Raw genomic sequence first — 144,179 nt, forward strand, 5'->3', positions numbered from 1 at the left:
AAGGAGTCAGTTAGTCTCACGTAAAGCGGACTGACTCCTGTGGTGAGAGTAGCAGGAGGCCTGAAATTCTTTAAGGGCTAACCTTGTGGTGAGGGAAAATTGATTCATTGTAACACTTGTAACACATAGCTCGGGGGTGAGCAGAGGTATCCACCACAAGTGCAAGCATCCGCTGAATCTGACCAGGTTATACATATCCGGATGAGTCGAGTCGAGTCTTAGTGTATTGTTTGAAAGGTCGTAACATGCTTGTTTGACGTTTGTATAATGGGCTGTGAATATGTATCTGATTTCTTTGATGAAATGGTTTTTGGCTCTAGCTTATCCTTTTCTTGTTTGATTGTCTTGTGTGTAGTACTTCTGTTTTCCGATGATCATTAATTTATTGATGTGAGCAGAAGAGAGACGTTCTCGCGGTCAACAAGGGAACGGTGACTTCGCTGCATAGCTTGCCTGGGCTGGATCCTGATTTATGATCTTTCTTTTAGTGCCACGACCCATGTAGCTTTGTTCTTTAAAATTTGCATTTGGATTACTGTAGAACAATTGTAACTGTTTCTCTTGGCACCATTTTGTGTTCTGGTTGGTTGTATGGAGTTGCTTTTAAACTCCGGGACTGCGTTAGGATATTACCCAAGCGTGACGCTTCTTTTAATTACGCTATTAATTAAATGGGGTGTTACAGAGATCGTTGCTAAATTAAAATGTAGGCAATAATAGTCTTATACAAAATAAATATAACATGAAATTGATGTTAACATTTTTAAATAGATACATATTACATCAAAATTAAATGCATATGCATGGGTTGTTGTTAAAGTAAAATACGGTGTAATATGGTCCCATATAAAAGAAATACACTTAAAATTAATCTTAAAATTTTTAAATAGAAATACATGTATATTATATTTTGTAATATAGTCTGAACAAAAATAAATACAAAACAAAATTGATGTTAAAATTTTTAAATAGAAACACATACAAATATAAATAATAATAATACCAATACTAATAATAATAATAAATAATAATAATAATAACAACAAATCATAATCGACATAATAATTAATTAATGATGTGTAGTAAAACAATAGTTTTATGATCTCATATAAAAACATATAGATGCTAAATTTTGTAAATAGAAATGTGTACAAATATACACAAACAAAAACACACTACAAAAATATGTAATTATAATGGAGGTTTATTACTGAGGGTTATAATAACCTCCGATAAAATTTAATTTTTTAGAGGTTTTAGAAACCCCAACTACGTACCAGAGGTTTTTTAAAAAACCCCAGTAAAATTTAGATTTATACCTTATTTTTTTCATTTTCTCTTTTTGTTTCATCATTTTGTTATTTTTTTTTCATTTCCAGACTTTCTCTCTTTCTTAGTCTATTATCTAAGAGGAAGAAGAAACACCGTTTATGTGTCGAAGGTGTTCCTCCCATTATTCTCTGCGTGCCTCCCACTCTCCATGTGTGCCTCCCACTCGTGAATATGCTATTTCTTAGGACAAAGCAATTTTCGATTAAGGTGAAGACATTCCCACCGTTACCCTAGGAGGAAGAAAAAATAGTTTTCGCTTGTTCTCTGCATGCCTCCCACCGTTCTCCCTAGTGTTTGAAGGTCAACACTGCCTCCCACGGTTCTCCCTGCGTCTTCGAAGGTGAAAATGTTCTTTCTCTTTCAATTTCATCTCCTTGCCTTCAATTTTGTCTCAATCCCATTTCGTCTCAATGCCTCTTTCAATTTTTGGATTGATTCTCAGTTTCTCTTTTTCTCATGCCCTAAATCAGTAGGAAGCGATGAGCATGCGTATTTTGCCACCTTCAAGTAACAGGCTAACGTGCCACAACCACCACAACCAGAGTGTGATGCTTGTAAAATCCAACTATTACCAAAAGAGGTATTGCATTCATTAGGTTGTTGTTAAGACTCTATAGTGTTAATTTTGAAATGGTTGAAAAGCCAAGAAGGGGGGTTGAATTGGCTAGTTAAAAATTTAGGCTATCTTTACAAGCTAAAAGCCACCTTTGATTGAATCAAATAGATCACCAATTTAGGATGCAAACAGTACTGAACTATACACTTTCAATCGATCAAAAATAGAGTTAACAGATTGATTTTACTAAACAGATTCTGTTCTGGTATAATCAATCGATTGAAACTGAAAAACAGTCGACTAAAATACTGGGAAAAATGCAGAAATGCGAATTTGAATTTTAAACCAGAAACAATGCTTAAGAATGATCAAGATCAGTTCCAAATGATTATACAAACATGCTCAATGCTTCAGATGCTATGAAAACATGCAAGAACATGAAAAAGATGATCAAAGCACAAGTTCTTGAAACTTTAAAATGAAAATGCAAGAGAGAAAGGTTAGAAAAGAGAGGACACCACGAATTTTTATACTGGTTCACTCAAACCTGAGCTACATCCAGTTTGTCAAGGCAACCTTAGCTTGACTTTGCACTATTTCAAAAGTTTTACAAAGTATCCACCCTTACACTTCCAAAATATGCAAAAACACCACACAAGACTCTTGAATCACATAAGAATCACACCAGCACAGCAAGAACCCTCTTGCAGACCTGGAAAACCACCAGGCACACACACAAAGCTTGAGAAAGATCAAACCTTAGTGGTAGAACAACCTTGCCTACCACAAACCACTTTCTCCAAGCTTCAAACCAAGCCAAAAGCTTCAAGAATTGATCAAAGATCAATCTTCAACAGCTACAACACCTATGATCACGAAGGAGAGAGTTTCCACAAGTTTCCATAACCAAATCGTGCTCTAAAATGATCAACAGACCTCTCTTTCGAAAATCACAGCTTTTATAGTCAAACTGTTATGAAATTCAACAGGTTGATTTTCAAATCAATCGGTTGATTTCACTTTACTTAAGTGAAATCAGTCAATTAAAATCTAAATCAACTGATTGAATTTGTTGCAGTTTAAGACTACTGCAGCCAACCTTTTAACCTGTTAAAAAACCATTCAATAGATTAAAAGAGACATTTTAACCTGTTGAAAAACCATTCAACAGATTAAAAACACAACAAAGACCAAACTACATCTAATTAATGCTTTAAGGTCTACAACATGAATTACAAACAACAAATACACTTTCTTAATGATGTAACTACATGGAGAGCACACATTCCAGCCTTGATCACCATGGATATCATCAAATCTCCTTTCCTTTATCAATGTAGGCTTCATTCCAATGGTTATGGCTTCAAGATAGTTCAAAAGAAATTCATTCAATCTTCATCAAATCTTCAAGAAGCAAAACACCTTGGCTTCTCATGTCAACATATAGTACTCTCATATGGTAGGAGATAGGAAGCTTGACACTAAACGTTTTCTTGTTTCTGAGCAGCTATTGTTGGAAGTGAGAAAGTATAGGCTTTATAAGTTTTGTATCTACTGCATTGATTAATATGATCAATTAATAATGTTTATATACAATTTTATCAAGACTTCGTCTATAGGTTCCAATAACTTTGTTTAAGTTGTTCTGATTTTCTTTTGATTGTCTATAATTCATATTTGTTTGTTTTAAGGTTAATTCATGAAGGATAATCGACTTAGTTTTGACTATAAGCATTAAAGGAGTCTCATGATGTTAATAGATTTCATTTACTTATGCAGGATCTAATAGTTCCATCTCTCATGAACAAAGGCATTGATTTTTTTGTTTCAAGTTTATCAATGGTTCCAAGAATCGAATTTAAGACTATGCTAGCAAAGTATAGATTATTCCATCTATTGGCCCTTTCCTGAAATCTTGATGATTTGATTTCAAGTTTCTAGAACCTTTTCTTAACTTCAGTTGTCTTCACAAGTCCTCACGTATTTTATTAACTCCCAATTGATTCTTTTATTAAATGGCATAGTAACAAAAATAGTAATCTGCGCAAGAACTATCCGCTTCGAACAACCAAGGTACGTATGAATTTGTATAAACTACTCCATAGTAATTTCTTTGTTTTTTTTTTCTTTCAAAGTTTTAATCAAATTATACATTGTGTTGTGAATCAAAATGATATAATATGTTTGGATCCTTATTAATCTGTGCATTGATGACTAAGATATCAATACCTTTTATGTTCAACGATTTATTAGTGACTAAATGTCATGATAAAGTGAGGCTTTCGATAATTTGTAAGATGGCTTTACATTAGTTGGCTCTAATTTTGATAATAAGTCCCTATGTTCATGAAATTGGGGGCTTTAGATTAGTTGACTCTAGTTTTGATAATAAACCCCTATGTCCATAAAATTGGCATTATTGTGAATTACGAAGTGAGTTTAAGTGTAATTATTCCTTACAAAATTAGTATGTAAGGTGAAAATTACCTCTATTTATATTTTGTAAGATGAAAATTGCCTCTATTTATATTTTTAATAGAAGTTTTGTAAAAGTTGTATTTTAAATTGAAATTTCTGAAGCAATATCTAAATACATGTGGCAACATGTCTTTACCTGCTTTTAATTGGATCTGTAAAGTTTAGTGGCTTGCTTCTTCTAAATTACTAATGAAAGAGTAGTTTCCTTTTATGATAATTTAGGTTTGTATTGCCTGCTTGGTTGTAGATTCCTAAAAATTTGGATTGTTAGTTTTGTGGACTTGATGTTGTATATGAAGCTTTGCTTGTAGGTTTCTAAGTAATGAATTTAACAATAATAAGAGTTTCTAAATACTCTTATAAACCTCGTATAATGTAGTCCCTCTTTGGATTAAGAAGTCAATTAAGTTCAAATTTTATACTTAACCATATCTCTGCAAGGATTTTACATTTTCTTTATCAGTAATCTCAGATTTAATACACAACCATATCTCTAATATCCATGCTAACATATTTGTTAGAAAATGGATTAATGAGCATTATCTCTAAACTTCAAGTGAATGAGGATTGTTCTTCTCCCCACCAGATTCTTAAATTACTTTGAATTCTATTGTTGTGCAACCCTCGGATTGAAATGGTAACTGAAAAGGAATAGAGTGAGTTTACATGTTTGACAAAATTTTTTTTGCTTATCTAGAATTTTCGTGTGTTTTTTTCTTTCCAAATTGAATTGGTTACCTTGTCATGCTTTGTTATAAATTATGAGTAATTTTCTTCACTTGTTTGTTCTCTTATTCTGAAAATGGAATTAAGCCAAACTTATTAAATCAGGAAAAATAGTTCCAGGTTAGGAAAAACAGTTCCAAGTTATTATCGTTTGCATAGCAAGCCCATTCCTTGCATCCCAGTGGCCTGGCTAGGTCTGTTTTTCTACTTCAAACACTACAAAAGCCATGTAACTTATATGATTTGATGGATGCACAGGAAGAGTTGTATCATGAGCATTAATATGACCTGCTTAACTGAAATGGTTTAATTGTACAGTTAGATTACGGTGAAGATCTTCACTTATCATCTACTCCCACTAAAATCATTGAACTTGGAATTCAAAAGTCTCCTTTGGTGTTAGCAATTTCAACAAAGTTGATTTTTACTATTTTATCACCTAATGAAATATATTCTACCCCTGGTTAGACTTCAAAGCAGAGGATTTTGTTTCACTTAGATATTCTTTCTCAATCATTTAATTTTTTTCTTGTATTGTTGTCTTGTTGTAGGTAGCATTCATTAGAAATTACAGTAAGTACTTTGGTATGACAATTGATGTTGATGTTGTGGTCTGACTAATGATCTCATTCATGGACACTCCCCAACTCTTTCATGGCCTTCCCAAATTGCATCATCATGATTAAAAATGAAAAAGCATGATTATCATGATTGATCAACATCAAGCACCACATTAGAGGGATGCTATTTAATTTTTCTTTATGTTTATTTTTCTGATTTAAAACAAATAACATTGTAATGACTTGTTAATTTTAACTTTTACGCTTTATCATTTTCATTGTTTGATATTAAAACTGTAAACTTCGTTCTTTGTTCCTTTTATAAAAGTTATATGCACAAATTATAAATACCAAAAATCTAAAATCGTTGTCTTTTATAATTTTTCTTTTATTTCAGGATTTATGTATTATTGAAAAATACGAAACAAACAAATAGGAAATATTGGAGTTTTTGTTGAAAACCCCATACAGTAGCGGGGCTTTTGGAAAACCATAGGCAGTAGCGGGGGTTTTGGAAACCCCAAGCAAATTGCGCTTTTCCAAGGGTTGTTAAAAATTCTCGATAATATGTTAGCCACGCTAGTTCTTCCAAGAAAATTGTAAACCCAGGTAAACCCATTAGTGGGGGTTAAAACCCCTGAAAATGACAAATATAATCCCTACTAAAAACAATTATTTTTGTAATAACATACATAATTAGATACATTTTTTTTCAATGATAAATATTAAGATTATAAAATAACATTTAGATACAAATTTGTTTATGCTAATTAATTCAACAATTAAATTTCATGCTATTGTTAATAATATTAAGTATTCAAAATATCACCTACATAGTTGATTTTAACTTATATAATATAATATCTAAAAATATGTAAATATTTGTTATTATTATTATATATATATATATATATATATATATATATATATATATATATGATAAGTAAAATAAAATATTGAATTTATTAAATACATATTCTATAAAATACTAAAAATACGTGTAGTTAAGTTAATTGAGTTCAATACCAACTAAAATGTTTAAATGCCTTTTGTTTAAAGAAAAAAAAAAGACAAATGGAAATGGACATTGATAGAATTAAGTTAATTATAGTTACGAGGAATGATCCAAACAATACCCATGCAGAATTACTAAATTCATAGGTATGTTGAATGGCTGAATATGAACAAAATTATCTGGTATACATGAAAATTTGTCATTGATGTTTAAGTACGAAAGCTTAAATTTATTATAGATTCCTTAGATGATCTCATGGTGTAATGACAACACTTTCCATTTCCGGATTTTCATATTCAAATTCAAATTGTGTTTACATGCAAAATGATTCTTAATCATCTCATATTTCTTTGTATATTGGATGGTATACCCAGAAGTGAAGAAATCTGATATCTTGCCACGTTCTTCTACATATGTCAAGCACACACATGTTATTATCTCATATGAAATCTCACATACTAAACAAAGCATGAAATCATATTAATAATAATAGGGATATTAATAGGAATGATGATAAAAAAATAATAAAAACCCATAAATTTTTTCTTGTCAATCAATTTATTATAACTATCTTTATTTTTTCAAGAAAAGGGTAAGCACATGCTTGGCTTTTACATGATAATCATGCACAATTTATGTAACAAATGGATGGAAGAGAGGTTGACTCAATAAATACATAAATATAGGTTGAGGACTTGCAAAATGAAGTTAAATATATGCTGAAACATGATCCTTTGTTGTTAGCAATTCAAATATTATTTAGCAAAAACATGACAGTTGACATAAGAGAACTATTTCTGAAGATGATTTGTTAATTCAGATGTATTCTAGTACAAAATGTGCCTGCAGGATATTATAAGTGATATATCTAAGTCACAAAATCTATCATTTGTTCCAAAGTTGGTTTCTTGGACATTTTGTTCCACCCGATATCAGGTCGCTGACGAACCACCCATTAATTTCTAGTCCCACGCACGAGATGAATATACCTTGGTGTGAGGGGGTGTGTTGGAAGTCCCACATAGACTAGGGGTGTGTTGGAAGTCTCATATAGACTAGAGATAAGGCCAATTCACAATAAATAAGTGGGTGCAATCCTCACCTTACAAGCCAGTTTTGTAGGGTTGAGTTAGGCTTCAAACCCACTTCTAACAATGACCAAAAAGACTAACTTTTTTACACGTGTCAGTATAATAAGCAGGGTAATATTGTAACTGAAAGTGTATAAAATCACCAAAAACCCAAATATTTGCACACATGTCAATAATAGAAGTATAGGCAATAGTGTATTTTACCTAATGGTAATTTTTCTTAGTAATATAGTAAATTTTAAACTAATTGTAACTCTAAATTAAAAATATTTAATAAAAATGTGAATTTTAATAAGAATATTGGTATAACATTTATATCAAAATTAGATTTGGTCTCAAATTGGAGAGGAATAAAATTGCTCAATTTAAAAAAAATTGGGACCAAATTGAACAAAGATAATGAATATCAAGACCAAATTGAATATAAAAATTGACTCTAACACGTGGACATTTTTTAAATAGAATTTAAAAAAAAACCATAAAATGAAATGTGTTAGTTATTGTTTACAATCTGTTAATTATTTCAACGGTGTTAGCAAAAATGACTAAATTAAAAAAAAATGCTGAATATTATGATCAAATTGAACACAAAAAGAATATTATGACCAAATTGAAAGAAAAAAAAATGAATAAATATTAAGACCAAATAAAAAAATTAGCACTTATTCTTTATAATTTTGATTTGGATTTTATATTGATTTGGCAAATAAAGCCGATGAAGGGCATGAGAGATTGAATGTCAAAAGGAAATGGACAAACAAGAGATTGAAAGTCATGGCATTTGGTGTGTAAACTCACCTATTAGCAGTTTTTGGTGTGTTAAATGGCCCACTTTATATTATTGGTTATTTGAAAACTCATGAGAATAAATTTAAATTATGCAGTAAAATGTATAACGTAATTTCATAACCATATTATAACAAAAAAATGATGTTATAAAAAATGGGATAAAGGTAAAATCATAGCATTGACGATTAAAAGAGAAAGAGTTGTTTAAGTTTGGGATTGTTCTGCTTGAAAAGAGAAAATCGTTCCCAAAGATATCACTTGAGTTCACATCAAAGATATAAATTAGGTTTAAATACTAATTTGGTCCTAATATTCATTTAGTTTTTTTTCAGTTTGGTCCTAATTTTTTTTTATCAATTGGGTTCTAATATTCATCAATTTTGTTCAATTTGTTTATAATATTTGTCATTTTTTTTCAATTTGGTCCTTTTTCTAACACTGTTAAAATAATTAACAGATTGTGAACTGTAACTGACATGTGTCATTTCGTGATTTTTTATTTTTTTAATTCTTTTAATTTTATTTTGTTTTAAAAATTGTTCATGTGTCAAGCCAATATCATGCCTCCTCTATACGAACATGACTCTAAATGGTACTCATATATGATGGGAATGCAAGCTTAAAAGTAAGTGTAGAGTTGTATTTGGTAGATAGCTTAGATCTAGGAAAGGTTAAGGGGGAAATTGTGTTATGTAAACATGGAAATATTTCAAGGTGGAGATTAGTCCTTAACTTTTAAATTAGGGGTAAATATGTTTTTATCACTTAACTTTCAATGAAAATTGGAATTAGAAATGCAAGAATTTGGTCATTATGAAGATTATTTGACATTTCAAATGCATTTCTAAGCCAACATTGAAGCATAAATATGCCAAATGGTGTAAACAACTCAAATGCTACCATGAAACACGTTTGAAACATCAAATAAACTTAACAAAAGTTAGTTAAAATGACTAAATTCATGTGTTTTTAAAGCTAGAGACTAAATTGGGCCAAAGTTTCGAAGAGACTAATTCTAATTTCACTCAAAGGTATGTGATAAAAGACATATTTAACCCTTTAAATTATTAAACATATCAATAATTAAGTCAAAACTAAAATTTCCAGTTATATTTTTTTTTCAATGTAAATAATTATATTGTGCACCAAAAATTTATCTTCCATTTTATTTCGGAATCTTGTTTGACAAAAAAAATATTTCTGTTCAAGTAAAAGAACTTCCTATTCTTGTTAAATTTTTATGGTTTATTAAGTACTCAATAAATTTATATTTTTCAATTGAGTCTATGTTGTTAAATGTTTTTGTTAACTATTAATTGAATGATGATATGGTTGTTAAGTGATTGTCGTAGTTCTTATCTTTTCATATCACATCCCTGAGTCACTAGTCCAGAAGCATGATATAACAACAGGATATAACATCCTTTACACAAAAATCGATGTAGTTGATTGCATGGTAAAGTTATCAAATCAGGTAACCCGACCCGACCTAACCCGGCCCACCACAAGTTGGTCACTTAGTGAACCAACCCAACCCGACTCACTTATTAGTGGGCCAAAAAAAATCAAACCCGACTTTTTTATTTTAAATTTAACTCGATTACATCGGTTATTCAAGGGAACCGATGTAGTATCACTTTTAATCCCCAAGGTGTGATAGGTTTCCCCATTTTCTTCTTCATTTTCGCACTTCATTCCTCTTCTTCGCTTTCTTCTTCCTTCATTTGCACCTTAAACATTCAAAGTCGTTGTGGGTCCTTCATTTGAAACCGTTGGTGGTCCTCCATTCGAAGCCCTCACAAAGCTCACTTACCTCGTCATTGTTAAGGACTGGGTGTTTCTCATTTCACCACGCTGCCACACCACTACAACAACGCCAAGGAGGTGGTTTCACATTGTGCATTGCTCCAAGGGGGTGATTTCAAAAAAGGGATCCATCTCGTTGTCGTCATTTGCAATTCCATCCCATTTTTGTTGTTGTTGTCCTCCTCTAAGTTAATGGGTGGTCCATTTAGGGTTCCTCTACCTGTATTGGTGGTCTCCTCAATTGTTTCGCAAAAACCCTCTTTTCCGCTACTGCCACTTGTCGTTGCTTGGGCCCCATCCATTGGCTGTTATCGCCCTCGCTTGGGTTGTTGGAGGCTCCATTAAGTGTTGTTCTACCTCTATTGTGCATTACCCATTATATGTTGAACATGTTGGTGGAGTCTGAGGGATTTCGACCCTCAACTATGTTTTTAGAAGTTGTTATTTTAAGTATCATTGTTATAGTTGGGCCTTAACTTCATGTTTAAGATTCAATGTAAAGATTGAATTGTACTTTTATCTTTAATTATTTTAAAATTAAAGAAAGCATATAGAAAATCATTATGCTAAACTTGAACTGTCCATTTGGGACAGTTTTGGGAGATTGAATGCATCCATAAATGAGTTCTTATATTGTGTAATAATGGATCGAAGTTGGGTGACATGTATGAAAATCATGTTGAAGAGTTTCTACAATTTGCTCAATGAAATGCAAGAATTGTGAATGGAAAATATTAATGTTCCTTTGTTAATTGTTTGAATGGGAGACGACAACCAATTTAGTTAAGAGAATATCTTCTTTGTGATGATTTCTTAAAGAGTTATTCAACGTGGACCTAGTATGGTGAAGTTGTAAACCTCTCAACCATATCTCAATCTCAAGAGTTGAATGTATATTGTGAATAAAAGAATTTACATCGCCCCTTATTTCCATGCGTAAGTTGAACTCACTCACTTTAGTTATTATCTATCTAGATCCAAATCACTAACTAAAATCCTTATTTAATAGGTCTCATTGGCAATTGATTCTTGTTTGTCCCATAGACCATATTGTCGTGTGGTTTTGTTCATTGCATAAGGAGCCAAGCAAAGAATTGAAAACTTTAATACAAAGTTATGTGTTAACTACAAAAGTAATGGGTTTTATCATGATTATGTTGTAAATGACTAGTTTTATCGTGATTATGTTGTAAATTACTAATAACTTCTATTTTTAGTGCTATTAATGTCAATGATGTCTTAGATGGTAAATCCACGACATATTCATCCCATTTTGATTGGATTTATCCTATGGTACGTAGTTTGCATTGAATCCATATATTAGCAACTAATTTATCTTAGTTTTTCATATATTAATTTGATAAATTTCATATATTAGTGCAATAAGCAATGTAGAAGCTTTGAGTGTGGATACTACATTATGTATTGAATGTGGACCATAGTTTGTGCTAACATTATTGATTCACGGATCGATGTAAGAGTTTCTTTAACTATCGATGTTTAACTTTGCTTCCTATGCTATATTATAACATAATTAATATGTATTTTCCATATTACAGGTTTTTTAGGGTGTCAAACCATTGGGAACAAACAAACTTGAAGAAATTCACATGGTATGGATAAGATATTTTTTTAGGCGTAAAAAATAGTTTTAATAACCATTAGGAATGTTTTATTTGGGTGTTTAAGTATTTTGGCCATAACCTTTAGCATAATAGTTTTGATATGCTTTAGTAATTTATTGTACCTTAGGACAATTATTGATGTTTAAGTATTATTAGAAAACATAAAGTAATTGAATTGTCTACAACCTTTAGCATAATAGTCTTGTGCAGGTTATGGTCACAATTGATTTAATATACACTACTTTGTTTTTTAAACAACAATAAATATTACATCGACTAAGGTCACACATAAGGTAATATCTCCTTTCTCTATTTGATGATTCTCTTTATTAAAGTGGTTTTCGGTAAACTGGGGTTATATATGTGATATTACATCGGTTCTAGCTACAGATGTAATAGGTCTCACACTTATTACATCGCCTCATACAACATCGGTGTAAAAATCGATGTAATATGCCCAAAAAAGTTGATGTAATATTCATTTTCTATACTAGTAAGTTTTCATTATATGTTATTTTATTATTTTAAAATTTTATAAAACTATAAATATAAAATTACAAGTTATTATAAAATCATAAAATTATAAAATTATAAATTATAAAATAATAAAAATAACATGTAAAAACAAATCTAAGAAAATTATCTAACGAGATATAATCGTTCGACTACTTAAGAGTCACGTCATATACTTAACACAAAAATTTAACGGTAGAAAGTCAATTAAAATGAAAATTTATTAAATGTTCAATAAATCATAAAATTTATCAAGGACTCATCGAAAATTCTCATATTAAGTGCCACTTAATACATAAGCCATTAGACTATATACATGTTTTAAACTTTTAATATGATGTAAAATACCTTTCTCAAAAAAAGTATTTCACATATGACAACTGAAATTCTGTATACGACTTCAATATAACGTTCAATCGTTTTCCATTTGTCGCTTCTCCTTCAGCTGTTCCATCTCCATTTCGTTTGCTACATTGCCACCACAAGAGACATCGTTTGTGGCTGGTGTTGCTCATAGCCATTGCTGGAACAATTTTTTTTATTTTTCGAATGGGTATTCTGAAATATACCCAGACTGGGAATTTCAGATTAGGAGGGACATGTTAAGGTTGGAAGTCTTTCGGGAATAAAATATTTACGAAATGTGTTCGTATTATTAACAAAAAAGAAGTTCGAGAACTAGCTCACCTTTATGTGTTATGATATCATAACTACTTGGTTGGTAAAAAACAAAAATATCTATCACTATTTAAGGTTAATGTAAACATAATAAGAAATATTTCGTGGAAACAAAAACATTAGGTATCAGTATAACTTATTTATAGAGTGAAATTATTGCTCATATAATTACTTTCCATTACTGCACTTTGGATGACTGTATCATGCATGTCTTTGCTGTGCCATATGAAATATATATTACAATTTACAAACAATACACACACTAACACACTACTTTCAGATTTAGAAAGAAAAAACAAATTACATAACTTACACTGCACAATATGTTGACAAAAAAATTAAAGACTTGATGCATACAACTTCTGAAGATCATCTTTGAATTTGGCTTTCAGCTGTTCTCTCTTTATCTTGAGAGCATTAGTGACTAATCCAGATTCAGGTGTCCATGGATCCGGAAGCAACTTGATCTTTGCAGGAATTTCAGATTTCACCAGCTTTTTAGCTTTTGCAACCTGACATGAATAAAGGTTTAGCCATTAATCATCAATACACAATGCTTATTAACTTATAATTTCCTACTTATTGTTGCATCATAAATAAAACTATATTGTTTGGAAGATCGAAATATAATTTCTGCAGAGTTTATCCGTCAAGCTTCAGATCAACGGAAATAATGTCCAGTCAAAACAATGATAGGTGTTAAAGCTTTAGCAATGTAGGAGACTAAATCAAAGTAAACGTAGAAAAGTTTGTAATGGAACAGAGAAAATGAAGAAGAAAAGTTTTTCATATTACCGTAAGAGAATCCTAAATAAAAAGTGCTTACATAGACACATAAGACGCAACCTATTTTCATTAAATGAGCAACAGATGATGAAGAACTAGATGATAAATGGAAGCTTCATCATACTTCTCAAGTTAGAAGAAAATAATTTCTTTTTTTTCTTATTATATCTCAATATATATATATATATATATATTTGTTGGATAATTTTGGAAAAATGAATAGCCTATTCTGGGAACAAATCATTGAGATTGCAGGATTATTATGCTAGTAATAAAAACCAGATATAACAAATATATTAGAACTACTAGGAATAATATCTAAAACTTCCTAGTAATAAAAACCGTATATAACAAATATACATAATTAAAACTAATAGGAATAATATCTAAAACTTCCTAAAATATATTTTGACACTCACTCTCAAGTTTGTGTTATCCGTTCCTAGTTTGGATATAATTCTCTCAAAGCTATTGTTGTTCAATCCATTATTGAGTATGTCTACAAGTTATCCTTTTGTAGACACACATGGAGTGCAAATCATGTCATTGTCAAGTTTTTCTTGGATAAAATGTCTATCCTTTTCGATATGTTTAGTTCTATCATGTGCTGGGTTGTGAGCTATGTTGATTGTTGATTTATTTTCATAATATAACCTCATAGGTTCATCCTACTTCCAACTGTCATAACAGTTCACATATTCATCGAGTCATTGCTCAAATTTGCTTCAACACTAGACGTAGCTACCACACTTTGTTATTTACTAATCCAAGTTACTATGTTTCAATCTAGGAAGGTGGAATATCCGGTACTTGGCCTCTATCCACAACTGAACCTTCATAATAAGCACCAATATATGCCTCAAGCCTATCATTCTTGTTTCTTTTGAACAAAATTTCTCTTTTTGGTGTCCCTTTCAAATACTGGACAATTATGAGAGAACCTTATAAACGTGCTCCCTTTGGTTGGTGCATAAATTGATTGACGAGGCTCACAACAAAGCAATATCTAGCCTAGTGTGAGATAGAGAAATAAGTCTTCCCACAAGTCTACGGCACATTTCTATATCTATAACAACATCATCCTCTGCACTTCTCAACGTTGTATTTCGATCAACATGAGTGCTTGTTGGTTTGCATGTTATTTTACATGTTTCTTGTAGCAAGTCATTAATATATTTTTGTTGAGATATGAAAATCCCTTTCTTGGAATGAGCTACTTCAATCCCCAGAAAAAGTTTTAGTTTTCGTAAAGTCTTGATTTCAAATTCTTTGACAAGGCATTGACTCAACCTTTGTTATTTTTTTCTTTTTGTCATTTCCAATAACAACGATATCATCCTTATAGACCAACAATACTTTACTCCTCCTGAATTAGAATGTTTGATAAATAAAGTGTGGTCCCCTTGACTCTGTTTGTATTTAAGGCTCATCATGACTTTGGTAAATCTACCAAACCATGTTCCAGGTGACTATTTCAACCTGTATACTGTCTTTTTTAGCTTGCAAACTATGTTCTAGGAGACATTAAATCCAACAAAAAATGGTAACTATATGGGTTTACAAGATGAAGAAACACAAATTTTATCGAGATGTTATCACTGGCTAAACTTTCCAGCCTTTAAGAATAGTAATGGTTTAAGCTCCATCCCTTACACTACCAAATTTTTCCAACCCTTTCATACTTGAAATTGATGCCTTGAGAATTGAAATAGGAGTTGTTCTAAGTCAAAGTCATCATCACATTGTCTTTTTCTCCAAAAAGTTAAATTCCATATTACAAAAACAATCTGCATACTTTTGGGAATTTTACACAATAACAAAAGCAGTAGCAAAATTCAAACATTAATTGTTTGGTCATAGGTTTGTGATAGAAACAATCAACATCGTGACAAAAAAATTGCAATTAGCATATAGCTCACAACTCGGTATAACATGATAGAGCTAAACATATTGAAGTGGGCAAACATTTTATCAAAGAAAAGTTTGATAGTAGCATGATTTGCATTCCATGTGTATACTCAAGGACAACTTGCAAACATACTCGCCAAGGGGTTGAACAAGATTAACTTTGAGATAATTATATCTAAGCTCATAATGGGAAGCACTTATTCACCAGCTTGAGGGAGAGTGTCAAGATGTTTTAGATTTTATTCCTATTGGTTTTAAGGGGAGTCTCCATATTGGCTATATCTTGGTTTTATTACTAGCATATTAATCCCGCAATCTCTGGGTTTTGTTTGCTAGAATAGGTTGTGTTTGTTTCCAGAATTATCCAATCAATATATATTTCGGATGTATTTAATGAGACAGAATAGCAGAGTAATTGTTTTCTTCTAAACTGGAGAGAAAGTAATTTTTGGAGATATCACATCGATTAGAAATATGATTAAATTATATTGTATATAAACGGATACAAATCTTACTAATAAATCGGTTTTATAGAAGACTTTGTTGAAACCAAACAAACCCTTTTTGCGTAAAGTGTTTTGATGATAACAAAACATCATCAAACCAGAAAAGACACTGGTTAGTTGAGATCAAGGCATCCCTAGACTATGTCAAATATTAGACGAAACATTGGTTAGACATTGTCTAATGATACACCATATATAAACCGTAATTATACATTTGATTGTCCAATGTGTATTCACGAGTATCAAGCAAGTTTTCTCAAAAGCATAATCAGCAGAGATAAGATGAAATATAAAGATTGAATGACACAAGTCTAGAAGAAAAGAGTTGACGTCTCAAGTCAAAGGACTTGACCAGACAAGTCAAAACAAAGTGAACTTCACTGGACAAGTCAAAGTTGATGATACAAGTCACGTTGACCAGACCAGACGAGTGAAGTCATCACACAAGTAACCTGACGACTTACCCTCATTAGATGCACCTAATACAATTTGATCATTATGCCTAAGTTATTTCTTTCGTATAATTATTAGTTGAATATTTAGTTTAAATTGAAAGAAATATTTTATTTGATTACTGAAAAATCAAATTATTTAAAAGAACTACAACGTTTAAAAATTATCTCTTGATAATTATATTTTGAAGATAGAATATTTTTAAATCAAACTTTCATTATATATATATATATAAACATTTTGAGACTTATGATTGAATTGATCTTAATTGCAATTAGTAGTTATTATAATCCTAATGAGATATTCCATAATTATGCTACACAAAGTTTCCATAAGTATGCAGATATTGAACGTTAGAAAAGATCAAATTAAAAAGACTCCAAATCAAGCTGGTGCTGAAGGAAAAAGGAGAAGAAAACAATAAAAGAATTTCATCCAAAGATATTTGAAGACTTGAAGAATTACATTGAATAATATACCAAGTCATTCCATATAAAGAACAATCAAGGAGAAGACTGATGAAGCTATTCAAATTCAAATCCTTAACGACTATCACTTCAACATCTATATAAAGGATGCAAAGTTGAATGAAGAAAGAGTGTGAACAACATACACAACTGATAAACCTATGAGAGTCATATCTATGAAATAGTGAATTGTGAGAATTGGGTTGAGAGCTTAAACATTACAATATTCTTCAAAAAGTGAAATTTTATCCTGTGCGCTTTGACTGTACTCTCTTATTTTGAGAGTTTTTCTTGTTATTTTGATTGAGAATTCTTAATCTCAAGGCGAAATTAAGAAGGTAATACTTGAAGAGGTTGAAACTAGTTGTAATCTGGAGAGGTTGGAACTCATTGTAACTTAAAGAGGCTGATACTTGTGTACCTAGAAAGGTTGATACTCATCATAACTTGGAGAGAGTGATACTTGTTCTAATCAAGGGTTTTGATCAATGCAATAACTTAAGTGATTTGTTTAAGAGATTGGACATAGCCCTTGTGTTGCGAGTCAACCAGTATAAAATTTGTGTGCTTTTCTATCCTTTATATCTATATTTTATTAATTTATATCTACGCATAAATATTTAAATTGTCTACATACTCTATTCATCCCCCTTTCTAGAGTCACCCTACACCAACAAACTTAAAGTCCACTTCTTAAGATAGTATCAAGCCTATCCTAGTGAAGTTTGTTGGCCCTATTGGACCATTATCACAAATATCTATCATGCTCGAAATGTCTAGTCCTTAGAATGGGAGTGTTGGAGATCTCATATCAATTAGAGATATTACGGTCGAATTATGTTTAAAGTTCACTTTTTAAGAATAATGAACTTGGAGATCATTTTGTTTTGGAGTTTTTTTTTTTTGTGTGTGCTTTTTCTTTCTAACTCTTTGTCTTCTCTCAACTCTTATTTTTCTCTCACAGACAGATTTCATGTATTATTGGAAGATAATACTCTAGAATCACAAAAATGAACTCACAAAAAAATGAACACCAAGAGTTGTTTATATAGGCACATAAGGCCACACCCTCATCATACTTTTTCAGAAAAAAGATAATCATTAGAAAAAATTATTTTCTCTCAACAGGTAGTGTGTTGGTGAAAGAAAAACACAGAACAAAGCGTAAACTTTGTCTTTTCAGACGTTGTCAGAGGCAACCTATGTTCATTAAATGACCAACAGGTGACAAAGAAGTAGATGCAGTGCCTAATGAGGAAAAAGCCTTCAGAAAAAAAGCTCCACATATGAAAGCTTCATCCGACTGAAGAAATATTATCAAATTTTAGCAATAGGTATGATGTAGGTAGAACTAGGAATAAAACTATTCGAAGAACTACAAAACTATAGGAATTCCTATGAATGAATAGAATCCGTAGGATGTATTGAATTGAGGAAGAATTACAATATCATTATTCAAAATTGACGTGCCTGCACTCTATTTAGAGTTAGCTTATTTATAGAAATATAGAAATACAATGCCATAAATAAAAATGCTAATGGAATAATAAAAATTAATTTTGATTATCAATCAGAGTTAAATTGATTGGCTGTGATGCAGCTTCCTTATTAATATGCAATTTTCTTATTAATCTTTCTGTATCAAGGTAAAAGAACAGAAACCCCAAGGGGAATTTCCTAACATAAATGTGAGGCGATATAGATACTATAGGAAACAAGGATCAACCTCCAGACCATTTAATTGAGGCTTTCATACCATGTCAAAGACCAACTTTATGCATATCTTTTGTTTTCAGGTGGAGGTCGATGAATGATTTACTATCTTAACACTGCAACCCGTGGAAGTATATACTATGATAAAATCTCCAATTTTCATTCTGGTAATTGCAATCTATCAGTTATATCTTGGTTATGCGCTAGCAAGCAAGGAAACATGCACAATTAGCTAACCTTAGAAATAGATTGTAGGACCTCGGTGACAGTTTCATGTTTGTTACACATATCAGGAAAATCTTTGTACTCAATACCAGCTTGTTGGGCCCACTTCTCCAGGGAATGATTACAAGCAACAACTAGAGCCACACAGTAGCTGTAAAAGGGGTCTGCATCAACCATTATATTATCCACATAATCACATGATGATAGTGCTGCCTCAACCTGCAATTAAGAAAAATAATGAAAGAGCAGTTAATGTACAAGTTGAAAAATTTACTTAGAATTTTGTGAACGGCATGGAATAACTTGAGTAACCTTTCCAAGAGAGACATATTCTCCATGCTGAAGTTTGACAATATCCTTCTTCCTATCTATGATCTCAAGACACCCATCAGGATGGCATTGTCCAATATCACCAGTATAAAACCAACGCATACCATGCTCATCAACCTGTGCTAAGTTAAAAAAATTATCCATGTGGCATACATCAGAAAAGGTAGGTTTTGGAACATTTGAATGAAAATTAAAAAGGAAATAATTATAACTGAATGTTTGAAAATTACCTTGAACACTTCATCAGTTTTTTCTTGATTCTTAAAATAACCAGCGGTTACACTGAATCCCCCAACTACAATCTCTCCACGCGGCATTGGTTTGTCTGATGTCAAATACCCTCCCTCTTCCCAAGAAACAAGCTATACAACAACATTAAAGAAGTCAAGTTTCTCCCGTTTTAAGCCTCATAAGTGATACTTACTAACTGCAACTTACATTGTGCGCAAAGTTTAATTATGCACAAATATGAGATTGTAATAATTAACGACTGTTAAATAAATCAATGCAATTTCTGTGATTATGCAGGGTTTAGAAAAAACACCACGCTGATTCTTCGTTGATGGAATATCAGCGTACCTTAATGTAGGAACAAGGAAGAGGTGGTCCAACACGCCCCACCTTGTGGTCGTACCATTCTGAGAATGTAGCTCCTGCAAATGTTTCAGTCAGGCCATATGCTTGCCCAATAGTAGCCCTGTTGACAAGAAAATATGAAAGGACAGAATGTCGTTAGAATTTAATAGAGAAAAGGAGAACAAAATTTCTGAGAAAAGTATGATTTTATTAATTGTTTTTGAATGTTACATTACGCCAGAAAACTTATATCTATTCTTAGATAAAAAATATTCCTAAGTGTTGAGTCTTGAACCAAGCTCAATAATGCTCCGCAATCTATATAGCCTATCTTATCAGTTAGATAGGGCTTTTGCTATTGTTTTTGTATCTTACACTTACTATCAGATAGAAAATCACATTAAAATCAACCAATGCAAAGAAGATAGCTTTCCCCACCACCTAAATCCATGAAAAGTTAGTTCTAATAATATGCAGTATAAAGATAGGACAGTAATTATTACCCCATGCAGATATTGATAAAGTTTTGTGAGTCTTTAGATAAAGGGGCTCCCCCACAAAGCATGTAACGGAGTTGTCCTCCAAGTGCAGCACGGATTTTCTTAAAGACAATGGTTTCCCATACCAACTTCTCCAATCCCCAAGCTCCAAGCCAGCTTCCTTTTACAGCTGTCACTCGGCGCTGATATGCAAAATGAAAAAGATTCTTCACAAGCCCCCCTCTATCCTCAACCTAAGTAAATTATAGGGAAGAGCACGGAAGAGAATAACTATTTAGTTGCCAGTATAAAACATTCAACAGCAAGGGAAAGTGATAGAAAAACAGTTTGTTTTTACAATTTGTAAAGAAAAAAGTATTCATCCAAGTAATCCCCCACTAGCTAAATTGTCTCCCTTTAATTCTTTCAAGAAATAACCCTTTCATCCTATAACATTATTGAACTAAAAGAGTCAATGTTTAGGAGAAACCATTATAAAATTGTTCACTATAAATTAATGTATTGAGAACTTTGTTCTATAGAGTCAATAGCATCATATGATCCATGTAGCAGGGCTTATCAAGTGGGATAAAGCTGTATGTTATTCCCTCTACCTTGTTCAGATCTCTTACAAAAACAACCAAAATTGTCCTAAAGTCATATCAAAACGACAATGAAATCCAAGATATTGTCAAACCTAATACATGATACATCCGTTAATTTAGCCTCAGTTCTCATGTGTTTGTTGTCAAATTTCATTTGTTGTTAAACCATCTATTCATATGGTTGGCTACCAAAATCAATACGCAGCCTACAATAGATGTCTGTGCTCTTCTTCTTTGCTGATGTAAAAGGATAAACTAGAGTAGCTAAGGCATCAGACCATAAACCATTCATGAGCTGAGATTGAGTTTAGTAGTTAACGAATTGGTGAAGTACTATATCACTTTTAGAGTTGGCTACCAAGCATACCTGTTTCTTTCCAATTTACTATATATATAAAAAGTTAATTTGGTAGTTTGATTCACACCTTCTTTACAACTCCATCACGAATACGATCAATAATATCAGGTACAGCTGCCAAAAGGGTGGGCTTCAACACATTGGCATCTCCCCTGGTTCCTTTCTTGATTTTACTGGATGAGTCGGTCAAAGTCAGAATAGAGCTGTAACCGATGGCACAACCTGCAGTTAGCATAACAGACTGGACAACCATAGCAAGTTAGAGTCTTAAGAGATAATATCATCAACTACTTTTACAGTTGGAAGAAGACTAAGAGGAAATTACCTCTGCTGCCATCTCAAAAACATGAGCAAGGGGCAAGTATGCCATGTACACATCCTTACTTCCTAAATTTGGAATCACTGTCATAACAGCTGTTGTTGTGGCTACCATATTCCCATGAGTAATCATAACATCCTGTCAAATCAGAGGAAACCACGGAACGGATGATTTTCCTTATATTTATTCACTATCTTAATATGGTTCCTGTGGATATTTTATAACCCAAAGTCATTGATGACAGTAAAGTCATACCAATAACAAAGTGTACTCATGTTTCTGAACTACAATTGTTGGGACTGTAAAGAGTATGAATCTGAACAAAGCACTATGCAAACATGCATCAATCAAGAACATGAATAAGGGTCTGTACACACAGAAAGGGACACCTGTTACAAAACTTGAATAAGAAACAAACCTTTGGCAGACCTGTACTGCCACTTGTGTACATGATAACCGCTATGGCATTCTTGGAAGGCAAGTTTGGTTCAACAGGATTTTCTTTACCAAGTTTCTCAACTTCACTAAAAGAAGCAATTGTCCAGTTGCTCAAACTTCCTGAGAAAGAATCTTCATCACTGTTATCATCTTCAAAGTAAATGACATTTTGGATAGAGACTAGTCTTGATCTGATTGCATCCAACTTCTTCAACAACTTGGACTCGCATATCAGAGTTGACACTTCAGTCTGTCCACATTCCAAAGCAAAAAGTGAGAAAATGTCTACAACTTTCAGTATCATAATCATTCACCATTTTGGATTTGCCTCCTCATCAAATCCAACTATTTTCATCTCATTATACAGTCTCTAAGATGCTCATTATACAGTCTCTAAGATGCTCCTTATACCAGCTACAGTAATGACTTAACAGTAAGTGTGCTCCTTCTTTAATCTCCCACCAATGATATGTTAATTCTTCTATATTTTTTTTCGTGATTTTAGTCTTCATATTTTGGTCAAATCCTCAATTTTCTATAGATATTTTTTTTATTTCAATTATTTTTAACGTTACGAATATGTTAGATCTAGAGTTCAATTAGGCCATAATAAAAGAAATAAAATGTATGCAAAATTAAAGATTAGATCAAAATCGCATGTTTTCTAAAAGAAGGAGATTAAAACCATAGAAAATAAAATCGCGAATTAGAAATAAACAGAAGATCAAAACTGTATTAATTTCAAGTGGTTAGCCTGAATTTAGGTTTATTTGACTTTTCTCATGAGTTTGGTTTAGTCCCCTTTGATTGACGTATGTTTTTTTTTTGGCACAAGACATATGATTGATGAACTATATAAGATGTCAACTTTGTTGGAATCTCTTTGTTTCAGTGATACCTTTGATACTAATCTTTGATTAAAAAAGTTTGTAATTTTTAGAATATAATAACTTCTTACCTCGTTTAGCGAATGGACCAAGGCATCTTCACCAAGTGTAGCATAAATAGTAACAACTGTTACATTCTGCCTGAAGCAACCCTGAAGTTTAGCAAGATTTTCATTAAAATGTGTGAATGCGGAACAGTTAAACCAAAAGAAAATGGAATGATTGAAAGAAATGAAGGAATTTACCTGAAGGGCAATCAGCCACTCAGCCCTTGTGTCAGAGAAAATGGCAACACGGCTATCTACACTGTGCCCTAACTTCATAATTCCAGAAGCAAAATTGCACACACAAGCAAACACCTCTCCATAGGTTTTCCATTCATAGTCTCCCAAGTGAACCTTCTCAAACCTTCTGCCATCACTGGATGGAACAAACTCCTTTTGCAGTAATTTTCTTGTCCCAAGAAATGGATTGTTGTGGTGTTTTCCACAGGATTGCTCAAACAGATGAGCCATGGTTGGTGCCCCTTTCCAAGGAACTTCAACCAACTCTTTTTTTCGAGCATTGCGCACTGCATAACCTTCCTCACCACCAACTTCCACAGCCACACCTCCATGGTCGTTCCTCATAACCATGCCACTCATATTGTTCAGGCATTTTAACCATGAGGAACTACTATTTTGATCAACCATTTTCCTGTGATGGCAAGATATTCCTGAAAGTTTGTTCAAATGGAGAAATGGAGCACAGCACAACTTGATTTTCTGGTTCAAATGGTGAAAGAAAGCACTGAACACAACTTTTCTTCAATGATATCACAATTAAACAACACAATACACGATCAGTCGGATAATGTAATCAAGATAAAATACAAGAATCTCAATAAACCAAGCAATTGAATGTGATTATGCAATGTATTTCAACTAAAAACAAAAGGGGTTGATTTCAATTGGGAATTGGAAAGTACTCCCTTTCAAAAGTTGATAATACCAACCGCCACGATCAATGAATTTATAAATGTTATTGAGACCGAGTAAACCCTTTGACCTGAACATTCAAAGCATGAACTTGAGGTGAGAAATAAAAAACATTCATCAAAACCCGCAAGAAAAGAAAAACTCAAGAAAATAAACTAGTCAACCATACAGAAAATCAACTATTCAACCATTCGAAATTCCAGAAGTCAACTTTTCAATCATACAAAACTTCATAGAAATTAACTATTCAACCATTCAAAATTCCAGAAAATAAACTATTCAATCACACAAAACTCAGATAAATGAAGTACTCCACCGTACAAAACAAATAAAGAATCCTGTATTAGTCAAATTTGGAATCAAAATTCATGATTTTGGAAGAATTGGTTAGTTGCGTACCCAAAAAGTCAAGGTGTCTTTTAATTCTATTTGTAACATCGAAATCAACTTTTAGTTTTAATTCAACACATACTAAGAAAACTTAAAAGTTAAGTTACAATATTTTTTCTTAACTCGAGTTCAACTCAAAGTAAATTCTTACCTGGAATTTAAACAACATTTAAGACAAACGATTTTATTTTAAAAATTAATTTAGATTTATTTAGGAATTTCAAACTATATTTGTTGGAGAGAATGGTTGCACCGATAAATTAACTAATTTGAGAATTGAGAATAAGATTAACTTCAATTGTTATAATGTAATTTTACCTGTGAGTAGTTCAAAGTTTTTCATAATAGATTTAATTCCTCGTGTTTAATTTTGTTTAGACGAGAGTATGTTTTATACTTTCTTTTTACATGTTTGTGTAGTTTCATAATTTTGTATCATGTTTTTTTCTTTTATATTTTTATTGATGTAATGACATATGATAAGAGAATTTTAACTTAAATGTCAAACTCATAATAATATATAAAAATGAATTTTATATAAAAAATTGTTCTTGCAGATCGAGATACACCAAGGAGATAGGTGTTCACCTTCTAGAATCAACTTGTCTTTCTAATTCTTTTGGTTGAGATGTCTTCACTGCTCTTTCTTCAACAAGTTGAGATCTTCTAGGTCTGGATGGTTGGGGTGTCTCTGATGACACTTTAACTATCAAGTCAGTCAGAGATATGCACAAGGTAATAAATAATTAATGAATGATTAATCATACATCCATACATCATGAATAAGGATGTCAACATGTCAAGTAAGGTATGGTAGTAGTTCCTTTGTATTATACTTAAATATTTGTTTTTTATCCGTATTCATATTTGCCTAGATATTCGTTATGTAGGTATCTGTATATTTTTTTAATATCCACATATATCCACATATATCCAGGGTATCCACGGGTATTTACAAAAGAAAAAATTATTATTTAATAACTTATTTTAACCATAAATTCAAATAAAAATATAATGAATAATATTTATAGATTTCAAACAAAGTGCAAATAAACCATTTAAATAGTGTTGAATGACAGTTTACAAAAAAATGAAATTTCTTTTAAACCAATTGATAAAAAATAACACATTCAAAATCGGTGTTAATGTTTTAATCATGTTTTTTCTTTTTTATTTAAATTAGAGTGTAGCGGGTACGGGTATCAACGGGTACATATATTATGATACATGTACTCGTCCCATTAACATGCAAGTATAAAAAATACTCGTACTCGTTATCCGCAAATATTCATTTACAATATTCATTTCCTACCCGTTACAGGTTTTATCTGCGGACCCTTACTTGAATTGGTCTTCTATACTATTTCCATGGACCCTTACATGAATTACGTAGGCTGCCTAAGTCATACCTAATATAGGTTAGGTTAGGGTATTATGATCTCTAGTATTTACCTTAATCCTTGATTAAGCAACTATGATCTTGTGTACCATGTTCATCTATTCCATGCAAATCGGACCTAGATGATGTTGTTACATGCTGACGACATCAATTAGGTTCCTTTTGTTACACTAGCCTCAAAGTTTGAGGTCTGGTAATCTGGAAAGTCTACTTAGAAAGAAAATTTTGGTTTTTTTGCTTCCTAGGTATTCTCTTGATGGTGTATCGGTATAGTATCCCCCTAGGCTTGAGGTCTCTTAATCTAAAAGTCTATTTTTTGGAAAGAAAATTTCAGTTTCTTTGCTTGTTAGGTATTATCTAGGTGCTTGGAGGACAAGGCTTTAGAGAGCCTCTTGTCCACTTGGTGTATGCAAAGAGAGTGTGACTTTGCCACATGGCATTAGATCCCTTCCTCCTTTGTATCACACGGCCCACCTTTGTGCTTCTTCTCCAAGCTACATCTCCATTTCATTTCATGATACATTTTCATTTCATTTGGCCAGCCATGATTCCTATAAATGAGGCCATTCTATTATTGTATTTGGTTACTTTGGATTGGTAATAGACTAAGTGTTGAGAGTACTCCACCTATTGCTTCTAGAGTCACTTTGCTAGACTATTTTCTACCAAGAACTCCTTCCCTAGATCAGGTAGGTTGGGAATGTCGTTAGTGGAGTCATCCGGTAGTGGTGATGTTAATGGTTAGGGTACTTCATCTATAGAGAGGGTCAAGGACAACTTAACTCTTCATTAGGGGTACAATTCGGTAAATCCTTTGGTTAGATAGTATTTCTCCAAGTATAGGTGGTTGTCCATAGTTTGTACCTTTGGAGAGAGTGTTGTTTTTCTCGAAGGTGACGTCAACGACAAATTCATAGCAATTGATAGGGTTAGCACCATAGATAATGTTTGTCATGACCGAGAAGGTTATCATTCTAATTTTTTTTTGCATATATTTTACCCTCGTGACTGATTTGCATGTCCGACTTCCTTTCGATGAGTTAACAATTGGAGTGTTGAGGGTTTTGAATGTAACCTAAACACAACTTCATCCCAACACTTGAACACCCCATCCAAGCATTTCGAGTTATACATCGTATGCTTCAGCTAAAGTCATCACCCAATGTGTTCTTGCATTTCTACAATATAAGCGATCTCGTCTACCGGTTGTCATTGGTGGACGATACAATTACTTATAAAATAAATAAAAAATTATTACAATAAAACTATAATATATATATATATATATGTGTGTGTGTGTGTGTGTGTGTGTGTGTGTGACACCCCAATTAAATAATTACTTTAATTAAATGACATGTCACACAGATAATATAAGAGATGGGTCCTGGAGTATAACCACGACTTCTTACAATATCCAAAAAAAACTTAGAGGGATCCAAGGCACACCAAGATGCCAAGACTAAACAAAATACAAGAACTTGACAGTAGTTATTAGGGTACTAAAGGACAAAAAATAGTACATGGGCCATAACCCTATCAGAAAGACCAAAATAGTAAAATCCAGTCCAGGTGGGCTACGCAGCGGAATCATCACCTCCTTGTTGACCATGGGTGTTCCTCGCATCTGTTCACATCAATAAATTGATGATCATCGCAAAAAGATAAAACCACAGATAACGAACATACAACAAACAACAGAAGGGTAAGCTAGAGTAGAAATTGTTTATCATGCAATCACATGTTATTACACAATCCAAGCAGTATATATCAACCAATCATGTTATGACTTCTCAAACAACACACTAATCTTGGACTCGACTCATCCGGATTACATATAATCTAGTCGAATTCAACGGATGTTTGCACTTGTGGTGGATTATCCTGCTCACCCCCGAGGTGCTCACCCCCGAGCTAAGTGTTACAAGTGTTACAATGTTTCAATCCCCCACGCGCAAGGTTAGCCCTTAATGAGTTTCAGGCCTCTTGCTACTCTCACCACAATAGTCAGTCCGCTCTATGTGAGACTAACTGATTCCTTAGAGCGTCAGGATGCAACCTTACCTTGAATCCTTACCAAATTATATAGATGGGCACCACCATGAGCTTCCACTAACAGGGGTCATGGAATTATGTCTCAACCATTGAAGCACGACCCTGAAATCTCACCTAGAGATTTTGAGGATTTACGCACTGACCACAGACCAATCATAATCAAACAATAAAGGGATACTCATCATACATATAAATTTCATGCCAACCTCTGTAACCAATCCTCATTCATCTCACATGTGAAATTCATACCAACTCCTTCTTGCCAATTCACGAATATAGAATTTCACCTCATACCAATACCATGCCATTTTAATATCAACCATTTCATTGAAATCACATGCCGAGATTTATCCAAGTTCATCATTCACAACTCATACACCCTCTTATTTGTGCATATTCATTCATCTCATGCTTTAACATAGCAATCCAACTTAACATCACATTATGCAAACAATTTTGAGATTTTAGAAATAAAACTACAGCTTGTGTAAAGCTCAGAAAATTTTTGTATTTATATTCAAATTAAATATGATTGAATCAAGAATCAAATGAAACAAGAACCAACTTCATTGAATAACTATAAAGAAAGTTGTACACCAAACAAGCAACAAAGGTCAATGTTGTCAACAACCAAACTACAGTGATCTTGCGCAGCACAACTGGTGACATCTCTCTTGTTGAGAGGGTGTTAAAGGTCAGGTTTGGATACCCACTGACAACAACTTGCCTTGCGAAGTGGGGGGACACTTGGGGCGAGGGGTTGGGGTGTATTGGGCTGCAGACCTAACATGCTCTCAGTTGGAGGGATGTTATAAATGCTCTCACTACAGAGCTCTGCTTCAAGATCGACCCGTTCAAAGTCAAAAACTATGTGTTAAGGATCAGTTGTTAACATATCAGCTCGATCCAACGGTTAACGAAGTAGTAACTTTCATTTTACAAAAAGTGTGTAGTGTTGTCAACAACCAAACTACAGTGACCTTGCGATAAAAACTGCTCTCACTACAGAGCTCCGATTAAAGATCTGACTGGTCAAAGTCAAGAATTTTGTGTTAAGAATCAACTGTTAAAATTTCAGCTCGATCCAACGGTAAACGCAGTAGGAATCTTCATTTTACGAAAAGTGTGCAATGCAAAGAGTAGCGCCACATCAATCAAACAAACTCACACACCATACATTTCTATTCGACCAACAACCTCATTCAAGCATCACAGCCATACAAACAGACAAAAAATCGGCAAAATAACTTTAAATACATAAACCTTAGCTTCCCTTACCTGGAAAAAGCTAGCAGAAAATCCCGACACCCAAGCAAGTGAGTACTACCGACCATGGAGCAGATTCACGATCTATAAAACAGTGAATCCTAGTTAGAATCATGATGACAGAGCTGGGAATGAAAAAGGTACGGATGTAGAATCAACTTACATGGATTGAATAACGCAAAGAAAGGTAAGACTCAAACCCTAGCAGAGCTTTTGTGGCACTGATTTTGGCAAGTGAGTGCAGAATGAGGGACCTTGGCACCTATGGGCCAGCCTTTAGCCCAACTGATTAGGGGCAGCCCTTAAAAATAAGAGCAGAAAATAATTGAACCTTACAATAAATAAATATATATATATATATATATTAGTTATTTTTATGATTTTTTTAATTTAATAATATTTTTATGCTTTTTAAATTAAATTGACTTATTGTAATAAAAAAGTTTGCCTAAAATGAAATTATAAATTATTTATATTTATTTTTATAAAAAATTATGATTTAATTTTTTAATTACCCATAATCTATATTTATATTATAACTATTAATAAAGGTGATGACATGTAAGTAAATGATCTGTACTCTGTTTTCAGTGTATATATTGATTTTATCCTTATATATATTAATTATTTTATTTTGAATTTTATAACTATTTCTTATAATTATTTTTTAGGAATATATTTTCTAGTAAATTTAATATCATTTTTCATTTTAATAATAAATAGAAGAGCCATTTTTTATTATCTGTTAAAAGTGGATATACATGTATATACTTTCTTTTAGTAAACATTTATTAAACAATGAAATATATCTTTTAAAATGAATATAAAAATTAATAGTTTGTATAATTTTTTATTGTAAATTTTAAAAGTAGTTAGTAAAAGGATAATATGCCAAAATAATTATTTTAATTTATAAAATAATCAAAGTTAGAAATGTAATTATTTTAGTTTAAAATAATAATTACTTATAGATGAAATTGAAAAAAAATGTAAAAAAAAAAATGAATATACAGGTATAGATAAATGAAATTTTCTCTTGTTTAATTAATTAAAAGGAGATATGTTATTGAGAGTGTGTATGGAGCGGAAAAGAGGGAATGGCGTTGGATGGGGAAGGAGGAAATGTATTTTTAAAGGTATTTACATTTAGTCAAACATCTAATAATTTCTAATAAAACCTTCAAAAAAATATTTTTAAAAATAACTACAAAATATTAAATATATGGTTAAATTGTTCCATTGGTCCCAAATTTCGTATGAAAATTTGAATTTGGTCCCTCATTTGAAAAAAGTGTTAAATAGGTCCCTAATTTTGGAAAGTTGTCTCAATGAAGCCCCTTCCGTTAAAAATGCAGAAACGGCGTTAAGAGCACAGTGACGTGGAAATGGTAGACGGAACTGAACAGTGAGGTGGCATATTGAATGTGGTACACGTGGAAATATGAAATGGTTTAATAATTACTGTTATTAATAAATAATTTATTAAATGATGTAAGAAAATATTTTTGGGATTAAGCTGTAATTAAGCTGTGTAATAAAACTGAAAGTGAAAGGGTTGTAATAAAAGAGAAAGGGCGAAATTGGGATTCAGGGTTCGTCTAGGGTTTTTTGAAATCGGAGGAGGAGGTGTTGGAAACTTGGCTTTCGAACAGAAGCATCGCGAGGGTGTGGGATGTTTGTGCTGGAAACTTGGCTTTCGAAGAGGTGAAATCATAGTGTTCGTATTGGAATTGCGATCTCGGTGGAAGCGGTGAAGTGTCAGGTGAGTTAAACATCTCAGCTCGAAGTTCCCATTCCTGTCGACATGCACCGTTTAATTGATTGTTTATTAGGAAAGCGAAGTATGATCTGATTGTTTGTGGTTTAAATATTGGAACTTTATTAAAGTTCGGTGTATGACCCACCACCATGTTCGAATTTGTGTTCCCCTGTGGTCCCCCCCTTTGATAATTGTTTTCCCTTTTCTGTTTGGATGTTTTTTACTTTATTGTATATGTGTATGTGCTTATATAGGTGTATGTGGTTATATAGGTGTTTGTGGTTATATATTTTTGTGCATGATGGGGGACGACAAGTTTGACGTCGTTTTTCACCATGGAGGGAAATTCGTTAATGATGGTAAACTGAAATACGAGGGTGAGGTTTCTAGACTTTCGTGTGACCCTGACCGCTGGAGCTATTTTGAGGTTGTGGGTATTTTGAGGGAGATGGGGTATATGGGAGAGAATGAACTTTGGTACTGTGTGGGAGGTGGTTCTGTATTGGAGGATAGGTTGGAGATTTTGTGTGATGATCGTGGGGCCATGAATATGGTTACCTTAGCTAGGCTAAATGGTGAGGTTCATCTGTTTGTCATACATAAGATATGTGAACCAGAAATTATAGAGATGTTGGAATACTTTTCCCATGATGGAGATGGTGTTGAAGGTGGTGGGAATGACATCAATATGGTGGACATTATGAGTGAGAAGGAGACTGTAGATGGTGTGCCAGAACCTGAGAGTGTGCATGAAGGTGAGGGAGATAAAGGAGTTCAGAGTGTGCATGAAGGTGAGGGAGATAAAAGAGGTCAGAGTGTGCATGAAGGTGAGGGAGAAAAAGGAGTTCAGAGTGTGCATGAAGGTGACTTGAATAAGGGAAATGACAGTGGGAACGAAGGTCAATTGAATAAGGGACATGATGGTGGTGTTGAGTTGCATGCAGAACATGATAAGGGGGAAGATGAAGTAGTTGAAGTTAATGAAGCCGAGGGACATGATAGTGGTCACTCAGGTAAAGAAGTTGATGTTGACAAGGAAGTTGAAGCAGACTTAGAGGAGGGCGTTGAAAGTTGGAATGATTCTGGTCCTAATGATAGCAGTGACGACAACCAGGTTGGTACTGCAGGTTTAGTTGATATCAATGTTGAAGGTGATGTGGAAGATGATCATGAAGAATTGGTGGGTAACATAGAAGTTGAAGTTGGAGGTATAGGAGAAGACTTTGCTGGCCCAAGTAGGAATTGAAGGGCAACTGATACAACAGACATGGATAGTAGTGAGGGAAGTGAATACAGTGAGCAGGGACCGCAAACGTTGGACAGGGGGTTGTCAGACGATGAATGGGTATCCGAAGAATTGGGAAGTGATATTGGTGAAGCTGAGGAAGATGAAGGTGACAGTGAAGAAAGGGAGGGATATGGAAGATTTCGAACCTTTGTAATGCCAAAACGCATGAGAGAATATCAATGAGAAGTAGGTACGTATTTTAGTGAGAAGGGGGATTTTGTTGAAGCCATAAGAAGCTACGCATTGGAAAATGGTAGAAGTCTTAAAATAGTTAAAAATGACAGGAGAGAGTGCGAGTGAAGTGTCTGGGTGCTAAGGAAAAATGCCCATGGCTTGCTTACTGTGGTTATATGCAAGCAGTTAACTCTTGGCAGTTGAGGAAAATAGTTGATACCCATACCTGCAGTAGAGAATTTAACCTTCGTTTGATCAATGCTAAATGGTTAAGTAAAAAAGTTGAGAAAACAGTTAGACAGAATCCAAGGACAAAGGGAGTTGAGATTCGAGATGAAGTGAGTAAAAAGTGGAACATTGGTATTTCCAGAGGTATGGCTTACAGGGCAAGGGCATTAGCAACAGAAAGTGTTGAGGGATCCTTTAAAGACCAATATAAGAGGTTGTACGACTACGCCCATGAGCTGCTCAAAACAAATCCTGGATCAACTGTTAAACTGAAGGTCAAGGAAAATGAAGGTGAACCCATTTTTGAGAGGTTTTATACATGTTTCAAGGCATGTAAGGACAGCTTCATGTCTTGCAGGCCTATTATAGGATTAGATGGTTGTTTTTTGAAGGGGAAATACGGAGGAGAGTTGTTAACAGCTATAGGTAGAGATGGGAATGACCAGATCCTACCCATTGCCTATGTTGTCGTTGAGGTGGAGAATAAGGAGGCATGGACTTGGTTTTTAGACCTATTGATTGAAGATCTAGGTGGTAAACAACTATGTGGAGGGTGCACATTCATATCAGACCAACAAAAGGTACAAACATTCATATCAGACCAACTCCTTTCAATTCAGTTTCGTATTAGAACATTAACTTTTGTGATTTCAGTTTCAATATAACCATCTTTTGTGAATGCAGGGTCTGTTACCTGCTATTCAAGATCTACTTCCTGGTGTAGATCAAAGATTTTGCGTGAGGCATTTGTATGCCAATTTCAGGAAGAGATTTCCTGGTAAGAACCTCAAACGACTAATGTGGAGCGCTGCATCTGCCACACATCCAGAGGCTTGGGAGCAGGAAATGAGGAAAATTAAAGAACTGAATGTTGAGGCATTCAAATACTTGATTGCAATTCCGCCAAGGTCTGAACTCACTTTTTAACACATCTTAATTCATTATTATGTAATCACACTAATGTATTGTGTATTGTTTAATAGATATTGGTCACGTTCTCGATTCACTCCTGGTGCCCAATGTGATACAATAGTGAACAATATGTCAGAGGCTTTTAATAGTGTCTTGGTCAGTACAAGGACTAAGTCAATAATCAAGATGCTTGAAGAAATCAGACTTTACCTGATGAATAGATGGGCAGCCAACAGAGAAAAGTGTCAAAGATATAGACGTGCAATCTGTCCTAAGATTTATAGCAGGTTTGAAAGTGAATCAAAGATGACAAAAAATTGGATCCCTAAGTAAGTTTGTGTTTGGTTGTCTGCTTGTAATACTTTACATGTACATGCATGTTTTCTAATGTATTTTTCTTCCACTTACACAGCTGGTCAGCAGAAAAAATCTTTGAGGTCAGGCATGTCTCACAAATTAGGGACAAGTTTGTGGTTAACATAGACGAGGCATCATGCACATGTCGAAAATGGAGCATAAGTGGGATTCCGTGCTGCCATTCTCTTTCTGCAATGAAGTTCTTGGGGATTAATGGAGAAGAATTCATCTCTACTTGGTTTAGGAAGAGCACCTACGAGGAAACCTATTCCTCAATCATATTCCCCATCAATGGTCAGAATCTATGGGATATAACACCATATCCTGATTTGTTGCCACCTGAGAAGAGAATTATGCCAGGAAGACCAAAGAAGAAGAGAAGATTACAAGATTGGGAGCTTAGGAAAGATGAAACGCAGATAACAAATGCTGGATTAAGAAAAAGATGTGGATTTTGTAGGCAACTTGGTCACAACAAAAGTAAGTGCTCCCAATATAAGGCACATTTGAAGACAATATCTGAAGCATCCAATCAACCAAACCCACCAACAACAGTGCCTTCTACTGAATCAGCTCAACAACACAACCCCCCACCACCAGTGGCTTCTGCTCAATCATCCCAACAACAGAACCCCCCACCACCAGTGGCTTCTGCTCAATCATCCCAACAACAAAACCCACCATCAGTGGTTGCTGCTCAATCATCTCAACAACCAAACCCACCATCAGTGGCTGCTACTCAATCATCTCAACAACCAAACCCACCATCAGTGGCTGCTACTCAATCATCTCAACAACCAAACCCACCATCAGTGGCTGCTACTCAATCATCTCAACAACCAAACCCACAACCACTGCCTTCTGCTCAATCATCTCAACAACACCCACCCTCATCTGCCCAACCAAACAGACCATCACAAGCACCACGTCATACAGCACCCATTAGGCCCAAGCTGAATGCAAGGAGGGGACGCATATGGAAACCATGACATGGATCAAGATTTGATGTAGTTTTTTTTTTTTGAACTCCTATTTTGAACCATATTTGTAAACACTTAAAAGCAGCTGCTGTTTTTGTTGTGTGGATCATCAAATCCATTTATGGACCATTATTTTGGTGCTGTAACAAGTTTACATGGTGGACCATATTTATTTTGTGATGTTGAATGTTTGAGTGCTGGAGCACTACATGTTTATCAATATAACCAGGGGTCATTATTTGTTTATCAAGATTAAGTGCTCAAGCTTATTTCTCTTTTCCTTATTTTGTTACTTATAAATTTATAAAAGAGGTGTGAATAATGAAACTACAGGTTCGAAAACTTTTCATTCATAATAAAACATTACAATAACAACACAAACCACGTACATGAACTAAAAAAAAGACTCATGCTTTTGTAACCAACACATACACTACAATGATATTCAATACACACAAAACTCCAACTACCACTGTCAACACTGTTAGCCTATTTTCAATTGACTTCATACATTTCTCCATTTCTTCTGCCACCACAGACCTCACTGCAGCAGTGTTTTCAATTGACTTCATACATTTCTCCATTTCTTCTGCCACCACAGACCTCACTGCAGCAGCCTTTTCTGCATTCTTTTTCCCACCACAACCCATTTCTTCAACGTTCTTGATACTCAGCTTCCCATCACAACCCATTTCTTCAATTTTCAGCTTCCCACCACCCATTCCTTCAATTTTCTGACTGCTCCAACCCTTTTCCTCGATCTCATTATCAGTAAACCATTTGAAATAATTGCAGCCACCACATTGATCACTTCCACTCTGTTCCAAATTCACAAAATAATGTTACCTTCAATAAAAAAACGTTAAATCCTCAGCTTCTTCAAACCAAAGTTTCCATGTAACTCACCTAAACTCACCTTATACTTAGGGCAGCCCCAAAATTTTTTGCCCTTGTTCTTCAATGTTCTTGCAGTTCTCAATGCTGCTTTCTCTCCACAATAGCACATCACTGACACGCCCAAATCTGTAGACCCACTTCCACCACAAAACGACGCACTTAGGTTTTGATTTTCGCCACCATTGCAGGATGAACACTGTCCACACGACATTTTCCCCACACGCAGACGCAGCAAGATGAACACAGGGGTTTATGAATGATTAATTGCAGTTATATATAGCAATTCTGAACTGTTTTTCAATAAATTTAAATATAAATGACACGTTTCAGTCTACCATTTCCACGTCACTGTGCTCTTAACGTTGTTTCTGCATTTTTAACAGAAGAAACTTCATTGAGACAACTTTCCAAAATTAGAGACCTATTTAACACTTTTTTCAAATGAGGGACCAAATTCAAATTTTCATACGAAATTTTGGACCAATGGAACAATTTAACCTAAATATATCTATTCTACTTCTATTTTTATTTTTTAGAATTATTTTAAAATTTCTCGTATATAATCAAAATCATGTACATAACAAATATAAAATATTTTTAACAAATTTGTTTAAAGAATAATCATTATATATTAACCGGTTTATAGTATAATAACGACTTTATATAAAATTAAAAAAAATTGTTTAATGTTTTCTTAACAATTATTTACCAAATTTATATTTGAAAAAACCTTTCAACTACAATAAATTCTTTAAATTAATAAACTATTATATCTCTTTTAATACTATTTTAAATATTTATTTTTCGCTTATTAATATTTAATAATACTACTGCGTTAAAGAGAGTACAATACATATTTTAAAAAACTAAAATCCTTAATATCATTGAAGTATTTATCTGTATTGCCGTAGTCTGAAGCATTACAAATTCACTAATTTTACCAACTTATTTACAAAAATAATATTTTGCTTTGAATTTTAAAGGGTTAGTATTTAAAAATATATTAGTTCTTGTTAGACTGCTTACCAACTTATTAAAATCTATGAAAAGATATAATAAGAACAGCAGAAACAGTTTGTCAATTTTGATTTACAAGAAATTTAATTACAAGAGAATTATTTAATAGGGGGGGAACGAGCTTCTAAACAAAAAACCAGGAAGGGTGGCAGCCACTCCAACAGCTTCTGAAAACACCATTTTCGGCCACAACACATTTTAATAATCAATGAATGAACAAATTTAGTGTATCAGTGATCTCTGACTACAAGAGGAAAGGGTGTATCAATGTTCGTACTGGCCCCGTATTCCAGGTTGAAACGGTGTATGTATGTATGTATGTTAAAGGGTTGAAGAGGGCTATGAAAAACCACCAAATCTGGAATAGTAGTTAGTACCATCATCCATAATATATCCAAACAAACAAGCTGTAAGCACCTAAAACTACTTCTCATCAAATCAGGCACCCCTAGACTATGTCCAACACAAACAAATGCAGACAATATTCCCTACGGACTCGAATATAAACAAAAATTAATTTCAACAACCTCAACCCTTATCTTTAACCCTAAGCACCACCATCAACATATACAATTGAGGATAATTTAGAATAAAATACTTGCGTATATTATGAAAACGACAATATTAAATGACTTGCTATTCTTGACAAGTTTGAAACTAGTTAATTAATTTTCCTCATATTTAAGTGCAGAGGTAGTAATAGAATCATAGGATATAAAATGTCTAATTGGCAACGTCATATAGTTTCTGAATTTAACTCCCCTCTGTACATGGAGAAAATACTACTACTTTCCGATGCTAAACGCTAAAAATATCTTAAGGGTCTTAGAGAAAGAGTTCATATTAGTAATCTGCCTCTCTATGATCCAATTTACGAATGCTAGCTAAGACGGAATGCTGTCAAAAGAGCCCCTTAAGAAGAGTGACATGAGAACCCTGTCAAGACTAATTAAGATCTATCTCGTGGATATGATCTAACTAGGCAAGTAACTAAATCACAACTGTAGCAACTAGTTTTACCTGAAAAGGTTGAGTCAGCATCTTTAACATTGGCTAGCCAAACACAACTTAAGGAAAGATGGAGAACAAGTACTCTTTTAAACAAATTTCTAGTAAGTATGACCTACAATAATACACAATCACACAACTCCACCACGATTCTAACTAAATATTATATCCAGAATTGTGACAGACTAACTTGCAAACATCAGAATATCACAAAAGCACAATGTGCCTATCTAAAATCGTATAGGCTGATAACTGATGGGGAATCTCTAGATCGATGATGCTCAGGAAGCTCTAGACTGATGTTGTTTCTACCTTCGGTTGTCTAAGCATTAGATAAAACAGACATGCTAGTGGCTCGTCTGACTTCTAGAAAGTGGTCACCTGCAGTAAGTGCTTTGTGTCTAGAAAATGCTTAAACCTGCATGCAAATTCTACTGCAAAGCTTAGTAATCAAACTATCTTGTGTATGGATGGTAACGACTACTGCCACCATAGCTTCCCCTACTGGGATACACTCCACCACCTCCAGCCCCACCATAACCAGCAGCCGGGCCTGATTCATAGCCCCCACCAGTTCCTGGACCACCGTAGCTTCCATAGCCCCCAACACCTCGTCCATATGCACCTAACCCACTGCTGCCATAACCAGCACCAAGACCACCCATGTATGATCCATAGCGACTAGAGTAGCCAAAGGATGATTCTCCTCGAAAGCCAGCATAGCCACCAGCACCACTTCCACCATAGCCCCCAAAACTACCACCAAAGTCATCTCCAGCCCCATACCCACCATAATCACCAAGCCTACCCCCAAATCCTCCACCAAGTGACCTATAAGAACCAGGACCATACCCACTTCCACCAAAACTTCCATAAGAATCACCAAATCCACTGAATCCATCATTGTAAGAACGTGCCCTAGAGTCACTAGCAAACGGAGCAAGAGAAGCTGGGTTCGAGGATTTCTTTGGTTCAGCCTTCTTGATCTCAACCTACAACAAAGAAGTGAGTCAACCTAGGTTTATTTATAAGTATAATTTTATTTTGCCTGGGTTGCACGGACAAATAATAAACCTGAAGCAACCTCACTGTCTAAGACCAGCAATAGCAATAATTTAGTAACGAAAGCATGAATTCACATAATAAATCATCTAGAAGCAAAACCCGTTCAGAACAAATCTTTTGCCATTGAAACAGACCACCTACCTCATCTTTTTCAAACACGTGAAATATCCTAAAGAACCAAACACAGCTCACCTGAGTACCAGCCATATCAATCATGTTCCCATCTGCCAAAATATTATCCACAACCTTTTCACTATCAAATACTATAAAGCCAAACCCCCTTGATCGCTTTGTGGTGTGGTCCCGTATAATCTCATGCTCTACCACCTTCCCATACTTGGAGAAGAAGTTCTTGAACTCATCTGCAATGCACAAAACAAATATAAATCAAACCACACAATAAGTTCCACAGAATCAATAAGTATACACCGGTTTATCCAAGTTAAATTCTACACAAGACAGATCACCGATCCCAAGAACGCAAAATTCTCACCCTAGTCCCCTAAAAACACAAAACCTAATCAAATCATTCACGCTCATTGTTTTTTCAGACACCAGAGTGTCATGTGCTTAAATTCTAAACATATATAATATGGCCAACAATTGTTGCATTCAGTGCTTAATTTCTAGTGTTGCCAAAAAACATTAGTGATGCTAAGATTTTTGTCACGAGCTGAATTCCGTATGGTCAAAATTAAGGTTGATCTCTATTTTTATATTTTTTACAAAAAAGGAAATGGTAACAAATAATACAGTAAAATGACTATAATTATTATGTTACTAACATTTCCACAATACTATACAAGATTAAGCGCATGTGTGTTTTACCCCAATCCCTCTTTCCAAGGCACGTGCAAACTCTACTCTCACATATCACTGCCGTTAACAGAACGGAACGAGAACTCAAACCAAGCATAGCATGTGTAACCTTTCGTGAACAATTCTATGATGAGCATTTGTGATCAAAATTAGGGTTTCCCCGCACTGTTTTTATCTAAAACAACATAAACATGGATAATGGATAAACAAAGTCATAATTATTAGTATTATGTAAACGAGAATTGGACCTTCGGATACTGATGTTGGAATACCGCCGACGAAGATCTTCTTGGTTTTGAAGTCATTAGCCTGCGACGACCCCTTGGGAATGGTCCTCTTGATCTCGACCTGGGAGGAGCAAAACGCAAAGAAAGAATCAAAACGGTGGATTTCTGCCCATAACGCGGGAAAAGAGTGAAGAAAAAAGTGTACCTGCTTCCCGTTGATGATGTGGTTCTCCTGAATGACTTGGTCAACGACGGAGGGGTCAGCGTAGGTGATGAACCCGAAGCCCCTGGGTCGACCCGTTTGACGGTCCTTCATGATAACGGAGTCCGTTATCTCGCCATACTTTTCGAAGTAATTCACAAACGTTTCTGACAAATTTAGCAAATCGAATCAGTGAACATGACCGAAACGAATCAAAGAAAATTAACAAAAGTCGATGGAAATTAAGAAATCGAATATAAGAAAATCAACAAATCAAGAAAGTGTGTGGTTTTATGACCTAGGGTGGTGTCTCTGGCTAACCCTCCGATGAAGATTTTCCTGCAGAAAAAGGGGAAAGTGAGAATAGAGGCGTGAATGTGACGGATAACAAGAAAGAGCGGTTAAAGGAGCAAACCCGGGACTGGCGCCGTCGCCAGACTGAGGGTTGTCGGATTTTCTGGAAGCCATTGTTGCAGATCGAGATCTGCAAGGTGCGGAGAGCTATGGAGAGAGAATAGAGCCGAAGACAAAGACAGAAAGAGCACTAACTAGGTTTTCGGTGAACACCTTTGTGTGAGTTGTCGTCGTGTTTGGGCTGGGCTTCAGTTTCTTTCAAACATTCGGCCGGGAATTTCTTTTTCCACTCCCATGGTTTTCGTCTTCACCGCGATGAATATTATTTTTTTTTTAATGCAATTGAGGAAACTATACCAAAACTTAAGAATTAAAATATTCGGTCCTATTTTTGTTCGAAAATTTTAATTAGGTTTTTGTATTTTGATTGATTTCATTTCGATTTTCACTTTTTTAAAATAATGTAATGATTAGTTTTTTTCGTTAGTATTATACTAATCACGTTAAATGTATGTCACATGTAATATTGTGATTTTTATTTTTTTAATTATTTAAAAAAAATATTCATCCATTATCACCAATCTCTTCACCTATTGCAACATACATATTTCTACCAAAATTATATAATAACTTTTTTTAATATTGGTTGAGATATATCGAACAATTTTAGGAGCATTGTCAAAAATAACGTTAGCAATTGTAATAATTTATAAGCTAAATAAGTTTCCTCTATTCAATGAGTGAAGACTTTTATCATCACATTTAAAAGTACATGCTTGAAATGTGAGTCGTAGAGCTACATCATTGGAAGCTTTTAGGCATAAGCGATTATTTGCAATAATTTCAACACTTTACCTATTGAATACCTTCTCAATATGTTGAGACTAAACCATTAAATCATCACAAAACTTTTTAATGTCTTTTATGTAGTGAATTAGGCCTAACTCCTTCATGACATAAAAATGCACAATTCTTTCCATTATTGATTTTTTTTTCTTTCCAATTCCTAAATCCTCCTTTATCAAAAGAATTTATTCCATCGTTTTGATCACCATGCTTATTATTGAACAAGTATCAAGGTAAACAAAATGTAGCATCCTTGTGGAGTGAATATTCTAACCAACTAGGAAACTTTTTAAACCAAAAAGGTTGAAAGTGTCGACCATGATTTCCAATATTAGAAGGTGGAAACATTATATTAGTAGGTTGATATGGTCCAACTTTTATATAAGTTCTACGAATTTGGTCAAATTGGTCAACATGATATTGCCAAATAGAAATATATTTTCCTAGATCTTTCTCTAGTGAAAAGATATCAATTTAATTTTCTTCTACTCTAGGAACTTTAGATTGAGGTTGTTTAGTGTTTACTATTTATATGGTTAATGGAAAAGTTGGGGAGTTACTAGCTTAAGGAGCTCCAATAGCTTTTCTTTTAAAATACGTATCAATTGTAGATGATTTTTCCCATAAAGATGAATATGTCTTCACCCTATATATCATTGAAAAAAATTGAAAGAATAAGCAAAGCATTCATCAATTGAAGGTTAAGGTAAGGTGGGAATATTAATAAGACAATAATGGAATATTTTACTTGTAGGTTGTAGTATATTAACTAAGAAAAGTTGTCAAAGTATTTGTGTTGTGTGTGAGCTCTTTTAGCTTTGTCTTTGTGAAAGTTGTTGTTGGAAAATTGAGAAAGATGAAAGGTTACAACTTGCAAATCACAAGGAAGTGTGAGTATTTGTGTTGTTTGCCTTTAGTTTTGTCTTTGCGAAAGTTGTTGGAGAATTGCAAAAGCTGAACAGGAAGATGAAAGGTTGCAACTTGCAAATCACATGGAAGTGTGAGAGACTCAATGACTTCTTGACAAAGGAATTCTATTTGGCTTCTCAAGACTTTTGTTCTAATATATATAATATAAATATATACATATATTCAATTTATATTTTTTTAAAGAAAGAGGGCAAGGCCCACGCCTCCCTGGTATATCTGTCTTTGCTCATCTCCATCATCATACTCAACAACTATGCAACTTTTGTCTCTTTTTCATCCCCATCGGACAATAGTTATACATATACTCGTACTTATACCTACTTTCTTACTATTTCAATATCAATTAATTATTTTTTATAAAAACCAAAAGATAAAAGATGATACTATCAAATATTCAATATCAAAGAAACATGTTCAATGTAAATTATTTAGAAATAAATTGAATAAAAGTGAAAGAACTATATAAAATATTACACAATTACACATAAATAAAATTTGATAGCAACCAAAACATCTATTAATTTTGAAATTTTTAATGAAATAAAGTTTATAAAATTAAAAGGTATTTTTTAAAATTATAAAAAAAACAAATATTTAAGTTTAAAAATATTTCAAATGTCTACTTACTTTCTTTCTCTAAATTATAATAAAATGTCTTTTTCTATATGTTAATAAAATGAAATCACACATAGATAAAAGATTAAACTAATAATAATTTAGATTTAGAAATAGATATTTCATTTTTTGAATTTCATAACAATGACATTAAATTATTATATTATAGTAAATAAAAGCTCTTCATATAATTGTGATGGTAAGTGATTAGTGTAGATCTATGTAGGGTATATTCAATCTTGTAAGAACATTTTAGTGCCACCATAAGGTTTATATATATTATTTTAAGAAAGAATGTATGGTGTCTTTAAAGAGCAAGATGATTGGAGCTAAGGAGACCAGCCAAGTTTCACAAGAGATGGTTATGTTACTAGAGATGTAGCGAGAGTTTGCTTAATACAAGAAAAGAATCGTCGAGGAGATGGATGTGTTGAGGCAAAAGAATGCCAAGTTAAAAAGAAAGGTGGAAGGAGGTGAGCAAGTAAAACTGAGAGAGGTTCTAGAAAACATTGCCTCAATGCAGAAAACTCCATCCCATCCTCATACTTCCCCTAACACAGAAAAGGAAAGTGGTTATGACACCACTCCAAAGACTAGAGGCGTAACCAATGCATCATTTGTGGTGGGGGGAAGTCACAAGCATCCCTTCATGGATGGCATTATGGAGACTCCACTTCCTACTAACTAGAAGTCCCTTATGCTGGACCGATATGATGGAAGTACATACATGGATGAGCACATTGATGTTTGTGTTACTCAAGTCATTTTGTACACCATTGAGGATGTAATCATGTGAATCATGCTTTGGAACATAGTTTGTGACAAGTCAATCTCACCACCTCACTTCCTTGGCGCTTGTCAACATAAGGCAAGAGAAGGGAGAGTCTTTACGTGCTTTTATGGAGCGGTTTGGGAAGGTCACACTTAATATCAAGAACTTTAATCATGAGGTAACTCTACACGACATGGTCACGACACTAAGCCCAAGACCTTTTCCAAATGATTTGTGTATGACTCCAGCTGCTAACTTGGACAAGTTGGCGCAACATGCTGCGAAGTTCATGTAGGTGGAGGAGCAGAGGGAGTTTAGAAAAAAGATGCAGGTTGAGACCATGTTAGCCGAAAAGAAGTTATTAGACATGTTGCACACAAAAAGTGGATTAAGAGAGAGGGAGCCAAAGCCTACCCATTTTGTGTGTTACACTCCTTTTAACGCTCTCAGATCTCGTGTTTTGAAATTGGTGTTGCAAGCAGATCTCTTGCCACCCCTAAGAAAGCCAGAAACTCCTCAAAATTCTGATATGAGGAAGCAATGTTGATATCATTGCAATTATGGGCATACTATTAATAGGTGTGCAATTCTTAAAGATAAGTATAGTCTCAATTAAATTAAAAAACCCTTAAACTCATATGATCAATGCAAAAATCATTACCTTCTACTTTATTCAGAATCAAAAGACAAAGAAAACAAAAACCACAACAATAATGAATAGATTAAATAAATTATTTTAATCTAACTTCAAAATCCATAATAAAATTACAGCAGAATCAACCTTAAAGGCTTTAACACTCCATGGAATGTAGAAATAACATAAAAATAGAGAATAATAGAAGGCAAGACATGATTAGGTCCCCAAAGGTTTCCTAAGCCCTCATTTTCTTTTTCCCCTCAGTCACTATATTTTCAAGGGTTATTGTTAATTTGGGTTATGTTAATAAAATCTACACAAATAATCTTTTCAAATATTTTAGTTTATAGAGATTTTAAAAACTACCAAAACTTTTTAAAAGATTTGGCAAATAATATTTTATGTTAATAATTTATGATATAAATAAATAAATTATTTTAAATATTAAGTAAATTATTAACAAATAAATTTTTTCCTCTCTTATAACAAAATCACACACTCCAAATTTTCAAAGAAACCCAAAGATATCAATATTTTGCATTTTAGCGTTTCTTGTTTGGTCTCTTTTACCAAACTTTGAATTTTTCACCCTTTGACTGTCCAATGCGGAGTTGACATGTGACAATTTCCTTGTTCTTTCAAATCAGGCATATTCTTCCTCTATAAAGGTGCTGTGTTTGCATGGGTAATTTGCGGTGGTGGAATTCGTGGTAAGTGTTGCATAATTGCGTTGGCTATTGGTGGCTTCGCGATGTTGGCATATTTGTGGAGCTTGGATTAATGCCATGGTTCGCGTTCTGGTTCGTTGTTGGTGGTTTTGTTCTCTTTTCCAACAAACTGATGTGAATGGTGGTGGTGAAGTTTTAACGATAATTTTTCGTGATGCATGTGTGATTTTCATTGCTAGCATTGCTAGGCGTGGTGGTGGTTTCGATGAAGGTGTGCAATTGCCTTAATTTTGGCTGGTGAGAGAGGAAGAAAATGATAGACACGAGGCATCTTGTAGTTGGTGCAAATGTGTGTGTTAGGATTTTGCCAAGTAGTGTTATCCTCCTCTAAGTTAGCACTAGCTTAACCTATAAAACAAACAACGAGGTCAAATGTTAACAAGTCAACACAAAACTAAACCCCATTAAAGAGAAAGACGAATATGCTTCCCTTCTAAACATATTTATTATTTCTAAGCATGTGCCTCCATCCTTGGTAGGGGTTAGAGGCTCATCAATCTCCCTTTCTTTGAGAGAATTTGACCACAAATTCTTGAAGTTCTTCTTGGTTTAGTTTAACTTCATTTGAGGAAGTATTTTATCCTTCCTCCCATGGGTTTTTTCCCAACCTTTACTCTTGAAGTCTTTCCTAGCTTTGGAAAATTTATCATCATTTTCTTTGTGATTAGGCTTATGTTTCTCTTTCTTGGTTTGGAGAGAGAAGGGAGAATGAAAATGGCAATGGTCAACTTGCTTTGGGATTTTCTTTTTATGGATAATTAAGACTTTGTGGGAAGCTTGCAACTTTTTCTTTCTTTTCTTATTTTTCTTTTTCTCTTATCTTTTTCATTTTATTTTGATCCTCATTAACCATTTGAGATGACAGAGGTATTAAAGTGGCTTTTTTTTCCCATGAGAGTGAAAAATGTATTTGTTGGTATGACTATCCATCATGTAAGGTGTGTTTATCAAATTGTCGTGGCCTACCTAACAAAATATGTGTGGCATCCATGAGAACAACATCACATAAAACCTCGTCCTTGTAACTTTCTATGGAGAAGTTAATTATGACTTATTTATTGCCATTTATTTCTCCAGCCTTACTTATCCAAGTATGCTTATAAGGCTTTGCATGAGCAATGGTTTCTAAGCCAAACTTTTCCATCACCCTTTTGCTAGCCACATTTGCGCTACTTCCTCCATAAATAATTAAAGAGCAAACCATTTTGTTAATGAGACATCTAGTATGGAAAATGTTTCCTCTTTAGGTTGGCTCAAGTCCTTTTGAACTTGGCCTAGCATGTGTATCAACACTCAATTTCGTTTGGATGATTAAAATTGTTTCCAAAATAGCCCAAAAAATAATAATAAAGTGTTAAATAAAAAGGATAAAAATAAATTTTCTTTAAAAATAATAAAATTGATTAAAAAAATATTTCTTTAATTTATTTTTTTAAAAGTTAAGTAAAATAAGGATTTTGTATTTTAGATTAAAAAAATATTATTAATTATTTTTTCATTTTTCATAATTAAATTAAAAGGTAAAAAATAAAAAAAATTATTTTAAGAATGGGGGGAACGATTTTTCCCGGATCCAAATGTTATTTTAACTCCTTCATCTTACTCATAATTGGCATTCATATGACAAGATTCAGTCTTTCTCTCACAGCATTCAGAGAGAGCATCTTCACTAGTCCATCTTCTTCATCCTTTCCATCTACTTGTAAACGCTCACCTTCTCCATTATTAATCTCGTCGGCGAGCCATTAGAGGAACCCAAAGCCTACAACGTCAGTTGTCTATTTGCCACCAATCACTGTGAAACCAGTGTACTCCACGAAACCCTCCTGCGACATGAGTTGTCACATTTTCTTTGTTTCAGTCCCTAATCCTCCGTCACTAGCACTAACGAGGTTCCCCATTTCTTCATGCTTAGATTTATAACTTAATTCTTTCTTGTTTTGATTTTTGGGTTTTGTTGTATGAACATAAGATGATTTTGGGGCTTGCTCTATTCTTGTTATTTGTTGGTGCTATGTTTGGGGATTGAAATTTGATTAGAGATAATGATACTGAATTGTTGAGGGATAATTGTAATTACAATATTAAGTTCTGAATGTTGAAATTATTGGGATATTTGTTGGCTATTTGGGAGTGGAAATAACTGGACTCGTTGCTTGAATCGTGTTTGGATTTTAATTGATATTATCATGGTTGTTGAATTGAAGGGTGATGTTTATTACAATTTAGAGTTTTAAATTTTGATTGCTTGTGAAATGATGATGAGTCAGGTTTTTGTAATTAATTTCATGTTGATGTTTCATACCTGGTTTTGAGTTACGACTATGGTTTGAAATGTATTGGGGAGGCTTTACTTTTGTAGTGTATGTTGTCCATGGTTATCTTGGTTTCGAATGAAATTCATGCTTGCTTTGGGCTTCAAATGTATGTAGTGTTTGCAATAAGTTGAACTTGAGGGTGTTTCTAGTTTGGTTAAGATTTTCCACAGAGAATGGATGTTAATCTTGAAAAATTATTTGAATGTGGTTTCGTGAAATTTTTATCAATAAGGGTGTACATTTTGGCTGGGTCTTTTAGTTTAGTCTATGGGTTTGATTTTGATTGGAATGTGAACATGGTATTATGTTTGTGTCTTTTTTTTTATAATGTTGATTGAATCATTGATTAAAGTATTGAGTTATAGATTTCACATGTTCTTAAAAATATAATGCCACGTCCACCAATTCAAGCATAATGTAGGATAAGGGACCCACGTTTCTTTTAATCATTTTGAATGTGTCAGTAAGATATTCTTAAATGAATTTTGGAATCATGCATACGTGGTTGGTATTTATACTTTCTCTTTTGTTTATCCACATTCTTTTTATTATATTAGTGCATGTGATAGTATGGGTCGAAGTCTTGCTACTATTGAGGAATTACTTGGGCAATTTGAGGACATCTTTCAGGAACCTACCACACTATCGCCTAAGAGGAAAGGCCATGATCAAAATTCCTTTGGTTGTATGGGCCAATCCTATTAATGAGGGGGTATAGAAGGTTTGTGAGAGGTTGTGGTGGTATTGCACGATCTTTAACTAATATGTTGAAGAAGAATAATTTCCACCGAGGAAGCAAAAGTTACATTCCAAACCCTCAAAAGTAGTTTAATGCAATCACTAGTACTAACACTACCTGATTTCTCTAAAGTCTTTGTGGTTGAAATAGATGTTTCAGGTTCAGACATTGATGTAGTGTTGATGCAAGATCACTATCCTATTGCTTTTATTAGCAAGGCTCTCAATATACATCAAAAAGAGTTGTTAGCGGTAGTATTTGCAATCCAAAAATGGAGACATTATCTGTCGAACACTCACTTTATCATCATAATAGACCACAAAAGCCTATAATATACTCTCATTCAATGATTGACTACAACCTTCCAACAAAAATGGTTGGTCAAATTGATGGAGTTTGATTTCACAATTGAGTTCAAGCAAGGAAAGGAAAATTTACTAGTCAATGCTTTATCCAAGCACCAAGTAGTAGACTGTCAAGCAATCATAACTCCAACAATGAAAGCACCATGTTAAATAAAATCATTAATTCTTGACAGGCTGAAATGGACATAAAAAAGTTCATCCAAAACGTGCAAACAAATGTTTCATTGCATAAACATTATACTTGGCGAACTCAGGAGGAAGGGGCAACTGGTTGTGGGAAAAGATGTGACTTTCAGGGTTGATTTGTTGCAAAGGATACATATTGGTCATACTGGCGGGCAACTGGTTGTGGGAAAAAATGTGACTCTTAGGACTGATTTGTTGCAATGGATACATTTTGGTCATACTGGCGACCATTCGGGTCGGAAAGCTACACTAAAGAGGTTGAAATCAGTTGTCTATTAGAAAGGCATGACCAAGAACGTATAATTTTTGTAATGAAATGTGAGGTATGCCAAAAATGTAAATATGACATATCCGCCTATCTAGGGTTGCTATAGTCCTTACCAATTCCAGAAAGGATAGGGCAACATACCACCATGGATTTTATTAAGGGATTGCCAAATTCCAAGAGCAAAGAGGTTATCTATATGGTCGTCATTTATTGAGCGGTGGCTTAAGCTACAGTTGGCACAAAGGTCTAAAAGTCATGATGTCTTTCATGTACCACAAATTAAAAGACATATTGGTAAGGCAATAGTAGCAAGTTCTCTTCTTACCGATTCAAATAGTGCTGTGGAGGCAAAGAACCAAAGAGAATCTTAAGATAGAACAACTGTCAAGCGAGACAACAAAGTTGTCACCAAGGTGCTAGTCAAGTGGAAACATCAATTATTAGAAGATGTCACGTGGGAGTTCTCCTATGATTTGAAGAAAAAATATCCAAGTTTTAATCGTTGAGAATAAGAATTTTTTGAAAGTCAAGGAATTGATACAAAAAGATTAATAAGAAAACTACATATTACTAAGAAAGTTGCATCACAACCTATCAATTTAATTCTGATTGATAATCAAAAATAATTTTAATTATTCCATTAGCATTTTTATTTATGGCATTATATTTCTATATTTCTATAAATAAACCAACTCTAAAGAGTGTAGGAGCATGTCAATTTTAAATAATGATATTGTAATTTTTTCTCAATTTAATACATCTCACGAATTCTATTCATTCATATTGGAATTCCTATAGTTTTGTAGTTCTTTGAATAGTTTTATTCCTAATTCTACCTACATCATTGAGATGATCGCTGATGCAGAAGTAAATCAATGAGCCATGGTTTGGAATCTCAAGTTTGCTGAAGGAGTGGAAAAACTTTCACTGTGAGTATGATAGTTTCCTTCTTTTTGAACTCACTGTTGGTTTTCTTTGATATCAGGGCTGTCAGATGGAGTGACAACTGGACCTTTCCAGGAATTTAAAGAATCATTCTTGTTCTTAGTTTGTTTTCCAAGCATATGACATATTCAAAACTAAACACATAAAAAAGGGAATGACATATCCCATAGGACCCAACTAATATTTTATTTGCTTGTAAAAATAGGCACCATAATGATCACACCGCAATAAATAATGTGACAAGGGAGAGCGTATAGATAAAGAAATTAAGTCAAAAATTGGATTACCTAAACTCTCTGAAGGTACAACCAGTACATGTGTTCGGGCCAAACAAGAGCAGTCTTCGGAATTTCCTTTGATGCCTTAACGACAATAATGACCTTTTGAGCTCCATCAGAACATATTACTGCTTCCCTCGCCTCTGTTGTTCTCGACTCATCCGTTCCAGCAATCCCATAGAAATTGTCTAGGTCAACAGATGTCACTCAATAACCTTCAAACTCAGATGTACGTTCATTATAAACAAGGGGATGGAACACGAGCATGTTTAAGATCACAAGTTTTCTCTTAAGTGGTCGAGCTCTACTAGAATATCATAAACCACAATGCAACATGCCTCCAAGCAGTGACAGAACAATCTGTCAGGATTCTTTTAACCACAACTCAAACCTTCAGTGCTACAGTACGGCATCAAACCGTTTTCTCAACATTTTACCGACATAGAATCAAATCATTTGGGTTAACCCGTACCATATCATTTAGTTTACCCATATCAAATCATTTGCGTTTACGTTCCCACACTCATTGTGCAGGTTGTCTCAAACAAACTAGCTTTTAAAATAAGATTGGGAAACTCGTTGTGAACTCATTGACAAGTCTATAAAGGTTTTCTTTTTAACCCAACACGATGTCACTAATCGACAGGACCCACAACTCATTGAACTTCAATAATAGTTACATGGGCAAAATATAACAATAACGATGAGAAAGAGAAAACAAAAAATAGACAACAATCAAAACGTTTTTCTCGCCACCTCACAAAAATGGTTCGCAACAATTGTCTCCCTTCAGAATATCTAAATTGTTTTAGGGTTTTTATGGCTGCTGCAGGTGTTTCCTGTGGTGTGTCTTGCCTGCGTTCAACTGAGATGGGGGGCAGGAGGGACGTCAAGGGTGATTCCTGCTTGGATTTGGCCCCATCCAATAAGACGCCAATGCTTCTCAACACGTCGACTAAGTGCTATCTTCTCACCCTTGCTAGTACACACAGGGGATGTAAGTTGCAACTTTGCCAAGTCATTCTTCACAGCAATTACTCTAGCCCCCGTTGACATTGATCCTATGTTCAACATTAGCATCTCTCCTTTCGTCAGCTTCGATACCTTCCCCTGTCTCTCAGACCCTTTTGTTCGGACGCCAAGAAGCCGTCTAAGAAGGAAAAAGTTTACCTGCAAGACCAATACAGAATAAGGTTCAGCAAGAAATAAAGCTGCTAAAAAGATCTTTATCATAACTCATCTTATTAATTGTAAAACTCAACTCATTAATGGCAGCAAGCACAAATGAACAATTAAGAATAACTTACCTCAAGTTCAACAAAAACCTCAGGTAGGGATCCAACCTCTCCTAGAACTTGACCTACCAACCTATCAGCTCGTGTCAGTGTGGGATCCATCGTTGTCCCAACACCAATCAGGCCCCCAGGTACAGCAAATTGAAGCTCATTTTGTTCAGCATACAATGAAACTATTCTTGAATATATTGGTGTGCATCGGATATTTCCACTCTCATCTTTAACAACAATCCCAGGTCGAACTTCAATGAATTGATTCACCTTCAAAACACCCTGTAAAGAAAATTTGTCAGGCGAGTCTGTCCTTGGTCTTTTAAACCACGCCACACATACCAGACAGTGTTAATTTCATTTGTTGACTTCGCTTTAGAAATAAAAGTAGCATGTATTAAACATTATATAAGTTATGCATTCCAGACATCATCAGTGATTTTAATACCTTCAAGTCATGACAACAACGCAAAATCAAGCATGACTTATAGGAAATTGATCAAAAGACTTACCCTCAAAATGCTTCCACCAGCTACACCTCCTTTTATTTCATCAACCTCAAAACCAGGTTTATTGACATCAAATGACCGGATCACGATCATATTAGGTGGAGAAACAAAGTTCCTCTCAGGGATTGGGATCTTCTTCACAATATACTCACACACAACATCAATATTATACTTTAATTGTGCTGAAATGGGTACTACTGGTGCACCATCAGCAACAGTTCCCTGTAAGTCACAAAAGAAATAGAACAATTATCATGTAGGTTATTGAAAAGGAATCCACTTGTGTAAAAGAAATCTCTTTAAAGAAACTTACCTGTATAAACTTTGAAATTGCTTCATGCTGATTGATTGCCACATTTTCCTGAATCAAGTCAACCTTGTTCTGAAGGATTATTATATGCTGTAGACGCATAATTTCCACAGCAGCTAAGTGCTCAGAGGTTTGTGGTTGTGGGCAGCTTTCATTAGCAGCTATCAGTAGTAAAGCTCCATCCATGATTGCTGCTCCATTAAGCATAGTAGCCATGAGAATATCATGTCCCTACAAAAATTGGTAAAGTAAAAACAAATATCTCACTTGTGAAAACAAACCATGCATTATACATGATAAAAAGCGGCCCTAAATAATAATGCAAATCCAGGACTTTACCGGACAATCCACAAATGAAACATGTCTCAGCAATTTCATCTTGCTGTTTTCAAACCCTGGCACATCACACATAGGACTATCTTCTTTCCCACTTCCATAAGCCCTGTAAGAAAAAATTGATCAGCTCCAAAAAGTAAAAAATAACCTGATATGATAATGACAAATGTAAAAATAAACACCCACTTGTAGCACATAGGCCTTGAACACCGTTCATCTTCACACTTGTATATTTTTGCATTTGCATAGCCAAGCTTGATTGTAATGTTACGCTCCAACTCATTTTTGAAACGCACAGTCTGCATAACATACGTGGAAACAATAGGTCCACAGTTTAAATATCCAAAGATAAAGGAAATGTGTGTTAAGAATAAAATATGACATGTTAATGTGTAATCCTGCCTTTTAAAACAGAAAATGAACAAAAATGTAACAAACAAATTGATCTAGATGCTGTCAAACAACCCCATTCTCTACATAGAGATAACCACTTCCTAGAGCAAGGCTTCCACAAACAGAAAAGATAACCCAAGTCAGGCTTCCATATACAAAATATAATTTATCATCGCCAAACTAAAATGTACATATGGAAACAAACCCACCAGCCCTGTTTTACAAGCTGCATGTACCCACATATTTAGGTTAACTAAATATATAAATCATCAGCAATAACCAGAATTAAGGTGATGAGCAAATAACTGTTCTGTCCATTCGAAAAAAAATACATCAATAATCTATGTTTAAATGGGTTCCTGATAAAAAACCATTCCTGAACATCATGTTCAATGGATTATGTACATCCATTGTCCATTATATAGTTACACACTACAATCCTCAACTCTACTACCCAACAAAAGTGTATTAGTAAAACCTAGGTCCCACATCAATTAGAGATAGTGTCAAAATATGGTACAAAAGTGGGGACAATCTTCACTTTATAAATTGATTTTGTAGGATTGATTTAAATTTAAATCACTTTGTTAGGTGACATCAGAGTCTATCCTAAATCGATTAAAAGGGTCACTCACCATGTTATACACGAACCAAGCCCAATAATCCTAGACATGAAGTAGTGTATTGAGAAAAACTCAAGTCTCTCATTGACTATATATATGGGGGCAATCCTCACCATATAAACAGGTTTTATACTGTTCTGATAAACCAAAATCACTTTTTAAGAAAGAGAAACATTCCAAGACAAAAGAATACCTGGACACCTGAAATTGCTTTCACAACTGTTGACTTGCCATGTGCCACATGACCAATAGTGCCTATCATGATGCAATTCAATATATCAACCGTCACAGATGGAAAAGATGCTTACAGAATTGAAGTTGTAAAAGTTTACTTTTCATGTGGCATCAGTGTAAAGATTTCTATACTGCCAACCAATTAGAAATCACCGTGTATGACTTTCAAAATATTTTTTAAGAAAGTAAACAGTTCTAACATACATCGCAATTGGATGGTAAAACTTTTTACACCATCAGTGCATTTTAATTACATTCTAAGTGCTAAATCACAAAATGTGAGAAAATATTACCAATATTAATAGTAGCTTGCCGAGATATGACTTCTGGTGAAAGTGGATGCAACTTTGTGACATCCAACTTACTCAGGTCTTGTTCCATCAAACCCTTCCGCGACATTTTGAAAGCTTCCAATGGGATCTTAAGTTGTGAAACTAATTTATGACTTGACAACAAAACTATCTGCAAGCATAATCGTACACAACAACAAAAAACCAGCATCAGAAGCTACAATTTTTTTTTCTCAAAGTATGTATATAATATGTTTGACAACAGAATATAGTTGGCGAGTCCAGAGGGCGTTTCTTTTTAACCCAAAACGACGCCATTGATCGTCATTTCTTGTGCGGAAATAAAAAAAAAAAAAACTCACCGCGATTAGGTTCGTTCTTCTCCTTCGCCTCGCGGATTAGGGTTCGCCGTTCTGGTCTCTATTCGCTGCTCCGTGCCGTTCTATTCTCCGGTCACGCCAAACTCCTCGTCGTTTAGCCGCGTGTTGGTGCGTCGTTCTCTCTGGTCGCGGTTCTCACTGCTCGCAGTTCTCTCCAATCGCGGATGCAGTTCTCTCCGCTGGCCGTTCTGATCTCTTCGCGTGGTGTTCTGCTCTTTGGGTTAGAAAGCATTTTTGAACTTTTTATTTTGAATAATTTTTTTCCCACAAATTAATTGAATAACTAAATTCTTCTTACCTCAATAAAATTTGGTATTTGCAATTAAGATATATAAAAATAATGGTTAAAATATTTTTTTTTCCCAATTTTCGTCGAGTCTCGTAAAATAAGTTCTAATTTTGGTTTTGTGTTCAAATAGATTCCTATTTTTATTAATTTTGTTCAATTGAGTTCTTTTTTCCTAACAACTAGTAGGAGACCCGTGCATACGCACGGGTCGTGTTTTTTTGCATTGAAACTTTGATTATGTTGAAAAATATAATTTAATATTTTTATGTATAAATAAATAATTATTGAAAGAAAATATTTTGAAGATTTGAATACTTAATTTAATAATATGTAGCGATTACATGAATTTAAGGATATGTTATTGATATAGTTAGGTGAAATGAAGTATTATTATTTATTTATTATAATTGATAATAAATTAGTTGTAAGGTAGATTTAAGTATATTTGTAATATGTAATTTAATTTGTTGTAATATATATTGTTATTTAATGTTATTGGATATAGATGATTTATTTCGATTTAAAAGTTTTGAAATGGTTGATTTGTTAGTGTGAGTATATGAAATGATTATACTTATTAAGTAAATATAATATATTATAATTACGAAGAATTAATTAATTTGATGTAGTATATTTAAATTTCTTAATTTTGTTTATGTTTGTAACGTTAATGATTTAAAAGTTTATTATTTGTTGGTAAATTTAAATTTAAAATCATAACTATTAAATTTGGAATATAAGGAGATTAAGATTTTAATTGATAAAAAAACCTATTAGTAGATTTTTGAGACTGAATCAGAGACGTTATTTTTTTTGGTTGAAATTATTAATATCATTAAATTAGAAATAAGATATTTAAGGGAATACGAAGAGTTGGCGGCAAAAGGAATAATGGATAGTCTTGTCAACGTGCTCAGACTGATATTGTGCAAGATTTTTTCTAAACGTCAGAAGGTTTGGATGTGCAACAAAACGTTTCCTTTATTTTAGTTAAAAGGAGATATCGTGGCTGTAGCTTTTTTTGTTCATAAACGAAGAAGAAAAACAGTACTCCTCAGCAATCACAGAACCGTCCAACTATCAATGTCTGCCTCCAAAGATTTCAGCTTCACCAATTTCTACCAAAACTTTGTCATGGTGATGGAACCCTTAGAGGTTAGTTCGTTTGCATGTTCTGTTTTTTAATGTTTTGTATGTTTGACGTATACAGTTGGTTTTTGGACGAAAGTTTATATTTTTCTTCCATCCTTTGGTTCAAGCATGTCCATAAAGTTTTATACAGTTGTTATTTTGAAGGAAGTTTGTGTTTTTATGCATTACAGGAATTTTTGGAGTTTGAAGAAGGATTTTATGAACAATGGGGCAAATCTCTACTGCCGGGGACAAATTTTTTCAGTGATCCGAGAGGAAACGTGATCAACATAGAGTTTGAACCCAGTTTTCTTCTTTAGAGACAGTTCCGTGCGGTAGAGCAGCTGATGGGTTTTTATGATCTAAACGATGTTTATTACGTCGTTAGCCTTTACTGTGGAGATCGCTACTTTCGTATGAGATTGTTCGATCTGGACTGGACTGAAGTGGTGTATCCTGGTAGAAGGAACAATGGTCTAGCACGTGACCCTCTGTCCTCAGTCAGATTTTTCCAAGCCTTTAGAGTGCAGTTCATTCCAAACACGGTATGTAAGTTTAATAATTTTTTTTAATTTTTACTTAACATTTGTTGTTATTTTTACTAATATAGGGTTTCTGTTGGTTGTTGTGGTAGCTGTTGATAATCTTGCCCGAGTACTTCCAAATGTTTTGTCAGGATAAAATTTCGTTTAACCATCTGGTGAAGTTATATGATCCTTTGGGCAAAAAATTTGAAATTTTTGTGGATACAGATGAGGGTGGAAGGATGGTGTTATTTGGATTTTGTCAGTATGTTGCATACTACGAGTTCGTTTCTCCTTGTTTCCTACATTTAAATTATGTAGGAAACAATGTCTTTGTTCACAGGATCTTCTCGGTGGAAGGAGTTGAAATTGATTATAGTAGAGATTTGCAGGCTGGTGGTAGCAACCAACTTGAAGTTGGTTCTGTTGATTGTGAGAAAATATTAAGTTCTTATGATGTTCATTCATCTTCTTTGGTATGGCTGATAGTTGTAGTTATTACTTAATAATTTTGGTTTATATTTATCTTCCTGACAATATTTCTTTGAATGTAGTATCTGGATTCAAAATTTGTGAAAGAAGGCTTGGTGAAAGGGAGAAAAAACTATGTTCTGACGAATGGCCATGCACAATTCTGGAACTGCAAGATTCGATGGACAGGCAAGAGTTCATTTGAATGTTATCTGACTTGTGGTTGGAAGAAATACTGTCAAGAGAATGGGTTGGTTGCGGGAGATCGTGTTAGATTTATGGTGCAGACTGACCAAAGCAACGTCATCCAAATTCTGAAGATTTAGCATGTATATGTATTTGTAGTTATTTTGGTCTGTAAAACGAATGTATGGCACGTATGAACAATGTGTATTTAGTTTTCTTTATTTGAACAGAACTAATATTTTGTATGCCAACATTGATATTTTTGGTATGTTGGCATTAATGTTTGTGTAATATTTTGTATCTGAATATTAACCTTTTATGGTATGTTGTCATCTTTGTTTATAAAGACCAGTATATATAATATTCAATGAAGTATGTATTGTAATTATATGTGGTATTTAGGATTCGTGAATGTTGAATAATTTAATTTTAGTACTTTATATTATTTTTAAGTAGATTATTAGAGAAAAGAAAGATTTGAATAATTTTAAAAAATATATTGGGAAATTAAAATTGTGAACTTGTACATTATTTGAATATCAAATAACTTAGAATAAATTAAAATAATATATTGGTATATTTTGCATTATATGAAACGTAGAGCAGAAAATATTAAAACTTAAGCAACTATTTTGAATAGCAATTGTTAAATAAAATTGGAAATTTATAAGTATTATTATATTTTGCACTATACGAAACGTAGAGGAAGAAAAATTTAAAGTTAATGAATTCTTAATAGCTATTGGTAAATAAAATTGGAAATTTATAAGTATTATTACGTAAAAATCAATCCTAATTCATTGGATATAAGTATTGTGATTGAGAAAATAATTTACTATAGAAAATGAAATTAATGAAATAATGTGTAGTATCAAAATTAATAATTCAATTTGAAGAACTAAGATTTATAATAATGCTAAATATCTAAATAAACTATAATAAGTTAAAGATGTTAACATTTGTTAGTATTATTATCCTTAACTGAATTGAAAAAGTAATTCCTCGAGTTCATGATTTCATGTACTCAATATCTGTAGGATAGTCATAATTATAATAGTTATTTGATATATGAAAATGGATCACGATTTCTAGAGCTTATAACAATAATTATGTCAACTATGTGGGAGGTGCGGTAAAGAATGATGGTTGTTTGCTTAGTAAATAGTCATTATTAATTGGGCTACTTATAGGTTTTAGAGTGTTGGTTTACCTGAATAAATTAATAATGTGACAGTTATGTTATGAAGGTCCATGGCATAATTATGGTGGTGTGATTAGTAAGTATATTGAGTATCAATTGGGCTGAACATAGGTTCGAGAATTTTTTTTTCATAAATAATTATTATACGACGTTAGATAGGCACTATTTGATGTGATTGTGGTAGGCGTGCGAAATAATTATGTTGGTGTGAATAATAAGTAATAATAGTCGTTTGTTGAATATGTGCATTTATTATATGTTGTTTGGTTTGTTTGGTGTATGGTAGATTAGAATTTTAATGCATCTGCCAAAATAAGCACATATTCAAGGAATACAAATGGTAAAAAGAAGATATAATAAACCAACGTAAATAATGACAGAAGGAACCAATTTACTTACATCTCCATCTTTTCCTTCAATGCATTCAAACAAAAACTTAAAACAGGACAACAATTCAGCATAAGAATGCAGCACAATCAACGATTGATATCTTCAAAAGTAGCCTCTGACAGGAATTTTAGACAAAATACAGGAACACAGGTATGTTACCATACAATACAGTCATACATTGTTAAAAACTTCTTTGAAAACTACATTTGTCGTAGTAGTCAAAGGTTTGTTTTCATTGTCATGGATTAAAATCTTTAATCCGGATTTGCTTTTAACTCTAGAAGCTGCAACATATAATTGACCATGACTAAAAACTGGTGTTGGCAAATACAACCCAACACAATCTAAAGATTGTCCTTGAGATTTGTTAATGGTCATAGCATAAGACAACATGATCGGGAATTGTCTTCTAATCAGCTTGAATGGCCAAGGGGACTGGGATGGTGACATGGACATACGTGGAATGTAGATCTCAGTTCCTTTTGATTTTCCAGTAATAATCTTTGCACTGATTACATGATTTGCAAGTTTAGTCACTATTAATCGGCTACCTTACACAAACCTTGAGATTGATCCAAATTTCTTAAGAGCATAATTGGAGCACCAACCTTTAGCTTGATACTATGATTTGGTAGTCCAGATGTTCTTAAAGAATTTAGAAATTCAGGTGTAATACCATCGTATGCTTCAGCTTCTGCTGGCTCAGAGGTATCTATGCAGTCGGAGCTTAGATATTCTTTAATTTCTCCTGAAACACATGAATCAGATCAAGTTCACAAATCTTAGTGATGATTTAGTAAATTCTTAATTATGTATAATGACTGACCTGGAATTGGTTCCAAAACAGATTGATTAATTTGATCAACAGTTTCAATTCGACTGGCTAGAATAGCTCTTGATATGAGGAACCCTTCATCTTTGTACTTTTGCATTAATCCTGGATATGTGCTATTGACAATGGCTTGGATAGGATCATTATATTCTGATATTAGTAATTCTGATGGGATTTCTATGTCAACTAATCCATCGTTTGGTTCATTCAATGCACCATTGCCAATTTTTATTATCCAGGAAGAAAACTCTTCAATTTCAGCTATAGTAGACTGTTGTAACCCATTTTGCAACAGCCGCATGTTCTTTGTCAAATTCATAATCTGGCAATGATCCCAAAGATAGGATGAGTTGATAGTAGCATGAACAATATCAGACCTGCTTCCACGTGGAATAACAGGCAGTATTTGTCTAAAATCTCCTCCAAAAACAACTACTTTGCCACAAAAAATTGAATCAGTTTTGTTCTTTTCCCTCATGATGTCTTTTAAAGTACGATCCAATGCTTCAAAACAATACTTGTGAGTCATTGGTGCTTCATCCCAAATTATTAGGTTTGCCAATTTCATCAACTCTGATAGTTCACTACCTTTTGTAATGTTGCAAACAGAGTGCTCTAATGTAGGAACAGGAATCTTGAATTTAGAATGAGCTGTCCTACCTCCAGGCAATAACAATGAAGCTATGCCACTTGATGCAACTGTCAACACTATTTTTCCTTCAGATCGAAGAGCAGAAGATAATGTAGTCCACATAAAAGTTTTCCCGGTTCCACCATAATCGTATAAAAAGAACATCCCCCCTTCATCATGATGAACAACATCTATAATCTGTTGAAAAATATGTCTTTGCTCTTCTACAATTGGTTAGAATTTATTAAGTTATATTTGAATGTCTTCATGAATAATGCATGGAGAAAAGAACACAAACCTGTCATACGGTTAAAGTTAGATTCAAATACATGTAGCTCATCATCCTTGTTGTAATCAAGTTCTGCATATACCAATCTATTTCCACAATAATCTACCACAAAATGATTGGGATAAGGCATAGATGGCCATTCCTTTAATGTTCTCCTGTTATTCTGCAAGAGCTTCTCAATTTCAATCAAAGTCAAATTTTGAAGAGTTTCAATATTGAGAATGAGTTCTGCAACACAAAAATTGAGTTAACATACTTGGAACATGAAACAATCATTTCATATGCTTTAATTCATTGTACTTTGATTTCTAGCAACCATCCGTTCGTTGTATTCCATCAGATAACCATTCCCATGTTTTACTCCACAACTCTTCAGGTTTTAAGACACTATTTGACATAAGGATGGCTACAAATAATTTCCTTAAGAAATGTCCAGATCCTCAATCTTTAACTTCCTTAATAGCATCTACATATTCGGTATCTTCTGCTAAAAATCCATAAGCTTCACACGCTTCTCTAAATGTAGAATATATTATGTTGTCAACAGTTCGAAGATCTACATATGATTGTGGACCTTTTACTATTGTTAGCATCCTCCTTAAATAGAAAAGTTCACCACTTGCTGGGGGAACCCAGATAAGTCTGCCAATGGTGTTGCCCTTTTGTCTTGGTTTCCAACATCTTTGATTCTTGTTATAAACATACTTAGATACAAATTGAGGATATGTCAAATCCCTTGCATCAGAATATTTTGTGTTGCAGTCCATCCAGGTTGTAAACATTGACTCCTTAACTGTTGGTTTTGCAATGATTTCATCAATATCATCATCATCCTTGAAGTACACTGATTGCTCACCAGGCAAATGAAAAAATAGACGTTCAACAGCTGGATTTCTTCCATGAATAGGAAATGAAAATATTCTCCAACAGGCTTCACATGGGGAAATATATCTACAATCGATATACTGTTTGATTTCATCTGTCACAACTTGAGGTACATTCTCATCATTGCCATTGGAAACTATAGCAGCTGTAATTCTATCATATCCTTTATTGATGTACTTAAATAAGTACTTGATAGAATTGGAACGATTACACCATTCAACATTAACATGAGCTTGATATTTGACCAATATTGTAGGATTGTAAGGGACAACAAAACGATTATCTAGTTCTATGTCATTCTTGACAACAGTGATACCGTTGCTTCTTCGACGATAATGAGGAAAACCATCTTCTGCAATTGTGGTAGTATTTTGGTATTTCTTTGGATAAAATCTCGAACATGAACCATTCTTCATGCATGGAGATGATCTATTAGATAATCCACATGGTCCGTGCATCATATGTTCTTTGACACAGGCATACAATTGTGGCTCCTTTTTGGCACATGGTATTTCAGCTGAAATGACCTTATCTATATCCAAGGCTGTTGGATATTTGCTAGAAGGATGTAAGAATATTAGCAAATGAGCATGTGGTAAACCTCGTTTCTGAAATTCAATACTATACATGTCTGTTAAACACAAATTAACAATTACGTTGTTAGAAGGGTATAATAGTGCAAAATTTGGCCTTCAATCATCAAAATATTAGAACTTACATGCTATTACTCTGTCCAATATATGCTTTTTGGTTAAATCTAATAGCAAATGATCAAATTTGATTCTAAACACTCTTGCAATAATATCTGGCCGGTCTGAAGGACTTAACTTTGAACTCTTTAATATTCTAGATATCTCTGGCCATTTCGGGTTGCAAGTAAAAGTTAGAAAAAGATCTGGGAATCCTACATGACCACATATTGCCATTCCATCAAAATATAATTGATCCATAAATCTTCTGCCACCAACAAAGCTTGATGGAAGCACAAATCATTTTCCTTTTTCAGAGGCATCAGTTTGGCTTTCATTACTTGGTTGACAAAGGTTATTATACTTATCAACCCTCAATTTTGATTGATGGTTTCTGATGAATGATAATCTTTCTGACTCAATCATTGTGTATCCATCAACAACAAATTGTTGGAACAATCTTCTAGATCTAAGTATAGTCATTGCCTCACAATCTCGAGTCTGAATTCTATAACAAAACCATTCCCTGATTGTTAACCGATTACGTTTTGATGCCAAAGAATCGCGATGAGTAATATCATGCCTATAACCATCTTCACCATATGGAAACAACAAAGGATATTGAAATCCCAAATAACTGGTGTGCAATTCATTTATTCTTTGTAGCTTACTTGTCCTGCTTTCCATAATAATATCTCTAGGAAAAGCGCTATCAACATCGCCAACGATTAATGCAGCTACTTCTGACACCATTGGCATGTTGTATATTCGTCCATCTTTTTGCCTATCTGCGATAAGCCTCAGCTTTAGATCATGAAATGGTTGTTCTGCATATCGATCCCTAGCCATTCTGAAAGATTTGCAATGTACATTGTACTTATCAAGCATCTGAGTTAGTGTTCTGACTATTTCAGCATCAATATCATTATGGTTCCTACAATGTCATTGAATTTGAAATCAAAATGATAGCCTCATTATATTCAGAATTCAGAAAGCATAATAATAGTTAACCTCAAAGATTGAATTCTATTGTGTATCTCGTTATCAGTATCATATATGTAGAGCTGAGCAAACTTTGGTTGTTTTCCAAGTGGTGGCAGAAGACTACCAATTCGATGACATGACTGGCCATGAACTCTTAAATTTGGTGGTCCACGTCCATTGTTATATTTATTGTCAATTTTTGCTCCAGGAGATGTGAATGCAAACATCATGTTGTATGTTCTAATGTGTTGTTGATAACTTCGACTTTGTTTAGAATCAGATTGAAACAGAAGTTGTTGAAGCTCATCAGGGGGGTCTTTTAACATTGGCAATTGAACTTTGCCATTACCACAACAAAGTTGAAATTTGGGATTAACACTGGCATGACTTTTGTCAATACGTTCTTCATACCACATATGACCTTGGCAATGCTGACAAACATAGATTGGATCCCCTATATCTGCATACAACTTGCAAAGGAATAAATTAGTGAGTTTATATTAGCATAGATCATTGAAAAAATATATGACAATAAATGTTTTTAGAAGACTTATCTTTCTTTGTTATTGATGAATTCGTAGCTCATTTCATACTCTGCATGACTTTCTGCAAAATAAGTATTCATGTAATTTATGTAATATAATTGTAATCAAACTGATATAATTAATTTTTTTGACCAAGGATATGAATATTCATTTCCTTATTATAACTTAATTTTACCTTCTACATGGGAATTAGATGAATCTGAATTACCTTCGCTTAATTGTAGTTCATCAATGACTTCTAACTGCACAGATTCAGTTCCCATGCTGGAATCATTGGTTGTTGTGACCATATTAACAGTGGCTTCAAATCTATGGAGAAGATTTTGTTGCTTTCTTCTGCTTCCACCAATATCTCTTTGCTCATTCACCAAAGTAGGATGTGGACCTTTCATTTGTAATTCCGTATGACACCTTTCTTCATTCACAAAAAAACTTGTTACATCAGCTAATGGTGTACAATTTCGTCTTTTTGTTTCAGGGTGTTTCTGTTGTATGCACGTAGCATTCATCCTCTTGTGTTGGATTATTTGTTTCCTTTTTAATCTTGCACTTGTACTGGACTTGGTATTTTCATTATCCATCCTAATAGATAAAACTGTACATGAAAATAATTAACATAGCAATACAACATTTAAAAAAATATCTGTAAATGTTATGGAGACATTTTGTAATACGTATTGAAGATTTAAGACGAACTTCCTAGAAAACAATTGTAGATGAAATTAAAAAATCATCCAACAGCCAAATAATACTCTTCATTGGTCAAATATAAAAGTTGTCTGGTTGAAGTCATCAGTAGCCTCACAAATCTGGTGTTCTACCATATTTTTGTATCTGCATAACAAAATTCTTCCTCAGATTCACATCATTGAAATATTTGGTGTACATGTTAATGGATGGAACAATCCATCCATTTTTACCGCCAAAAATAAAACGTGTATAAAGTAATAGTAGTACATCAGATATAATTAGGGTTATTAAATGGAGGTCATTTCAACTTAACATGTCTTATCTATCACATATACTGCATTTTCAATTCACCTAATTTAACATTAGGTGGAATAGCACAATCAAATATTAGGTTGAACAATTTTTCGTTCAGGGAAACCCATCAAAATCTTCTCCGTAATAGTAAATTGACTACTTCTCTGCAAATTTTAATGTTCAACAGTAGTATTAGATTTAAATGCTTGTCCTCTCAATCAATATAATGTCCTTTCAAGAAATCCAAAATCATCCCATCCAAACCAAAAAGTGCTTTAAATTCTAACTATTACAGTTTTTGCTCGTGCGTTGTATTATTATTTTCATGGATAACTTCTTTATTCAAACAATTTAATGAATTATAACAAAAAATGTATTATTATAGTTCTAATTAGCAATTCTATTTTGGGGCGCTTTGGATATAAATATTGTGATAGTATGATTATTATGTTGCATAATAATGACAATTAATGGTAGTATTAATTAATATTCAAACACCGTAGTAGTCATTATCCTTAATTTTTCTCTTAAATCATTACTAAATAATACTGAAAAACATATAGCAGTAATTTCATAAATTAACAATATAGTTAGTTGAAAAAAAAAAGATGTAAAATATAATAATAACAATAACGTTATATTACCATTTTATGATATTGTGTTCTACAATTTTGCACCACCAAAACTATTAAAGATGATTCACAAAATCCATAAGTACAATTCATCAAAACACAACCGGGATTGAGTCTACTATAGAAATTACAATATGGTTGACAAAGATAAAAACGTTCGCAAAAATATTTTAACAGACTTTTCTTGGGCACATTAATACATTTATAATTTCTCCTTTTTGATACTCTTCGTTGGCTTTGTAGTCTTTGTAGCTGATAACTGAGCTAGAGGAATATCTTCCAGAAAATCAAACTCCATGATACTTGATGGAATGTCTGGAACATCATCAATAGGAGCAGAAACATTTTTAGAGGGCGTCATACAGAAAACTATATCAGGTTCATCATCAGCGGTGGAAGAAAGGCACATCTGCAATGATGAACATAATCATGTTACACATTCAAGGAATCAGTTATATTATTATGCTAACTGAATTAAAATAATCCTTACCAATGAACTATCCGTATCAGCTGTTAAGTCACATGCAGCATTACCAATACATTCAGCAAGTTCAATTGTCTGCCAACATATATATAATTCATGTCAAACATTGTAAAACAATTTACCTCACAACCAAAATGACCATATTTAAAATACTTACTAAAGAAGTCCCGCTAGAAGTTGGTACATCAAGAAGACTGGCATTGCTACATTTACCAATAACCATTGGCTGCATAATTCATTTGCAATTACAATTTAAAAACAAAAACTATCATTGTTGTCATAACAAACAAAATCAAATTCAACTATACTTACTGAGGAATTGGAAGTATCAGGAACTATATCAGATGAACAACTAACAATACATTCACCAACAAAGCTTGCCTGTAAAGTGGTATAAAGAAATCAATTACTAATACGACTATGATTGATAATTCAGCTTATGAATACAAAATATTGCAATACTACCTCCTCCTGTTCCAGTAGTGCTTTAACGTGATCAATAATTTCCACGTCAGTAGAAACTCTCATAACTGAGGCAGGTCGGTTCTTTCCTTGTAGCTTAACCTTAAAAGCACAAATACATCCTAAAATAACATCTAGATCCTCTGGAAAACACTTTGGATCGTCTTCACCATGCTAATGTAAATCAAGTAGAAGAAAATAAATTATTAGTAACTTGTTTACAAAAATGATTCTTGTAAAATTAGTTAAGTTATAAAACATACTGCATTTCTTTTACCTTGATCATTTTCTTTCTCAAATCAGCAGCAGAAACACCAATTAAATTCATGCAATCTTGGTCCCAAAGCATGAAATTGGCCACCTTTTTCCCATCAGTCACTTGAATTTCCAGCTTGTATCTACAAAAATTTATATTACAAATAACACTATGACATAAGGCATAACATATAAATTAAAAATATACTAACCGGATTCTTGGAGAATCATTAAAAGCATCACAACTAAGACACTTAAAGGAACCAACTTCGTGAGTTCTTTTCGCACAAAAGTTACACACCAGATAATTCCATCCATCATTTCCCAAGTTAAATTTAAGTGTACGTGCAATAGTAACACAGAAAATCTCCTATATGAATACAAAAAAGGTCAATAATATGATCAACAAAAACAAAATAGATTTAAAAGAAAATTACAAACATAACAACTACCTCTAATACAGTCATAATCTCTGAAACACTTTTAACAACGGTTTTATACATAAACCTATCAACATGATTAATCTGTGAAGAGCCACTATATTGACTCCCCTCCTCAAAAGTTTCACTGCCACAGGTTCTACACACAACACATTTGTTAGTGTTTATGAAAAATAAAATAATGAAAAATACATGCCTAACATATAAACATACTCTGCGAATTGCTTCTTAAAATTGATCAGCTCAGGTATGTCATCGCCTATGATCAGTTTCGAACCATTCCAAGAATTAGACAGTGAAACTGGCCATGGACCTATACAAACAAATTAAATTAGATTAAATAATAATGATAATCTGAATATAGTACTGACGTTATTCATACCTGAAGCAGGCTTTATCTTAGCTTGAGTAAGAATAATAGCAACATTAGATGTTTAACTACATGTCCTCCAATAGCTCAATAATTTCTCACAATACGAATCCCACAATGTGCAACAGATTATAGCACCACTGCATTAATGAGATAACAACAATAACACAAAAAATAGTTATCAAATAATTATAAAACTATTGCAAATATAAAACACCAAATATAATGAAACAAACCTCAAATCTTTGAGGTCAAACACAACATTTTTGGAATGGCCTTTCTCCTCTACATTGTCCAGCATACCAATGACATCTAACATGCAAAAAAATTAATAGATTAACAAAAAAACAAAATATAGGACACATACATAACGATACAACAATAAACTTACCAACCAACAAATCAGAACAATACTTTCCATCAATGATATCCTTTATACTTTTGAACTTCCAAAGCTTTCTAGGTATGCTTGCAATGGGTTGTGCTCGTATAGACGTTGCTCCTATAAACAACAGCTTAAATGGATGCTCACAAACTCTATATTGAGCTCTGTTCTTCAAGAGTTTAAAGTTATGCATTATGTAACTTTCACCCTCTTTTAGCTTCTCTTCCCAAACACCCATATCTTCCTTCTTAATCATTGCAACAATAACATCACCCTGAAAAACAAATTAAAACATATATGGTTAAATATAGTTGTCATCGAATAAAGTAAAATTTACAATAGGCTAAAATATGGTACTTTACATTACCTTTTGATCCATCAGAACCATTTCCATACTTCGTTTGGATTCCCAGGACTCAACATACCACAAATCTACGATTCTAACAGCAAGTTTCAACGTCTCCCTTTTTCCATCAATATCCTTGATCATATCAAATTTTTTTGCCATCTAATATGTCACAATAAGTTAGGTCTTAAGTTTCAACGGACCACACAACGAACTCAAATAAAGAAAAGAAAAATTAAGTAAACAAAATATTAAGGTAAGAATCATCTTCAAAAATAAAAAAACAAAATAGTGTTCAATATGTTCTAATCATATACAACTGAAAAAATTAACAAAAAGAAGTCCTGAAAATAACAAAAAATATTTGTTTTCAACAAAAACATCACAACATCTTAAAAAAACATTAACAAATAATATCTCAAACAAAACGAAACTTCTATAACGTATTTCAAAAGATAATACAGCATAATAACCAAGTACAAAAAAAAACTTCTATAAAAGTGTTTTAAAACATAATACACAACAATGACGGAGTAAAAAAACAAACGATGAAGAAGAAAGATGCATCAAGAAGAAAAAACAGTAAATAAAATAAATATTTAACTTTTAAGAAAATAAAATAAAATATCAACAGCAAAGATCAACACATAAAATGTAGTTCAGAAGTTAAACAATATTAACTTACGGAACTAACAAAGAAAAGAAGAAGAAGATGAAGAAATACAGAAGAAGGACGAAGAGAAAAGAAGGAAACCTGGAGAAGAACAACGCAGGTAACTTGCCTTGCAGAGGAAGAATTTTCAAATGTAACCAAATTTTGTTACGCGACTAAGAAAGGAAGGAAGAAGAAAATGAAGAAATACAGAAGAAGGAGGAAGAGAAAAGAAAAGAAGGAAAGCTGGAGAACGACGGAGGTAACTTGTGAGATCCAAGAAATTCATAAAAATTAATAATTAATAGAGTATAAGAAATGAGGGGTTGAGACTACCATAAGAGAGTTCTTTAATAAATCCTAGACAAGAAACAACGTGAACCTAAGTGGTTTAGAGCACTTAATTAGGTTGAAGGGACTTGGGTTCAAGTTCCGAGCATGCCAGTAGATTTATTTAAGGTTTTGTTTTACTTTGCTACTATATTGTGAATGTGAAAACATGATTTAAGTTCATACGAATGAGTAAATCGACAAGGAACATGAATTAGTTTGGTGGTTGTGCATGAACTTGGTAGTTGGGAGGTCATGGGTTCGAACCTTGGGTTAAAGGAAAGGGACTTTATCTATATTTTTGTTTTTGCCAGGTGATGGAAAATCTGAAAAACTATAGGAATTCCATGAGAAAACAGAGGGGTGTTAGTTTAGGTGCACTAAACAAGAATAATGGTTATAAAACTTAAAAAAAAAATAAATTTAATTCGTTTTTCTTTTAATTTATTAAATTGGGCTGAGTTGGGGAGGGGGAAAGGAGTGTGTGAGAAGGCCAAGAGTGAGAGTGAGTGATAGCAAAGGAAAACAGAGAAGAGATTGGGAAATTTCGTGCTCTAGAGGGAGTGAGTGAGGGTTGAAGGAATTGAAGAAGATACATATAGAGGGGGTCTTGGACAACAAGCACAATTCATTAAATTTCAATTGGAGCAAGGATCAGAGGTAAGGGGAGCTGTTCATGTCTGTTATTCGTATTTTTACTATTCTGGAATGATTTTGTGGCTTGACAGTTGCATTTTATCATTTTCGCGTTGAATTTCGTAAATTCTGGAAAAATTACCAGAACCGCCTGGCGGCTAAGAGTGCTCCGCCAGGCGACACAACATTTCATAGTGTTATCTGGGTTCTGTGATGAACTGCCTGGCGGCCATGGTGGACCCGCCAGGCGGCGCGCATTGGAACTGCATATTTTGGCCTGTTTTGATGCTTCTGTGATATGGTCGAACTGTGGTAATTATATAATGCTGATGATGCTTTCATTGACGTGTTTGAATGTTGATTTAACGGGTGTATGAAAATCCGACTAGTGTGTATTGGGTGTATGAATACTATGGTGTATGTTGACTTCAATTTGGATTGTAGAGGGGGTAGTAATGCGTTATTGAAAATCCCAATTAGAGTGCGTAAAATGATCTTTGTGTGTTACGTAAACCAATGCATGTGGCTAAATCTGCGATGAGAAATTGAATTGGAAATTTAGGGGTAATAGGTTTTTCTGCAGATGCGGGAAATCTGGGACTTTCAGGGTTCTGATGTGCTGCCCGGCGGTAACCTATGTGCCGCCAGGCGGTATTAAGTGGCCAGTGGTGATTGGCGTGCTCAGTGGGTTAGGGTGTGCAGTAGAGAATCACAGATTTTAGTGTGGCTGTTGGGGGGGGGGGTGATTTTGAATATAAAAATGGGGGTACTTGTGGTGTGGTGTAAGAGTCACCTAGTGGGATGGGTTAATGCATGAACTAAATTATGCGGACTCAAGATAATCGAATAAATATATTGGCAAAACTGTTTTGGTACCATCGTATGCATGTTCAGAATGCTAGTATGCAGTTGTATTTTTTTATGAAATGTATGATATATTGATATTGGCTAAAGTGTCATATTAAGTGGAAATAGAGTATGTGAATTATTTGGGTGGGAATATTGCTATAAACTATCTGTTGGGAATGTATGATATAAGAGTAGTATCCTTTTAAAGAAAAGAAGTAATGTTGATAGTGGTACTCGGGTCATAGTACCGCATGTGCAAGTTGGGGACTGATTTGTGTACGTTAACTTCCAATGATCATGATTGAGTGCTTACTTGGATTGAATGCTTGTGAGTTGGATGAGTTGATGATTTGTAGTATTGTAAACATTGGTAGCTAGTGATCTGGATGTGAGATTTAATAGTTGAATGTGCATGAAACTCTGTGCAAGTGTATAAACTAGTAGGGGAGTGTCCTTACTGGTGTGGCGCCCGGTGGTGGGAGAAGCCCCGCCAGGCGGTAAGTCACGCAACAGAGATGATGGTGAGGACAGGCGCCCGGCGGTAGAAAGACACCGCTAGGCGGCCTGGAGCGGGTTTCGCCTAGCGGTCTCGGGAGAGGCGCCAGGCGGGAGTGCAGTGGCAGGGGTCCTTTGCAGATGGATTCGTATGGACGTTTTCTTTCCTTTTCTCAGAAGCTTGGTTAGGGATATGCTGGATTAGTTACGAGCAGGGAGGTTCGTAACGGAGATTGAGATGCGTGATTGATGCGGGCGGGGAGGTCCGTATCTGTTGTACTCTTGTGTGGGGATACGAGCGGGGAGGTTCGTATGTTCCGTGCTCACACTTGAGGCTACTATGAGCGGGGAGGTTCATAGTAGGTGTTCACGCATGTTGGACTACGAGCGGGCAGGTTCGTAGAGTTGGACTACGGGCGGGGAGGTCCGTAGAGTTGGACCACGAGCGGGCAAGCTCGTGGGAGCATGATAATCCCTAAGGACCAAGGTGGTGCATGGATCTTTCTCATATAGGTTATGAGATTGGGGTATAAGGTTATAAAAAGGTCAGTAAACTAAAATTGACTAAGTTAGATTGGATGAGGGTCAATTCTTATTATCTTATTATCTGTATATTTTTCCTTTCTCAGCCCACCCTTGCTTGTTTGTGTGTTTGTGTTTGGCGATGATCACGTGACTTGTTACGTGGGAGCAGATGTGACTTCAGGTGATCATGCTGATGCTTAGCAACTGAGCGGGGCTACTGATGGGGGATTCACTTTATGCTATGCTTTCCTACCTTTTGTAATAGACATTATGATGTTTTATCCATTATGAACTTGTAATAAAGATGAGACAATACGAATGGATTATAGCGAGACAAGTTTGAAATTTCCCGCGCTTGGGAATTTATTTAAAAGACTGATTTTCTTGAAGTATATTTTATGAAAAATGAATTTTTTTCTAGTAATATCCATCTGGGGTGTTACATAACTTGCCTTGCAGAAGAAGAATTTTCAAATGTCACAACCCATCACATCATTTAACTCTCTGCACCGCCAAAAATAATACAACACCAAAATGAATAAAATACCCCTAATCTAAAACACGTGTCAATGAACGGGAGTGTCTAATTTAGTAATTTCACTATCCTAACATTTTCTTAGATATATAGTAGATGTTTAAATCACGACCATGAACCGTGACTGTCACATGTTACTTCGTGATTTTTTTGAATTTTATTTTTTTCTAATTTTATTTTTGATTTTTTTTTTGAATTTATTTTTATTTTTTTAAATGTCCATGTGTTCAACCTAGTAGCATATCACGTGTAAAGTCAATGTTCTATATTCAATTTGGTTCCTATATTTGTTATCTTTGTTCAATTTAGTACCAAATTTTGTTAACATAAACCAATTTGGTTCCTCTCCAAATTGAAACCAAATTTAATTTTTGTTTCTGCAGAGAACAAACAAGATAAGTTAGGCATAAGCGTCACCTTACCCATGTAGTCCGCTATCTCCTCAGTTGGCCTCTTTCCGGTTGGTACATGTCGGTTTGGACCTAGGAGGGCAGTGGCGGATCTTGACCAAAAACGTAGGAGGGGCCAAAATAATATAATTTTGAGATCATTAGATTCAATTATTAGTATAATGCTTCAAAAAATAATTTCTTTAACTGAACATTTTTTATCATTAGTATAATGCTTTAAAATATGTGAAGTTGAATATATCTTGTTTTAGTCAATAATTAATTTTTTTTTTCATCACTCTTAAACGATTAATTTATTCTTTCATTCTTTATCAATATACCTTTCTTGTAAATAATACCAAAAAATAATTGATCATAATCTAATAAAAAATTAAGACACATAATTATTAAAAATATATATATATATATATATATATATATTCATTATTATTAATACATAATACACTATTATTTTTTTCTATATTCATAAAAAAAAAAGAATATACAAAAAGCTCATGAAAGTAAAAAAAATAACGTTTTCATTATCAAGTAAGACAAGAGACGGGAAAAAAAAGGATAAATGAGAAATATAATGAGTTTATCTCTAACTTTTTTTCTTTAAAAACAAAAAGAAGACATATGAGAGTGAGAGATTATTACAATTTGTGAAAAACTAAAAAGACAATGAAAAGGAAAATAAAAATTATGTTAATAAATATTTGGTTTAATTACTCTTTTTATTCATGTTTTCGTTTAAAAATGTTAAGTTGGTCCTCCAATTCTTTTTAGTCTCAATTTGGTCTCGATTTTTGAGAAACATATGTAATTCGGTCTTTTACAATAAGTTTCGTTAAATTTCTCAAAACAGATCAATGATCTTTTTATTAAAATTGAGATTCTTAATAAGAATGATTTGCTTTGTTGATGTAATTAACCTAATCCTAGTGTCAATTTTTAAATAAAAATAGGAACCAAAAGAAAATTTAAACCTACATATTTTTTATTTTTTATTATATTTAATTTTATATTTTATTATATATTTAAAAATTTTAATTATGTTTAAATAAAAGAATTAAAAAATTTAATTTTTATTAATTTTAAATATATATTATCTTCAATTTAAAAATTTTAATAAATTTTAAATATATTTTTATATTATTGATATCGCTGTCGTTAGGCGATCAAATTACCACTACTTTAGCAACTTCAGTATTGCCAGTTTGTAGTGAAGAAAATAGTTAGGGTTAAGATAACCCTGAGTCGTCTCACAACGAATACGGAATTGATCTCAAATATTTGATTCTCAAAAATGCAATTTAAAACTAGCAACTATAAAAATAGGGAGGTTTTGATATGCAAAGAAAATGACACGGAAGATTGTAAACACAGTAATAGTAAATAGGTCAATTCCACTGCTTTTTCTAAATAAGATTCTTCATTGGTTATCTAGAGATTATTGTTAAATTAATTATTGTTGTTGATTTACAAATAAATCAATGTAAAGACTCAATTCATTTGTTGGCATCCTCACTTTTAATCAAAGTACAGTCTCAATTAAAAGTGAGAATTATTAGATTGTCCATAGTAAATTCAATCAAAGTACAGTCTCAATTAATTTTACTATGCCTAATCATGTCTATTCCTTTGTTTCTTTACCAAATAGAAAACTTAATTAATCAAAGTAAAGTCTTGACTAATTTTAGTTAAAGTAATTACCTCTAATCAAATTAAAGTCTCAATTATTGGCAAAAACTTATTTAATCAAATGAAAGTTTCTAAACAAAATCAAAGTAAAGTCTCAATTTAATTTAAAAACCTTTTAACTCATATGATTAGCATGCATGTAGATTTAAAATCATTATTTTCTATTCGATTAAGAAGCAAAGGACATAGATAAACAAAAACCACAACAATAATCAAAATAACAAAACATATAAATTCATCTAACCTCAGAATCCATTTAAGAAATTACAGTGGAATCAACCCTTAAAGCTTAGCCCTCCATGGCTTTGATGGAATACATGATGATATGAAAGAAAGAAAATAAAAGAAATAATGAGAGATGTGGTGGAGACGGTATCTGCCAAAACCAGAGAGTTCTAAGTGTCTAAGCTGTCAGCTGTAAATTGTCGGTCGTCCCCGTTTCTGCTCCCTTAAGTCTCTTTATATAGGCTTCAACTGGACTTTGGGCTTTATCTATCAGTTGCTAAAATCTTTTATTTTTATTTAATTAATTAGCAACTTAATTCATGTCCAATTTCCAATTCTGCCCCTCTCATTTAAGCATTTTTACAAAATTGACCAGAGTTTGACCAGTTTGACCAGAGTTGACCAGAGTTGACCAGTTTTGACCATTTCAGTGTCCATTGAGAGGATGACACGTGGCAGCTCCTTCTCTCTCCCAAATTAGGGTTTCCGCTTGCTCCTTTGGCTGCAGAGAAGTGCAAGGTTCGTGTGGAAGCTGCTGCGACGGCGTGGTGGCTTCTCCGGTGGGCGCGGTGGTTGCAGGTGCAGTGGTGGCACTGGTTCGCGCGAAGATGGTGCTGCAGAACAGGTGGTGAAGAGGCGTTGCTGTTCGTGGTGGCCGTGCGCGGAGGAGATGAAAATGGCGTCGCGATGGTGGAAGATGGTGGCGGAACAGTGGCGTTCTGCGCGAGGCTCGATGGAGATGGTGGTGGCGTGATGGATGCTCGCGTTCGCTGCTGCCATGGAGAAGAAGGTGCGTTGCTCCGGTGGTGTTGCGGAGGCGCGCTGGTTTCCATCGCTGCTCGCGGAGGCGTGGTGGTCTTGCGGTGGCAGTTTCGATGGCTGCGGTGACTGCGGAAATGGTGGCCGGCGGGAAGGAGATGAATGTGCGGTGGAGATGGCGGTGGCGGCGGCTGCCATGGTGGTAGAAGGAGAGAAGAAAATTAGGGTTAGGGTTTTGGGAGATGAAGATGATGACGTGGCAGAATCTGATTGGTTAATTTGGTGAGGTGGGGATTATGACACGTGGCGGCTTATGGTTGGCTAATTTTAAAAGGTGGGGATTGCCACATGGCATGATCTGGTTGAATGGAGTTTAAGTGGTAGGAGGGGTGCAACTTAGTGAAAACTGGGGGTGCAGAACAGGTTTTTGTGGTCCACTTGAGGGAGGAGTGTGCAAATAAAATCTGGGGGTGCATTTAGCTCCTGATTTATTCTTTTTCAGAATTTCTTGATTTTGGACTTATTTTGTAACTTTGAATATTTTAAAATCACACTATTAATTGACCGAAAATAAATTCCAGCTGCATCAACAAACGTTAGAATATCCAATAATATTTTATGCAACTAAAATCAATTTTTACGCCACTTTTACCAAACTTACTCAATAAATCCAATAATCACAAATCCTAATTAAATCAATCTTTAAGCACAGAAAATTCAATTAAATCCCCAAATTTAAATATTAAATGAGGACAAAAATTTGAACTCATCAATTATATTATATTATATTATATATATATATATATATATATATATATATATATATATATATATATATATATATATATATATATATATATATAAAATCAAAATTTTGGGGGGGCCGGGGCCCCTCCCTGCCCCCACAGAGCTCCGCCTCTGTAGGAGGGGTTACCTGCAGAAGGGACTCTGAAGCTCAAGTGAGTCAAAACTCTCAAAAGGTCAAATTAGTGATTAATGAATGCGTACCTTTAATTACTGGGGTCCACGTGTATCTATAGAGCATTAATTATGTCTGGTTATGCTATGGGCCGAGCCCTGGCTTGGGCTATAGTTTGGGCTGTAAGTGGGCCTGGGCCCTAGCCTAGGCCCTTAGGACCTATTGAACACGGGGGGCTTCAATTTTACTAAGTATATTTGAGTAGTCGGCCTAGGCCGACTACTTTCCTCGACGATTTATGCTATCGGTTTAGTCTGGTAAGGCTTAGACCAACTCGGCCTAGGCTGACTACTTGACCGCCTTGGCATATATGTATCGTTTACTTACTTGGTCGAGTTTGGCTAGGTGTGGTACACCAGTCTCCCAGCCTTGGCCGATATGAGTTGTCGATAAATGGTGATTATGTGTTGGTGTGCTCACGGGATCGGCTAGGTGTGGTACAATTTTTATATTAAAATTCACATTTTTTATTATATATTTTTATATAATATATTAAAATTCACATCATTATAACTTTGATATAAAAATTAAATTTGGTCATATCTTCAGACAAAATTGGTCAATTTTAAACAAAATTGAGACTAAATTGAACAAAAATAATAAATATAGGGACCAAATTGAATATAGAACATTAACTTTAACACGTGACACGCTACTAGGTTGACACATGGACGTTTAAAAGAAACAAAATAAAATAAAAAAATTCAAAAAAACCACGAAGTGACACGTGGCAGTCAATGTTCATGGCTGTTAATGATTTAAACGAGGTTAGCAAAAAAGGATCCAATTGAACAAAATTAAAGAAAATTAGGACCTGTTTGAACACAAAACCAAAATTAAGACTTATTTGACAAAATTTGACGAAAATTGAAACCAAAAAGGTATTTTAACCTAAAAAAAATTATATAAAGCACAGTTATTAAAACAAATTTGGAAATGACGTACTGTATTAACTTATAGGAAACACGACACAAAATGTCTTTATTATTAAAATTATAATACTTAATATTTATAATTTGATATAATATTTATGATGTCATTTATGTTAAATTTAAATGTATAAATATAGTATTTGATATTATAATTATGGGTTAAATATGTTTTTATCCCTCAAGTTTCAATGAATTTTGGAATTAATCCCTCTTTGAAACTTGATACCAATTTAGTCTTTCATCTTTAGAAATGTGTGGATTTAGTCCTTATTACCAAATGTTATTAAGTTTATCTGACGTTTCAAGCGCATTTCATGATAGTATTTGAATTGTTTACACCGTTTGACACACTTTTGCTTCAATATTAACTTAAACATCATCATAAAATACATTTAAAATGTCAAATAAACTTAACAAAATCTGGTAAAAAGGACTAAATCCACACATTTCTAAAGATGAAGGATTAAATTGGTATCAAGTTTCGAGAAGGGACTAATTCCAAAATTCACTGAAACTTGAGGGACCAAAAACATATTTAACCCTATAATTATTATTTGAAAAAACTATATTATATATGTTGTGCATCAAGTGTCCAATTAAGTTCAAACTGATTTACGAATCTCAATTGACGAAGAATAAATAAAAAACTAGAAACAAATAAAGTTTACTTCTGTATTATGAAGAGTTCATATTTTTTACTGGATTTTTTTGGTATTATTCTTTACTAAATAAAACAAACACACTCATGTTGGTATATTAAAATTCTTTTTAATATATTTTAAAATATCAAAATTAGTGTTTATTCATACATCTTGGGTTAAATATGTTTTTTGTCCCTCAACTTTAAGTTAAAAATTTGAATTAGTCATTCTTCGAAACTTTGGCTCAATTTAATCCTCCAAGTTTATAAATATTTGAATTTAGTCCTTTTAACAAAATTTTGTTAAGTTTATTTAACGTTTTAAACACGTTTTATGATAACATTTGAGTTGTTTACACTGTTTGACACATTTATGCTTCAATGTTTGTTAAGAAACTATCTTGAAACGCGTTTGAAACGTCAAATAAACTTAAAAAAAATTTGATTAAAAAGCCTAAATACAACTATTTGTAAAGTTAGAGGACTAAATTGGTCCAAAATTTCAAGGAAGGACTAATTCCAATTTTAACTAAAAGTTAAAAACCAAGAACATATTTAACCCATACATTTTTAAAGCACAACGTATGGGTAATACCAGAAGACTAGTAAAGAATCAAAACTTGTACTGTGCAAGATAATCATTAAGTTGTAATATAATATAAAGAAAGTGATGTTTTTCTTTTATGAGTAAGGAATATATTTATATATACAAAATAGACTAAGGGTGTCTCAACCCTTGTACATAGTTGTTGTTCCTAACACAGATATAACAATTATATTCAACAAAATTACATTTCCTTTTCCTTGTTACAAAAAACACTAGCTACATATAATACAATGTATCCCTACTTTTCCCAGCTATAATTGTCCCAGTTTTATGAATGAGAGTTGTGCATTCCATGAAAGTGCAGTGCAACCCTTAACAATGTAGTCCTTGTAGAGATCATTTTAATCTAAAATCAGTTTCATGAATTTTAGTAAGATCCAGAGTTACTACATTATGATTTCAATTAAAATAGTGGAGTGTTGTACGCTCAAAGCTCCACCCTATTGTTGGCAATAGCAGAAGACAAGCTTAAAGTTAAAACAAGATTTTGATGATGACAAAGAATTTCAAAGAAAATTGGAAGACAATATGAAGACAAGTGCTTTTGTGTTTCAAGTTATCTTGTAAATATGTTAAAATAACTTAGATAGACTTAGAATCAACAACATACTCTTAAACCTTCTGGACTCTCTTATTTTTGTAAAATTCATTGTGATAATCGATTATCACTTAGGATAATCGATTATCTTAAGCTGTGCTAAAATTTTCAAAGGGTTAAGTATGTTTTTCTTCCTTGAACTTTGACCCAAAATTGGAATTCGTCCCTGTTCAAAACTTCGATACATTTTGGTCCCTAAACTTTAAGAATGAATGAATATAATATTTTTCACTTAATTACGTTAACTTTTTTTGAGGTGTCAAACACATTTCTTAGTAGATATTGAACCGGGAGTGTGTCAAATGGTGTAAACAACTCCAATACTAACATGAAACGTGTTCAACACGTTAAAAAAGTTAACGTAATTAGGTTAAACGGACTATATTCATTCATTTTTAAAGTTTAGGGACTAAAATGTATCGAAGTTTTAGATAGGGACGAATTTCAATTTTGAATCAAAGTTCAAGGACTAAAAACATATTTAACCCATTTTTAAAAACCCATTGGAATAATGGATTATCTCCTTGGATAATCGATTATCTGTTCAAACTTTTGTTTTATAAAACACATTGGAATAATTGATTATCATAAGTGATAATCGATTATCCTTGACAGTTTTAAACTTGGCTTTTCTGCATCTTGACTTAGGTTTCAAATGGCTTTAAATAGAACTAATTTTTTTCATTTGTAAAACTACCTTTTTGAGAGCCAAAGTTCTACTGTTGTGTTTGTAAATAGTTCTTTGAGTGTTCTTGAAAGAGCTTTGAAAAGTCTAGTGTGAGTGGAGCGATAATTTTCCTAAGAGGGGTTTCTGGGAGATTGGGTGTTGTTGTTGTTGCTAGAAAATTGGTCAATTTCTTTGTGTGATTCAGAGAAAGTTTACTTTCATCTCTTGTGTCTTTAAGAGAGGTGTTTTCTTTTCCTTATTCTCTTTAATCTGATTGTACTATGATCTTTATAGTGATTAAGTTAATCTCTTTGTTTAAAGAGATTAACAATTGGACCTTGGATCTTTTGATTTGAACCAGTATAAATATTTGTTTTGAATCTTCTTCCCTATCTCTTTAAGTTATTTGTTGTTGCATTTAAAGGAACTAAGGTTTAATTTAAACGATAAAATTTGGAAAAATTTTAAAAGTATTAATTTTATTAATAAACCAATTCACCCCCTCTTGCTTTTGTCCATTAACAAATTATTCCACTGCTTAATTACAACAATTGGCATCAAAGCTTGCTTTGATAGTTTTTCAAAAAATTTCAAAAATGGTTGGACAAAATCAAACTTTTGTTCAGGGTGCGTCTATCAATAGACCTCCTCTTTTTACTGGTGAAAATGACCCCTTTTGGAAAGTGAAGATGCAAATTTCTTTTGAATCTGTTGATATGGGTATTTGGGATGCTGTGATAAATGGTCTACTTGTTCTTGTTAATGTTGTTGATGATGTGCAAGAACCAAAGCCCTTTTTGCAATGGACCGTGGATGAAAATAGACGGGCTTAATATGATGTTAAAGCTAGAAACATAATTTCATCTGCTTTGACCCTTGATGAATTTTATAGATTTCTATTTGCACCAATGCACGTGAGATGTGGGAAATTTTGCACGTGATGATCTTTATGATGCATTTCAACAATTGCTTGTTAAATCTAGTAAATTAGATACTACTCACAAGAAATTAAAAAATAATTTTAAAGAGTTACAAAATAAATTTGAAACATCTATTGAAGAAGAAAATATTTAAAAAAATAAAATTTGAATTTTAGAAAACAATGAAACTAAAATTGATGAATGTGCTTCTTGTAAAAGTTATATGCTTGATATAAATATTTTAGAAAAATAACTTGAAGATGCGTTAGAAAATAAAAATTCTAAAAAACCTACTTTTAAGAAAAAAATCCAAATAGAAACAAGTATGCTCTTAATTATAATAATAAAAATAATTATAAAAGAACTCACAGAGTATGGGTAGAAAAAGGAACTGCTTACTCTATAAATGCATGTGTTGCTACTTGTTTTTATTATAAGAAAAAGGGTCATACTTCAAATAAGTGCAATATCAAGCATTTTGGTGTTCCAAATAGGAAATATGCTTGGGTGCCTGTTGTTAAGTAAATATTTTATTTCTCTCACCCTAAGGACCCAACCAAGTTGTTGGGGACCTAAAGAAATTGCTTCCCTATTTTGCAAATGAGTTCTAAATCTAGGAAATCAATGTGGTATCTTGATAGTGGTTGTTCAAGGCACATGATTTGAGATAAAAGGAAGTTTAATAACTTTAAAAGAAAGGAACAAGGATTTGTTACTAATGAGTGCATATTTTTGCCCTCATTTAATGTTTAATTATGGGTATTTAATTGAATTTGTCTACTTAAAGATTGATTTAATTAGGATTTCCTATAATTGGATTTATAGAGCATGAGATACAAAAACATGTTAAAAATAGCTTTTTAGTTGTATAAATATTCTTTGGATATTTTGAGGTGTGTTAGTGCAGTTGCAACTAAGTTGAGCTCATGGAGGTGTGGAAATAAATTGCTTAAAGTAGTGGCGGATCATCATGGATGCAGGGAGGGGCCTTGGCGCCCCCAAAAATTTTGAAATTCTTTTTACAATAGATATTTTGATTTTTTTTATTATAAATATTAGGTATTTTGATTTTATTTTGTTATAAATATTAAATTAAATATTTTATTTCTTTTATAAACATAATAATTAATACTAATAAATAATAAAATATAAAATCAAATATAATACAAAATAAAGATTAAAAAGATTTATCAAGATAGTTTCTATGATTTGTTTTCATTATAGATTGTGTTTTTCATAAATTGTTTTCATATTTCATTCTCATTTGTTTTCTTTTGTTTCTGAAAAGAAAAAGATCTATTATTTTTTCTCTTATTTCTCCTTTATTCTCTTCCATCCTCGAGGAAGACAAGAAGAAGGTAGTTCTTTCGTCTCACTTGATAGTGAAATATTAATTAAATAATTTATTTAATGAGCCTCTTTTATATGTCTATGTCTTGAATTTCTTACAAATTGTTCTCATCTTCCATTCTTACCTATTTTCTTTTCTTTCGGAAGAGAAAAAGATAAATTATTTTTGCTTTCATCTCTCAACTGTTCTCTTCCATTCGAAGAAATAAAGAAGAATGTAATTCTCTTTTGCCTCACTTGATAGTGAAATATTAGTTTAATAATTTATTTAATGAGTCTCTTTTATATTAATTTTTTATTTTATCAACATAGAAGAAAAAATGATTGTACTATGTGTTTTTTATAATTGAATTTTAAGTGTGGTTTGATTATCATCGAATTTTCTTTTGGTATTTATGTCTCTCAATTTTTTATTAGATTATGATAAATCATTTTTTAGTATTATTTTTTTTAAAGAAGTATATTGATGAAGAATAAAGGAATAGATTATTTAAATAGGTATATTGATAAATCATTTTTGGTATTTATGTCTTTCAATTTTCTTCGTATAATTCATTTTTTATTGTGTTAGTGACAATAATGAAATGTATAAATTTTGAATGTATTATTTGGGCATCCCCAACAATGTTGGTCAAGATCTGCCACTGGCTTAAAGTTTCATGACACCTTAAAGATAAATCCAAGAATAAGAAATTATCAAAATCACAAAAATCCAAGCCAAGTATTCCATGAAGACGACAAGAAAAGCTTGAAAAAGTGAAGAAGTTTGGCTAAGCCAAGAAGAGAACAACAAAAAATTGGACCTTGCGATTTTCTTTATCTTTATGATAGAAGATAATTTGGGAAAAATATATCTTAGACATTTTATTTGATATTTTTAAATAATTATCTTATTTAATTATATCATAAAATATTAAAAGATATTAACTACCAAATCTTTTTAAATATGACAAGATCTTCTTGAATCTTTTTAGATCCACAACAAACAAATATATCTTGAAGATATTGGATTATTTAGAAGATAATTTGAGGAGGTTGCAAATGGTTGATTTGGAAAATTAATACAAATATTAATTGGTGATAATTTATCATATATCTTTAATTTATTTATTTAATTATATTAGATATTCATATTATCAACCAACTATATTTTTCAAATAGTCTATATCTCTCCAAAATATTTTTAAATATTTATCTGTGGTGTTACCTTCAAGATAAGAGACGTGTTATTTGTGGAAGGATTAAAGCACAATCTTCTCAGTATAAGTCAACTATGTGATAAAGGACTCAAAGTCATCTTTGAGAGTGACTACTACACCATTCATCAAAAGGACTCTAAGGAAGTCGCCTTAAAAGGGATGAGACAATAATATTTACTTGATAGATCTTGGTAATACATCATCCAGTAATATAACTTGTTTAGTTGCTAAAGAAGAAAATCCATGGTTGTTGTAAGACCCGTAGAATTTAATTAATTAAATAAATAATTAATTAATAAATATGGGAGGAGAAATAATTATGACATTTAATTATGGTTGGTGTGATGTGGAAAAGTGCTAGCTTATATGGTTGAGAGCACTTTGATTGTGTGAGAGGACTTGGGTTCGAGTCCTATGTATGCCTTTTGTGTTGTTATTCGTTGTTATTTTTAATATGTGATAATCATGTGGTGAAATAGTATGACAGTGGAATTATGATTGTTTGCATGAAATATAAATTGGCATGATGGCTTGATATTGATTTGGGGAATTGCAGGGTTATGAGTTCAAGTCTTGGAGAACTTACATTAAGCTTTATTTTTGGTGTTTTGGATTTGGGTTGAATATGAAAGGGTTGGAAAGAAACCCTAGTGGTATGGCAGCTGAGAGGTGGCTGGAAAGCATTGGCATAATAAACTCCATTCAATAAGTAATTTTCGTTTTAAAGCATTGGCATAGTTTTTAGGGCACCTTTAAAAGGCTATAGTGAGGTAGAGAGAAGGGTATGGCAATCTGGAAATTTGACTTACAGAGAGAGCACGAAAATTCTGGAATTTGGTGAGGTTTGGGAGAGATAGAGAGGCTGAAAAGAGAGGAACCAATGAGGGCTAGTGTGCGAAGGGAACTATCCAAAGTTTCAAGGGTTAAAGCTTAAAAGGAGAACCAGGTTAGGGGAGTTTACCGCGTTTATATTGTTGCTTGGTGTGAATAGTGTGAAAATAATATTTCAGTTATGCATGCACTGTGTTCGTTCTGAGTTTCTGTTGAGTTCTGGAAATTTTCCAGAAACCGCCTGGCGGGCTATACATAGCCGCCAGGCGGCTCATCCATTTCTGTGTATTTTGCTGTGTTTCTAGGTGCAGCGCCTGGCGGTGAATCCCTGTACCGCCAGGCGACTCATAGATTGGGCTATTCTGGGTGTTTTTGGATGAACCGCCTGGCAGGATTGGTTGTGATCGCTAGGCGGCGCGGGTTGAATACTCGTTTTAAGTTTGTCCTGAGTGTTTGGCGTGAATTGTTCGGAGGGAAATCAAGGGGTGGGTTTTATGAGTTGATCTGGTGTAGAAATGTTTTGATTTCGAGTGTAATTGACATGGAAATTCAATGGAACAGTGACCAAGTGGTTAGGGTTGAACAATTGGAGTTTGATGTCGTGAGAATAGTCAGTGATTGGAATGCTTTGGATAATTTTAATGGATGTGGGTGTAGGCTGCGAGGAACATAATACATAAGGGAGATTGCGCGAGAAATGATGGATATTAATTTGGAATGAAAAGCAGGGGAGAGTTGGGACTGTGCAGGTGTGGGAATTCTGGAAATTTTACCCGAAGTCTGATGCACCGCATGGTGGCACGGGACTAGCCGCCAGGCGCCAGTACAGTGACGTGGATACTAGTGGTTATTCTGGTCTAGGAGTGTGTTTTAGGATAATTGGTGTTTGGTCCCTTAGTAAATCAAATTCTAGTGTATCTGTGAGGGGATAGAGTATAGAGATTCCACTACGGTAATGATATTTTCCCTCTTACTTTATAAACGAACTTGGGGTGTATAAATTGGTTGACAGAATGGTAATTAGAAGCTTGGGAAGTATGTTAGATCACGAGATATTCTAGTACTGTCAGAACCTTAATAACATGCGTGTCAGTATGGATTTTGGGTAAACATGAATGACACCCAACCATGGGTGAGTTCCTTGGCGTATAATTATTTTATGGGGAGTTGTTGTAGAGAGGGAAAGTGGTAAATGTTCATATAAGTAAACAGTACCATACACTGAGCTAGGAGTATAATGGATTGAGGATGGGTGCGAGTGCAAGATGCAAAGAGAATTTGACCAAAACCAGTACTGCATAAGTACTGATATGGCGCCTGGCGACAGAGTTAGGTCCGCCAGGCGGTAGAGAGGCAACAGTGGGGTTCTGGTGCAGGAGGCGCCTGGCGGTAGGGGGGTTCCGCCAGGCGATGGCGACGAAAAATCGTGGTCTTTGGAACAGCATTCGCCTGGCGGTGGGAACGGTCCCGCCAGGCGGTAGTGGCAGACTTTAAGATTCATGAGGCGCTTGGCGCCTGGCGGTACGTGTCCCCCGCCAGGCGAGTTGTATTGCTGCAGCTTTGAGTTTCGATTATGAATTTGTGATCTATAGTGCGTCTAGTGATGCTTTAAGGGTGAGATTGCTGGTGTTCCTTGAGTTGTGGCTCGGAACGCATCCCATGAGTTGTGGCTCGGGATGGGGGTTAAGCACGTGGTATTCCTTGCGCTGTGGCTCGGAATAACATCTCTTGAGTTGTGGCTCGGGATGGCGGATGAACACGAGGAACCCTTGAGTTGTGGCTCGGGTTGGCGAGTGTTGCCGGTGTGAGTGTGCTGGTTGTGGACAGTACGGATGGGTCCAGATAGATTGCCCTCCTCAGTTGTTGGCTGATGAGTTTGGTAGTCTTGGGACGATACAGACTATGTTTGTATATGAGAACTCTACCTGGCGTTGTGGTGTATGATCCGTAGCATGTTTTCCCGCACGTGCTCTATCGGTTGTGGCCGATAGGTATGACAGCAAGTCACTTTGAAGTAATCCTTAGACGTTGTAGAACACGACTAATCTAATTCGGGGTCTGATGGTAGGAATTAAAGAATGAGGTAATGTGAGATGTTTAGGTCGTGTACAATCTCATGTGTTTATATGCTTATATTTCTGGAACTTTATATATGTGATTTAATTGTTAAGCTCACCCTATCTGCGTATGTGTGGCGATGATCGTGTACGCGGTACACGGGAGCAAATGTTGTTGATGCAGGTGGAGCCGGTGAGGCTTAGTATCGGAGCGAGGGGAAAGCTTGGGAGTTTTATATATTTTGTATTATGTCGAATTGAACTATTTTGTAAACTCCTTGGAGAGATTTTATTGTGCGGTTTCAGTTTTATTAACTATGGATTTTGCTTTTATCCTTGGAGGTTAATAAACTTTAAATTTTCCCGCGTTTTGGGAAAATGAGGTATTATTAAATGCGCGTTGTTTTAATTTATTTCTTTTATTTAATTATAAATCCGTAATATCCTGACGGGATGTTACAGTTGTGGCATAAACGAGCTGCTGATATTCATATGCAGCATCTAAACAAGTTAATCTCTAAGAAGTTAGTAACTGGTTTGCCAAAAAGAAAGTTTGAAACAGATAAATTATGTGTTGCATGTCAAAAAGGAAAACAAGTAAAATCATCATTTCATTCAAAAAATGTTATTTCTACTTCAAAGCCATTAGAACTTTTGCATATGGATTTGTTTGGTCCTTCTAGGCTAAAAAGCTTTGGGAGGGGGGGAATTATTATGCTTTTGTTATTGTTGATGATTACCCAAGATTTACTTGGACTTTCTTTCTCACATTAGAAAGTGAAGCTTTTAAAGCCTTTAAAAAAATTTGCAAAAATGATTCAAAATGAGAAAGATTTGAAAATTAAAGTTGTGAGAAGTGGTCATGGAGAGGAATTTCAAAATGAATTGTTGGAAAAGTTTTGTGAAGAAAATGACATTATGCATAATGTAAAACCCTAGAAATTATATTAATAATAATTAATAAATTACAAATAATGATGGGTTAGAAGTACTCCTAAGAGAATTTCTTAGTAAGCCATATACTAACTCAAGTGGTTAAGAGTACTTAGTCATGTTGAAAGGACTTGGGTTTGAATCTTGTGTGTGTCATTAATGTAATAATTTAATTGTGTGTTATTTTACAAATATATTGTGAATACAGAAGCACGACCTAACATGGTATGTATGTATGAATTGACATGAATCATATGATAGCTTGGTGGTTGTGCATATGCTTGATGGGTGGAAGGACGTTAGTTCAAACCTTGGGTAGCATGAGTAGATTTTTTTTTTTGTGTTTTAATATTTTTGCTTGGTGGTGAAATAACCTAGAAACTTTAGAAATTCTTTGGGAAAACATAGGGGTGGAAGGGAGGCAGTTGTGGTGCTGTATAAACACCAATTAATGGCCACTAACCATTTATTTTTCCTTAATTTCGTCTTATTAATTTGTTTTATTTATTTTTGGGTTGAAAATTGTGAGAGGGAAGAGAGTGGGTGAGAAAGCAAAGAGTCCTAGAATGCGAGAGCAAGGAAAGGCATAGAGAACTAAAAAAACTAGGGCATAGGGAGCGAAAGTGAGTGTTGGAAGGGAGTTTGGAGTGGAGTCTTTGGGGAGTGGAGAAAGCTGTCTTTATGTGTTTTCCTTATCAATTAATTTGTTTTGGATGATACAACGATTTAGGTGCTTGAACTCTATTCCGTTATGCGTTGTTTTCGCGAATTATAGGTTTTTGTCCAGAAATCGCCTTGTGGCTATGAAGGCCCGCTAGGCGGCGTAACATATTTTGTGCATGTTTTTCTAGGTTCAGTGATGAGCCGCCTGGCTGCCATGAAGGAACTCCAGGCAACGTGACTTGGAACAATGCGTTTTAGCTTGCTTTTGGTGTTTCGTGATGTGCTTGGATGTTACTACAAGAAATTCATTGATTACCGACAGATATGTTCTGACGGATAACTATCCGTCGGTAAAGTTTACTTTCCGACGGATGTACCGACGATATTGATGATTTATTTACCGACGGCGTGTTCATATTTACCGACGGAGAAGATCCTTCGGTAAATTCTCGGCCAAATGAAAATAAGATTTCACTTTCCCCTCCACCATTTTCAGTTTAACCCCTTCCCCCAAAATTTCCAAAACCCAGTGCCTTTTTGCAAATCGCCGTAACCACCGCGTGTGCCACTCCACCGTGATTCTTCCGTTCATGCCCTGACGCGCGTTCTCTAGCACAATCTGCCGCTACCTCATCTGCTTCGTCCATTCTCCGGCGCGAGCCTCCTATAGCGTAGTGTGTGTGGGTCTTGGACGACGACGCGTTCTTCGGCAACGTCAATGTAGTGGTAAGTGTCAACTACCATGATGTTTGTTTGAATTTTTTATCCCACAACTTCTTCTCACTATCGTTGATTCTGAAATTGGTAAGGGGAGATGATGTCCGGTTGAGTTTAGTAGTGGCGGGCAGGCGTGAAATTCATTGATATTGTGGGTTGTTTGCAAGAGACGTGAGACACTAGGTTTGATCAATTTTCCCTTTCTGATTTCACTGCATTTCCGAATTGATTGCTTTGTTGGATCCGAATTTGATTGGTTGGTTTTGTTTTGGATTCCATTAAGTTATTAAGTTGATTGATTCATTGTGTGAATGTGTTCATGTCTCATACAAGCATGTCTCGATTGGTTGTGTTTCCCAATTCAGTGGTCATTGCTAGGTGTGTGCCATTTTTCCATTTCATTGTCTCGATCCCTTATTGAGTGATGTGTTCTGTTTTTTGTTTAATTGAGTTGGTTGATTAGGGATTTGGTGTAGTTTTGAACCAATTCATTGATCAAATTGTGCATCAAGTTTAATTATGTTCTTATTTCTAAAACTTTGAAATTGGGCATCCTTAACAGCCACAGGGATGGGTGATAAACTGTGAAATTGGGCATCCTTTACAGCCACAACCACAACCATTGAATCAATCTCAACTTTCATACAAAAAAGCCACAAATTTAATTTTTTATAAGTTAAGTCTTATGAGAATAGTTTAGAATCATTTTTCAGCTCCCATATAATAATCTCATTCTAAAAATATGAACTACATAGGGTATGATTAACAAAAATATGAATTGCATTAAAGGTAGTGAATAGAGTTTCAAAGCTGCCAAGAATTTGAATAGTATGAGCCTATATCAATTAGGTTATGAGACCTCAATCCTAAAAAGGGAGAGAGAAACCCCCTGAGAAAGAAACTTAAATTGGAATTGTTTTGAAATCTGAAAAAATAGTGTGTTTTCACTTAGTTCATATTGTCTTAGCTCATTTTGACCATTTCTAGTTCATTTTTTTGGGTTTTTACTAGGCAAATTCGAATTAGGTTGTTAATTCCGAGTTCTCATCTATTCTCAACCTTTCTTTTGATAATTGGAAGTTGTCCAAGTAGTTCTATAAAAGTTATGTGCAGTAGTTTATTTAATTTCTAATTTTTTGGAGTTTTAGCATAGTTTAGTGGTAGTTTTAGGTCTTAGGTAGCCAGATTTTGAGTTGTAGTAAGTTTTAGCAGTGTGAGTTGTTTTCTATTCATATTTTGCCATTAGAAACATGTTAGGATAAGATTAAACTTCCACAGGTTAGCTTAGTACATGTATACACAAAAGGGTCAATTTTGTAGACTAGTCTTGGTTTTAGGTAGTGATTTTTGGTAAATCATTTAGGAGATAGTTTGTGACTTAGGATTAAGTTTTCTTAAGTCATTTTAACCTTGTCTAGGTAGTTTAGTGGTAGTTCTACCCGTGCTTTAGCATAAACTTAGTTTTAACCTATCTTTAGGGTGTTTTTAGAGGTTTTAGGTAGTGAAATTTTGAGTTTTAGGTAGGATTTCAGTTTTGAGTTGTTCCTTAGGATCCTTGAGTCGTTTTAACTTTGTTGAGTAGGTCCTTGGTGCTGTTTTGACCAATTTTATTGTACTGCTTGTTTCATGCATATGTTTTATGTGGAATTGTTAAAGTTTGGGTCTCCAAACATCAATTTTCGTGCAGCATGTTATTGCAGACTTTTACATTACTTTTCATCATTCATATACCAATTACAATGTGTTTGTTCCATTGCTTCATATTTCCTTTGCTGAATTGGGATGTCTTAGCTCATTTTGACCATTTCTAGTTCATTTTTTGGGTTTTTAGTAGGCAAATTCGAATTAGGTTTTTAATTCTAAGTTCTCATCTATTCTCAACCTTTCTTTTGATAATTGGAAGTTGTCCAAGCAGTTCTATAAAAGTTATGTGTAGTAGTTTATTTAATTTCTAATTTTTTGGAGTTTTAGCATAGTTTAGTGTTAGTTTTAGGTCTTAGGTAGCTAGATTTTGAGCTGTAGTAAGTTTTAGCAGTGTGAGCTGTTTTCTATTCATATTTTTCCATTAGAAACATGTTAGGATAGTTAGATTAAACTTCCATAGGTTAGCTTAGTACATGCATACACAAAAGGGTCAATTTTGTAGACTAGTCTTGGTTTTAGGTAGTGATTTTTGGTAAATCATTTAGGAGATAGTTTGTGACTTAGGATTAAGTTTTCTTAAGTCATTTTAACCTTGTCTAGGTAGTTTAGTGGTAGTTCTACCCGTGCTTTAGCATAAACTTAGTTTTAGCCTATCTTTAAGGTGTTTTTAGAGGTTTTAAGTAGTGAAATTTTGAGTTTTAGGTAGGATTTCAGTTTTGAGTTGTTCCTTAGGATCCGTGAGTCATTTTAACTTTGTTGAGTAGGTCCTTGGTCTTGTTTATACCAGTTTCGCATAATAGATTTCAGATTAGAGGAAAAAGGCGAAAAGTCAATTCTTGGTCAACTTTTCAACTTTTCATCCAAGTTACTGCATTCTTTCTTTGTTTTTGTTAGTTTTTTTGTCCTTGGTTTACTTTTTCTGCATAAAAATAGGCCACACAACTTAGTCACACTAATTGAATGAAAAAATAATGAAGTTAGGTATTTAACTAGACTAGAGATTCATAAACTAACCATACAAGTTAGTCTCCACCTCAGTTTTCGTTTTCCTTGATATTGCTCACTTTTAGCTTAGTTTTAATCTTTCATATACTAAATACATTGTTTTTGCATTATTCCTCAACATTTCCTTTGTTGATTGTATAGTCTTAAGCTCATTTTGACCAATTTCTAGTTGATTTTTGTGTTTTCTGTAGGCAGATTTGAATTTCCCTCCAAATTGTATAACAGATTCAATCAACCATTGCTTATGCTTCTTTATTTCAGATTGTTTTGATATATTCATTTGCATGAAGGCTAATATTTATTTATGCACTATGATAGGGGAGGAAAGGGTGAGGGTGGATCTGGAGGTAAATTACAGTAGCAAGGAAGGATTTCCCTAAAAGGTTGCCTAGTACCTTTTGTGAGGTATAATTTCTTTCCACCTAATGTGATTATTGCTAAGTATTATCATGCTGCTAATTTAAGTAGTCAATGAACTGTATTAATGTAGTTAATGAAAGGTTAAAATACCTTTTTGGTCCCAATTTTCGTCAATTTTGTTCAATTGGGTCCTTTTATGCTAACACCGTTTAAATCATTAACGGCCATGAACAGTGACTGCCACGTGTCACTTCATGGTTTTTTTGAATTTTTTTTAATTTTTTTTGAATTTTTTTTAATTTTTTTTAAATGTACACTTGTCAACCCAAGAGCGTGCCACGTGTCACGTCGTGGTTTTTTTGCATTTTTTATTTTATTTTTTTTGAATTTTTTTGAATTTTTTTTAAATGTCCACGTGTCAACCCAGTAGTGCACCACATACCAAAGTCAATATTCTTTATTCAATTTGGTCCCTATATTTGTTATTTTTGTTCAATTAAGTCCTAATTTTTATTAACATTAACCAATTTGGTCCATATTGAATATGTGACCAAATTTAATTTTTATATCAAAGTTATTATGATGTGAATTTTAATATATTATATAAAAATATTTAATAAAAAATGTGAATTTTAATATAAAATTTAAATTTGGTTTTAATTTGGAGAGGGACCAAATTGGTTAATGTTAACAAAAATTGGGACCTAATTGAACAAAAATAACAAATATAGGGACCAAATTGAATTTAGAACATTGACTTTGACACGTGGCACGTTACTGGGTTGACACGTGAACATTTTAAAAAAATTTAAAAAAATTTAAAAAAAATTTAAAAAAAAAATTCAAAAAAAATTCAAAAAAAACCACGAAGTGACATGTGGCACGCTCTTGGGTTGACACGTGTACATTTTAAAAAAAATTTAAAAAATTTAAAAAATTTTTAAAAAAAATTCAAAAAAAATTCAAAAAAACCACGAAGTGACACGTGGCAGTCACTATTCATGACCGTTAATGATTTAAACGGTGTTAGCAAAAAAGGACCCAATTGAACAAAATTGACGAAAATTGGGACCTATTTGAACACAAAACCAAAATTATGACTTATTTGAAAAAACTTGGCGAAAATTGGGACCAAAAAGGTATTTTAACCTTAATGAAAATGTAAAGTAAGAAAATTTTAGCTAAAATGGTCTGCATAGTCATAGGACTTGCATTCCAATTAGGACATTGTAGTTGTGTTAGTATTTGGATATCTTACTTAATTAGTAAGATATATCCCGACAATGTCATGATCTTAAGCCATACATGGGGACATGCATGTCTCCACTTTATTTCAATTCTCCCCATTGCATTCTAATTTAAACCATTTATTGTGATATAGAACATGGGCGAACCTGCTTTGAATCGTGCATGGATGTATGATCGTTGTTATAGTGGTAGAAGGGGATTGAAGGAGTCTTTTGTCTTAGGCGTTGAAGAGTTTGTTCGAGTAGCAAGACAATCTAGATATTTTGAACTTGAAGGTGGGATTAGATGCCCATGCATTAAGTGTGACTGTACAAGGATTTTGACATATGAGATTGTAAAAGTTCACCTTTATAAAAAAGGGTTCATACCAAATTACTGGATTTGGACATTACATGGTGAAGATATGCCAGTTGATTTAATTGAAGGTGATAATTTTGTCCCTAGAGATGGTGTACATACTGCTGAAATGGAGCAATTGTGTGACATGGAAGAGATGGTCAATAACGCTTTGTGTCAATTTCAATCAAACCAATAACCCAACGACACTAACTTAGAAGAGCGTCCTAATGAATCGACACAAAGGTTTTATAATTTGTTGGCGGAGGCAAATCAACCTTTATTTGAAGGGGCAAAAGACTCTAAATTGTTAGTATGTGTTAGACTTCTATCTTATAAGTCTAATTGGAATATTCCCAACCAATGCTTAGAGGCTTTCACCAAACTTTTGTTAGATCTCACACCACCAAATATGAGCTTGCCAAAGAGTTATTATGATGCTAAGAGGTTAGTATCAAAGTTGGGATTAGAGGCTAAGAAGATTGATTGTTGTGTGAGTGGTTGTATGCTCTTTTATGACAATGATAGTGGAAAAAAAGATGCAGCATTGCTTGAATGTAAATTTTGTCACAAACCAAGATATCATCCACTTCATCACGGATCAAGGCGCAAAAAACCAATTCTAGTTAAGTCAATGTTCTATTTGCCTATAATCCCAAGATTACAAAGAATGTTTGCTTCTATGCAAACCGCACCACATATGACTTGGCATCATGAAAACCAAAGCCAAGGAATGTTACGCCACCCATCTGATGGTGAAGCCTGGAAGCACTTTGATCGTAAACATCCTACCTTTGCGTCTGATCCACGCAATGTGCGACTTGGTCTATGTTCAGATGGATTTAACCCTTACATTCAGGCTGCATCTTCACTATATTCTTGTTGACCCGTGATTGTTACTTCATACAATCTTCCTCCAGAAATGTGCATGTCAAAACCTTATATGTTTTTGAGTTGTCTTATACCAGGGCCATCCAATCCAAAGGCCTCTATTGATGTTTACTTGGAGCCTTTAATTGATGATTTGAAGAAGTTGTGGGTTGGTATCTTGACCTATGATGTTTCAAGGAAACAAAATTTTATGATGAGGGCATGTTTGATGTGGACTATTAATGACTTCCCTGCTTATGGGATGTTATCTGGTTGGGGCACACATGGTAGATTAGCTTGTCCGCATTGCATGGAGCACAATAAGTCATTCACCTTAAATTATGGTCGCAAAAGTTGTTGGTTTGACTCACATCGTAGGTTCTTACCTAATGACCATCACTTTAGGAGAAATATTAAAGTCTTTTGAAAAGGGCAAGTTGAAACAGATGGGCCACCTCCTAGGTTGACACCATTACAAGTTTGAAGAAGAGTGAAACATTTTCCAAAAGTCACTGAAAACAGTGTAACACGGATAAATGGATATGGAGAATGGCATAATTGGACAAAAAGAAGCATTTTTTGGGATCTTCCATATTGGAAAGATAATTTGTTAAGGCATAATCTTGATGTAATGCATATTGAAAAAAATTTCTTTGAGAACATATTCAATACTGTTATGAATGTGACGGGAAAGACAAAGGACAATGAGAAGGCAAGAAGGGATTTAGGATTGTATTGCAAGCGAAAAGACTTGGAGTTAAAGGTTCAAGGTAATGGGAAAATATTAAAGCCTAAAGCGAATTACACCTTAACTCCAGATGAAGCTAAATCAATTTGTCGGTGGATAAAGGAACTTAAGATGCCAAATGGTTATAGTTCCAACTTGGCTAGGTGTGCTGATGTTGAAAAGGGAAGAATCCATGGAATGAAAAGTCATGATTGCCATGTATTCATGGAGTCATTACTTCCTATTGCATTTAGTGCTTTGCCCATTCATGTTTTAAATCCTCTTACTGAAATTAGCCATTTTTTCAAAGATTTGTGCTCTGCAACATTAAAAGAGGAATGCCTAAGAAGAATGGAGGAAAATATTCCAATTATTCTCTGCAAATTAGAGAGAATATTCCCTCCTGGATTATTTGATTCCATGGAACATCTTCCTATTCATCTCCCCCACGAAGCATTGTTGGGTGGACCAGTGCAATACAGATGGATGTATCAATTTGAAAGGTACTAAAGGACCTCCCTATTCATATTTATAATTAATTTTCGACCAATTTTTTTCATCATGATGTATTTTTTTATTTGTATAGATTAATGGGTGATTCAAAACGATCAATAAAAAATAAAGCAAGAGTTGAAGGTTCTATTTGTGCATCTTATTTACACCGTGAGATAACATACTTTTGTTCTCATTACTTCAACAACTTCATGTTGTCACCACGCAATTGGAGGAATGAAGTTGAATGTCAAAGAGATGTGTCAACATGGTATGTTTTTCAGCAAAAAGGTCGACATGCAGGGAGAGAATCAATTCATTGGTTAACTAATGCAGAGTTCAAATCTGCTCATGTTCATGTGTTAATCAATTGCACTGAAGTCAAACCATATCTTGAGTAAGTTATATCCTCCTTTGTGAACAACTCATTCCTCATGTGTTAATCAATCGATTCATGTGTTAACTGATAGCATTGGAATTTATTTTCACCAGCTCATTCCTTATGTGCTTGCAAATACCTGAGAGTAGTGCTTCTGCTCGTATTCATTCAGAGTTTCCTGAATGGTTCCAATATCAAGTATGTATTGTACCATTAATTATGAAACAAATGGATTTTAATGTATCATAATTCTACATCTATCTTTCTATATTTGTAGGTTTATAACGAGCCATTAAGTGTTAGAAACCAAGACCTAAGGGATTTGTCAAATTGGCCAATGAAATGTGTCAAAGAATGGCACACGTACTTCGTGAATGGGTACAAGTTCCATACTAACGCATGAAGCAAAGGGAAAAAGACTATAAATAGTGGTGTTCATGTGAAGGGCCTTACCGAAGGAGGTGAAGATGATTTTTATGGGATCATTCATAGAATATATGAACTAGAGTACAATACTTCTAATAAATCGAAGAAAGTTGTACTTTTTTTGTGTGAATGGTTTGATCCCTCAAGGAAAGGTACAAGAGTGGATCCTAAATATAACATTGTGGACATTCACATGACTTCAAGGTACCAACCATTTGATCCATTTATTTTGGCATACAATGTTAGACAAGTATATTATGTAGAATATCCACCGTCTCGAAAAGACAACCGTGGTTGGTGTGTTGCAATTAAAACAAAGCCGAGAGGTCGCATTGAATCAAATGAGGTGGAAGACGATGTCCCTTACCAAGTTGATGAAATGTCACATGTCAACGAAGTAATTGAAGTAGAACGTGTATCTGGATTTCATCACATAAAAGGTCATGATGAAGAGTTGGAACAAGAGGAGGAGGAAGATGAGGAAGAAGAAGAAGAAGAAGAAGAAGAAGAAGAGGAAGATCTAGATGAAGAAGAAGAAGATGAAACTGAAAAAGAAGTGGATGAAGAGGAGGACGACGATGAGGATTTAATATACTTATAATGTTTTATATGTTTAAATTGTGTTATAGAGGAGAGTTCAGTGGGCACCAGAGCATGAAATTGCCATTAAGAGAAATTTCAACAGCAGAGCTTCTCATTGTCTATCTGAGATGTTTAGAGATGCTAGAATGGCTAGAGAAAGGCCAGAATGGATTCCTAATGATGTGTGGACAAGGCTGCTAGAACATTGGAATTCTCCAAGTTATCGGAGCAAATGTATTGCAGCTAAGAAGAATAGGGCTTCTGAAACAGGTGGAACCCTACACACAAGTGGATCCATTCCCACTTACGAGCATGCCCTTCGTATGGTAAACACATTAACTGTTTGTATTTGTCACATTTGAACTACATTTTTAAAGTTTAAAATCAAATCAAATCTAACTCTATAACATTTTGTTGCAGGCACGTGAGTTGGGACGCCATGTGTTTCTTGATGAAGTCTTTCAGCAGACACATATCCGGAAGGGTACTGGCGAGTATGTGGATGAGAGGTCTAGGAAGAAAAATGTAAGTCTCTTTTACTGTTCAGTATTATTTACTCTTAAATGTATCCCACCACAGAATAATAAGTGTTCATTGTTTACTTACAGGAAGAATTTCAGACTAGGCTTTCTCAAGTCAGATCTGAGGTTTCCTCATGTGCTGATGGAACACAAGAGCAATCCTCTGTTGATCCTACACAGGATGATTCTATCAGGACTAGGTGCTGGATTGAGACAGTAGGAGGGAAAAAGAAAGGAAGACTTTATGGGGCTGGTCAACTTGTTTCAAAATATGTTGGTCCAAATGAAAGTCTGAACCAACTACCACCTTCTTCCTCTTCTAATATTGAGGACCTCACTAATATTAGGCAACAACTTTCATGCAGCCTGGAGGAAAATGAGCAATTGAGGTTTGAGTTTCGATCCTTTCAATCCCTAGTTCTGCAATATCTCCCTCATGATGCTCAGGCTCGTCTTCAGCAGCCACAGCCACAACCACAGCCACAACAACCAAACCCTACTCAACAAAAATCTGAAATCCTTCCACCTCATCCTCAGCAACAAAATAATTAGGAGGACGATAATGTAAATGAAGAATCTTCTCCTGATTATGAAGATTATTAGTTTTTCTTGTTCTTAAGACAAACTTTCTTCAGCATGTACTTAATAAACCTGTCTATTATTATTCCTTCTTGGTACTGATTGTGCTTATTTAAACATTCCTGTGCTACAGACCAATTTTCTCTGTTTTATAAACAATTTAGTGTGTCATCTGATATATATATATATATAGTTATATTGTGATGGAGTTTGATAATCATATAATATTTGATAAAATGGAATGCTGGAATGTTGGACTGTTGGACTGTTGGATTTATCTGTGTTGGAATTTTCTATATGCAGGTATTGTGGAATATCTAAAAAATAAATAAACCCAGACACATTTTTAAGTCTTACCGACGGATTACCGACGACCTTATCCGTCAATAAATCCATTCGTGAAGTCCACGCCATTACCGACGGATAAGGCCGTCAGTAATTTTCGACGGATGTTTCCCTCGGTAATTACCAACGGATATATCTGTCGGTAACAGTGTGGACTTCACGAATGGATTTACCGATGGATAGGGCCGTCGGTAATTTTCGACGGCATAATTCGTCAGTAATAATCGGCAGTTTTAGCGACGGATGTTTCCGTCGGTAATTACCAGCGGACTTGAACAATCCGTTGGTAAATGATTACCGACGCGCGGTTTACCGACAGATTTGTTGTTGTCGGAAGTCCATCGGTAAAATGTTTTTACCGACAGATTATGCACATTTCCGATGGATTCTGACAGTCGGTAATTAGCGTTTTTCTGGTAGTGGTTCTACAGATAATGAAGTCTTTTTTATTATGTGTTTGGGTATAATTGACTGAGAGTAATTGCTTTTATGATAATTTGGTGAATTAGGGGAAATTGTATGCATATAATGGTTTAATGGGGTTTTGGGGATAAATTCGATTTATGATCTATCGAACTTGGAAATTGATTATTTTGAAAGATTGGTGGGATTAATTGAATTAGGATGCATATTGGATATGTGATTGCTTGTGGGTTAATTGCAACTGGAATGTAGACTTGCGTTTAGGGAGATTAAGGTTTTCCAACAGGTACAAGGAAATATGGAAATTCCATAATCCTAATGTACCGCCTGGCGGTACCTATGAGCCGCCAAGCGATGAAGGGTGGCCAACACTCTGATTTGGGTTGGCTTAGTGGAAAAATGATATTGGGGGTCATTGATGATGGTTCTGACTCTAGAATTTGCATGGTTGTGCGATGTATAGGTGTTCAATTAGAGGTATTGATGCATGAGTTAGAGTTATGTAATTAATATGGAACTTGTATTGGTTGAGTCATTGAAGGGAAAAGAGTAGAATGAACACTGTTGATATTAATAAACTGATTGTATGTCTTAAAAGTCTAGAAGTGGAAAATTGTGAGTCTAAGTCCCACATTGGCTAGAAATGAGAAAGTTGAGTAGTATATAAGGATAAAGACCCATAAACCTATTGTCTTAAGGTTTTGGGTTGAGAGTGGTCTCAATACCTTATGTGGTAGGGCTTAGGTCTCATTGGTGTTGTGTCTCCCCAGTGAAAACCCCCTCTGTAAACCTAACAAAACACCATCTATGTTGATAACATGTAAGGACCCAACTACAAAGTGGGTACCTAGATGTATTCTACTTATTTTTGTAGGGTTTATTAAAAGCCTAATGATTAATGTGATATTCCTTTTGGGCCATATAAGTAAAGATAAGTTTGAATCATTCACTATTTCAATAATGATGTGTGTAAAACAACTTTTGACACTTTTTGATGATGTTTCTTAGGACATAAAAATTAATCTTTTACTACCAAAAGTGGTTCTACAAATACAAATTGTATTGTTGCATCTATGTTGCTATTCTTCAACATTTTAATGAATTAGGCATACTTGATTTTGTATTTACAACATAAAATCTGCATCAGATTTTACCATTCTGCATAAAATAGTCGACTTACTAATGAACTAGCACCTAAATACTGCATCAGATTTTGTCAACACTGCATCAGACTTTGCCATTCTGGATTAAATAGTCGAAGTTCTAATCAACTATCCTGCATCAGATGCATAAGATTTTCCCACTCTGCATAAAATAATTGAATTTCTAATTAACTAGCCATGCATTTTTCTATGCTTCTATGTCAAAATTTGAACCTATTCGACTAGATTAAGAACCTAGTTAACTATGTGTGCAACAAACTTGGTTTGGTAGATTTTTTATAACTTTCAAAGTAAGTTTAAAAGCCATAAAGAACACTACCAAATCCCTAAATAAGATCAGAACCCCCAATCCCCATTCCCTAATTGTTTTCAAAATTTCCAATCTCTTTAAAACCCTAGTCTTGAGAAGTTGTAGTAAGTTACCTATATCCCTTTTCATTGTGCCATTTGAATTGTGTTGTTTTTATTCATCCTTCCCGCAACCTTCATATGCTTCTGAGGAAGAAGAAGAGAAATTTGTTGCTGCCATTGTTGATGATGAGGAAAGATCTCCACAAGTTGAAATGTCCGATTAATGGGTTGCAATCTGACTATCTTTCTCCTTTTGCTTTCATTTTTGGCTTAATTTGGTTTTAATTTATACAATGCCTAATCTAATTTGATAGCTGATGTATGGTATATCTTTTTGCTTATCTGTTGTATGTGTTGCACATTTATTTTATGCTCTTTTTGCGCTACTGTATGTGTTGTTTGCTACTTCTTTGTATGATCCACATTTGTGAAATGTGTACTGAATATTGCTTCTTTTATTCCCTTATTTTGCTAATGAACAAAAAGGGGGAGAAGTGTGTATGTGTAGGGCTGGGCAAAAATAACTTAATTGTATTGTACTTAAGTTAATTGTACTATTTTAAACTAAAAATAACTGAACTATTATTAGTAAAATTAAACTATACTACTTTTAAGATAAAGTTTAAAATACTGTACTGGAAACAGTTAACTGTTTATACCAGTACAGTTAACTGTAGGTTTCATTTCTCTTGGAATCTCATTCAATTCGTTGCCTTGAATCACATTGGGTCCACAAGCAGAGTGACACACATTGATTTGATCACCATCGAGACTCAACCACCACCACCGAGACAGATCTTGCCTTACCGTCGTCGAAGGTCGCCGTTGAAGGTTGTGTCGCCGCCGTCGAAGGTTGTGTCGTCCTTCCTGAGGTATCTCTTGTTGATGTTCATCTCTTCCTGGCTTTAGGTTTTCATTTCACTTCTCTTTTTACTCCAATTCGATTTTTCCCTTCAACCATTCTGTATAATTTTGACCCATCAATAAACAAATTCGATTTTTGTGTGTACACACAGAATTGTGAAGCATCAAAAGTTGTGAAAAATTGAGCTTGATTTGAAAGTTTAATGTTAGGGTGATGGTGATTAAAGGGATTGATTACAAGCAATTCCACTTTATGTATACGTGAATGGAAAAGGGATAAGAATGTCTTTTTGTTGTCTTATACACCTACCCAGAGACAAGAATGTTTGATTGCTAGTATGATGATGTTTAATGATGCAGGGGTTTGAGTGGGACTTTGGTGTGTTTTCTGGTCTTGAAGGCATTGAGAAACCAAACCCAAAAATTTATGAGATTGCACTTGAGAGGTCTGGAAACATTGCACCTGAACAAACTTTGCATATTTTACTATAATAAGTGAGGTAAGATAAAGTAGGGTAGGTGAGATATTTTTATCCTGTTTTGTCACTGCAATTATAGGCTTGTTATTTATTTGGTGTTGTTGGTTTAGTTCCTTAATCATGGTTTTGCTTTTGTTCAAGTTTTGGTGTGATTCTTTGTGTCTGTTCTGGAGATGTTTTGTTCAGTTATGATTTGGTTGATTGTGCACGGTGTACTTTGTTTTGTTCAGTTATGAAAATCACAATACACTACACTACTCTACTGTTCTACCGCTAGCCTTGTGGGGTTGGGGTATGGGCCCTCTATTTTGTATTCATGTGCTGTTATAATTTCTAATTACTATTTAGTGATTGGATTTCATGTTTTAGGGAAATAATGATTGTTTTTTCTATTTATAGATTACTTTGAAGAAAACCTTGGGTTGTTGGTTAAGGGCTTGCATTCATAATGATAGTTTTCTGCTAATTGGACTATGAGAGCGGCCACAACCTTCCATTGTCTGGCCATCCATAAATTACAGGACAAATGCTCTTTGGCAGTAAAGTGACATGTCAAAAGAAATAACGGTTAAAATCAGAGGAACATGATCATAAGGGTGATCACATTTTTAAGTTTTGAAGAAGGGCAAACAGCAAGAATGATTTTGCCTGAAAAAAATAAATGAAGTGCAGAAATGGAAGAAAAAAACAAGAAACCTGGTTCAATGTGGTTTATCAGTATCCAAAGGGTTCGCTGGTTTGTTTTGGTATGATTAGGAGTTTATAGCCTTTTTCCATCGGGTAGGACCATTTTTAGAGTACTATAGTTACCACTCTAACTATGTATGTCCAAGTAAAAGGTAAAACCCTCTCGATAAATAATCTGTTAAAGGATGAATTTGTGTTGAATTTTTCAAAAGATTATACGTTGAAATTTGTGTTTCTGGTTTTATTCATAGAAATAAATAGATGAGTCCATGTTAAAATCTGTGTACATTTTAGGAGAAATTGACACATTTTGGTATGACATGATCATGTGCAAATTATCCATTCCCAGTTCTGTGCTTGCTTTTTCTTCTTTTCACTTAAGTGCTGTTAAAGTAAGGTATGCATTATTTAATCAGAAGAGTTCCACCATTGGTTTCAAACACCACATATATAGATACTTGCCTTTTTAAGGCACATAAAAATGCACCAAAGACCATTCAGTTTTCATTTCACACGAGTTTGGCACCAAACACTTAAACAAGAACACCCCAAATATGCATGCAGTGTGCCTCAATCTAATATGTTTTCAAGTTACTAATTGGAATTATAAGGAAGCTATGATACAACACTTTTGCAACATTAAGAATTTCACTATAGATTTGTTTGCTTGCTTCTTCTGTATATTTTTAGCTTCAAATGTGGTGAAGTCACTGTTTGCTTTGTTCATCATACCTTAAATTTTGATCTGCAGGTCTGTAGTCTTTTACATTTCATTCTTCCCTCATCATACCTCAATCTAATATTTTTTTTTACTGATATAAATATGTAATCAGGTTGGAGAACAAAACAGTCAAGTTTATAAGCTGCAATCTTAGATCAGATGGATTTTACATTGCCAGAAACCGTCAAAACTCTCACACCAGCTACTTCTGGGATTGATCCTTTACCTCCTTGTATGGCTACATCATCAACTGAGCATAGTAAAGGTTGGTCAGATGTGTGGGGGCATTTTACCAAACAAGATCCTTATTCTGAGAAGAAGGCTAAGTGCAATTATTGTGGTGATTTGATTAAATATTTGGCTGGAACAAGTGGGATGAGGAATCATCTGATAAGATGCAAGGAAAATCCTAATAGAGAAGCATTCAAAAGGAAAAAATTGTCATCATCAACTACAGAAGGGGCTAGTGTTGGCCCTTCACCAACTATTCCTAAGTTTGACCAAAATGCATCTCGAATGAAGTTGGTGAAGATGTTTGTGAAGTCTGAGCTTCCTTTTCGATTTGTGGAAGATGAAGACTTCCGTGACTTTGTACGATCCTTGCAGCCACGGTTTGAGGTCCCATCCCGCACTACATTGAGGCGTGAAATGTGGGAACTCTATGAAGAGGAAAAAGCAAAGTTAAAAAATTTTCTATCAAAGCAGTGTGGGAGGGTTTGCTTAACTACAGACACATGGACTTCAATCCAAAACCTAAACTACATGAGTTTAACAGCTCACTTTATTGATGAAGATTGGAAGCTTCATAAGAAAATTTTGAATTTTTCTCAAACAACAGGTCATTCAGGAGAGCTCATTGCTAAACATGTTGAGGCTTGTTTGAATAACTGGGAGTTGAAGCGAGTCCTTAGTGTCACTGTGGATAATGCTACAGCAAATGATGTTGGGGTCCAATACCTCAAAAGAAGGATGTTATCATGGAATTGTCTTGTCTTAAAGGGAGAATATGTTCATATGCGTTGTTGTGCACATATATTAAGTTTGATTGTGAAGGACGGGTTAAAAGAGATAAAAGATTCAATTTCAAAAATTCGGAGTGCAGTTAAATATGTGAAATCTTCTCCAGCTCGATTTGCTAGATTCAAGGCATGTGTTGAACAAGAGGGAATTTCTTATAAAGGTCTTATTTGCCTTGATGTTGAAACTAGATGGAATTCAACTTATCTAATGTTAGAGGCAAGCTTGAAGTACAAAGATGCCTTCGTCTTGCTAGATATGCAAGATAAGAAATTTGGTGCTGAAATGGCCAAAAGTAGTGGTGTGCCACTAGAAGAGGATTGGGAATATGCGAGGTCTGTTCTACCATTCTTAAAAATGTTTTATGACTCTACCATGCGTATTTCTGGTTCTTCTTACGCCACTAGTCATATGTATATGAAGGAAGTGTTTGGAATTGGTAAAAAGATTCGACAATATTCTGAGAGTACTGATGTGAGCATAAGATTGATGGCAATGAGGATGAAGGGTAAGTATGACAAATATTGGGGAAATCCCAATGGAATTAATATCTTATTATTGATTGCTGTTGTGCTTGACCCTAGGAGTAAGTTGGATTTTGTTAATTACTTCATTGACTATATATTTGAATCTAGCATGGCCAGTGGATTGAAATCAAAATTATTGTCATCTTTGAAAACACTTTATGATCAAATCAAGGGGTTGAGAAGGGTTCTCAAAGTAGCCAACAAGAATCTCAACTAGATGATGAAGATGATGATCCTCATGGCATGAGCTTCTACCTAAGAGCTACAGGACGCAGATTTGATTATATATCAGAGCTTGATAAATATTTGAGAGAGGATCCTGAACCTTATACAAAGTCAGTTGAGCTTGATGTTTTACATTGGTGGAAGGTCAACTCAACTAGATTTCCTATCCTTGGAAACATGGCTCGAGAGGTGTTAGTCATTCCCATCTCTACCGTAGCATCAGAGTGTGCATTCAGTACAGGAGGAAGGGTGGTTAATCCTTATCGTAGTTGCCTAACGCCTAAAATAGTGGAAGTACTTGTTTGCACATAAGATTGGTTAAGAGGAACACCTTTCTCTATACTTTTTAACGAGGATCCTAAAGAGCTTGATGAATTTGAGCAAGGTGAGTTTATATGAAAACTTTATATACTTTTTAGTTGATATTTTTAAATTTATTTTAAGTTTTCAAAAATGATGAAATATTTTTTTTTGTAGATATAACTTCTCAAGACGAAGTGGGACCTTCAAGTGCAATTAATTTAGATGATTGAAGATGCATTAAGATGTATTAACATTTTGATGTTGTTTATCGGAGAACTTACTGGAAAACCTATGTCCTATGTATTAAGATGTATAAATATTTTGATTTTGGTGTATTGAAGTATGATGCATATTTCAAGTATTATTTCCTAAGCACTTTCAAATTATAAACTTTATATTATTATTGCGTATTACAATCATATGTAATTAGTGCAATTCGGTTCAAAATAGTGTAATTCAGTTCAAAAATAGTGCAATTCAGTTCAAAATTAATTCAATTCGGTTCAAAAATAGTACAATTCGGTTCAAAAATAGTGAAGTTTATTCAAAATCAGTGTAATTCGATTTAAAAACGGTTCAAAAATAGTACAATTCGGTTCAAAAATAGTGAAGTTTATTCAAAATCAGTGCAATTTGGTTCAAAAACGGTTCAAAAATAGTACAATTCGGTTCAAAAATAGTGAAGTTTATTCAAAATCAGTGCAATTCGGTTCAAAAATGGTTCAAAAATAGTGTAGTTCAGTTAAAAAATAGTGCAGTTCAGTTCTGACGTAGTGCAGTTCAGTTCTGACGTAGTGCAGTTCATAAAACAGTTCAGTTTATAACAATTCAGTTCAGTTCGTATTATAGTGCAATGCAGTTCAGTGCAGTGCAGTTCAGTGCAATTTATTTTTAAGAAAAACAGTTCAGTTCATCCGAAGTGTTTTTCAGTTCAGTGCAGTTCATGCGAACTGTTTTTTAGTTTAGTGCAGTTTTTGGCAATTCAGTGCAGTTTGGTTTATTTTGCCCAGCCCTATGTATGTGTGTGTGCTGCTAAGGTGTTGCTCCTTTGATAAAAATCTACTAAAAAGATATGGTGAACACAATTTTCTTAGTATCATTCATCTTGATTTAAACAACCCATCTTTTGGATTTACTGCATGCTTGTTCTCTAATAAGGAAGAACCATGACTTTGATATATTAAACATAACTTGTTTGAAGTAAAATGTGCATTTTCATATTTTTCTGCATAAAATAATCAATTAGATAATCAACTAAAATCTTGTTTTCTCTACATTGTTGTGCTTATGTTTTTGGTCTATGATATTCATTTATGCCAAAATCCAAATAAATTAATCTTATGTAAAATTGGTTACATGATGCTCTGACAAACCATCTCTCACTAACATTCTTTGCATCACAATATTCGAAAATCTATGATGAGAAAGTGACTATAAGTGTTGGGTGTCTGTTCCTACGAGGGGAAACCATACATCTAAATTTTAGGATCAAAATTGTTGTTTTGTGGTTGATTGTACTTTGAACTAATATGATAGAATATGTTGTATTTGGTTTGCCTATTTTAAGTCCATGATGTTATTTTCTTAGTACTTGATTGAACAATGTTGCTTGAACCTTGATATTCCAATTTCTCCTATCTACATTTGCTCTATTTTACTTTGATACCATATTATATAATGACATGCATTTCGTAGTTATGACATTCTATGCTTTTAATGGCCTCTTCATCACACAAGAGGTCTCAAGTTAGGGGGAGCAAAGGTAGCCCATGTTTTTGAATACTTTTCTAATGTTTTTGACTATATATTGAATTGTGATTGACTATTTTCTGCATTCTTTTCTCTTCATTTTTATCCCTGTTTTAATCATGTCCAAAGGCGGAGAAAGGTTTTATTGTTGTATGTAGGTTTAGCCATCATACATAGATTAGTTCTGGAACATGAACTTGGGTTCTATCATAATCTAGTTGATGAGGACACCATAGGCCCAAATCTAGGCCCACATGCTCCTAATGATTCAAGCCCAATCAAAGGCCTAATAACAAAAGGCATGCTTAAAAGGATCCAAATGGGCTTGCCCCAGAGGATCAAATTCATCATGGGCTTTACGTTGTTCTCATGGGCTAAAGAAGATATCAAAATATGAGAGCACACATGATTGGAACATTAGAATAGCTTTTATTTTGGGCCACATGTTAAGCCATGTTATAGAATAAAAATACTAAAGTACTTTGTTGTTTAGTTTCAAATTGGGCTAATGCAAGCCCAATTAAAAACCATTTGGTTAAGAATGTGCTTGGAGGGCAAGGCTTGGTGCGCCTTTGTTTACTTGGTGCATGCAAGGAGAGTGTGATTGCCACATGGTATTAGATCCCTTCCTTTTTTGTATTACACAACCCACCTTTGTGCTTTTTCTCCAAGCTACATCTCTATTTCATTGCATGCTACATTTCTCATTTCGTTTGGCCGACCATGATTCCTATAAATGGGGCCATTTTACTCTTGTATTTGGTTACTTTGGATTGGTAATAAACTTAGTGTTGAGAGTACTCTGTTAGAATTAATTGATGAATTAATTCTATTAGTGACTCATTTGAAATATTATGATGGGCCCAATTGTGATTTAATAAAATATAAAGACTTATTGGTTATTATTATGGGAAGTGATAATAAAATAAAGATAAAGATAAAGATAAAATAAAAACCAACTTGATGGACATTGGTTTATAAAAGGAATTGGGGTTCTATATTTGGCCATAAGGTTCTTTTCACAGTAGCCCATCAAGAACGTGTGAGAAGAGAAAGAAAGACAAAGAGATAGATTGGGAAACGGTGTTTGAAGAGCACACAAGATTACAAATTTGAAGAACGCATATTCATAGGATCTCCCATGGATCAAGGTTAGTGCTCTATTATGTTTTATCGAGTGAGAATCATAATTCTTAAAGATCCTTAATTAGTTTTACATGTGGTATCAGAGCAAGGTTGTAGGATTTATGATTCTCCTATTATGTGATGTTTCTCCTTTTATGATGTTTGTTTCCAATTTGTATGAACCCTAATTAAAGTTTGAAGGATTATTGAATATGAATGAACAATACATGCATCAATTGAATCCATGCGTGAAATCTGAATCAATGAACAGTGGCATGCGTGATTGTATCTAATTGGCATTGAATGAAAAGTTAAAAAAAAATGAATGAAAAAAAATAAAAACCATTCCTGTGCACTTAATTTGTTAGTGTGTGAACGTGTGCTGCCACTATGTGAACGTGTACAAGTTGGTTTTTTTACGTGGATTGCAAACCGCTGATTGCAAGCATTTATGAGGTGTACGGTTGTGAATAACTTTTAATTTAAAAGTTATTTTCACTTTTACGTATTGAGTTTTGAAATCCTATTAAGTTAATTGGATTTGAGAGTAATATTTTTATTGGTTTACGTCACCAATAAAATTAATATTAATTATTTTATTTATATGAATAATTAATAATTTTATTTTAATTTGCAATAATATTTATGTTTGTTATTGTTAAATTAAAATTATTGAGGATGCTATATAAAGTTTATAGCAATTAAATGTGTATTTATTTATTTGAAATTAAGTATGATAAATTTTGTTAGTCACCAAAGTGGCCAAAATTTTAAAGTTTATATGATTTCAAATTATTAATGTTTTTATTTTAATTACCCATAGTATGGATGCTAAATTATGAATAATTAAATTTATGGGTTAATTAAAATTCATTAATTATAAGGCATTTAAGGATCACCCAAAGGTTGATTACTTGTTCTCATAATTAATGAACATGATTGCAGATAATTTTGTATGCGTCACTAGTTTTATTTATATACCCAAAGGTAGTAGGTGATTCTAGTTGATGCATATTTTAATTATCAATAACGTTATAATATGATTAGCATCATTATGTTTATGTTTGTATATTATTGGATCTCCCAAAGGAGAACATTAGTATGCATAGAATGATTGTTTCTATCTGAATCTGTTTTTACCACTACAGGAAAAATGACTTTAGGCAATGGACAAAAAACCGTGGTCTCAAGTAAAAAAACCGTGGCCTGAAGATTAGACAACGAATTGACTACGGATTTGCAGTCGTTGCATAGGTGGTCGTGGCCTATACTATAGGCAACGGTTTTTTTTCCGTTTAGGCCAGGAATTTCGAAAACCGTTGCTTATTTTGCAACAATTAAAAAACGTTGCCTAAATTGTTCCAATAGACAGCAATTTTTCGTCCAATATAATGCAACGATTTTTTTCGTGTTGCTTATTTCTATAGGCCACATTTATGAAAGTGTGGAACAAAAAAGATTTATTTAAACAAGGCTTATAAAAATTGATTGATATAAAATTATTTAAAATATAATTTTAATTTTATCTATACATTTAGACAATACTATTTTAAACGAAATATTAATAATTTTATTTGAACAATATTAATTAAAATATATTTATTCTATTAAAATAGTAGAAAAAAAAAGATTAAATAAGACACTTCTAACATATAATATGGAATTGAAAATTTTCATATATTGCAAAATTATATTGTAATATTGTGTACAATTCCATAAGTTAAAATGTTTACAACTAATTAAAAAGTATTAAAAGCCAGCCCAGAACATGCTAAACTCCAAGTGAACATCAATTAGTGGCAGAATTCAGCAGCATTACAATCCAGTGACGAGCGGATAAAGGATCACAGTCACACATTGCTTCCAATTCTGATTTAAGCAGTTTTTCCTCAACATAAAATGCATTGTTATGAATATTATTGTCTCCTGGTTCTTCAACTTTGACATTCATCTCAACAACCTGGGCAGAGAGGGTAGATATAAGCTTATACTTAATGAAATATAGCTATAGGATGGAAGAGAAAAAACATAAATATCAATAAGGAACTGTAGAATAAACTACAGTCATAAAATCAGGAGTTCAACATGAAAAATCAACAGATAAAAGAACAAAAACCTCATAAGCCACGGTAGCAATGTTAAAAGTTTTTTATTTTTTAAACGAAGGGAAGTTGGTGCAAATGAAAAACAATGTTAAAGATTTAGATCAGTAGTTTGCTATGAAAAGGACCTAATGAAAATAGAAATTACTGAGCACAACACCGTTCATATGTGGTATTCTTTTGATACATGAATAGTTCTACACAACTCATTGTCCTGCTATAGAAATCGAAGACACCTGATTTATGACATTCTATTTGATATTTTTACTATTACAAGTTAAGATTTGGACCAGGTGGGGTAAGAGAAAAGTGTGTTTTGCACTAAAGACCTTTCCTACTTAAAATGAAATTGCATGATAACCTGATTAAATGCTTCGCCAGGTTTGCAATCTACTGCCATGTCCATACGGGCAACAAAAAAATGTTGGTGGACACGCGCATAAAGTCCAAGTGCAATAGTTGTGCCATATTTTCGTATTTCACCTGGTTGAAATTCTCTATTATACACAAACTTACTACCTGAGATACTTGTATGTATTAAAGGAAAGTAACTATATATCAGTAGACCTCAAATATCATAGATGGTTCCACCAATATCATTCAACAGACTGACAAGTATATGCAAGATAGAAATCTAACTTGCCTGATAAAAGGGCCAGAAAAATCCATACTCATAGTTAGCCAAGGTGCATATAAAAGACACTACCAGCCTTCTAGACCTTCGAACTTCAGCCAGACCTATTCACCAATCTTGATGCTTCCATAAAATACCATGATCTTCCTCATGCAAGCAAACACAGTTCTCGATAGTTTCAACACCTCCATAGAAGTTAGTGAAGTGTGCATCAAAGTATTTGATATAGCCTAAACAATCACAACCCTGAAATGATGATACTATGCACAACCAGTTTAATTTCATCTACATTGAGAAAGGAAGATAAAATGAAGAAAAAAATTAATTGGAATATAAGCAAATGTCCTGACCTTCTTGAGAGAATGAGCATTTTTACCCAGGCCATCTTCCCCAGCACCAAAAGCATTTTTCCTATAGTGAGGATCATTAGGATCTCCATACGGGACCACCATCTCAACAAAGCTCAATCTGTGGGCCACTGGTGTTCATCCTCGACTTCAATCAATATAGGCTACTGAATGAATAACTAAACCTTCCCTATGAGTGAATCCAATACGAAAATTCCACTGCAAAAATGGTCCATCAGTTTTAACAATTCTCAACATGTATGATAATGTGGTTTTGGAAAATATGCTTCAGAGATAGACAACCACCTTCTGCCATTCAATGAAGTGTCCATTAACACGAAAACTTGGACCTTCTGGCTGAATAATCTGTAAGGGTTTCACATCACTTCGGTCAACTCCTTCCCGGGTTTCACCAGAAGTATAATTTCTTAGTGGATCAGCAAGTGGAAGGGGAACAAGTTTACGGTCTTCAAATTCAAGAATAACCATATTTTGAATGTCAACAAGTACATGAATTCCCTCAACTAGATGGGCATAGCAATTCTCCATGGGGCAGTCGCTTTCAGTTCTACAAAATATTAGAGGTTTAGCAAGTCTTCGGCTAGGAGCATCAGCTTCGCTGTGGTATCCAGCACACCTAAAAGTGTCAACAGCACAAGAATTAGACAGAATAAGACATAGCTTAAATGAATTATCGTATTAGTCTATAAAATCATCATAAAGCAGTCACTAACCAGGGATCCACCATCACGAGATCCATATCCTCAATGCCTCTCTTCTTCATTGCTTCACGAAATGGCGGAAAGTCCTTCACAATAGCTTCACACTCAACATACTCCATAACATCCTATGGGACAGACAGAACAACACAAACAATTTTGATTTGAAAATAATTGAAAGTAACAACTCGAATCTCAATGTAACAGAGAACGAAGGTGAGACGTACCAGAGAACGCGGAATGCTGAGACGATGACTGCGCGACGACGAAGGTGAACCGATCACGGCGCGAAGACGAGGGTGAATCGATGATAGCGCGACGACGCCGAGAACTGAAGACTGCGCGACGACGACGAGGGTGAATCGCTAACGACCATGGGCACTGATGACGGCGCGACGTCCACGGGCACCGATGACGGCACGACGATGACAGCGAGATGGTGTGCCGTTGACGATGGCCGGTGTGAAGGGTTTTACAATCGGAGGTGATGGAGTCTAGAAGATGGAACCCTACGAAAATAGGTTTTAATTTGGACCGAGGGGTAACTAAGAATTAACAAATGGAGGGAAGAATTACGTTCTTTTCATTTTCTCTAGAATTAGAGTCTTTTCATTTTCTCCTACATACTGATTTCACAGTGATATTTAGGCGATAAAACTTATATTTCTGAAATTATTATTTTTTTTTAAAATTTATTACAGACAACAATTTTATATTATAGCCCACACATTTTAAAGCCAACATGAAAATAAGTGTGGCATAAAGTATCCATATTTTGTAAAGCGTTGCCATTGTAATACTTTAAGCTATGCGTGTAAAATTATTGCCTATACTATGATTAGGCAACGCTTTTATAGTCGTGGACAAATTTAGTGTTGCCTAAAGTCATTTTTGCTGTAGTGTACGTTTAGTTTTATGACTCAAAGCACTGATGTTAGGCATGTGTTAATTGTAGTCTCTATTCCAGTATCTTTACACTCGCATGCTTCGTTTGTTCCAGTCTTTAATGGGTTGAATTTCCCTGACTGTAGTGAGCAAGTCCAATTTCACTTAGGTGTGTTGGATCTTGATTTAGCTTTTCAAGTTGAAAAGCCGGCTACTATCACGGATGCTAGTAGCAATGAAGAGAAAGCCCATTACAAAGCTTGGGTAAGATCAAACAGACTTAGCTTAATGTTTATGAGAATGAGCATAGCAAGCAACATAAAGTCAGTTCTTCCCAAAACCGATGACGCAAAAGAATTTATGAAATTTGTGGAAGAGCGCTCCCAAACTGCTGATAAGTCTCTCGCTGGGACACTAATGAGTACGTTGACCAGTATGAAGTTTGACGGTTCGCGTACTATGCATGAGCATGTGATCGAGATGACAAATATCGCAGCAAGACTTAAGTCTTTAGGAATGACAGTGGATGAAGGTTTTCTCGTGCAGTTCATTCTGAACTCATTACCGTCTGAGTATGGTCCGTTCCAGATGAACTACAACACCATGAAAGACAAGTGGAATGTGCATGAATTGCACAGTATGCTAGTTCAGGAGGAGACCCGACTGAAGAACTTAGGAAGCTACTCTATTGAATATGTGAAGAATCAAGGAGCTGTTGGAAAGAAAGTTGCTAAGAATCATGGAAAGGGTAAAGGACCACTGAAGATTGACGAGTCCTTAACCAAAATCCAGAAGAAAAATGACAAGTGTCATTTCTGCAGGAAGTCTGGACATTTCCAGAAGGACTGCATAAAGCGTAGAGCTTGGTTCGAAAAGAAAGGTGAGTATAATGCTTACGTATGTTTTGAATCAAACTTAACTGAAGTTCCCCATAATACGTGGTGGATTGATTCTAGATGTACGACTCATGTTTCTAATGTGATGCATGAATTTCTTACAACCCGAACCATACACCCAAATGAGAAGTTTGTCTTCATGGGCAATAAAGAGAAAGTTCCAGTGGAAGTGGTCAAGACTTATCGTTTAATCCTCGACACTAGATATCACTTAGACCTTATGGATACTTTTTATGTACCTAGTATCACTAGGAATTTAATTTCTTTGTGTAAGCTTGATGTTGCTGGATACACTTTTAAGTTTAGGAATGGTTGTTTCAGTTTGTTTAAGCGTACTTTTATGATTGGATCTGGTACACTTTATGATGGTTTATATAAATTGAATTTGGATAATTTATATGTTGAAACTCTTATGACTTTGCATCACAATGTTGGCACTAAACGTAGTTTAGTGGATGAACGATCTGCTTACTTGTGGCATAAACGTTTGGGACATATTTCCAAAGAAAGAATGCAAAGATTAGTAAAGAATGAAATCCTTCCGGATTTAGATTTTACTGATCTGAATGTGTGTGTGGATTGTATTAAAGGCAAACAAACTAAACACACAAAGAAAGGAGCCACGAGAAGCAATCAGCTTCTTGAAATCATACACACCGATATATGTGGTCCGTTTGATGTAAATTCTTTCAATAAAGAGAAGTACTTCATCACCTTTATTGATGATTTTTCACGTTATGGACATGTCTATCTACTGCATGAGAAATCTCAGTCAGTAAATGCCTTGGAAGTTTATATAAATGAAGTGGAAAGACAATTAGAAAAAAAAATGAAAATCATAAGGTCTGATAGAGGTGGTGAGTATTAAGGAAGATATGATGAAAGTGGACAACACCTGGTCCGTTCGCTAAGTTCCTTGAGAAACGTGGTATTTGTGCTCAATACACAATGTCAGGCACACCACAACAAAATGGTGTATCAGAAAGGCGTAATCGAACCTTATTGGATATGGTTAGGAGTATGTTAAGTAATTCATGTTTACCTGTATCATTGTGGATGTATGCTTTAAAGACTGCAATGTATTTGTTGAACAGGGTTCCTAGTAAAGCTGTTCAAAAGACTCCTTTTGAGTTCTGGACGAATAGGAAACCTAGTTTGAGACACCTGAATGTTTGGGGTTGTCAGGCAAAAGTAAGAATATACAATTCGCAATAAAAGAAACTGGATGAAATAGCAATTAGTGGATTTTTCATTGGTTATCCAGAAAAATCAAAAGGGTATATGTTTTACTGTCCTACCCATAGTACAAGAATCGTTGAAACTGGAAATGCTCGGTTCATTGAAAATAGTGAAACCAGCGGGAATGAAGCTTCACGAAATGTGGAGATTAAGGAAGTTAGAGTACAAGTTCCTATAACTAGTACTTCTTTATCAAGAGTTGTTGTTCCACATGTTGTAGAAACTCACAACAATCAAGAAGAACAACAAATTAATGATCCTGAGGTTAATAATGAACGATAATAGAACAACCACAAGAAATAATATTAAGAAGATCTCACAGATATAGAAAGTCTGCTATTTCGAATGACTATGTGGTTTATCTACAAGAGTCAGAAAATGACTTAAGTATTGATAATGATCCAATTTCTTTTTCAGAAGCCATTAATGGTGATAATTCTGATAAGTGGTTAGATGCCATGAAAGATGAGCTTAAATCAATGACACATAATGACGTTGGGACCTTGTGGAATTGGCTTAAGGATGCAAGAGAGTTGGGTGTAAATGGGTCTTTAAGACTAAGCGTGACTCTCAAGGCAATATTGAATGTTACAAGGCCCGTCTTGTTGCCAAAGGTTTTACTCAGAAGGATGGCATTGACTATAAGGAAACATTTTCGCCTGTTTCTAAGAAAGATTCTTTTAGAATTATCATGGCATTAGTAGCTCATTATGATCTTGAGTTGCATCAAATGGACGTTAAAACTACTTTTCTGAATGGGGATTTAGAAGAGGATGTCTATATGGACCAACCAGTGGGGTTCGCTGAAGAAGGAAAGGAGCACATGGTGTGTAAACTTAAGAGATCGATATAAGGACTTAAACAAGCTTCTCGGCAATGGTATCTTAAGTTCAATGATACTATTGTGTCCTTTGGATTTAAGGAAAACACAGTTGATTGGTGTATATATCTGAAGGTCAGTGGGAGTAAGTTTATATTTCTGATTCTGTATGTTGATGATATCTTGCTTGCGACTAATGATCTTGGTCTATTAATTGATACTAAGAGGTTTCTTTCTAATAACTTTGAAATGAAAGATATGGGTGAGGCATACTATGTGATAGGAATAGAAATATTCCGTGACAGATCACAAGGACTGTTAGGTTTGTCTCAGAATGCATATATTAATAAAGTTTTAGAAAGATTCAAAATGGATAAATGTTCAGCATCTCCTGTTCCAATACAAAAAGGAGACAAGTTTAGTCTCATGCAATGTTCAAAGAATGATTTGGAACGGAAACAGATGGAAAATATCCCTTATGCATCTGTTGTTGGGAGTTTGATGTATGCTCAAACCTGTACGAGGCCAGATATTAGCTTTGCAGTTGGTATGCTTGGTAGATACCAAAGTAATCCAGGTCTGGAGCATTGGAAAGCTGCAAAGAAATTTTTAAGATACCTACAAGGAACAAAGAATCACATGCTTACTTATAGAAAATCTGATCACCTTGAGGTGATAGGTTATACAGATTCAGACTTTGCCGGCTGTGTGGATACAAGAAAGTCTACAGTTGGTTATGTGTATCTTTTAGCCAGATGAGCAATTTCATGGAAAAGTGCGAAGCAGTCTGTCATTGCTGCATCCACCATGGAAGCTGAATTTATGGCATGCTTTGAGGCCACAGTTCAGGCTAATTGGTTGCGAAACTTTATTTCAGGACTTGGAGTAGTCGACAATATTTCCAAGCCGCTGAAAATTTATTGTGATAATTCCACAACAATTTTCTTTTCTAAAAACGACAAGTATTCTAAAGGTGCTAAACATATGGAGTTGAAATACTTTGTCATTAAAGAAGAAGTTCAGAAATGTAAAGTGTCAATAGAACATATTAGCACAGATCTTATGATTGCTGACCCTTTAACAAAAAGGTTACCGCCCAAATTGTATGCTGGTCATGTAAAGAATATAGGCATTATGTCTACTAGTGAATGTTAAATGCTAAATGTTAATGTTTTTAATGTTTGTGTGACACTCTGAGCTCCCTAATGTATAAATTTCTAAAATCTGTGTTTTCTTCTTTATGTTATGCATGCAAATTATGATGAAGAAAACAAATTATGTTATGTTATTGCTTTGTAAAATGAGATTATGTTTGAACCCATTATGGACTTCTTGTTTTTAAGGTCATATTAAGGAGAAAGGGATGATATAGTAGTACATGGAAGGGATCATGTCGATCAAATGATGTGTGACCGCCATGACTCTTATTATTTCTGTATCTTTAATTATGAATAATGATGGAATCAATTTATGCAAGGTCTTTTATTGCGCATTATGTTTATGTATTAAATCACATAATGTTATGACATCATATGAGTCAAGTGGGAGAATGTTAGAATTAATTGACGAATTAATTCTATTAGTGACTCATTTGAAATATTATGATGGGCCCAATTATGATTTAATAAAATATAAAGACTTATTGGTTATTATTATGGGAAGTGATAATAAAATAAAGATAAAGATAAAGATAAAATAAAAACCAACTTGATGGACGTTGGTTTATAAAAGGAATTGGGGTTCTGTCTCTGGCCATAAGGTTCTTTTCATAGTAACCCATCAAGAACGTGTGAGAAGAGAAAGAAAGGCAAAGAGATAGATTGGGAAACAGTGTTTGAAGAGCACACAAGATTACAAATTTGAAGAACGCATATTCATAGGATCTCCTATGGATCAAGGTTAGTGCTCTATTATGTTTTATCGAGTGAGAATCATAACTCTTAAAGATCCTTAATTAGTTTTACATACTCCACCTATTGCCTCTAGAGTCACTTTGCTAGACTAGTTTCTACCAAGAACTCCTCTAGCCTCCTTCTTTAGAATAGATTTCTCTTCTAGGTTTCCTCTCCATTTCACCTTCATTACTTCAAGTGTAAGACCCGTAGAATTTAATTAATTAAATAAATAATTAATTAATAAATACGGGAGGGGTAATAATTATGACATTAAATTATGGTTGGTATGACGTGGAAAAGTGCTAGCTCATATGGTTGAGAGCACTTGGATTGTGTGAGAGGACTTGGGTTCGAGTGCTATGCATGATACTTTTTGTGTATTATTATTATTTCAATCTGTGAAAGCATGTTCTGTTATGAGATGATGCTTGAATTGTGATGGTTAGCATGAAACATGATTGGTTGAAATGGTTATGCACTTGAGTGGTAACAAAGGGGTCATGGGTTCAAACCTTGGAAATGCTAAATGGAAATTATGCTTGTTTTTATTTTGCTAATGGTGACTTTAGAGGGAAATGGGAAAGGTTGACAGAGGCCATGGGAAGCAGTACGGCCAAGGGGGGGGCTGCATTCCCATTCATGATGAGAGATAGAGAGTTATTAAAAGGTAAATGAAATTAAATTCGTTTTAATATTTTAAGTAACCTAAAGTACTAGTTTAAAAGGAAAAAGTTGGAGTTTAGGCAAGGTTTTGGAAGGCTGAACTTAGACTTAGAAAAACAGAGGCAAGAGTGAGTGAGAGGGGCTGACGTGGGGGAGTTGAAGGCAGAATTGAGGGAAACCAAGGTTGGCCATTGGTGATCAAGGGAGAACTTCATCAATTGTGCAAATTTAAGCTAAGGAATCAGGTTAGGGGAGCTGGTCTCTGATTTTATTTATTCGTAATTATAATTGCATGATTAGCATGATAATTGGATGTGTGATTCTGTTAAATTCTGCATTTTTTTCTGGTTTCTGGGAATTTTCCAGAAACCGCCTGGCGGACTACACATAGCCGTCAGGCGACTCATGTTATATTAGAGGGTTTCTGGGTTACCTCGAGGGACCGCCTGACGGTGATGCCTTATACCGCCAGGCGACGCAAACTGATAATGATTTCTGGGTTTTTCCTGATGAACTGCCTGGCGGGGATGAATACCCGCCAGGCGACACGAGTGGAATGGGCTCGGTTTTGGTGTTCTCTGTGTTCTGGAATGATTCTGATCGGGAGAAAATGTAGTTGCAACAAAGGAACGAGGAATTGAGTCATTATATCGTAAGGATCCATAGGGCAGAATGCCAATATGATAAAAGGGCTATGAAATCCTTGTTTGGTCGAACGCGGTGATATCCTGTGGTATGATGGAACGCGGAGTGTTATGAACTGTCGTAGGAACTGATGATTTATAGGACTAGATTTCGGTTGCTCTGAACGTGGTTGGAACCTGAATGGAGAATGAAGAGAATCATCAAAGTAGGGTAATTGGCAGGGGCGTGGGTTTTGGAAAAGAACCTGGAATTGGCAGATGGGGTGTACCGCCTGGCGGCACGAACCTTGCCGCCAGGCGCTAACGCGGAAGTTTCCTCACCGTGTTGATGAGAAGAATGCTGAGGGGTTGGAGAATTGGTCTGGGAAGAATTAGTTCATTAAGAGGAAATTGGGGTCGAGAAACTAGGAGGTCATGCGTTGTTTTATTATGTTGCGGTCAAGCATGTTTGACTAGGTCACATGAATAATCGAGTACGAGAGTTGTTCATAACCAGAAGAAAGCTTAAGTCGGGATAAATCAGATGATTTGATTATTGATAGGTGAGTGGATTGGGATAGTGAGTATAAGGATTTAAATTGTTAGGGGCATGGGAGGAAGCGTTGGATTAATATACTCGCAAGCCTTGAAGAAAGAACCGTGAGCAAGTTACTAATAGTACATGGTTAGGGCTTAGAGTACTGAACAGAATACTTAAATTGGCATTAGTCACTCTGTTAAGTCTAAGGTTTCAGGCACGACTCATAATTACGTGTTAGAGTAGGGATTGTTGGGATTGAGGACATAGATGGTTGGAGTACATTATTACTGACTGGACTATTGAAACACAATATGGTAAGGTAATATGGTAAGTTTTACATTTAGTGTCTGAAACTCATTGGTATTGAGATAAATCTGAGATAGAGAACCTAAACCAGTAGAGGTCAGCTGTACTGATACAGCGCCTGGCGACGGGAATGGGTAGCGCCAGGCGATGGTAAGGACTCAGTGGGGTTCTGGATTGATTGGCGCCTGGCGGTGGGATGGGCTCCGCCAGGCGGCGGCGATACGAACAGTGGCTCCTGGACCAGAGTCCGCCTGGCGGTGTAGACTGTTCCGCCAGGCGGTGGTTGCAGACTTTGTGAGTTTGAGGCGCTTGGCGCCTGGCGGTACGTGTCCCCCGCCAGGCGGTACGTGTCCCCCGCCAGGCGGTCTGGAAGCTGTGGCGCCTAGCGGTACGTGTCCCCCGCTAGGCGATTTAGCTGCTGTGAGTCCTAGTTGATGGACTTCGTAGGGTGTTCTACAAGGTTTCTGGTAGTGCTTCAGAGGTGAGGTTGCTGGAGTTCCTTGAGTTGTGGCTCGGAACGTATCCCTTGAGTTGTGGCTCGGGATAGGGGTTAAGCACGTGGTATTCCTTGAGTTGTGGCTCGGAATAGCATCTCTTGAGTTGTGGCTCGGGATGGCGGATGAACACGAGAAACCTTTGAGTTGTGGCTCGGGTTGGCGAGTGTGGCCGGTATGAGTGTGCTGGTTGTGGCCAGTACGGATGGGTCCAGATAGATTGCCCTCCTCAGTTGTTGGCTGACGAGTTTGGTAGTCTTGGGACGATACGGGCTTTGTTCGTATATGGGAACTCTACCTGGCGTTGCGGTGTATGATCCGTAGCATGTATTCCCGCACGTGCTCTATCGGTTGTGGCCGATAGGTATGGCAACAAGTCACTTTGAAGTAATTAGCAGACGAAGTAGAACACGAATAAACTTATTGGAGATCGAACTGAGGGAATAAAAATATAGGGCAATGTGGAAAGTTAATTTAAGTGGTGTTATGTGTATGTATACTGATTTATATATATGTTTATGGTTTTGTATTTATGTGTGTTTTATCTGCTAAGCTCACCCTATCTGCGTGTGTGTGGCGATGATTGTGTACGCGGTACACGGGAGCAAATGTTGGTGATGCAGGTGGCTCTGGTGCAGCTTAGTCGCGGAGAGGGGATTGACTTGGGGAACTTTTACTTGTATTACTTTGTTTTGGAAACATTTGTAAACCCGGATGGGTGACTTAACAACATTGTGGTTTTAATTCTGTAATCGATGTTCTAAACTTTATCCGCTCAATTAATAAAGCTTTAAATTTTCCCGCGTTTTGGGAAAATGAGGTATTATCAAATGCGCTGTTATATTTATTTGTTTTATTTATTTATAAATCAGTAATATCCTGACGGGATGTTACATTTGGTATCAGAGCAATGGTTTTCAAAATGATTTTTGGGGTCTATGGGGAGTGAGCATACCGTGTTACGTTTGCGTGACTAATTGTCTGTGTTATTAGTTTATTTCTGAATATGAAATCCTAATATGGGTTGTGTGTGTGAACCAGCTATAATATGTGGCGTGCACGAGCTATGGCTAACAGGAGGAGGAGGAACCCCGCCGGAGCTGATGACATAGCTCAGGCGATCCATCGTATGGTGGACGCGATGCAGCCCATAGCGGCGCCACCCAGAGCTGTAGTGGCACCTACCCGGCCAGTAGCTATGGAGGATTTCATGAAACACCGGCCGGCCAAGTTCTCTGGCAAGGCCACTCCTGACGAGGCAGATGCCTGGATGCGGGAATGTGAGAAGATCTGTAGGGTGCTGAGATGCACAGATGAGCAGAGACTGTTGTTTGTCACGTTTCTTCTGGTGGCAGACGCAGAGTATTGGTGGCAGGGGATGCAGCAGTTGATGCAGACCCGTAGGGAGCAGGTGACGTGGACTGCCTTCAGGACGAGGTTCCTGGAGAAGTACTTTCCCAACAGTGCGAGGCACGAACGGGAGGCAGAGTTCCTTACTCTTCAGTAGGGGACCATGACGGTGGCGGCCTACATAGAGAGGTTCGAATATCTGGCGCGTTTCTACACTCCAGTAGTCACCAAGGAGTGGAGGTGTAGGAGGTTCGAGGGCGCATTAAAACATGAGATACGCCGCTTCATTGTGCCACTTCGGATTAGAGAGTTTCCAGTTTTGGTCGAGCAGGCCAAAACTGTGGAGCAGTTGGAGACTGGGTCGAGTAGTGGGGGGAAACAGCAGAGGACTACCCCAGATGTCAGACCTCAGAGGAAACCTTATAGCAGACCGCCGACTACCTGGAGAAGATTACGGTGTTATAACTGTGGCGGGGAACACTTGAGGAGGGATTGTATTAAACCTGCCAGCAGTACAGGTGGAGGCAGTAGTGCTGGTAGGTGCTACGCATGCCAGCAGACAGGGCACTTTGCACGTCAGTGTCCTAACAGAAGACAAGCTGGTGGTGCGCCAGCTACGAGGCCAGTAGGAGACCGACCTAGAGCACCGGGGCGTGTGTTCGCTTTGACGACCACCGAGGCGAAACAGTCGGGTAATCTTTTGCAGTTTCTATGTTTGTTGTGTGACCACGAGGTAGTGGTGTTGTTCGACTCAGGAGCCACTCATTCGTTTGTGTCTAATGAATGTGTGAGGAGGCTCGGGCTCACGATGCGAGAGCTGGGGTGCGAGCTTTTAGTGGCGACGCCAGCGTCTGGAGAGGTATCCACCACTTCTATGTGCGTGGGGTGTCCTATGGAGGTGGCGGGCCGTAGGTTCAGGTTGAACCTCATTTGTTTGCCGATGGAGGGTCTAGACGTGATTCTGGGCATGGATTGGTTGTCGAGTAATCATGTCGTCATTGACTGCGGGCAGCGTCAGATAGTGTTTCCTGAGACGGTGGGGCTAGAACTTATCTCGTCTAATCAGGCGGTGAGGGAGATTGAGGCTGGAGCTACATGTTACATGATTGTGACTCAGGCAGAGAAGACGAGCACGGCCGAGAAGATCAGCAGGATTCCGGTAGTAGATGAATATGCAGATATATTTCCGGATGAGATTCCAGAACTACCGCCTAGCAGGGATGTAGATTTCTCCATTGATCTCATCCCTGGCGCTGGGCCAGTTTCTATGGCACCGTACAGAATGGCGCCTGCTGAGTTAGCTGAGTTAAAGAAACAGATTGAGGATCTGCTTGAGAAGAAGTTCATCTGACCGAGTGCATCACCGTGGGGAGCACCAGTTCTGTTAGTGAAAAAGAAAGATGGTAGCTCCCGATTGTGTGTTGATTATCGGCAGCTGAATAAGCTAACGATAAAGAATAAGTACCCGTTGCCGAGGATTGATGATCTGTTGGATCAGTTGAGGGGAGCTGCGGTGTTCTCAAAAATAGACCTGAGATCGGGGTATCATCAGATCCTTGTCAGGCCGGAGGATGTCCAGAAGACAGTTTTTCGATCACGGTATGGTCACTACGAGTATGTAGTGATGCCATTTGGGGTGACCAATGCGCCGGCTATATTCATGGATTACATGAATAGGATTTTCAGGCCATATCTGGATCAGTTTGTAGTAGTGTTTATCGATGACATTTTGATCTACTCCGAGAGCAGGGAAGAACACGCAGAACATCTGAGAATAGTATTGGGGATTCTCAGAGAGCACCAGTTGTATGGGAAGTTGTCAAAATGTGAATTCTGGTTGGAAGAGGTACAATTCTTGGGTCATGTGATCTCAGCCCAAGGAATAGCCGTTGATTCGGCGAAGATAGAGACTGTGGTGAAGTGGGAGAGGCCCCAAACAGTTTCAGAGGTGCGTAGTTTTCTGGGTTTGGCAGGGTATTATCGACGGTTTGTGGAGGGTTTCTCCAAGATGGTGAGTCCTTTTACACAGCTTACGAGAAAGGACCAGCCTTTCTCGTGGACAGACGAGTGCGAAGCTTGCTTCGAGGATATGAAGAGAAGACTGACCATCGCACCGATATTGGCAATCCATGACACGACTAAAACATTTGAGGTGTACTGTGATGCCTCGTATCAGGGGTTGGGCTGTGTGCTGATGCAGGATAAACGGCCTGTAGCTTATGCATCGAGACAGTTGAAGGTGCATGAGAAGAATTACCCGACACACGACTTGGAGTTAGCGGCAGTCGTGTTTGCCCTCAAGACATGGAGACACTACCTGTATGGAGCGCAGTTCCAGGTATTCAGCGATCATAAAAGCTTGAAATACTTGTTTGATCAGAAAGAGCTGAATATGAGACAGAGGCGTTGGATGGAGTACTTAAAGGACTACGACTTTGAGCTATTGTACCACCCTGGTAAAGCTAATGTCGTAGCGGATGCCTTGAGTAGGAAGAGAATTCATGTATCAGCTATGATGATTAGGGAGTTGGAGCTGATAGAACAGTTGAGGGACATGAATCTGGGGTTGGATATGGGGCCTGGACAGATACGATGCAGCATGTTGAGGATCACGAATGAGTTCCTAGATGAGCTCCGGGTGGAACAGGGGAAGGATCAGGAACTGCAGATGATAATTGGTGAGTTGGGCACTGAGAAGAGGAAGGATTTCCGAATGGGCAGAGACGGGATCCTACGGTTCAGGGAGAGAGTGTGTGTTCCAGACAGCAGGGTTCTGAGGAAGATGCTCCTATATGAGGGGCATAAGAGTCGTCTTAGCATACATCCGGGTATGACTAAGATGTACAAAGATTTGAAAGCCTCTTTCTGGTGGACGGGTATGAAGACGGATGTGGCTGATTACGTCGCTTCTTGCTTGGTATGTCAGAAAGCGAAGATAGAACACCAGCGACCGGGTGGTATGTTAGAACCTCTGGATATTCCACAGTGGAAATGAGACAACATTTCCATGGATTTCATCACTCACCTGCCGAGATCAGTGAGAGGACACGACTCAATCTGGGTGATAGTAGACAGGTTGACGAAGTGTGCTCATTTTCTGCCGATTAACCAGAAGATGAATATGGATGGGCTGGCGGATTTGTATGTGCGAGAGATTGTTAGATTACATGGAGTGCCAGCGAGTATTGTGTTAGATAGAGACCCAAGGTTCACATCGAGGTTCTGGCAGTCGTCGCAGAATGCTTTGGGTACTCAGCTCAGGATGAGCTCCGCCTATCATCCTCAGACAGATGGATAGTCTGAGCGGACTATACAGTCGTTGGAGGACCTGTTGAGGACCTGTGTTTTAGACCATCTGGGTACATGGAGTGATGTGTTGCCATTGGTAGAATTCACGTATAATAACAGTTACCATACCAGTATTGGGATGGCTCCCTACGAGGCCTTGTATGGTAGGAGATGTAGGACGCCATTGTGTTGGCAACAGGATGGCGAGGCAGTGGTTCTTGGGCCAGAGTTCTTACAGCAGACCACCAAGAAGGTGAGGGTGATTCAGGATCGGATGTGCGCGACTCAGAGCAGGCAGAAGTCGTACGCGGACAAGAGGAGGAGGCCGCTTGAGTTTGAGGCAGGGGACCACGTATTTCTCAGAGTTACCCCTACTGCAGGTATTGGCAGGGCACTTAAATCGAGGAAGCTGACACCTCGATTCATCGGACCATATCAGATCATGAGGAGGATTGGTCCTGCAGCGTACGAGATGGCATTGCCACCACACTTGGGAAACTTGCATAATGTTTTCCATGTGTCACAGTTGAGAAAATATATAGCCGATCCTACACATATTCTGGAGGATGACGATGTGCAGATACGGGAGGACTTAACTATTGGAGCCGGACCAGTGAGAATCTTAGATCCTCAAACGAAACAGCTCAGAGGGAAGGAAATCAAAACCGTGAAAGTCATATGGGATGAGGCAACTCAAGAAATGACATGGGAGATGGACGATGTCATGAGGCGGTCCTATCCTCATCTCTTCACTGGTAAGTTCTCTTTTTCGAGGACGAAAAATTTAAAAAGGGGGGAGTATTGTAAGACCCGTAGAATTTAATTAATTAAATAAATAATTAATTAATAAATACGGGAGGGGTAATAATTATGACATTAAATTATGGTTGGTATGACGTGGAAAAGTGCTAGCTCATATGGTTGAGAGCACTTGGATTGTGTGAGAGGACTTGGGTTCGAGTGCTATGCATGATACTTTTTGTGTATTATTATTATTTCAATCTGTGAAAGCATGTTCTGTTATGAGATGATGCTTGAATTGTGATGGTTAGCATGAAACATGATTGGTTGAAATGGTTATGCACTTGAGTGGTAACAAAGGGGTCATGGGTTCAAACCTTGGAAATGCTAAATGGAAATTATGCTTGTTTTTATTTTGCTAATGGTGACTTTAGAGGGAAATGGGAAAGGTTGACAGAGGCCATGGGAAGCAGTACGGCCAAGGGGGGGGCTGCATTCCCATTCATGATGAGAGATAGAGAGTTATTAAAAGGTAAATGAAATTAAATTCGTTTTAATATTTTAAGTAACCTAAAGTACTAGTTTAAAAGGAAAAAGTTGGAGTTTAGGCAAGGTTTTGGAAGGCTGAACTTAGACTTAGAAAAACAGAGGCAAGAGTGAGTGAGAGGGGCTGACGTGGGGGAGTTGAAGGCAGAATTGAGGGAAACCAAGGTTGGCCATTGGTGATCAAGGGAGAACTTCATCAATTGTGCAAATTTAAGCTAAGGAACCAGGTTAGGGGAGCTGGTCTCTGATTTTATTTATTCGTAATTATAATTGCATGATTAGCATGATAATTGGATGTGTGATTCTGTTAAATTCTGCATTTTTTTCTGGTTTCTGGGAATTTTCCAGAAACCGCCTGGCGGACTACACATAGCCGTCAGGCGACTCATGTTATATTAGAGGGTTTCTGGGTTACCTCGAGGGACCGCCTGACGGTGATGCCTTATACCGCCAGGCGACGCAAACTGATAATGATTTCTGGGTTTTTCCTGATGAACTGCCTGGCGGGGATGAATACCCGCCAGGCGACACGAGTGGAATGGGCTCGGTTTTGGTGTTCTCTGTGTTCTGGAATGATTCTGATCGGGAGAAAATGTAGTTGCAACAAAGGAACGAGGAATTGAGTCATTATATCGTAAGGATCCATAGGGCAGAATGCCAATATGATAAAAGGGCTATGAAATCCTTGTTTGGTCGAACGCGGTGATATCCTGTGGTATGATGGAACGCGGAGTGTTATGAACTGTCGTAGGAACTGATGATTTATAGGACTAGATTTCGGTTGCTCTGAACGTGGTTGGAACCTGAATGGAGAATGAAGAGAATCATCAAAGTAGGGTAATTGGCAGGGGCGTGGGTTTTGGAAAAGAACCTGGAATTGGCAGATGGGGTGTACCGCCTGGCGGCACGAACCTTGCCGCCAGGCGCTAACGCGGAAGTTTCCTCACCGTGTTGATGAGAAGAATGCTGAGGGGTTGGAGAATTGGTCTGGGAAGAATTAGTTCATTAAGAGGAAATTGGGGTCGAGAAACTAGGAGGTCATGCGTTGTTTTATTATGTTGCGGTCAAGCATGTTTGACTAGGTCACATGAATAATCGAGTACGAGAGTTGTTCATAACCAGAAGAAAGCTTAAGTCGGGATAAATCAGATGATTTGATTATTGATAGGTGAGTGGATTGGGATAGTGAGTATAAGGATTTAAATTGTTAGGGGCATGGGAGGAAGCGTTGGATTAATATACTCGCAAGCCTTGAAGAAAGAACCGTGAGCAAGTTACTAATAGTACATGGTTAGGGCTTAGAGTACTGAACAGAATACTTAAATTGGCATTAGTCACTCTGTTAAGTCTAAGGTTTCAGGCACGACTCATAATTACGTGTTAGAGTAGGGATTGTTGGGATTGAGGAATAGATGGTTGGAGTACATTATTACTGACTGGACTATTGAAACACAATATGGTAAGGTAATATGGTAAGTTTTACATTTAGTGTTTGAAACTCATTGGTATTGAGATAAATCTGAGATAGAGAACCTAAACCAGTAGAGGTCAGTTGTACTGATACAGCGCCTGGCGACGGGAATGGGTAGCGCCAGGCGATGGTAAGGACTCAGTGGGGTTCTGGATTGATTGGCGCCTGGCGGTGGGATGGGCTCCGCCAGGCGGCGGCGATACGAACAGTGGCTCCTGGACCAACGTCCGCCTGGCGGTGTAGACTGTTCCGCCAGGCGGTGGTTGCAGACTTTGTGAGTTTGAGGCGCTTGGCGCCTGGCGGTACGTGTCCCCCGCTAGGCGATTTAGCTGCTGTGAGTCCTAGTTGATGGACTTCGTAGGGTGTTCTACAAGGTTTCTGGTAGTGCTTCAGAGGTGAGGTTGCTGGAGTTCCTTGAGTTGTGGCTCGGAACGTATCCCTTGAGTTGTGGCTCGGGATAGGGGTTAAGCACGTGGTATTCCTTGAGTTGTGGCTCGGAATAGCATCTCTTGAGTTGTGGCTCGGGATGGCGGATGAACACGAGAAACCTTTGAGTTGTGGCTCGGGTTGGCGAGTGTGGCCGGTATGAGTGTGCTGGTTGTGGCCAGTACGGATGGGTCCAGATAGATTGCCCTCCTCAGTTGTTGGCTGACGAGTTTGGTAGTCTTGGGACGATACGGGCTTTGTTCGTATATGGGAACTCTACCTGGCGTTGCGGTGTATGATCCGTAGCATGTATTCCCGCACGTGCTCTATCGGTTGTGGCCGATAGGTATGGCAACAAGTCACTTTGAAGTAATTAGCAGACGAAGTAGAACACGAATAAACTTATTGGAGATCGAACTGAGGGAATAAAAATATAGGGCAATGTGGAAAGTTAATTTAAGTGGTGTTATGTGTATGTATACTGATTTATATATATGTTTATGGTTTTGTATTTATGTGTGTTTTATCTGCTAAGCTCACCCTATCTGCGTGTGTGTGGCGATGATTGTGTACGCGGTACACGGGAGCAAATGTTGGTGATGCAGGTGGCTCTGGTGCAGCTTAGTCGCGGAGAGGGGATTGACTTGGGGAACTTTTACTTGTATTACTTTGTTTTGGAAACATTTGTAAACCCGGATGGGTGACTTAACAACATTGTGGTTTTAATTATGTAATCGATGTTCTAAACTTTATCCGCTCAATTAATAAAGCTTTAAATTTTCCCGCGTTTTGGGAAAATGAGGTATTATCAAATGCGCTGTTATATTTATTTGTTTTATTTATTTATAAATCAGTAATATCCTGACGGGATGTTACATCAAGAACCTCCAAGCTTTAATCCACCCCTCCATTTCAACTCCATTTTCGCTGCATCCATGGACCTTCTCCTCTCCATTATTGTGCTACAAGGTCCATCACTAGTCGACTAGGCAAATAATCTAGTCAACTAGGTACTTCCAGAACAACAACTGATTCAATATAATCAGATCACTACATGCTGTTGTAACATTTTTCAACCAAAAGAAATAAGAAAGTGGGCTGAATATTTTCTTGGAGCAGTCTTTGAAGATCTTTTTGAAGTTTATCAAGATACATCAAGATTGGTCTCTACTACATGGATCTTGGCTTGGCAAGTTGAAAGAAACTCAAAATTGGACAAAGGTGTATTCAATCTGATTTCTACGCTGCATTTTTGTATTCCATTATAGTTTGAAATTCATTGTATTGCTGATTTTGTTTGAAACAAGTGTGTGGTATAACCTTACTGATTGTGTTTGAAGCAAGTGTGTGGTATAGCCTTGCTTGTATGGTTTTCTTGTCTTAGAGGTAAGATTTGCTAAGTGTCTTTGTAAATCTTGTAAATCTTTGAGATATAGTGAAAGAATCTCTCTAGCTGTGGTTTGCTAGGGGAAACTGGATGTAGATTCTAAGGAATCAAACAAGTATAAATGTCTTGTGTGTGTTTTATCTCTTCTCCTCTTTATTTTTGACATGGTATAAATAATCCAAACTTTAAACATCCAATCACATTGTTTCAATTGCTTTAACAAGCCAAGGTTTTTCAAAATAGTTTCGAAATTGCTAAAATTGGGTAAAGATTGTCAAAACCAATTCACCTCCTCTCTTGGTTGTGAGATATTGGTGTATCAAAACTAACATAAAGTTATACCTATTGATGAGGATATGAGTACAAATGATCTTTTTCAAGAGCAAAGTTATGAAAACAATACAATGGAGGAACCAAGTGCAGTTGAAGAGCCAACGATATTGGAAGAAGCATTTGAAGCATCTACTATTGCAATTGACTTGGTTAATGATAAAGTAGCAAAGTCAACTACTTTAGGTGCAAATATTTGCTCACAAGATGAGATTATGAGGATTACTAATGATCCTTTTAACCACCTTTATGCACTTGATGATGCTAAAATTGAATTAAAGTCACACGCTCCCCACATCAAGTTTGTTGATGTGAATGATGAAAATAGATTTTTAGTGGTGATTTTTGTTGACTTGGTTGTGGAAAAAGAAGAAAGGTTGCTACAATAGGAAAAGAGGTTAGATTCAAATTCTTTTGAAAACTTTATTAATAGAAAAATAAAAATGCATGCATATTTGTTTTTTATTTTTGATTTTAATAAAAAATATAAAACATTTTTCAAAAATGTTTTTATTTTATTTTTAGTCATTAAAATAAAAATAAAAATTTAAAAAATTAAAAAATTGTACAAGCTGATTTGTACTTTTTCAAAATTAAAGAAAATAAATGTTGACATATGGCCAAATTGAGCCAGAAGTCACAAAATTTTCTGTCTTCTCCCCAAAATAAGTCCATCAAGGACAATTTTTGAAATAAGTGTGGGGGAGACAAATTGTAGGTAGGATTTTTCTTTTTTTCTATTTTTCTATTTTTTTTGTTTTCATTTTAAAAAAAAGAAGAAAAATTGTGATTTCTTTTTGTGAAAATTTTGAAAGTATTAACTTTTTACTAAGTGAAACTTTTAAACAATATATCTCATAAGAAATCCATCAAAAATATTTCCCTGCTTTCAATAAAACATATTATTATTGGATTTTGGGATTTGATTTAGAAACTGGGATGATCATAATTTTAGAAAAATTAAAGTTATGTTGATATGAGTGGATTGTTTCTGGGATTTACTAATTGAGTTGATTTGAGAATTTCTTGATTAAATCTTTTGTGAAAGATTTTTTACCTTGTGAGTGTAGAGCCTTAAAGTAAAGGATGGACCACCATGTTCCATTCCTATTTTTCTTGAGTGACTTGCTCATGTTTTGTTTGTACTCAAATATTTAGCTTGATTCTTTTGTTGTGCAACTTAGGTGAATATGTCTGATTTGATATGACTGAGACATTTCTTGGTTTTTAGCTACTTGGCCAAATAAACACACATTAATATTAATCCATTAGTAGCCCCTTTGAGCTTTAAACCTCTTTTTCTTGTTTTAAGCCCATTGTATTGTAAATCCTTAAAAAGAAAAAGACCATGTTTTTCCTTACCCTAGGAAGAAAGAAAGGTGCTAGTGGATTATTTTAGGATTGGTTGAGGAATAAAGTGTGTGGGTGAGTACCTCACCCACCAAATAATGAAAATTGCATAAAGGAAGAAAAAAAAATGAAGAAAGAGTTTTGAAAAAGAAAGAGATGTATAAAATTAATTGCTTCCTAAAAAAGAGCAACAAAGGATAAAAGACAAAAAAAAATTGTTTTTGAAATCATGCTCCTTTATTCTTTCTAGATTTATTTCTAAAACCCAAGAATCCTTTTTAAGTTTTCCTACCTCTACCTTGGCCTCATTATAACTTGTAAAAAGTCCTCATGAGCTTTGAATGCATATTTTCTAAAACTTTGTGAATATTAGAGTCTTGTTCAGTATTAAGAGTGTTTACTCCATGAGTATTTTGAGTGAAAATACAAGCCAAAACACTTGAGCGAATTTTGGTGAGAAAATATACATTTAACTTGAGTGCTCTCTTCCATAATTGATTCTCTTGTGAATTTAAAATATTAACTCATGTGTGAAAAATAGAATCTTTCCGTTTGTATATACATGATAATTTGATTTATAGAAGAATGATTTATTTCTAGTTGTGTTCTTTCTTTTAATCTAGTGTTGATGTGAAGTAAAAGACTACAAAAGGATAAGTGTGAGGGTGTGATGAGTTCATATTTTTACCCTCATTTAATGTTTATTTTTGGGTATTTAAGTGAATTTTAATGCTGAAAAGAGTGATTTAATTGACAGTTATGATTATTAGACTATTTGAGCTTGTGTGATAAAAGTGTCTTAAAAAATTATTTTTAGTTGCCTAAATTATTTTGGATATTTTGACGTTTGTTCATGCAGCTGAAATTAAGATTAATCACTCATTTAAGGTGAAAAATATAAATTGATTGAAGTTACAAAACAACTTTAAATAAGGCTAAAATAAGCAAGTTCTGGAAAAAATCACTTTTGCACCCCTTAAATTACATATACACTTCCCTCTTTCCACATGGGCCACACAAAACTTACTTCTATACCCTGCCTTTGTCTATTTTCATCCTTTTTTCCACCTAAAAACTCCACCACTCAACCAGATCATGCCATGTGGATATCCTCCACTAATTGAGCTGACCAACCAGAACATGACACGTGTCTAAATCCAAACACTCATAAACCATCAAATTAGAGCTTGCCACATCATCATCTCATTCCCATCTCACAAACATAAACTATAAGACCCGAGAAATTTAAATAATTATTTAATATATGCGGGTAGTAGGAGTCTTTAAGGCATTTAATGTTGATTGCTATAATGTGGAAAATTACTAGCTCAAGTGGTTGAGAGTATTGGATTGTGTGAAAGGACTTGGGTTTGAGTCCTATGTATGCCATTTATGTGCTATTTAATTTATTATTATTTTAAATATGTGCTTGATCATGTCGAGTGATAATATAATCATAGAATTATATTAATCATCACGAAACATGAATTGGTTAAATGGTTGTGTATTGAGTTGGCATTGGCATGGTCATGGGTTTAAGCCTTGGTAGAACCATATATAGTTTCCTTTTTGCCAAAATTTCTTGTGGCATGAAGGTGAAGGGGCATAGAAACCCTAGCTATCCAAAGAGCAGCCAAGAGTGACTGAAAAACAACTCATAATGGAATTTGAATGGCAATTACATTCATTTTAATGCCATTTTCGTTTTTGGCCATTAACCACAATTAAGGACCATAATAAAAAGGCAAACTAAACCAATTGGAAGGGTTTTTGAGACTGGAAAATTAGAGTGTTGTAAGGAACACGAATTCAAAGGAAACAAAGTGATTAGAGAGTAAGCAAAGGAGCTGAATTGGATTGGAGCCAAGGGAGGAAATTGGTGATCAAGGAAGAACTCTAGAATAATTTTTTTTAAAGTGAGGAATCCAGGTTAGGGGAGCTGGAACTGTACCTTTAATTGCATACTGTTTAATTTCATGAACTGTATGATTAAATTGATGCATGTACAATGCCCTACTGTGTATAATTCGTGTTTCTGAAATTTTCCAGAAACCGCCTGGCGGACGATGAACTGCCGCCAGGCGACTCATCCAATTTTTACTTGTTTTCTGGGTTCCAGAGAGGAACCGCCTGGCGGTGAGCGTTGTGCCGCCAGGCGACGCGTGACAGACCAACCCAGATTCTGGGTTTTTGCTTGAACTGCTTGGCGGTGATGAAAACCCGCTAGGCAACGCAGACCAATTTTGGTTCAGTTTTGGTGTTTTGAGTGTTCTGATTGGATTTTAAATGGAAGGGAAGGGATCCTTAACTTTTAATTGAATACTTGACTAAAGAAAGTTTGGAAGTTCACTGTTAATTAGAGTTAATTTGAGAGAACTGTTAAGAACACCCTTATAGGGTTCATGAATTGGGGATTTCGAAAACGACACTCATCTAAATGGAAAAATGTGAATGAATTCGGGTATGGAAAGTGTTAGAGATGAATTATAATCCTAAAAGATGGAATCGGATCTTATAGAGTTAGAAATTGATGGAAATCAGAGTTGTTGTGAATGGGGTAAGCTTCGCAGGTGCAGGAACCGCCTGGCGGCACCCATTTGGCCGCCAGGCGCCATACTAGTGAAGCGTGGTGCTTTAATTCACGAAAAACGCTGTTTTTCGTACTTTTCGTGGAACAGGAACCGCCCAGCGCTAGTTGCATGCCGCCAGGCGCCACCGATTTTTCTAGTCTGCGCAATTTTCGTAAAACCGCATTTCCCGCTTTGTTAACCGTCCGATTTAGGTGAAATTTTGGAAGTTGTTTCATAACATGTTGTTCTTCACTTTGAACGGTGGAGATTTGAATTGGATGCCTGAAGAGGGAGATATACGTCACTCATGATTGGTTATTGAATTCCCTAATAGTATGATTACTAATGGATGATTAAGTGTGATCAAGTGCTGGTATGGCCTTGATTGGTGAATGTATACATATAAATATATTGATGCATGATTGATGAGTATGTTTTTGGTAGTGCTTGCTGAGACATGTTGAATATATGAACCTATATATGTTAACTCGAATGTAAGATGTTATAAGTGTGGGAATAAGGCTACTATTGATGATATCACTATGACCGAGTGTTGCATGATCATGACGCGTTTTGGGAAAGTATGGGAACATGATAATCATACTTTAAATATAACGGAATTGCAAGGGCATGCAGAATAAATATATAACTTTCATTTTGTCTTTTGTGGGGTATGTGAATTGTAAGCATGCAAAGGGTTGGGAAAATGAGAAGGGGAAAATAAAGTGTGTGTTGGAATTGATTTAAGAGGTAAGTATATATGAATTATAAAAGAGAGGAATGTGTGCTTATACTTGAAAGATGTATATGTGTTGTGATGTTGTAATTTGGAATATATGAATGTGTATGTTGATTTTGGGATGTTTGAGAATTAAATGGTTGAATTCTAGGAAATGAATTAGAGTACCTAAAACCAGTACTGTCACATTACTGGTGTAGCGCCTAGCGGTGTAGACTGAACCGCTAGGCGATAGTATGAAACAGGAATGTTTTATAAGTTGTGGCGCCGGACGGTGATGTGGAACCGTCAGGCGGTCTGTACTGCCATTTCGCTTAGCGGCGCTTAGGCTACGCTAGGCGATGGTGTAGTGGCAGGGTGCATTGTGATATGTTTTGCATGGTTTGTTGTGTGGGTCCTGGTCTGGGATATGCTTGATGTTGTCATGAACGGGTAGGTTCATGACTGGTGATGAACACGTGATGATATGAGCGGGGAGGTTCATATCCTATTACTCTCGTGTGGGGATACGAGCGAGGTAGGTTTGTATGTTCCGTGCTCACACTTGAGAGATGCTACGTGCGGGGAGGTACGTAGCTGGTGGATCACGTGTGTTGGACTACGAGCGGGGAGGTTCGTAGAGTTGGACCATGAGCGGGCAGGTTCGTGGAAGCATTGGAATCCCTAAGACCAGCTTGAGTATTTACCTTGTGTAGGGTAGTGTGCTTTGCTTGTTTTTGTTATCATGCTGTGATGTGAAACTTGGATCAGGGGATGCTGTGCCATGAGCGGGTAGGTTCATGGATGGTGGTGAACACGTGATGATATGAGCAGGGAGGTTCATATCATGCTACTCTCGTGTAGGGATACGAGCGAGGTAGGTTCGTATGTTCCGTGCTCACACTTGAGAGATGCTGCGTGCAGGGAGGTACGTAGCTGGTGGACCACGTGTGTTGGACTACGAGCGGGGAGGGGGGTATGTAGAGCAGGACTACGAGCGGGGAGGTTCGTAGAGGCAGGACCACGAGCAGGTAGGTTCATGTGAGCATCATAAACCCTGAATCCGAGACTAACTATTTTGTGTGTTGTGAAGGTTGAAAAGCCTTGGGGATTAAGGTCTTGGCCAAGAATTAATTAGAATAAAATAGATGGGTGTATCTTGATTTTTCTTATTAACTTATATGTTATCTCTTTATGAGCTCACCCTATCTGCTTGTGGTTGGCGATGATCGTGTAATGCGTTACACGGGAGTAGATGATGTTGCAGGTGGTACTGATGAGGCATAACATCGGAGAGAGGGATAACTGGGAAAAGCTTTTACTAGAATTTTATCATTATTGTTTTTATGAACCTTGTAAATAGTGTTTACTGATTTGTGAATTTGGATATTGTATTGAAGTTTCATAAATTATGGATTTTTTTGGATAACTTCCGATTAATAAATTTTTTAAAATTTCCCGCGTTTTGGGAAGCGAAGTATAATAAATGAGGTTTTCATCATATTTCTTAATTTTTATTACTTAAATTAGTAATATCCGACTGGGATGTTACATAAGCCCTAGGTCTTTCTCCTATCCCACCAACACCTTTGACCCCGACCACCTGCACTTTTGAGTCACCTTGACATTATAACAGAATCAAGCGCGACGCGAGACGCACTATGAACGTGTTCCTCCTCGCGGCGTCAACCACCGTGAGTCACCACTGACCATGCTCACCAGTGCAACCTCGCGAAAAAGAGAAGCTTCGTTTCTACACTTACGAATCTGTAGTAATGCCATCAACCATCTCCTTCGCTGCATCGTTGTCTCCACCGCACCAGCCATGGTAGCACTAGCATCCATTGACGAACGCACCACCATTGCAGAAACTGCAGCAACGCTTGAAGCCATGGCTTTCTCCCTGCACTTTCATTCTATCAACCTCCGCCCAGCCAAAGGAGAAGAAACGCGAGTCCCTCGTACTTGTAGCAAAATACCATTGAAGCCCATGTGAAACCACCGTGGACCTCGCCTGAATCATCAACCATGGCAGCTTCACGCACCACACTCATCAACGTGAGAAACCACCATTCTCAAACCTGCAAAAAACGTGAACACAATGTGCCATCTCAATGGTAGCAACGAACCATATTTGCACATGCAATAGTGAGCCAGACAACCACCATGGAACCCTTGACCACGCATAAAATCCACGCTAGAAACGCTCTTAAGAGAGAATCACAAGCAACAACTTTTGGATTGGCCACCACAGATTAGGCATGGAAGCGCGACCACCATTGCAACGTGAAACCCTAATGGAGGAAAGAGAAGGCTGATATGAGAGAAGGAGCTAGGATGCCACGTGTCAGACCTTCGTTGCAAAATCTTGGTCAAATGGTCAATAAAAGTCGGGTCAAATAAGTCAATTTTTGGAGATTTTGGTTAAAGATGTTTAAATAGTCAAACAAGAGGGCCAAAATTGGAAATTGGACAGAAATTAAGTTGTTGAATAATTAATTAAAGATTTTTGGTTAATTATCTTTGATATATCTCAAATTATCAATAGATGAAATCTTCAAAATATTTTAGAAATTGATAAAATCTGTTAATTTTTTGAGAAATATTATATAAAGAGATAAAAGATTTCAACAATAGAATAGATAAAGTCCAAGTCCAATCAAGGTCTATATAAAGAGACTAAGGGGGAAGCATAAATGAGAAGCTTAGGACTTCAGAGTTTAGGAACCCTTAGGGGGGGCTAATTTTGTTTCCTTTCTCTCTATGTTCTTTTTTTATTTTTATTTTACTTTTACATTCCATTGAGTGCTAAACTTTTCGGGTTGGTACCATTGTAATTTCATTATGGATTCTGAGGTTAGAATGAAATAATTTCCCTATTCTTTTTGTTATTGTTGTGGTTTTCATTCATCTATGTCTTTTGTCTTTGAATCACGTAAAAAGTAATGATTTTTACATGCTAGCTAATTAGCAAAGTGTTTAAATCTATATGCATGCTAATCACATGAGTTGAATGGTTTTTAAATTTAATCGAGAATTTACTTTTATTTTATTTAGAAATTTTCATGTGATTAAATGAGTTTTTATCAATAATTGAGACTTTACTTTGATTAAAGGTATTTACTCTAACTAAAATTAATCGAGACTTTACTTTGATTAATTAGGCTTTTTATTTGGTGAGGAGATAAAAGAATATACATGATTAGGCATAGTAAAATTTGATTGAGACTGTACTTTGGTTGAATTTATTGTGGATAATCTAAAAGTTCTCACTTTTAATTGAGACTGTACTTTGGTTAAAAGTGAGAACGCCAACAAATTAATTGAGACTTTACATTGATTATGTTCATGCGGAAATAATAACAGAATATTAGGGAGCACAAATTATATCTTACCCCAATCACTAACTTCTCACACTAGCTACTCCTTGGTTTAGATGCGTCTTCATTGAATGTTGGCGGATTGGACCCTTAGGGGGTTACTTGTGGAAAGGACTGCGACGATCAAGTCAGCAAAGGCTCTTAAAAGTCAAATCACAGATTAATGAATTAATGAAAGCGTACCTTTAATTCATTGGGGTCCACATGTATTTATAGAGCTCATTAACTATGTTTTACCTTTTTGTGGGTTGGGTTTCTCTTTATTGCGTTGGGCCAATGTTCAGGCTTTGAATGGGCCTGGGCCAGGCCCAAGTTCCAAGTTTGTGATCTGATACCAGAAGCCCAACTGTTATTTCCTAAGTTTGGAGTTGGCAGCTTTTACTCATACGTTATTTTTGAAGTAGGCGGTGTTAGCCGTTGTGTATGTGTCATCATTTTGCCTAGCTAGCTAACTATTCCTTTTTATGATAGGACTATTCATTGGTGGTTTGGACTAGGTAGTTAGCCATATCGGTTCTGATCTCCTAGGTATAGTACATCAGTCCCCCAACCTTTGGCAAGTTATGTCATGTCGAAGGTTATAAGTTGGCAGTTTGGACTGGGTAGTTAACTATACTGGTACTGACCGCCTATGTATAGTACATTAGTCCCCCAACCTTTGGCTGGATAGGTCATGTCGAAGGTTTCCGTGTTGTTTTGGTGGGTTTTTTTTTTCTTTTTTTGCAAGAAAAATTGCTCCTTTCTTGATATTCCTTGTGGTATAATAGTCCCCTAGTCTTGAGAAGTGAGAACATCGCTAAGACTCTATCAGAAGTGATGGGAGTAGTTGAAGGGATATATGTTGTCAGGGGTCTCATCAAAAGGGTTTGCGCAGTTACCCTTTTTTTGTGATGTTTCGTATTCGTAACATTTAGGCGGGAACAAATTTATTGGGAGCATAAATGTTCTTATAAATAGTGGTTGAGAATAAGATTTGTTTATTTTGCTTCATTTGCTCAGATATGAGAAAAGTGCCTTAGTTGCATTTGTGTCTGTCTGATATATTCCCTATTTCTACCGCCATCTTTATTTTACACAAGGTATGTCTAGTGATAGTGATAACATGTCTACATTTGATTCGAGTAGTGGGAGTGCAAGGTCAGGGGATAAGGGTAGTGGCCATTTGGCCGGTGAGGGGGGTTACTCTTAAAACTAGAGAGGATCCGGCGGAGGAGGTAGCTGAGAATAACTTGCCGACAAAAGGTGAATATGAATGGGTGGCTGCTAACGTGCGAACCCAATATTCTCTCTTCAGGTGGTCTCGAATACTGAACGCATGGTTGAATTGCGTACCTGTCCTCGAGAGGGGTACTCGACCAAACATAGTGTCCTTAGAAAGAGTAAGTGTCGTTGAGTGCGTTTGTCACGCCAAGAGGGGCCCAAGGAAGGATTCTTTTATATGTACATGTGTCATTTCTCCCAGCTGCATATGCGGGTTCCATTCAATGACTTCACGATGGGGGTACTTCGCCTACTGAACGTCGCCCCTACCTAGTTGCATCCTAATAGCTGGGGTTATCTTCAAGCATTTTGAGTTTTATATCAGTCTCTATATATCCAGCCTTCACTGTAGTGTTTTTTGTATTTTTACGATACTCAGCCTTAGGTCCAATCACCTGGCTGTCATTAATAAGCCGCCTTGGTATAAGCAAGTTAAACGCCATTTCACCATCTTTCAAGCATTTCAAGGACGGGTTTTTCAAAGGGGTCGTGAAGGAGCCAGGCTGTTCACTTTTTTACAACGAAGATGGAAGTACAAAATTTCCATTTAGTTGGACTGACAACCTATGGCGGTATAAGGATATGAAGAGGGAGGAGTTATCAGTGGTTGATAGAGAAGTGATGGAAGTTTTGATGAGATTTAGCGATAAGATGCCCACTAAGGGTCTAGTTAGGGTTTATTTATCCATGCACCCACTTGTTAATTTAAAAGGTATCACTTTGTATTTTCATCGTCATATTTTATGCAAGAGAGATAACCGTTACTGTTTATGTTGTAGGTTGAGCAAATTAAGGCTTCTGGGGCAAAGAGACTCGAGGCTTGCCTTATCAAGTTGTCGGAGACTACCATACGCTGAGACATTAAAATCTCTTTGGCTGAATCCTTGGTCTCTTCCATAGACAATATGGAGCCTAATTCAATGATAAAAGCCATGCTGAAATTCTACAGTAAGACCCTGATTTAGGGTCGCAGGGTAGGCACTTTCCTACAGAGGGAAATAAAGGAAGGTGGAAAAGCCAAGGTGGAGGAGCTTCAGGAAGAGTTGAAGGTGTAGGCCGTTAAGCATGCTGAAGAGAAAATAGCTTGGGAAAAAGAGTGGGAAGAGTGGCTGGTCGAGAGGAAACATCTGGGTACATGGAAGGTTAGGTGTTTGGATTCTGAGAAAAAGTTTAACGAATTTTTTTTTGATATGGAGACAGACTATGATGAGTTGAAATAAAAGAATGCTGGACTTGAGAGCGAGCTTGAAGATCTGAAGGGCCATATCATTCAAGAGCACATAAACGACTTCCATAAGGGTTTACGATAAGCGGCCTTCTTTTGCAAGGAAGTGGACGTGTCAGAACCTAAATATGATGTCAATAAGGATGTAGTGGACGACCGCCTGGTGAATGAATTGGACTCGAGTCCAGAAGAGGAGGTTGAAAAGGTGGCCGCTACTGATGATATGAATCTTGTAGGTGATAGGGCCGAGGTGGTGGAAGTGGATGCTGATCCTGCTGCTTAGAATCGTGTTTATAATTTGGTTGTCATTCAGTACAAGTTTGTAATAATTTGCACATTAATTTCTCTTTGAACAACACTTTATTCTTTCGTGGTATTGTAATTCGATGGTTGTTTTGTTACGCCTATCATGTTGCGTGATGCCATTCGTTCTAGTTATATTTTGATTATATATGTGCCGCCTGTAACATCCCATTAGGATATTACGAATTTATAAATAAAAATAAAAGAAGTAAATAAATAACAATGCAATTAATAATACCTCATTTTTCCAAAATGCGGGAAAATTTAAAATTTATTAAATGAGCAAATAATGTTCATAACAATTCGTTATAAAAACCAAAATAACAATGTTATGAAATCACCCATCAGGGTTTACAACTGATTCCAAAAGCAAATAAAAGAAAACATAAGAATTCCCCAAGTTTATCCCCTCTCCGCTACTAAGCTTCACCTGAGCCACCTGCATCAACAACATCTGCTCCCGTGTACCGCGTACACGATCATCACCAAACACACGCAGATAGGGTGAGCTTAACAGATAAAACATATATGATGTTACAAATATATATCTACATACACACATATCACTATCTGACCCCCAATTAGATTATTCGTGTTCTACATCGTCTAATGATTACTTCAAGGTGACTTGCTGCCATACCTATCGACCACAACCGATAGAGCACGTGCGGAAAACAACGCTACGGATCATACATCGTAACGCCAGGTAGAGTTCCCATATACGAACATAGTCCGTGTCGTCCCAAGACTACCAAACTCGTCAGCCAGCAACTGAGGAGGGCAATCTATCCAGACCCATCCGTACTGGCCAAAACCAGCACACTCACACCGGCAACACTCGCCAACTTGAGCCAAAACTCAAGGGATACGTTTCGAGCCACAACTCAAGGAACCCAGCAAACCCACCTTTAAAGCACCGCTAGACGCCTTGTAGATCACAAATAACAACCAAAATTCAAAGCTGCAGTAATACAAATCGCCTGGCGGGGGACACGTGCCGCCAGGCGCTGCCAGCTTCCAGACCGCCTGGCGGGTGTCACGTACCGCCAGGCGCACAACGCCTCAAAACATGCAGACTTAGCAGCCACTGCCTGGCAAGTTAGCCCCCACTGCCAAGCGCCAACGCTTTAGACCCCACTACTGTTCTCACGACCGCTAGGCGGAATACCTCTCACCGCCAGGCGCCCCCCGCTATGCAGATCCCCTGTACTACTGCTATCGCCTGGCGGGTTGAACCCCGCCGCCAGGCGCCATATGAGAACCCCGTCAGGTACAAATTTCTCTACACCCCACTCCACTATTAGTCTTCATACATGCATTTGTACTACCCGCAATACTCATTTTTGTTGAATATGACAACACCAAGATTGGTTTATACCAGTATGAGTCCTTTTATCCTATCTTACTAGTGAGTTACTCTAATTAAGATTAATTAGCAATTCACCAAACAGCCAAATACCACACACATACCTTTTTATCTCATGACTTGACCGTAGTATGATTAATTCTTCCATTAAACTCACAGGCATGTACCCCTATTTTGACACCCAACCTGACCAAAGGGGTACCCAACCAACTGCAGGTGTATCACAGCCATAAAACTTATCTGACAGATTTCTTTTCACTACCCACCCTATAATTCACCTCATCTCGTTAATCATACTTAAGTCTCCACTCTCCTAAGTATCCAATTCATCTCGTATCCACATTTCTCCACGTCCAAGACTATTACACAAACTGTACAAACTACAACACATACAGCCCGAACCATTCCAACTTAACTTCAACATGCCACTGGTGTAACGTTGCCGCCTGGCGGTAACTTGTCTTCCGCCCGGCGGTGTATCAGACCTGGGAAACAACCTGGTTTCTTTCACTCCCGCCAACACTCCCGTTCACTCCCTATCGCCTCTCCCAATACAATCTCTCCTGTTTTGGCATAATAAATCCAATAATACAGCCCTCTAAATTCAATACTACTGCACCCAGCAAGGATCACCACAATTACACCCCAATTGTACCTCACTTTACTACCCATGACATTTAATCATTGTTTCATTCTCTTATACCTACAAATGCGTAAAATGCACACCATACATTATCAAAATCATCCATTAATAACTACGAATAGCTTTCCCACCGATCAGAAACAGCCTAGATCACAAAAAATGTTGATCCGAGCCAAAACTCGCTTGTGTCGCCTGGCGGTTCACTAGCCTCCACCAGGCACTTCATCCCAACCCAGAAAAAATGAAGATCTCCCATGTGTCGCCTGGCGGCCAGGTATGCGCCGCCAGGCGGTTTCTTCTCCAGGAACCCAAAATAGTACAAAAAATATAGGCTGCCTGGCGGCTTTGAAGACCCGCCAGGCGATTTTTGGAAAATTTCCAGAAACGTGAAAATCCACAACTTTTAACCCAACAGAGACATTCAAATAAGCATGCGATCATACACATTTTCATACACACACACATATATATATATATATATATATATATGTATATACATATATACATATATATGTATATATATACATATATACATATATACATATATATGTATATATGTATATACATATATATGTATATATATACATATATATACATATATATGTATATATGTATATATATACATATATATGTATATATGTATATACATACATACATACATATATATATATATGTATATGTATATACATATATACATATATGTATACATATATATACATATATACATATATATGTATGTATGTATGTATATACATACATACATATATATGTATGTATGTATGTATGTATATACATATATATAGATATATATGTATGTATATACATACATACATATATATGTATGTATGTATATACATACATACATATATATGTATATATGTATATACATATATATGTATGTATATGTATATATATACATATATATGTATATACATATATACATATATATGTATATATGTATATATGTATATATATACATACATACATATATATGTATATATATACATACATACATATATATGTATATATGTATATATACATATATATATATATATATATATATATATAAGCGAGTAAAACTCTCCTAACCTGATTTCCTTTGCTACACTCGAAATTCTCAAGCTCCTCCTTTGGTCACCAATGGCCACTCTTGATTCTCCTTAACCTAACCTCAAAATTCACTCACGCTAGTCCCCTCACACTCACTTTTCGTCTCTGTTTTCTAGGTCTATGTTCAGCCTTGCAAAACCTTGCCTAAACCCTCACTTTTGCCTTTTAAACTAGTGCTTTAGGCTAACCCAACAATCAAAAACGAAAATGCACCTTATTATCTTTTAATGGCCATTCATTTCTCATTATGAATTGTGGTTACAGCCACCCTTGGCTGTTGATTCCATTTAGGTTTCCTTTACCCCTTCCAATTCCATCCAAAGTTAACATTAGCAAAAGAAAAATAAAGTTTAATTTAAGGTTCCCAAGACTTGAACCCATAACCATGCAATTGCTAAATTACTATCAAACCACCATGCCAATTCATATTTCATGCTAACAATCATCATCCAATTCACCTATTATTTTACAGCATGATTATCATATATTTAAAATAATAACGAATAATAACCCAAAAATGGCATACATAAGACTCGAACCTAAGTCCTTTCACACAATCAAAGTACTCTCAACCACTTGAGCTAATACTTATCCACGTCATACTCATCATAATTTAATGTTATCATTTATTTTCCCACCCGCATTTATTAATTAATTATTTATTTAATTAATTAAATTCTACGGGTCTTACACCGCCTACGACTTGTGATTGTGCATTTCGTTAATTACGATTGTGTAGTATGGTCGACCCAGACCGCTTATTTTGGTAAGTGGTGAGGAACTTAAGGAATTTTCATTGAGGAGAGCGAGTGTTTGACCCAGGCCGCTTACTTTGGTAAGTGGTGGGGAACTTAATAATTTTTCATTGAGGAGAGTGAGTGTTCGACCCAAGTCCCTTACATTGGTAAGTGGTGGGGAACTTAAGAAATTTTCATTGAGGAGAGCGAGTGTTTGACCGAGGCCGCTTATTTTGGTAAGTGGTGGGGAACTTAAGAAATTTTCATTGAGGAAGCGAGTGTTCGGCCCATGCCGCTTATTTTGGTTAGTGGTGGGGAACTTAAGAAATTTTCATTGAGGAGAGCGAGTGTTCGACCCAGGTCGCTTACTTTGGTAAGTGGTGGGGAACTTAAGAAATTTTCATTGACAAATGAATTTGTAAAGAATCCTTATTTTTATTCATAACTTTGGGGTGCCTCGTTAAAAACTCCTCGGCCAAAACCCTCCTTAG

The 144,179-nt window shown here is 35.4% G+C and overlaps 8 protein-coding genes, 2 long non-coding RNA genes and 3 pseudogenes across 12 annotated transcripts; 5 read left to right on the top strand and 8 right to left on the bottom strand.

Annotated features, from left to right (window-relative positions):
• Nucleotides 1-13,293: 13,293 nt before the first annotated feature.
• LOC114188740 (long chain acyl-CoA synthetase 8-like) lies at nucleotides 13,294-24,683 on the bottom strand. Of its 2 annotated transcripts, none has more exons than XM_028077374.2 (12): nucleotides 24,596-24,683; nucleotides 23,465-24,266; nucleotides 23,291-23,371; nucleotides 22,313-22,582; nucleotides 21,901-22,032; nucleotides 21,643-21,816; nucleotides 20,637-20,866; nucleotides 20,137-20,254; nucleotides 19,788-19,919; nucleotides 19,540-19,674; nucleotides 19,240-19,446; nucleotides 13,294-13,681 (listed from the first exon to the last, which is right to left on the bottom strand). In XM_028077374.2, the coding sequence occupies exons 2-12, from the start codon at nucleotides 23,909-23,911 to the stop codon at nucleotides 13,508-13,510; spliced, it is 2,100 nt and encodes a 699-aa protein (XP_027933175.1). In that variant the 5' UTR covers nucleotides 23,912-24,266; nucleotides 24,596-24,683; the 3' UTR covers nucleotides 13,294-13,507. The 2 variants fall into 2 exon arrangements, with proteins under 2 accessions (XP_027933175.1, XP_027933174.1); XM_028077373.2 differs by lacking the exon at nucleotides 24,596-24,683 and adding an exon at nucleotides 24,366-24,509.
• Nucleotides 24,684-27,342: 2,659 nt separating this feature from the next.
• On the bottom strand, nucleotides 27,343-29,662 carry LOC146885421 (uncharacterized). Its single transcript, XR_014995536.1, has 3 exons — nucleotides 29,467-29,662; nucleotides 29,316-29,387; nucleotides 27,343-27,609 (listed from the first exon to the last, which is right to left on the bottom strand). It is a non-coding gene; the product is annotated as an uncharacterized LOC146885421 (long non-coding RNA).
• Nucleotides 29,663-32,630: 2,968 nt separating this feature from the next.
• On the top strand, nucleotides 32,631-33,688 carry LOC146885422 (protein FAR-RED IMPAIRED RESPONSE 1-like). The gene is made up of 2 exons (XM_085674635.1): nucleotides 32,631-33,333; nucleotides 33,437-33,688. Exons 1-2 carry the CDS (start codon nucleotides 32,701-32,703, stop codon nucleotides 33,677-33,679), a joined length of 876 nt encoding a protein of 291 aa, XP_085530761.1. The 5' UTR covers nucleotides 32,631-32,700; the 3' UTR covers nucleotides 33,680-33,688.
• Nucleotides 33,689-33,692: 4 nt separating this feature from the next.
• Nucleotides 33,693-35,189, top strand: LOC146885423 (uncharacterized). The gene is made up of 2 exons (XM_085674636.1): nucleotides 33,693-33,993; nucleotides 34,077-35,189. Exons 1-2 carry the CDS (start codon nucleotides 33,713-33,715, stop codon nucleotides 35,008-35,010), a joined length of 1,215 nt encoding a protein of 404 aa, XP_085530762.1. The 5' UTR covers nucleotides 33,693-33,712; the 3' UTR covers nucleotides 35,011-35,189.
• A 131-nt stretch (nucleotides 35,190-35,320) lies between these two features.
• LOC114187271 (uncharacterized) lies at nucleotides 35,321-37,643 on the bottom strand. The gene is made up of 2 exons (XM_028075472.2): nucleotides 35,918-37,643; nucleotides 35,321-35,819 (listed from the first exon to the last, which is right to left on the bottom strand). The coding sequence occupies exons 1-2, from the start codon at nucleotides 36,107-36,109 to the stop codon at nucleotides 35,409-35,411; spliced, it is 603 nt and encodes a 200-aa protein (XP_027931273.2). The 5' UTR covers nucleotides 36,110-37,643; the 3' UTR covers nucleotides 35,321-35,408.
• A 263-nt stretch (nucleotides 37,644-37,906) lies between these two features.
• On the bottom strand, nucleotides 37,907-40,859 carry LOC114187270 (RNA-binding (RRM/RBD/RNP motifs) family protein). The gene is made up of 6 exons (XM_028075471.2): nucleotides 40,652-40,859; nucleotides 40,535-40,575; nucleotides 40,240-40,403; nucleotides 40,056-40,155; nucleotides 39,181-39,350; nucleotides 37,907-38,915 (listed from the first exon to the last, which is right to left on the bottom strand). The coding sequence occupies exons 1-6, from the start codon at nucleotides 40,702-40,704 to the stop codon at nucleotides 38,379-38,381; spliced, it is 1,065 nt and encodes a 354-aa protein (XP_027931272.2). The 5' UTR covers nucleotides 40,705-40,859; the 3' UTR covers nucleotides 37,907-38,378.
• Nucleotides 40,860-50,807: 9,948 nt separating this feature from the next.
• LOC114188664 (uncharacterized) lies at nucleotides 50,808-54,788 on the bottom strand. The gene is made up of 9 exons (XM_028077243.2): nucleotides 54,561-54,788; nucleotides 54,202-54,370; nucleotides 53,868-53,929; nucleotides 52,845-52,957; nucleotides 52,662-52,764; nucleotides 52,326-52,553; nucleotides 52,016-52,234; nucleotides 51,525-51,785; nucleotides 50,808-51,387 (listed from the first exon to the last, which is right to left on the bottom strand). The coding sequence occupies exons 2-9, from the start codon at nucleotides 54,305-54,307 to the stop codon at nucleotides 51,079-51,081; spliced, it is 1,401 nt and encodes a 466-aa protein (XP_027933044.1). The 5' UTR covers nucleotides 54,308-54,370; nucleotides 54,561-54,788; the 3' UTR covers nucleotides 50,808-51,078.
• Nucleotides 54,789-55,950: 1,162 nt separating this feature from the next.
• LOC114186973 (putative B3 domain-containing protein Os04g0347400) lies at nucleotides 55,951-57,319 on the top strand. The gene is made up of 4 exons (XM_028075062.2): nucleotides 55,951-56,022; nucleotides 56,319-56,543; nucleotides 56,633-56,998; nucleotides 57,077-57,319. Exons 1-4 carry the CDS (start codon nucleotides 55,951-55,953, stop codon nucleotides 57,317-57,319), a joined length of 906 nt encoding a protein of 301 aa, XP_027930863.2.
• Nucleotides 57,320-58,941: 1,622 nt separating this feature from the next.
• On the bottom strand, nucleotides 58,942-66,253 carry LOC114165475 (uncharacterized; annotated as a pseudogene).
• Nucleotides 66,254-67,658: 1,405 nt separating this feature from the next.
• LOC146885424 (uncharacterized) lies at nucleotides 67,659-68,800 on the bottom strand. The gene is made up of 3 exons (XR_014995668.1): nucleotides 68,738-68,800; nucleotides 68,005-68,145; nucleotides 67,659-67,911 (listed from the first exon to the last, which is right to left on the bottom strand). It is a non-coding gene; the product is annotated as an uncharacterized LOC146885424 (long non-coding RNA).
• A 23,768-nt stretch (nucleotides 68,801-92,568) lies between these two features.
• Nucleotides 92,569-96,263, top strand: LOC146885425 (uncharacterized; annotated as a pseudogene).
• Nucleotides 96,264-96,372: 109 nt separating this feature from the next.
• Nucleotides 96,373-97,317, top strand: LOC146885426 (uncharacterized). The gene is made up of 3 exons (XM_085674922.1): nucleotides 96,373-96,570; nucleotides 96,665-96,769; nucleotides 96,853-97,317. Exons 1-3 carry the CDS (start codon nucleotides 96,373-96,375, stop codon nucleotides 97,315-97,317), a joined length of 768 nt encoding a protein of 255 aa, XP_085531048.1.
• An 11,659-nt stretch (nucleotides 97,318-108,976) lies between these two features.
• On the bottom strand, nucleotides 108,977-111,738 carry LOC114186769 (spermidine copper dependent amine oxidase 2-like; annotated as a pseudogene). The gene is made up of 7 exons (XR_014995631.1): nucleotides 111,353-111,738; nucleotides 111,141-111,253; nucleotides 110,713-111,043; nucleotides 110,410-110,625; nucleotides 110,069-110,305; nucleotides 109,787-109,908; nucleotides 108,977-109,283 (listed from the first exon to the last, which is right to left on the bottom strand). The product of XR_014995631.1 is annotated as a spermidine copper dependent amine oxidase 2-like (transcript).
• Nucleotides 111,739-144,179: the final 32,441 nt, after the last annotated feature.

Source organism: Vigna unguiculata, chromosome 6, assembly GCF_037176805.1.
Source record: "Vigna unguiculata cultivar grain cowpea cultivar isolate G323 ecotype 2 chromosome 6, ASM3717680v1, whole genome shotgun sequence".
Classification (NCBI taxonomy): Eukaryota; Viridiplantae; Streptophyta; class Magnoliopsida; order Fabales; family Fabaceae; genus Vigna; species Vigna unguiculata.

Bases quoted from the DNA above. Each gene is read 5' to 3' on its own strand.
- LOC114188664 (XM_028077243.2), bottom strand. From the start codon at position 54,307: ATGTCGCGGAAGGGTTTGATGGAACAAGACCTGAGTAAGTTGGATGTC. The intron at 52,554-52,661 runs GTAAAGTCCTGG...CAATTTTTGTAG, and splicing joins TTTCATTTGTGGATTGTCCG to GGACATGATATTCTCATGGC. The intron at 51,786-52,015 runs GTAAGTCTTTTG...TTTTCTTTACAG, and splicing joins CTGGTGGAAGCATTTTGAGG to GGTGTTTTGAAGGTGAATCA.
- LOC114187271 (XM_028075472.2), bottom strand. From the start codon at position 36,109: ATGTCGTGTGGACAGTGTTCATCCTGCAATGGTGGCGAAAATCAAAAC. The intron at 35,820-35,917 runs GTGAGTTTAGGT...AATTTGGAACAG, and splicing joins GGGGCTGCCCTAAGTATAAG to AGTGGAAGTGATCAATGTGG.
- LOC114187270 (XM_028075471.2), bottom strand. From the start codon at position 40,704: ATGGCTTCCAGAAAATCCGACAACCCTCAGTCTGGCGACGGCGCCAGT. The intron at 40,156-40,239 runs GTACACTTTTTT...TGCTCCTCCCAG, and splicing joins ACATCATCAACGGGAAGCAG to GTCGAGATCAAGAGGACCAT. The intron at 39,351-40,055 runs GTCCAATTCTCG...TGTGCATTGCAG, and splicing joins TCCAACATCAGTATCCGAAG to ATGAGTTCAAGAACTTCTTC.
- LOC146885423 (XM_085674636.1), top strand. From the start codon at position 33,713: ATGTATTGTGTATTGTTTAATAGATATTGGTCACGTTCTCGATTCACT. The intron at 33,994-34,076 runs GTAAGTTTGTGT...CCACTTACACAG, and splicing joins ACAAAAAATTGGATCCCTAA to CTGGTCAGCAGAAAAAATCT.
- LOC114186973 (XM_028075062.2), top strand. From the start codon at position 55,951: ATGTCTGCCTCCAAAGATTTCAGCTTCACCAATTTCTACCAAAACTTT. The intron at 56,023-56,318 runs GTTAGTTCGTTT...TTTCTTCTTTAG, and splicing joins TGGTGATGGAACCCTTAGAG to AGACAGTTCCGTGCGGTAGA. The intron at 56,999-57,076 runs GTATGGCTGATA...CTTTGAATGTAG, and splicing joins ATGTTCATTCATCTTCTTTG to TATCTGGATTCAAAATTTGT.
- LOC146885426 (XM_085674922.1), top strand. From the start codon at position 96,373: ATGTTTAGAGATGCTAGAATGGCTAGAGAAAGGCCAGAATGGATTCCT. The intron at 96,571-96,664 runs GTAAACACATTA...ATTTTGTTGCAG, and splicing joins ACGAGCATGCCCTTCGTATG to GCACGTGAGTTGGGACGCCA. The intron at 96,770-96,852 runs GTAAGTCTCTTT...GTTTACTTACAG, and splicing joins AGAGGTCTAGGAAGAAAAAT to GAAGAATTTCAGACTAGGCT.
- LOC146885422 (XM_085674635.1), top strand. From the start codon at position 32,701: ATGCAAGCAGTTAACTCTTGGCAGTTGAGGAAAATAGTTGATACCCAT. The intron at 33,334-33,436 runs GTACAAACATTC...TTGTGAATGCAG, and splicing joins TCATATCAGACCAACAAAAG to GGTCTGTTACCTGCTATTCA.
- LOC114188740 (XM_028077374.2), bottom strand. From the start codon at position 23,911: ATGGTTGATCAAAATAGTAGTTCCTCATGGTTAAAATGCCTGAACAAT. The intron at 21,817-21,900 runs GTAATTTCCTCT...ATGGTTGTCCAG, and splicing joins TTTTTGAGATGGCAGCAGAG to TCTGTTATGCTAACTGCAGG. The intron at 19,447-19,539 runs GTTACTCAAGTT...TCTTAATTGCAG, and splicing joins AATATGTCTCTCTTGGAAAG to GTTGAGGCAGCACTATCATC.